The 144,179-nt window shown below is 36.5% G+C and overlaps 2 protein-coding genes across 4 annotated transcripts; both read right to left on the bottom strand.

The window, feature by feature from the left end:
* Window positions 1–2,679: 2,679 nt before the first annotated feature.
* CTHRC1 (collagen triple helix repeat containing 1) lies at window positions 2,680–23,874 on the bottom strand. Its single transcript, XM_074200908.1, has 4 exons — window positions 23,544–23,874; window positions 11,420–11,641; window positions 7,033–7,249; window positions 2,680–3,201 (listed from the first exon to the last, which is right to left on the bottom strand). Exons 1-4 carry the CDS (start codon window positions 23,859–23,861, stop codon window positions 3,059–3,061), a joined length of 900 nt encoding a protein of 299 aa, XP_074057009.1. The 5' UTR covers window positions 23,862–23,874; the 3' UTR covers window positions 2,680–3,058.
* A 47,866-nt stretch (window positions 23,875–71,740) lies between these two features.
* Window positions 71,741–132,923, bottom strand: FZD6 (frizzled class receptor 6). 3 transcript variants are annotated; one of them, XM_074200901.1, is made up of 7 exons: window positions 132,850–132,923; window positions 131,609–131,942; window positions 97,683–97,879; window positions 91,910–92,927; window positions 88,692–88,840; window positions 85,858–86,286; window positions 71,741–74,558 (listed from the first exon to the last, which is right to left on the bottom strand). In XM_074200901.1, exons 2-7 carry the CDS (start codon window positions 131,792–131,794, stop codon window positions 74,387–74,389), a joined length of 2,151 nt encoding a protein of 716 aa, XP_074057002.1. In that variant the 5' UTR covers window positions 131,795–131,942; window positions 132,850–132,923; the 3' UTR covers window positions 71,741–74,386. The 3 variants fall into 3 exon arrangements, with proteins under 3 accessions (XP_074057002.1, XP_074057001.1, XP_074057003.1); XM_074200900.1 differs by lacking the exon at window positions 132,850–132,923 and adding an exon at window positions 132,390–132,572; XM_074200902.1 differs by lacking the exon at window positions 132,850–132,923 and adding an exon at window positions 132,063–132,377.
* Between the last annotated feature and the right edge of the window lie 11,256 nt (window positions 132,924–144,179).

Here is a 144,179-nt window from a genome sequence, read left to right as displayed (position 1 = left end):
TAGGGAGCCTAGGCTCAGAAAGAAGGTGGAAAAATTGAGTTATTGTTTCATGTTAAAGAGAAGATCCTGGGATCTAATATCTGAAGTAGGTCCTAGGTCCAAGAGATAACCTTCCCAGCAAGGGCAAGTCAAGGTTGAGATGAGAGAGAGAGAGAGAGAGAGAGAGAGAGAGAAACTTCCAGAGCCCACTTGTTGGGTATATTAAGAATCATAGAATTATAATAACTTTAAATTTAATTATTAGTGAGTTGCTTCAGTTGTCTCTGACTCTTCATGATCTCATTTGAGGTTTTCTTCACAAAGATACTGCAATAGTTTGCCATTTCCTTCTCCAGTTTATTTTAGAGATAAGGAAACTGAGGTAAACGAGTACTTGCCCAGGATCACATAGTAAATTAAATATCTGAGGCTAGATTTGAACTCAAGATGAGTTTTCATGTCTCCAAGGCCTGGCATTAAATTCACTAACCCATCTAGCTGACCTAGCAGATTTAGAACTAGAAGCCATTTAGTCACACCCTCTCAGTTTATGCATGATGAAACCAAGGTAAAAAGAGATTCTAACATCAGTTGCTTCATCTCCTCTTTCTAATAGTCCTCACTCCCTTCAGTTTGATGCATCAGAACCTTTGAACTTGTAAATTCTTACCCCTTTCATATTATGCTATGCTGTCTCTATCCCATGATTCCCCTATCAAGTTTATAGTAAGCTCCTTTTACTATACTGAATTGAAATCAATTGAGCCATGACCCTCTTTTTCACTCTCATTCCTTCCCAACAGCTCCAACCACCACCTATAGATGGATGATTCTCTGGTCGTAACTAAGACTTGCAATTTTTCTCCTTCACTCTAAACCTCTAATTTCTGTATATCAAGTTTGAAACTTCAGGATTATCATTAGCTTCTCCCTCTTTCTCAAATCCTCTTCACTGACAATCTAATATGTTGCCAAGTTCCATCAACTCTACTTCCACAACATCTCTCAGAACTCCCTTCCCTTGCTATCTTCCTAGTTTGGGCCCTCACAATGTCTTACTCTGCTGCAATAACCTCCTATATATTTTGCCCACCTCCAATCTCTTCTTCCTAAAGTGTATGTAGCAGGGCTAATACTCTAACTGTTCTAATTTATTTCATAATGTTTATGGCTGCTGTCACCTTTCTCATAATGTATATAAAGGATATTTGCCATTTAGGATTTTTACTATAACTTCTTTGTGAATATAAATGAATTGCCATTGCTGGTTGACATTTCATACATTATTTATAAAATTCATACATTTTAATAGTTTTTTGGCTGATTCACTTTATAGATGCAAGTCAGTTCAGTATATGAAATAAGAAAGAGCCATATGTGAATCTTTATCTCTTTACTCTATTTACAACAGGCTTAGACTTTGAACTTTGTCTGAAGTTAAGTAAAATCCTAAATTCAGATCATAAACAAACAATAGCACCTTTGTCCTTTGTTTGCCATGAGATTGTTTATGAACTACCTGCTACTTCCATGAGAAAAGACTACCGGAGTTCTGGGAAATTTACAGATAAATGTTTCATAGTATAATCTTAATCCCACAACCCATTGGTATGGAAATCTCTCCTCACTGGAGGAAACAAATACCCTGCCCTCAGTAAGAGGCAGGATTTTCTGTTCTGGGTCACTTTTGTGATCAGTGCTTCAAGCTTCTCCCATCAAGAGAAAGATGGAAGAGGTCAATTCTACTTCAGGCTGTTGAAAGAAAAAATTCTAGGAAGATGTGAAAGGACCCAGCAGTCTCGATTTTATCTTTATCTCTAGCTTGCTACACTAGAGACTTTAGGAAATTTCTCCTTGGGTGAGATCTAGGAATATCTTACACTGTATCACTTAGTATATATATTCTCCCATGGATACTTTGATTTGTATTTTGCTACCAATTTGGACAAATAGGTTTTCTTGGCTAAAAGTGATGTGTATTCATTGTGGAACTGGTTATCCCTCAACAAATCACAAGACTCAAGTGATGAAACATCAATAACACATCAGAGATCGGACCTTTCCTATAAATAAAAAAAAGTTGACTACCCTGCCCAACATCCTTCTCCATTGTGAACTGATCTGACTTGCAGATTTGCAGTGTCTTCATTCATCTTCAGATTACCAGGAGGAGACTTTGATTACTTCTAAAGGAACCCCCCCCCCAAAAAAAAAGTCTCATTTGCAGGAGAGGAGATGTATTTTGTATGATGCACATGTATGGCCTTTTCAGGTTGCTTGCCTTCTTGGTGAGGGGATGGGGAAAGAAGAAGGGAGGGAATTTGGCACTCAAAATTGATAGAGAAAAATGTTGAAGATTATTTTTGCATGTGATTGGGGAAATTACATATTAAATTAAAAAAAGAAAAATATCTCCTATGGAGTTTTATGTATAGTCTTTTTTTTTCTATTTCCAGTGTGAACATAGATATGCTACAAAATTATTGATTTAGAAAGGCAAATAATCTGAGGAAAATAATCTGAACAAGAGGAACTAATCACCTCCTCTTTTCCATTTTAAAAAACATTCAATAGTCCAGCAAGGTAGGACGGAGACAGGAAGGAAGGAGGCAGGAAGGCAAGAATTTAGACAGCTCTGATTATGTCAGATCTTTTTTGAAATCTTCAGTAGCTCCTCATTTAGAGACTTTAGGCTTTAAATTTGTTTTGTTATAAGCTTTATTTAACAGGCATAAAACAATTTTAAACAACTTCAACTTTTATAATGGCTCTCATAAACATGTTTAGATGCTATGTTAACAAAACAGAGGTAGGGGAGGAGAGAGGAGAAAGTTTGACAAATTGTGGGTAGTAGAACCTGGGGATGAGGGTTTGGAAGGGAAGCATTTGTAACAAAAGCAGATTCCTCAAACTGTCTTAAACATTTGTAACATGACATTTTAAAAAAGGCTAAATATACACTACTAGATTACAGCTATAAAAAAAAGTTTAACTTATTTTTTCAAAGTACAAAATGTTTCTTAAAATAAACTGTTTAAAATGTATTTAAAAGGAGGTAGGGAATGAGAACTTTCAGGATTTACTTTGGGAGTTCTTCAATGATGATTCGGGACACTGAATTCCATCCAGTTGAAGCATCTCCTTTAGGGTAATCTGCACAGGTACCAACCCAGACAGCAACATCCACTAACCCAGCACTGATTCCTTCACACAGACCTTCCACTGGAAGCAAGGACCATAGTTAGAATCTCCCTGAGGTTTCACAACAATCAACTTTTCTATTGTTGCTCTTTTAGCCAATTACAATTATACCAAAACCAAATCTGCTTAATATAGGAATTAGCAGGATAGATAAATTACAAATTCATGTAGTCAGTATGGGTTACCACAAATATTGGACCATATCCTTAGTTTAAATTTTAAAAATTATTTTTTAGAAAATTTTGAACTTATCACTTCTGTGGAAGTAGTCTGTCTATTTAAAACAACCCTTTTATAGCGGGATTTTTAAGTTCTAGGAGAAACAGAAAAGCACCCCCCCAAAAAAAATCAATACCCCAACCAACCAAAAGAAATCTATTACATTTTTCAAAGTGGAAGAATTTGATTTGAGATGTTCTTCTTATTTTGGTGGAACAACTTTCAGGGGTCAAGGCGGATTTTTATTAATGCTCCACTTATAATTTTCTCTGTAATGCAAATTTTAAAGTCAATGTTAAATGTAGTTTACAAAAAATTGCTTGCAGGGAATCTGTGGAAGTCACAGAATTTTAAAATATAAAGCAACCATGTAAAATTGACATTCTGATTTATCTGTTTCTACTAATTTTTTAAAGAAATTTCCCTGTCTCCCCCTTCCCACTATCTAACATGGGCTGGAAGTTCAAGAGCAGTTATCCCACTGCTGATCAGCCTGAAAATTCTGACCTGTTCATTTCTGACAAGGACCATTTCACTTCTCCTTAGGCAGCTTGGCTCTTTCCAGTACCAGAGGTTTATCACTGGTGCTAGATCTAGTTCAAACACTCAATCAGTTTTGTCTTACTGAAGTCAGAACTCCAGCAATCCACCAGCCCCAACCTCTGTTACATCAAGGACTATAGATTTGCATCATCATTTCTACCCCCACCTCCTTTTTAAGCAGTGCTTTAATACATCCTTGAAATCGCCAGTGCAGCTCCATCAGGAATTGCTATCTATGCCTTTTCATTTTACTGAATTTCCATAAATCTTCATAATAAAACCAACCAGGATGCTTGAAGGTCCTTTTTTTGATTTTCTGATTTTAACTTTCCATGGATGCTAATCCAATTCTCAGGATGTCCATCTTTTATCTCTTTTTATTTTTCAGGACATGACCCACCACATTTTCTGATGATGATATGCCATCTTTGGTGATGTATTTTAATGCTACATCTTGGGTACTAGTCATTGTTGGCAATCCAACCAGATTATAGCCACCATATATTTTTGGATGACCTTCATTTATAATTTTCTTGGCAATGTAGCATTCCAAGGTATGGTACAATCAAAAGGGCTCTCAGTTTGGAATCAAAGTACTTGGGCTTGTAATCCCAGCTCTGCCACTTACTCCCTGTGTGATTTTGGGCACACTTAATCTTCATTTCTAATTCTAAATCTGTGGTCCTAGGAAAATTGCTATTAAAAGACAGACTTTTACAATAGTGAGAAATTTGTGACAAGAAAAAACAACACAATTTCCCAAATGTGATTCAGTCTGATCTTCTCCTACTTGATTCTGGATGTAGCTCGTTGTCCAGCTGTAGTTTAACCCCGGATATATAAACTAATGAAACAGATCAGTGAGGATTACCAGGTCCATTTCAAGATTCTCAAAATGTTATTAGGGTTACTATGGAACGATCTAGAGTCCTAATGATGTATCTAAGAATATTCAGATTTCTCTACTGTCTTTGAATCACTGGGAAATTAGTCCAGAAGCTTCAACAAACTCCTACTTATGGGAGCATTCCAGGACTAAATTTCAGACATATAAACTTGAACTGTCATTTGACTCACTATGTAATAATAATAATAATAATAATAATAATAATAATAGCTAACATTTATATACTATTTGAAAGTTCTTCACAATATTATCTCATTTGATTCATAAAACAACCCTGTGAAGTAGGGGCTATTATTGACCATGGAACAGATGTGGAAAAACTGAGGCTGAGAAGTTAAGTGACTTGTCCAGGGTCACACAGTTTCTGAGTGTCTAAGGCAAAATTCAAACTCAAGTCTTCTTGACTTCAAGTCCAGCAATGCTAATCATCACCACAGCACTTTGCTGTCTCATTATGATTCTCTGTCATATGATAATAGCATTTTAGAGCTAGAAGAGACATTAGACATAATTTAGTCCTATCTCTTTGTTTTCTAGATGAGGAAAGAGCTTTTGGGCAGTTAGGCAATTTATACAAGGTCCTACAACTAGTTGGCAAAGGATTTTATCCTACAGAGCACTTAAGCTTCCACTTAATTCCTGCTACAATGAGTCATGGAGCCATGAAGGTGATCTTGAGTTCTTAAAGGCAAGCTTATAGAGCATAAGTTCTGGTAGGGCCTACCATATTGGAAGTGCCTCTAAAACCAGCCCCTAAATGGCCTGCATGCCTGTGGTGAAGGACCAGTCTAGTTATAAGCAGAGTAGCTCAAGACAAAGGGTTGGCTATAGAATCTCATAAAGCAGCCTCCCCTGATATGGGGAAGGGGTGAAGTCTGAATTGTAGGTGGAAGGACTCACTGTGATGAAAAACTAGTCCTTTTGGAGAGTTCCTTGTAACTCTACCCCCCTCTGCAGTGGTGGTGCTACTGCTATTTTGAGTACCACAAGAGGCTAGGCTTTCTCTGGGGATATGTTAATATTTATAATACACAGTCCCCTTTCACTTTAAAGAGGCTCAGCACCCACCACACACACACACACACACACACACACACACATACACACACACACACACACAAATACAGAGGCACTCATTCTAAATAAGAAAAACTGAGATTTTAAAGTTGCTTTTTCACATTTGCTATTTAGATTTTTCTTAATGCTTTTAGAACCAAAGTCCAAGGGAGAAGTCAAATCAAATGTAAAACTTCAAACTGCACCTTTCTGACTATAACTGACTATTATACCCCAAAGAAACTGTATATAATAACATAGTGGAGAAGTCATTCTATTTAATAGATTTATACCACGTCTGTAAACACCAATAATTACATCTAATCTTAGATTTGGGAGTTATCAAGAGCTTTCTGTGCATTTTCTCATTCAATCAAAGGAACAGGGTAGCGTAGTTTCTGAGTTAGAAAGTTCTTAGAATGCAAGGAATCTTTCAGTCATAACACGTCACATATAAGTCAATTTCCCATATTCATGCACAGAAAACCTAAAGCTGATAAAAATCTCTGCCCTAAGAAAATGATCATTGCTTTCAAACTAGGTGGATCCTAAACTTGATTCAAGAGAATAATTCAGGAATAGGATAGATTGTGAGGGTTTTGCCTTCATACTGGCTATACTGTTTCTCCCCTTCCAAGAGCAAAAAGGACAGGCAGGAACTTCTACTGTATAATTAGTAACACCTGGTAATCCATTGACCAACTCTATTTGTATTATAATTTGCAGAATGCTAAAAATGATCATTTACATTAGGTTAAAATGTCAGTCCACAATAGTCACATAGATATTTTTGTAAATAAATACATAAAGTAGACATATGTAAGTCAAATGTAAACCCTTTGAAGGCAGAGACTGGTTTTCCATCTTTGTAGTTCCAACTCTTAGAAGTGTCTTCCTTAAAAAAGTGTCTTCCTTGTACATACTAAGCACAAAAAAGATGTTTAATAAATTTTACGAAGTTTGTAAATTGAATTTGTAAATTGCCTAGAGGCCTATGCTATAACAGAGTATAACAATTCCTTCATCTATAATGAAAGCAAAACTTTAAAAGTTCTATATCCATAGAACAAAACAACCCAAGGAAGATCCCACAGGATATTCTTTCATATATGTCATGGTTCTCATACCTGAAGAAGTTCGATGAATATTAATAGTTGAATTCATCTCTGGGCTTCCTTGATCCAAATAAATTATGGCCTCAATGGGAAGTGGTCCAGAGCATTCAGCCCCATTAAATGTAAAGTACCATCGCTGACAGCAGGCACTTTTGCATTTCAGTCGAAGGGATCCACTAAAAAGTACCCTGAGAGCACTGTTGGAACGCATCTTTGTGAATGTGCATTCCTAATTTGAAAACACAGACATGGACTTTAGACCACATTTTCTGTCCTATTTCCTGTAGAATATAAATTTGCATTATCTTCAACTCCTGAACCCATATTTGAAAAGTCTAACTAGCCAAATTATATATTTGATTCCCTTTAAGAGGGATAATATATGATAGGAAAGTAAATTTGAGTCATGTACTAATTGTACAAGCCTTCAGCATCAATAGAACAAAACTGAGTAATCAGCATTTGGAAGGAGTTAAGCCAAAATATCTTTCACCTTAACTTGATTATGAATAAGAGAAAAGGTTAATCTTAGTTATAGGATCATAGTTTTAGAACTAGGAAAGACTTGAGATGTGATTTAATTCAATACCTGCATTTTAAAGGTTAGGAAAATGAGTCCAAATTTTGCCATATATATAGAGATATATTAATGCATATAGATAGTTATACATGTGTAGATATCTAGTACAGATATACATATATGCATGTGTGCACACACATACATGCATGCACATACACATGCCTAAATGGGTCCATACATATATACAATACTGGTATTGTACAATGTGTGTGTAGATTTATGTATGTAGGCATACATGTGTGTATCTATATCATATACATGTTTTGTTTTATCTAGATATAGATCCAGTACTCTATATTATTATTTCATTAAATATATCATTATTTATTATTAAATATATTTATTAAATATATCATTATTTCATTAAATATATTATTACATAATGTGGAGAGAGAGCAATAGATAGGTAGATCTATATAGATATATAACAAAGACAGGTTTTGAACCCAGATGTCACTGAATCCAATGTTAGTGTACTTTCCCTTTGTATCATATTGTCTCTTGAGGTAAAGTAGTTCTGTTAGCTCCACTTTATTCAATCTTTGAATATGTTTGTGTGTCTCTCTGTGTACAAAATAAATACTGCATTTTATGTTCTTATGAAGCTTTCTCCTCATCTCCAAAATGGGACGGGGGAACCCCAGACACAGCAAAGGGTGAATTTTAATCCATTCACATTTTTGGTCTCAAGTACGATATTGGAAGGAAGATTACTGTTTTTAAGAAGCAAATAATCCTGTTGTTACAAATCTGAACATTAAGACTCAATTATTTTATGTTCTCACAAAATCTGTCAAGGCACTAAAGCACATAAAACACTCCATAAAACTACTTAGTCAGTATTATTGCTAATATTAAAAATTGAAGAAGCATTGTATTTAAATCCTACTCATACCATTTCCACAAACAGGCAACAAATACAAGTATATCTTTAACATCAGAATAGTAACAAAGTTGCAAAATAAAGTTCATTAATGAGCAAAATATTTCATGTAATACTATGAAACACATTTTAATAATAGAAAAATTTGTTGACTGATTATTTCCATTATAAAATTGTTCCACATATTAAGTGGCAAAGCAATCACATGCACTGACTGTGATCAGAGATCTCTTCTAATATTGGACTGACTGCTCTATTCATTAAAAGGTTGTCTTTTCATTTTACTCTCTACCTTGGCCTATTTTTCACCCTTTAAATTTTTTTTTAATAATTTTATTTATGGCAATGGGATTAAGTGACTTGCCCAAGGTCACAATGCTAGGCAATTATGAAGTACCTGAGGCCAGATTTGAATTCAGGTCCTCCTGACTCCAGGGCCAATACTCTATCCACTGTACCACCTAGCTGCTCTACCCTTTAAAATTAAAGACTATTTGATTAATTTAGTAAAGTAAAATTTGATTTTTATCAAAATCTCTCCTTTATGAGAATAATATGGTCCTATTAACTTGTATTCACATACATTCAAAAGAATATTAACTACTGTAAACTATTGCAAAGAAAAATATTCTCCAAATAATTAATACTAAAAAAAAAGCTAATACAATGGTTTTTAGGGCAGGTAGGTAGCATAGTGGATCAACTGTTGAACTTGGAGTCAGGAAGACCTGAATTCAGATCAGACCTTATATACATACTAACTGTGTGACCCTGGGCCAGTCAATTAACTCCTGTCTACCTCAGTTCCTTCATCTGTAAGATGGAGATAATAATAATTTCTAGTTCCCAAGGCTGTTTTAAAAATCAAAATAGGTAATAATCAAAAAAAATATTTAGCACACTGACTAGTGCTAGGGCTCCCTAAATGTTAGCTATTATTAAGTGACTTAAAGGCTTCCTCAGTCTTCATCCTTTGATTTCTATTTAGCATTTGATACTATCAATCTCCATCTCCACATTTTCCTGAATTTCTGTCCTTCCTTGGTTTCTGAGTCACTACTTTCTTGGTTCTATTTCAAAATTTTCTGATTACTCATCTTGATAACATTTGAATTTTTTTTTCTGTTCCCAACCCTTAAGAGTCTTGGACATCCCCCAAGACTCTTTCTTCAGCTCTTCTAACTCTCTAATCCATTCTTTGGTAATCTCTTTCAAATTAACTTTAAGTATCACCTCTGTCCAACATTACTATATCCATTTTTTTTATCTTGCACATCTCCCAGTAGTCCAGTCTCACATTTCTAACCATCTGTTTGGTCCCTCTATGTTCTGTGGATATTTCAAATTTAAAAAATCCAAAACAAATCAGTATCTCTTCTCCAAACTTGCCTCTGTACCTGACTAAAGAGTCATATTTGACTCTTCCTTTCCTTCATCCTTCATATCCAAGATCTGTATATTGCTCAAAGCTATGGATCCTCTTTCTTCCTTTCCACTACCACTGAAAATATCTTAGTTTAGACTCAGACCACCTCTCACTTAGGCTATTATACTAGCCTTCTAATTGGCCTCCCAGCCCCATTCTTCTCTCTCCTCGATAATCCATCCTTGACAAAGCTACCAAAGAACCTTCCTAATGTCCATCAGGTCACTTCTTGCTCAAAAACTTTCAGGGACTTCTTATAGTCTACCTAAGGAAATGCAAATTTCTTAGGGCATTCAGGCCCTAAACAACAGCTATAACCCACATCTCTAATCTTGATTTACAGAATGTCTTTTCAATTTATGCTAACTTGCACTCCTGATTCCATTCCTTGACCAGCTATAAACTTTTTTTTTAATTTTTTAAAAAAATTTTATATATTAAAGGCAATGGGGTTAAGTGACTTGCCCAAGGTCACACAGCTAAGGTAATTACTGTGTCTGAATCTGGATTTGAACTCAGGTCCTCCTGACTCCAGGGCCAGTGCACTGTGCCACCTAGTTGACCCTAGCTTTAAACTTTTTGAGGAAAATTCTTCATCTTCGTATCCTCAGAGCCTAACTTATGTCTTAGTAGATAAGATAAATAAATGTAAATGAAATCAAGAAACCCAGCATCTTTGAATGAATGGCAAAAAAAATCAACCCATTTATTCATGTTGGATAGTTAAATAGCTGGGAATTTATTTTAATAGAACACTTTCCTGGAAATTAGACACCAACCCCTTACTTGATAAAAGTATAAGAGTTATGTTAACATTTTATTCATATAAGGTAGCTATCTAATGGATCCTGCCCTAAAATTTTGGGGGGGATGGGGGGATTAAAAATGTCTCCCTGAGAAGTATCAATCAAAATTGTACCACAGAATTGTAGGCCCAGTGTTGTAAAATCCTATAGAGTGCTTCAGCGCTATTTTATCCTCACATTCACAGATCTAATTCCAAAACAGATTTAACCAAGAAGTTTGACTAAATCTTTTATCAAAATGCATTATCCAAATATGATAAAGTAATGTGATCTTAATAGTTCACACTATTAATCTTGCCTTCCTTAAATTTGACCAAGTTTTTAGGACAATTCATTTCAAACCAAGTCCCCTGCTAAGAATTACCCTTAAGAGTTCTTCACTTAATAAAACTTCTACACTCACTTTCATTACTTTTTACCTCAACATTTTTAGAATCATTTTAAGATACTATAGGTAAAACATTAGGGTGATGTGTTGGTTTGATGACTTCTTTTATGAAATTGACTCTGAATTATGTCCTATTTTTTAATATTTAGAAACTGGAGCTAAATTTGTTTTAAATTAAAGTTGTCAGGGTGTCTGCTTTTGAATTATAAGTCTTGAGGTGATTTTAGGCCAGATGTAGAAAAATCTAACCAGAAAATTAAAACTCAAACCTTGAAAACTTGATATCTCAGCTTAGAAAAATTCTGAATTTACTTACTGCAATTTTCCCAAGGTCTATACCATAGTTAAGTGCACTCCATGAACACTGTTTGTAGTTGGGTGACCAGGTCTCTTCAAAAGTTTCTCGCAAACATTCACCCTTTTCACCTTTGAATCCATCTCGACCTGGGATTCCAGGAGTACCTGGGATACCATTGGCTCCAGGATTTCCATCTCTGCCAGGCACCCCAGCAGGCCCTTGTATGCACATTCCATTATACTAGTGAAAGAGAAAGAGAACAAGGGGGGGGGGGGAGGAGAGGGAAACAGCACAACATAGTTTAATTATAATACAAAGATACTTCCTGATTAGGAAAATAGCATTTGAGAATCTTTCAAATGACATTTCTGTCCATGTGGCTCTACATAAGAAAACAATGACAAAATTTTCTTGGAATAACATGATAAAGGACTTTAACAAAAGTAGTATTTATTTTATGTTGGCCAACCATGATCCAGATGATCTTAAAAATATAATTTTATGTAATACAGTGAAGAATTCAACACTATTTTATACTATATATATATATATATATATATCCCTATGATAAAAGAGAAAATACATGTTTCCTTATATGTTATAATGACCCCTGTAAACAACTACCAGCCTCTCAGTCACCCAGGCTTGCCACATCTAAAATCCTTGATTTCTCTCTCCCTCATCCCATAGATCCAATTGGATATCAAGTCTCAGCACTTCTACTTCCAAAAGATCAAACACATCATCACACACACTCTCCTTTCCATTCTGACAACCTCTTAATTGGACCGCCAGTTTCCAGTCTTTCCCCTCTCCAATCATCCACATATTTACCAAAATGAGTTTTCTAAGGCACAAGTTTGGTCATTATCACTCTTCAGCTAAAGAACCTTAAATGTCTCCCTACTTTTTTTTTAACCTACTTAATTTAATTTAATTTATTTAATTTAATTTATTTTTTAGGTTTTTGCAAGGCAAACAGGGTTAAGTGGCTTGCCCAAGGCCACACAGCTAGGTAATTATTAAGTGTTTGAGACCAGATTTGAACCCAGGTACTCTTGACTCCAGCGCTGGTGCTTTATCCACTAAGTCACTTAGCCACCCCTCCTATTTTTTTTTTAAGAGAAAATGCAATCTCCTCTCAGCTTGGCATTGAAAGTTTTTCACAATGTTACCATTGCATGCCTTCCCAGATTTGTTCATAATACTTTTTTATGTACTTTATATTCCAGTCTAACATCTACTGGTTATTCCTTGTATTTGGAATCTCATCTTTCACTTTCCTGCCTTTGCCAGACTTTTTCCTGGACCTCCCTCAAATCTACTTCGTAGACTCCTAGACTTCCTCTAATGATCAACTTATGTGTCACTCTCTACCAGAATCCTCTCCCTCCCTCTCTGCTTTCTCAAAGAGCTTGTGATTTGTTTATGCATGTAAAAGGTTCAATACGCTTTCAGTAGAATATAAGCCTATGAAAGTCAGGAACTGTTTATCTTGTCTGTATCCCCAGCATTTATCATTTATCTTGAAAATAATAGTTGCTTAATAAATGGTTGGGGAGGGAGCTTGATATTAGATTAGATTTGTGTTTGATGCTGAAAGAACTTTCATCCTCTAGAACTGAATTTCCTCATGAATTGGGACAACACTATTTTCTCAAAAAAAAAAAAACTCCACCTAGACAAATGGATGGAAGGATGTACAGATGTATGTATGTGTGTGTATGTTTATTTATTGCTCAAAAAATATGAAAGTGAGTCAATACATGAAAAATAAATGCATGAGGACTTAGGGAAAAATTTAGCTACTGGCAAAATATTTTAAAAGATTAAGATCTATTTGAATTTAATTTCTATTCTAAAAATATCATTCATGTTCATTAGCAAATATATGACTATTAGGGTTTGAATTTCAAATGGGGCAGAAATTGAGATATCGTGACTTATTTTGGTATTTTCTTTTGTATTATTATCATCATCACTATAGCTTACCTTTCCTTTGCAAAACCAATCTCTATTCTTCAGTCTCACAATCCCTCAACCTTTTAGTTCTTTCCTAGGTCATTAGGTCAGCATTACCTATACTTTCCTTCTCACCCTTTGGTGAACCAATTCAACTCTGTATTGTCTTTTTCTCTTGAGACTCTTTAAATTTTTTTTTCCATTTATTTAAGGCAATAGGGTTAAATGATTTGCCCAAGATCACACAGCTAGTCAATTATTAAGTGTCTGAGGTTGGATTTGAACTCAGGTACACCTGACACCAGGGCTGGTGCTCTATCCACTGTGCCTCCTAGCTTCCCTGCTTTTGAGTCTCTTGACTCTTATTTTATCATTGATTTAGCCCTACCAAATCTCAGACTTGGATCACTTCCACTTTTAGTCCTATACATGTGCAGCTAAACAAAGCTGGAGAAAATCATGAAACCATACTTATTGGGTTCACTAAAAATTTATGTTACAAAATCTCAACTGAGCTCTCACTGCTGAAAGGCAATTCTTTTAAATCTTCCTAATTGTTCATTATCCCACTCACAATAACAGTTCTTCCAAACCCTTTTTAATTCCCCCTCAAACCAAGAGAGGCTCCCTTTCTCACATCTGAGAGCCTTGCCTCCTATTTTACAGAAAAAAACATAAGGTCATTCCACAAGAGCTTCCTCTTCTCTCCTCCTTCCATCTCACATCAGCCCCTTGCCTTCTTTTTGTCTTCCCTCCCTTACCCTAACATAAATGAAGAGGTGATCTTTCTCTTGATTAAGGAAAACTCCTCTACATGCACAAATGATCCCATTCTATATCCCTTCTTCTCCAGCAAATTGTCTCCTCTTTCACTCCCAGTTTCTTACTTATCTTTAATGCTTATCTATTGGCTATTTCCCTATAGCCTATAAATATGTCCATCTCTACCATCTCCAAAAAACTCATTTGATCATACTAGCCATCATCCCACCTTTTTCCTTCTTTTTATAACTAAACTCTGTGAGAAGGTCATCTATGATAATGCCATCACTTCCCTTTCTCTCACTCTTTTCTGAACTCACTACAATTTGGTTATTTTTCTGACTTCATCATTCAAATAAAACTGATCTCTCCAAAGTTACCAATCATCCCTTAAATGCCCAGTCTAATAACCTTTTCTCATTCCTATTTTTTGACCTTTCTCCAGCCTTGACTCTGCCAATCATCCTTTTCTCCTTGATAATCTCCTCTCTCTAGGTTTTTGAAACACCATTCTCTCCTGGATCTCCTATTTATCTGCTCACTCCTCAGCATCTTTTGCCGATTCTTCATTCAGATCATATTTTCCAACCGTGGATATCCCCGAGGCCTCTGTCCTGGGTTTTCTTCTCTTCTCTCTTTTTACTGTTTCATTTGGTGATCCCATCAGTTCTCCTGGATTCGATTATCACCTGTATGCTGATGATTCTCAAATTCCAGTCTTATCTTTTTGAATTACCTTCCATCTCAAACATACATTGCACATCTTGAACCGAATAATTCACAGATATCTTAAAGGTTCCATGTCTAAAACTAAATTCTTTATCTTTCTCCCCAAACTTTTTCCCCCTTCCAAATTTCTCTATTACTGGTGATGAGACCACCATCTTCTCAGTCACCAGACTTATAATTTAGATGTCATCCTTAAGTCTTCACTTTCTCTTATCCCCCTTATGCAATCTGTTGACAAAGTTTATCAGTTTTGCCTTTGTAGCATCTTGCATGTGATCCTTTCTCTCATCTGGCACCACTCTAGTGCCAGTGTTCCTTCCTGGACAATAGCTTGCTGATTATCTGTCTGCCATAAGTCCCTCCTTACTCAATTCCATCCTTCACTCAGCTCTCAAAGTGGTTCTTCTAAAGCACAGGTCTGACCAATGTCATTGCCCTACCCAACAAATCCCAAAAGTTCTCTATCACCTCTAGGATCAAATATAAAATCCTTTATTGTATGTTCTCCCTAATCTTCTCAGTTTTTCTTAGGCCTTGTTTCCTTCTTCTCTCATATAGTGTGATCCAGTGACATTAGCCTCCTTGCTATTTCTTGCAAAAGACTTAATCTCCCAACTTTGGGTATTTTCACTGGCTGTCATTCATGCATAAAATATTCTCTTTATTTCAGTCCCCTGGTTTACTTGGCCATTTTCAAGTGTTAGTTAAAATCCCAGCTTCTACAGGAATCCTTTCCCAGTTCCTCTTAATTCTAATATGTTTCCTCTATTAATTATATACAATTTATCCTTTTTTTTGTTAAATTTTATAGCCATATATAGAATATAATTATATATTTTTATATCTTATGTGTTATCATTTGTAGCTACAAGTATATGTGTGTACTTCTTTATATATGGACATATTTAGCACAGTATATATTGTAGATATTTAATAAATGTTTATTAATTACTTTTTTCCCTTTTTTTGGAAGGCATTGGGATTAAGTGATTTGTCCAAGGTCACATAGCTAGGTAATTATTAAGTGTCTGAGGACAGATTTGAACTCAGGCTCTCCTGATTTCAGGGCCAGTGCTCTATCCACTGCGCCACCTAGCTGCCCCAATGTTTATTAATTACTAATGGTAATGCTTCCAACGAGAGTTCTGAATAATTACTTTTTGCTGCATCTGGTCTGCTTCTTTGAGCATCTTACCTCTAACCATCCTCCCTTTAAAATCAGTATTTCTGAACTATTAGGTTATTTCAATCATATCTAATTCTTCATGACCCCTTTTTTGGGGTTCTCTTGGCAAAGATATAGGAGTGATTTATCATTTCCTTCTCTAGCTCATTTTACAGATGAGGAAACTGAGGTAAACAGGATTAAGTGGCTTGTCTAGGGCCACATAGTTAATAAATATTTTAGATCAGATTTGAAATAAGGCCTTTCTGACTCCAGACCTAATGTTCTATCCTCTGTATCATCTAGCTGCCATTTCATTATAGCACTAACCAATTTCTTTTTTATTTCCACCCAGAATGTCCTGTAGGAATTAGGGATAACTTCCTCTTACAAAGCTTTACAGTGGAGCCTCTCTTCCTCTAAATCTGCTCTTGATTACTGACCCCCCCCAAATCCAACAGGAATGCCATGTGACCATGCCATCTTTCTTACAGTCTCTCACTGTCTCTATGGAATAAGTAAAAACTTCTGTCCCTATGTGACCTAATTCCCCTTACCCTCTGCTAGTTATCTACTCTCAGCTACATCCAGGTCAATGCTACCCTTTCCCACATCTTAGTTTTAACACTGACTAGCTTCTCTGTGAAACAAAATTAGTCCTTTTCCCTGGGTTCCAAAACAAAGACGCCACCAGGGGGCAGACGCTGCTGAAAATGCTAAAGGAATATTTCGAAATTTTAAAGGATAGATTCAGTTAAAATAAATCCTGTTTCCTGGGTTGCAACTAATCTCAGATGTAGAAGAGCTTTTATTTTTCCCTTGGTAAAGTTTTTGAATTTGTTTATCACTGAAATAGTAATATCAACAAGATACCACAACTATAAAAACAATTGTGCACATCTCATCTTCAATGAAAATAATCAAATTAAGTCCCAGTCATTAAAAAGTAATTGAAATATACCTCCTCAGAAATAAAATGAAGCATCATTACATATCCAGAAGACAAATTAATACAGCTAATAAACAAAAAACCTATATATTTGGAAGTCTGGAACTGATGTTTAAAAAAAGATAGCTCCTTAAGCATTTTTATCAATCTGCTCAGTGATCTCTCCACCTCTAATCTTTATCTTATTCAACATCTAGCAGGCTTTATTTGACTCCCCTCAGGACTCACATTTGACCACACCACAGCCCTTTGGTTCTACCAGTTCTCTAACTTGATGACTGCATAAAATATATGACAACATTAACTGAATATGGGGTTTTTGGTAAATGCCATAAGAATAATATAATAGTATCTGACAGACTCCAATAATCATAAGTATATGGCCACTAGCATCTCTAAAAGACCCTAAGAAATTTTCTCCGAAGTTTTTTCAATCAATTTTCATAGCTTTGCCAAAACTATTTCTCATCAGCCATATTCTTGAGGCTAGACCTAGACCCATAGTTTACTCTCTCTGTTATTGACTTTTATGGGGTCCAATCCTGTGCCATCCATTGTATTAGCACTCATAAGGCTCAAACTGGTAAATATATAATCCATAACTATACACTATGCAAGTTCCCGTGACGGCTGTGAATAGCCAGTATACTCAGATCCATGTGATCCATACTTGATCCCATTCAATCTATAGATGAACCAACTCAGTTTACAAGAGTAGCCATTATCTCAATAATAACATTCATGGTAGTTCCCATTTCCTTAACCCTTATACCTATCCTAAAGGTTAACTATCCCCTCAATGTTTATGGGCAGGCAGCCTATTTCAAGAGGATCTTTATGCTCAATACTTAATCCCATTCCCTCTAGAGTGGATACCATTCAATTAATGACAAGGCCCATTCTCTCCATATGAAACCCTAGTCTGTCCATTCCATGAACTTTTAATCCCAGCACTATACATACATGTGTATACACACACACACACACACACACACACACACACACACACATATATATCCATTTTCAGGGTTCATACATTTGATTCCAGGATCACTGCCACAGCTACCACCCATTCCCCTCCCAAGAATTTCTCAAAAATTACAAGCCATTTTCATCTCATTTCAAGCAAAGTTTCTCTAAAATCCTCCTGTCATTCCACAATTCCATTTTACTCATTTGGCCCATGTTCATTAATGCCAGATATAAAATGACCCAGGTTTTCTATGCCACTACAACTAAAGGAACCTCCCAAATGTCTGTTTCAAATCTCAAGTCTTTCATTTTTTTCTTCCATTTTTCTTTCCTACAGGTCATATTTTTCCATTCTTATGTCTTTCTTTAAATGATTGGCATCAATAGGAATTTCATCTGGTTCTAGTCTCATGCTAATGCTACCCATGAATAATGCTATGAAAAAAGTTACTAGAGGTACTCCAGAACAAAAGACCTCTTTCTGGCAAACCCCTCTCATCCATTTTCATATGTGTTGATCTGTAAAACAGAAGTTGATTATTGCATATTAAATTTCATTAGCTGTTCAAAAGTAACAGTGATTCCCTGACTTTTCCCATTTTCATCTTCAAGAAGAATAAATGCATCAGCCATGCAGAATACTTCATTCAGTTTATTCCAACCAACTTTATAATTCAGATTTGCCACATACACTGTGCTTCCAAGTTTTTGACCTTTAACATGTTATTAATCTCATTTGGAATAGTGAGTGTCATATTAATTATTCCTGGGCACCTGATCCCATTAGTCATAACACCAGCTGTAGAAATCAACTTTTGCTTTGTTCTCTGGATCACTTCATCATCAGGAGTTTTTTAGTTTTCAGTGGTAGTCCACTCAGATCTTACTTGGTCAAAATCTCACTAGTTTTTTTATGCTTTCTTCCATCTTGAATTCAAGATTATAAAGAAAAACAACTTTGAAAGACTTGAGAATTCTTATCAAGACAATGATCAACAATGATTCCAGAGGATTGAAGGTGAAGCATTTAAATTATTACTTCAGAGAGGTGATAGATCCAAGATGGAGAATGAGACATACATTACTAGTTATAGTAAACCAAAAATTGATTTGCTTGACTATGCATATTTCTTACAAGGATATACTTTTCTTTTTTGCTTCAAAGATGGAAAGAAAATAAGTATTAATTGAACTAAATTTAATGTATAGATTTTTATTTCTTTTTTTCCAAAGAGAATATATGATGGAATTTCTAGAATGGCTTTTCCATGCTAGGCAGATCCAACTTGTGTGACAACAGCAAAGAGACCATGCATAGCAGAGGGTTTAAAAAATAGCTAGATGTTAAAATTAGAAAGAACCTCAGAGGATAATTATTTCTTTCTCTTTTTTTTTTTTGCAAGGTAAACAGTGTTAAATGGCTTGCCCAAGGCCACACAGCTAGGTAATTATTAAGTGTCTGAGGCTGGATTTGAACTCAGGTACTCCTGACTCTAGGGCTGGTGTTCTATCCACTGTGCCACCTACCTGCCCCAGGATATCTATTTCAACCCATACCCATGCTTAGAAAAGGAGTGATTCCAGAAGTTTTAATAATAACTGGCATTAATAAGAAGCTTAACATTTTGCAATTTACCACTTATCATACATCTTCTCATTTGAGTCTCATCACAGTCCTATGAGGGAAGTATTACAGGTATTAGGATCTATGTCACAAAGCTTTAAGTGATTTGCCATAATCGAAGTCAAGATTTGAACCTCTCTTAATTCAAGGAAAACATTTGTTCCACTATGCTGCACTGCCTATCACATCTACTTGAAAGAAAAACCAACAAAGAAAAGTGATTTTAAATCCATATCATGTAAATGATATGCAAACACCAGACAAATTAGTTAACTTCTAGGGCTGACAACTTCTAGGGGTGGAATAATTCAAATTCATGGATAGGGACTAGATTTATGATTTCCTTGGTATAGGGTAAAGAGACTCTCTTTACTAATGAAGGTGGACACTTTTTCTGCAATTTATAGTCTTAGAGAGTAGGAGGTGTCAAACACTTATGTGGTTATAGCATTGCCAAGTGTAGCCTGAACCAGATTAAACTATCTCTGGGAAATATTTAACAAAATAAATAAAAAAATGCAATACAACAAAGTAAGTATGGGTTACAGGGATTCTCAGGTAGGATGGGCAACTAGGTGGCACAGTGAATAGAGCACTGGCCTTGGAGTCAGAAGACCAGCAGTTCGAATCCAGCCTCAGACACATCACTTCCTAGCTGTGTGACTTTGGGCAAGTCACTTAACCCTGCTTGCCTAGCATTCAGGACCATTTTCAGTAGTCCTGACTCATATGTGACAACTGGACCCTAGATGGCTCTGAAGGAGAAAGTGAGGCTGTTGACTTGCACACCTTTCCTTCACTCAAATCCAATTCAAGTGCTTGTCAAAGCATCACCTCCTTGATGTCATGGTCTTTTTTGAGAATGAAGGACAAACATTACTATTATTGTAAGGTTAAATGGCTCCTGTTTCTATTTGAGACTGACACCTAGAGAAATGAGTTTAAGTAGCTTACTCAGAATAATATGTGTCAGAAACAGAGAATTTCCTGAAGCTAAAACCAGGAAGCCAGTTCTTCAAAGTTAGCTCTTAAACTATAATACTATGCTATGCTTAATATACATATACACAAATTATATATATATATATATATATATAAATATAATTATTTAAAATTGTATTATATAAAATATATTTTATATGCTATATATGCAGTTCTGTAAGATCCACAAAATGTTTTTATGTATAGTTCTTTATTTGGTTCTCTCTACAGCTTTGTGAAATAAACATTATTAATCTCACTCATCTTAAAGATGAGAAAAAAGGCTTATACAGTACCTAACGTCGCCAATCTCCAGTCTGTAGGTATCCAAAGTAGAATAATAATAGCTGAAATTTTTATAGCGCTTTAGGCCTTGCTTTACATGTTGTTATTTGATTCTGTTCAGTTCTTTCACTCATGTCCAACTCTGAATGACCCCATTTGGGGTTCTTTATTGATGAAAAAACTGAGGTAGACAGGGATAAGTAACTGCACAGGGTCATACAGCTAGTCTGAGGCTATATTTGTTTCTTCATTTCTTTAATTTTCTTTTCTTTTTTGTTTTTCTTTATTTTTATTATTTTCTTTTTCTTTTACTTTTTTTGTTATTTTCTAGGCTTTGAACTCAGGTCTCCCTAACTCCAGACCAGGAACTCTCTCCACTGGGCAACTTAGCTGTGAAATAGATACTATTATTATCATCCCCACTTTACAGATGAGTAAACTGGCTGAGAGAGATGAAGTGATATGTCTAGGGTCAAAAACATTGTGTGGGGGGGGGCAGGATTTGAATTCAGGTCTTCCTGACTTCAAATCCAATACTGTTTCCACTATCCCTTGCTATAGGGAATAAGCACAGGAAGATTATTAACAAATAAACCTATTCATCTTTGGAAATATCCATTGTGCCCTCAGTACTGGAAGATTTTGTGATTTCCATGGTGTAGGTTCCCTGAAACCACAGCAACTACAACCCATTCACTGAGAGAGGTGGTCTAGTTTGGGTGCTACTTCCAAAATTCACCCCCTTTCCCATCACTCAACCCCTCCCCCAACCTGTGACCAACCTGGTGAAGATTCTTTGCACTTAGCTAGTCCACATACTCAAAATCTTTGTGGGGTAGTAGGATTGCCACATCATGGACTCTGCTCTATTTTTCTGGGTTTTTTTCTTTTTGCCTGACCTTTGCTTTTTCTTTTCCCCTGACCTGTACTTTCATCAAGATAGGAAGCAGACATTAGATACCAAGAAGAAAGGCTTGGAAATTTGAGAGGAGAAAACAGAATGGAGAATGGGAAGGGCAGGGAGATTCTGTTGCACTGAAATTCTTGATTTGTCCCAGTCCTTCACCATGCAACGTGTCCATACTTGGCTGAAATGAACCTCTCTGTTAGAGGAAAAGAATAACAATCTACAAAAACCACGTTGTCTAACTTCCTTGGTAATTTGAAGACTAGGAGAGGGGAGTCTCCTTGGGTCGTCTATGTGGAGAGTAGGAGCTACAATTTACTGCTTTTTTGGTGACCACAGCAATGGTCAGGAAGAGTTCAGTGCTAGGGAGGAGGAGGAAATCAAGTTTCTAAATATTAACAGGCAAATTTTATTCTGATTTGAACCACAGTTAAATATGCAGCCTTTCCAGCCACATCGGTGCTACTGCATTATATTCCTATCCTTTCTGTTTACTTAATGGGGACAATGGCGAAAGAGGGGATAATGGTGCTGGGCACTGACCACATAAAGCTGAGGAAATGACACCATCTCTGCCTTCAAGGTGCTTACATTCTCCTTGATGAGAGTACAACTGGACACACAGATAAGTACAAAACGAAGAAAAAGAAATTTTAAGGACAAAATAATAACTCCAGTTGAAAGGAGCAGCCTTCAAGAGAGCAGAAAAAAAGAGTCTGCTTCCTTAAACCATTTTCCTTCTAAAAGTAAACAAGACCTTAATGGAAACCAGGAGCAAAGAAGAAAACTGCTCTACCATACCACATTTTCCTGACATAACCACCAGGGGCAAGAGGATATGTTTAAGATGAGAGAATCTGGGGGTGGCTAGGTGGGGCAGTGGATAGCGCACCGGCCCTGGAGTCAGGAGTACCTGAGTTCAAATCCGACCTCAAACACTTAATGATTACCTAGTCGTGTGGCCTTGGGCAAGCCACTTAACCCCATTTGCCTTGCAAAAAAAAAACTTAAAAGAAAAATTAAAAATTAAAAAAAAAAAAGAGGATCTGAGGATCCCTTGACACATAATTTCATAGATTCATTAGGGTTTTTATCCTTAGAGATCACCTAAGTCTAGCCCTTTCGTTTTACAAATGAGGAAATTGAGACCCAGCTTTAAGGGACTTGTCCAGAGATGCACGGGTATTAAGCTGGGATTTGAACACAAGTCCTTGGAACTTCTCTTGAGATTCTACAAGTGACTAACAAAAGTCCCAGACAGATCAGTAGTTCCCCAGAGGGAGCCCCACCAAAGTTCGCCCACCCTGGATCGTTCGGGGATAGAACTAAGCCTGCTTTAGAGAAGCTTGTCAGACTCAACATTGCCAGACGTGCACAGCCCGCCTTCACCACTCTTAAGCTTTCTCCCTCCTCGGATCAAGTCCCCGCTCCAGAACCCCCCAGCACGCGTCCTTCCTTCCACGTAGACGGACATTAGAAGACCCTCCCCCACCAAGCTGAGGAGGCAGGCAAAGGGAGATAGGCAAGCAGCAAAACTCAGACACAGATGAGGCGGGGGGCGGCCGGCCGGCCGGACACACCCAGCCTCAGTGGCCCGAGCTCCCACTCCGCTTTGGCCAAGCCCACCCCATTTGCCCCAAGCAGCTGGGGCCGGGCTCCATCACCTCCATCTATTCCCTAACCTCCTGCGGTTCCAACTCGCCTCTACTCGCCGACTCCCTGGCCCCACAGCCCTCCCAAGGGACGGGACCGGGTGGGATGGACGGGACGGGTTGGACTGGACGGGACGGGATGAGACCGGCTCACCAGGTCCACCACTTCCCTGGGGCGGAGCTGCGATTTCTGCTTTCCTTTGGGGTTCTCCATGCCGCCCAAAGGCGCGGGCCACAGCAGCAGCAGCAGCAGCTGCAGGAGACAGAGGGGCAGCCGGGCAGAGGCGGGGGCAGCAGCCGGGTCGGAGGAGCGCATGGTCTCGCCGAGGGCTCCGCGGAGCTCTGGCCCTCTAGGAAGAGCGCGGGGCGCGAGGCGGCTGAATTGGTCAGTGTGTCTGGCCCGGGCTGCCTCCGGCCGCATCAATGCGCCTTTCACACGCGCGCCCTCCCTGCGGACGCCAGGAATTTCCATCCAGTGAGAGGCTGGGAGCCCGCCGCCCCCCGCCCCCCGAGCCTGGCCTCGGGGCGGGCCGAGACTGCTGGGGACCCCGCCCCTTTGGCTCCCACCCGAAGTCCCTTCCTGCTGCCAGAAAGCAGACAGACCCTCCAGAGAACATGTAGGGGGAGTTGGTAACATTTATGGAGAGGATCACTTAGCTCTGGGGGGGAAACCGAGGAACAGATAAAGCACTGTGGCCTTGGGAGCTTAAATAACGTTCCCAAACTTATCCATGTATTAAGCAGCAAATTTAAATCCAAGTTTTCTGGCTTCTTCCTGCCGTACCTTAGCAAAACCAGATACTAGAGGCTGGTGAAGAGACTGGACCTCGGCGATAAAACCTGCACGGATGACATCCTCAGGAAGAAGTAGTTGAAGAGGTCTTAGTAAGGGACCGTCTATTAGATGTCCCACTCTGCCTCCAGCATCTCCATGGGCGGGGAGGGGAGGGAGATAGAGAAGGGAATATAAAGGAGGAAGAATGGGAGGTGAGAAGGAGTGGGAAAAGGAGGAGGAGGAGAAGGGGGAACGGGTTGGAAAATGTTCTTCAGACTCATGGGATATCTTAGGAACCACAGCCATCTAAGAAAGAACGAGAACTTGAATTAGAGGGACAGTGAGTGTCCAAATATATGTAAAGTGTTTTGCAATAGTACTCTAAAATACTATTGAAATGATGATGATGATGATGATGATGGATGATGATGCAAAACTGGTATGAGGCTCTACATAGAGTGATTAAAGTGCTAGAGACTGTGTGACCCTGAACAAATCAACCTCAATCACCTTATCTGTAAAATTGCAATAATAATAGCACCTACTTCCCAGAGTTCTTGTATCAAATGAAAGAGTGCAATCAAAGTGCTTTTGAGTCCTAAATTGCTAGTTATTATTATTCAAATCTCTCTCTCTGAGCTGTTACTCATTTGTTCACCTCTCCAGTAAGGAAAGCAGTGAAGGTCAATTTCTAGATGCCATATAGCACTGGAAAGAATGAACCTTAAGGAAGCATATAAACCAGTGTCCTATCGAAGCCCAAGAAAGTTGGATCTTAACCAAACTCCTGCTGCTAGGTTGAGGCAGAGCCCTCAGACCAGTGAACTGGCCAACATATTATACTGCTTCCTAATGGTGGCCTAAAAATAGTGTTTGCCTGGTCCAGCTTGAATAATATCCTCTACGGTAGAGTAACTCTAATTTTAGCAATATACTTAGCAGCAATGGGGTGCAAAAGATACAGGGCTTGGAATCCAGAAGATCTGAGTTCAATTTGGCTTTACAGACTACACAAGTCCTTTTTAACCAAGGTCTGGCTCAGTTTCCTTATCAGTAAAACTGAACTCTTACCTCCTAGGGTTATGATGAGAATCAAATGTATGTTTGTGAAACACTTTGCAACCTTAAGGTACTATATAAATGATACTTATTATTAATCTAGAATTTATGTGAAAGAAATGGAGTGAAGGCACTTGACATGTATGACTAGAAAAGGAAGTGAATTGACTACATAGGTAGAATGAAAGATAGCAGATGAAGTGAGTGAGGTTCTGGATTAGGAATAAAAAGGTTTGGGTTCAAATCTTAACTTTTCCTTTGATAATTTAAGCAACTCAACATCTGTGAGTCTCATTTTTTCCCCACTGGTAAAATGAGAGGGTTGGATTATTTGAAGTCTTTTCAAGTGATAAGTGTAACTGTAATTTATGATCCTGTTTGCTTGTTTTTTTATGTCCTCTATATCTAAGATCTCTTCCAGCTATAGATCTTATTATCTCATTCGATAATTAAGTCAGCACTGACCCATGACAAATAGAGACAATATGTTATTGTCCAGGTGATACAAAAAGAACTATAGGAAAGCTATTAGGCCATTCATAGGATCTTGATTGAGGACTTCAAAGTATAGATGAGATTGCAGAAGACAAGACAATATTGGAGAAAATTTTGTCTTTATCTGTGAAGGGTGAAGATGATATTTTGTCCTTTGTTTTCTAAGAATACCACACATTAGGGAGATGATGCTATGATATACATGTGAATTGGATTTGAGTGAGCCCAGGATGCAAGATAATCAGGATTAAGTGGCTTGCCCAAAGTGGCACACTAATAAGTGTCTAAAGTCAAATATGAACTCAGGTCCTGCTGACTTCAGGGTCGATGCTCTACCCATTGCACCATTATATTCTCATCTAAATCCTTTTCCTTCAGCACTTGAAGTGGAGTTCGCCTTCGTTTTTCTTGAAGCTGGAAGTCACAAGTGACCAGAATGACTTGAAGCTAACTCAAAGAACACTTGATAAGAACTGAAAGGGTCCCTTCTTTCCTTTTCATGCCAACTCCATTTTCCCCCCTGACTCTGATTCAGGAAATTAATCTCCATCAATAAGGTTTGATCAAAGTTACATACTTCTAAATGAGTGGAAGTATTGTTTCCATTTTATGGTATTGGATTAGTGAGAGAAAACAGTCTCAAATGGAGATTTACTCAAATCTCTGTGAGCCCAGGCAGCTCACTAGGCAGCCTGAATCTAAGGGAACTTCAGTTCCTGCTCAGGGATTCAACTCAGAAAAATTTTCATCACAAATGCCAGAAATATATGAGCCAGGATGATGAACAGACTAAAGTTCTGGTGTTCACTTCTGCTCTATCTTGAAAGAAGCAACCTCACTATCATTAGACAACTGAGACAAATGGTTAGTTCTCTCTTATGTTAATAGTCAATTATTAAAATTGGGGAGACCCCAGTTCTCCCCCCCCATTTTCTTATTCAATCTCTCAAGGGCAGGACTGATGGAAGATAGGATTAATATTCTCCTCATTCTGGGTTTTGTTATTCTATCCAACTAGCTCAGGTTTGGGTGAAGGATATACATTTTTTTGTCTGAATTCCCCAAGTCTGAGAGTGGTCTGGGTATAAATATAGTTTTTCTGGCCAAGAGTGGTGTTATAACTCTCAGCTCCTCATTCAAGTGAGTTCACTTCTCTTTGTAAAGTCTATCTCTCATTAATTGTTAATCAGAGTTGATTAGCAGTCTCAGAAATACTTCTAAGCCCTTCCAAAGCATTTATAATCCATGAGCCCACCACCAAGATTGTGTTTGATCTAAGAGAGAGACTGGCAAATGATGGTCCTTATATTAATAAATATGCTGGCATTATTCAAAAAATGTTTAAATTATCTAGCAATTATATTTTTTGAACTTAAAAAAGTTGCCTTTATAAAATACCATGCAACCAGCCAGAATATTTTTTTCTCCTTACATTTTACCACTTGCATAAGAAAGGGACTTCTTGTTTCTAGTGATTCTTCCAAGATGATGCATCTTCCTTGACCTCTTTCCTGCTTTCTCAGCTGTCAAGAGGGTGACATGGTACTATATCAGTATTAGAAGTTGCTATTACTACATAACTTTAATATCCTTTGTAACATCTTCAAATTGCTTTTTGTTACCCTGTTCAAGATACCTCCCCTTCAACCCCCATCCTCAATAAGAGATTCTGGGTTTGATCCTGGAACTTCACTTCCAAAGCTGGTTTTGCCCCCATCTCTGAGTAAGACTCAAGGCAAAGTCTAAAACAGAGCTTAGTTATGATTCCTTTCTAGATTCTCCCTAAATGTGGGCCTAGGATGCCTTTTCACAAGGGTACTCAGGGTATGATATGAGAATTGAGAGAGTGGGTCCTAGATCTCATCAAAGAGACCTAGTACAGTGAACTGGATATAGAGACATACTGAAGACTGTCAATTCTGTCTTCCTAGATCCTTTTCCTTCAGCACCTGAAGTGGAGTTGGCCTTGTCCTTCATTTTCTTTGTTGAAGCTGGAAGCCAGAAATGAATTGAAATGAATTGAAGCTAACTCAAAGAACACTTGATAAGAACTGAAAGGGTCCCCTCTCTCCTATTCATGCCAGCTCCACTTTTCCCCTGATTCTGATTCAGGAAATTAATCTCCATCGATAAGGAGAGAGTCCCTTACCAATGGACTTTGGGAGAGGAGCTACATTTCATCTTTTTAAAATAAAATCTCTCTCTCTCCCTATTCTTATTTGAACTGAAAAAAAAATGTCCCATCATTTTTTTCTTAGATTTTCCAGTCAGGACTCAGTATGATATATTTTCTAGATCTTTGGGGTGTTGTTGGGTGGGGAAAGCTTGACAGTACTGCTTCCTGTTTCTCCACCATTTTGGTTGGTCTTCTATACTGGGATTTTTATCTCACACTAAGACCAGTTTGGTTATATTAGAGGGAGAAAAGTCAACAGTACCCAAAAGTCAGATGATCTCATAGTTGGAAGGAGTTTCTGAAGTCATTCAGTCTTAACCAAGCATCTCTGCAAACAGCTGCAGCATCGAGCCTTAAAGACATACAGTGGAAAGTGTTGATTTTGGAGTCAGATGAACTGAGTTCTGTTTGACCTTAGATAAGTTACTTATCCTCTCTGACTCATTTCCTCATCTGTATTATGAGATCACATTCAAGGACCTCTGAGACCCTTTTCAACTCTACATCTATGAGCTCTAACTTGAAGAACTCAGGTGATCTAGATGGGGAGCTCATTATCTCCTGAGGTAGCACTTTGTGTTGATTCTAAATGTTAGGAAGTTTGTTTCTGTATCAAGGCAAAATATGTCTCCTACAGTTTCTATCTTTTTCTTTCTAGTTCTATCCCCCTGGGATCAAATAGAACAAACTTAATCTCCCTTCTGTTCTTCAAAATACTTCAAGATTAGTGTATTGGTATATCTCTTTTTTCCCTTCAAATTAAATATCTTTAAGCTCTCTAATACACCTTCTGTAAACAGCCTCTGGCTGTGGCAGAACATCCCAGTCAAATTGGGCAGGAGTCTTGAATTCCAGATTAATGGATCAAAATTTATCCTGCATGTAAATGGAAACTAGTGATCTTTTTTTTAAAAGTAGATTGGCAAAGAAATGGTTTAGAAAGTAAAACAAGAGGAAAAATGAAATACTGGATTTGGTTTCAGAGATTTGGATTTCAATCCTGTCGCTGCTTCAATAGGGGCAGTTTGGTAACACTGTGGATAGAGAACTGGACCTGGAATCAGGAAAACTCATCTCCCTGGGTTCAAATCTGGTCCTAGATAATTACTAGTTATGTGAATCTGTGCAAGTAACTTGGCATTGTCTGTAAATTGAGCTGGAAAAGGATGGCAAACCACTCCAGAATCTTTGCCAAGAAAACAACAAATGAAGTCATGAAAAGCCAGATACAATTGAACAAAAACAACAATGTTATCACTACTATAGAAACATTCTTCCTATATTTCCTTGGGCAAGTCCTACCATCTCTGAATCTAGGGATGTTAAGTTACTTGCATTATTCTGGCTGCCATATTAAAAAAAAGTGATAATCCTGACCTTTTATGATTATTCTGATTTAAGAAAATATGCAATTAGTAAGTGATCCCAGCTCCTTTCAGATGGCATAAGGGATTACTACAGTGTAATGCTGTATATATTATCAGATTCAGTAATCAGTTACTGTCCTTGGAGCTTTGCTTGCTGCCTGAATTATTTTACTATAAAGGAAAGTTCTATCTAGAGAGGAATGAGGGAAGGGCATTTCCAGTATGACTGTACTGTAAAAACCAAAGTCACGAAAAAAGTTTATAAAAACAAAACAAAACAAAAGGCAAAAAAGGTGACATTGTTTGACTTGGAGGGAGGGGAAGAGGGATGTAAGAGAGAGAAGACAACAAACAGTCCCCACAGCTGCACTTCTAAGTGCATTCTGAAGCTTAGTAATGTAATTGGTGTCCTATGTAAATATGACTGATTCAATAAGGTTCATTGTAGATGAGAGAAGAGGTCTGAAGCACCTTGGCAGAAAGCATTCATGGAGGAAATATTTACATTAGCCCATATGGTCAACAGTGGGGAAAGTGTAATTTTTTTTTTTCTATACCAGTTGCCAAAAATCTACAAAAGAACATGTGTTACTAGCTACTTGATTGGTAAGGCATTCTGGGGGCAGTGGAAAATGTCTTTGATTTGTAGTCAGAGACCTGGGTTTGCATTGTGGCTCTTCCACTTACTACTTGCATGACCTTAAATAAGTCATTTAACTTGCATAGGCTCCAGTTTCCTAATCTGTAAAGTATGGAAGTTGGATCAAAGATCCCTTCTCGCTCTAAATCCATGATTCTATGAGTTTAGGCAAGTTATGTCCCCTTCTCTGGGCCTTAGTTTCTTTATTTGTAAAATGAGAGCAGTTGGACTAGTTGGATTCAATAGTTTTTCACAGAAAGAAATCTTTGACTCAAGGGCCATGGATTATCACATAGTGTGAGAAAGATCTTTGGTGGTTCCCTAGTTTTAGAACCCTCCCAGAGCTCATCCCAATATATTTGTGGAAGGCAGAGTGCAGAGCCTTCCATTCTGAAAGGTGATATCCTATTGTTCACCTTGTCTGCCATTCAACTTCTTTCATCATATAGTACCTTGTTATATATGTTGACTGGGCAAAGATATTAAAACTGATGATGTTTCCTGTAGACATTCAAGTGAATATGTAAACTGGCAGTCTGGGTTACCCTACCCTCCTTTCCATTTGTCTTCTTCCAAGAGAAAAATTGAGACAGCTAGCAAGACTACAAATGAACATCATGTTGCTCCCAACACCCTTAAACTTGGTTTTCATAGTCCTCTATAATCTGGTACCATGGTAATTATTTGGATTTTTCCATAGAAGTTTCTCATAGATGGAACTAGGAATTCTAGGTTACAGTCAGCTTTGGAGAGGCCATCAAATTCAATCTATAGTTAAACAAAAGTCACCTTAATTTTATTTTCACATTTCTCCCTGAGACAAAAATTCCTCTTTCAACACCAATAGTTTCTAGGAGCAAAGGCAGTATAAAATTGTAGAGTGTAGGCCTCCAAGTTTGTAAAACTTGGGTTCAAGACCAGTCTTGGACCCATATTGAATATGAAACTCAGATCAAATCACTTAGTTTCTCAAGGCCCCCATCCCCCCAGGACAATTCTTTAAGAATATTAAATGCAGGGGCCACTAGGTGGCAGCAGCCCTGGAGTCAGGAGCACCTGGGTTCAAATCCGGTCTCAGACACTCAATAATTACCTAGCTGTGTGGCCTTGGGCAAGCCACTTAACCCCATTTGCCTTGCAAAAAACCTTAAAAAAAAGAATATTAAATGCAAATCAGTTGCTTATCTGCATTGGTAGAGGGAGTTCCCTCACCAGGATTTCCTATATCAAGGCAATCATAAATCTGATTCAGAAAATTCTGTCATTGAAGTTACATGAGTATAAATCTTCATTAGATTATTTTGTGATTGGCACCAAGGTAAGCAGAGGATTCAAACAAAGGCAAAGAAACTTAAAATCTAATGGGGAAGACAACATGAAAACCACGTACAAAATAGATCCAGGATAAGTAGGAAATAACCAATAGAAGGAAGTTTTTAGAATTAAGATTTACTAGGGGGCAGCTAGGTGGCGAAGTGGATAGAGCACTGGCCCTGGAGTCAGGAGTACCTGAGTTCAAATCCAACCTCAGACACTTAATAATTACCTAGCTGTGTGGCCTTGGGCAAGCCACTTAACCCCATTGCCTTGCAAAAACTAAAAAAAAAAAATGTACTAGGAAAGGCTTCTTGTTGAAATTTGAAGAAAGCCAAAGGAAATCTGGAAGAGATGAAGAGGAAGAGCACTCTAAGCAAGAGGGACTAAAGGGCCCCAGAGACACATATAGTGGGTACAAATAGGTTGAAGCATATTTACAGTGAGTAATTACACTCATAAAATGGGGTAAAAGAAACTGTCTGCACTAAGTTGTCCTTCCTCTCTGCATTTCCTCACTTTTACCCATATCCAGAGTGCCTTTCTTCCCACCTCTCTGACAGCTGAAATCCTGTTTACTACTTCAACAATCCAACATTCAATGACTTTCCTTTCTGGATCCCTCATAGCAAATGCACTCACATATGCTTAGTATTCCATAGCTATTTGTTTTGGTGGTTTCAGTCAAACTTGAATGTAAGTACTTACTTGGACAAAGGTATCACTTTAAATTTGACATCCCTTTCAGCACCTACCAGTGCTCTACAACCCAATAAAAATAAATACATTGTCTGCTTTTCCTAAAGAGAAAGCAAATATCATAATACACTAGTGACTCAGTAGATGAAAAAATTCTCTTCCAGCAGTCAATCTTGTATCACCACTCTTCAAGGATGAATCAATTCTTTTCCCTTGCCTTCACCAAACAAAATTCAGTTTTAAACTACTACCCCCCCTACCTGAATACCTGCTGACCCTGTTAACTTGAGAAGTCTAGAAATCCAACAATGGTGGTTCATACAAAGTTCCCAAATACTCAGGCAGTGAATGATATGAAATTCTAGACCAGTGGTGTCAAATTCATAATGTCTGTCCTTCATTTTTGAAAAAGACCATGACATCAAGGAGGGGAGTCCATGACAAGTATATGAATAGGATTTGAGTGAGGAAGTACTGTGCTAAGTCACCAGCCTCACTTTCTCCTCCAGAGTCATCTGGGTCCAGTGTCCAGATATGAATCAGGATGACTGGAGTTGGTCCTGGATGTGAGGAAATAAGACTTAAATGACTTGGCCAAAATCACCCAGTTAGTAAGTATCAAATGTCTGAGGCCAGATTCAAACTCCTGCCCTCCTGACTCCAAGGCCAGTATCCTCTACACTAAATACAAACGGGTTACAACAAACTGTATGTAAGGATTCTTGAGGACTCATGTTGACTTAGAAAACTACATATTAACATTATCTATGTTCTATTATATTTTTTTGTTAAATATTCCTTAATAACATTTTAATTTGGTTCCCCCTCTTTGAGTGTTACAAGTTACACATGTTTTAAGATAATAAAGTTAATTGATATAGCATCTGTGTGCCAGGTTTATTAAGTGCTTTATAAATATTATTTAATTTAATCCTCACAATGGAAAAATATCATTATTATTCCTATTTTATGGTTAAAGAAACTTGGCAAAGATCATACAACTAGGAAGCATCTAAGACTGAATTTTACCTTGAGTTTTCCAGACTCCTGCACTACCTACCTGCCTTCTCTGTAGCTTAGGAGCCAATTGGTAAATGTTTAAGTATCAGTTGTCAGAAGGGGGAAAAGTACCTACAAAGGCACAGATTTAATCTGAATTATTATACTTTTCTCTCCCACTTTCTTAAATCTAGATATACAAAACAATAAATCAAGCCCTCCTTTGTAGTATTTGCCTGTTTCTGAGATATAAAGACTGACACTGAAAATTTAACAATAGGCTCAGCAAGACAGGGCCAGTACCCCCCTTGATAAATACTGCATGTATGACCACTTTTCTCATTCACCCACTTCTGGCAGAATTTAACTTATCAAAGTGCTTTTACAAACCTGGTTTGCCTTCTAAGTCATTTTACAGAATGAATTTTGATCAAATGATCCAATACATGTAAAACACTTTGCAAATGTTAAAGAACAAAATAAATGCTAACTGTTACTATTATTAATAGAAAAACCTAGAAATGTTTTGGTGAAATTCACTGGTGAAAGACTAGATCCAAGCAAAGTATTTGCCAGGTATCTGCCAGCTGTGAATATTTGAACACCTGGGAGTTCTCATTCCAAGGAGGACTTGAGGGTAACCACTGACTTTTTTTTGATGGCTCTAGAGTGTTTAAAGTTCCTTTATTTAAAATAATAAAATTCTATGTGCTTTCACCATGGGTAGTCTTTCATTTCCTGCTGATTTTTTTTTCATTTTTATTAAGTTACATGGAGTCACATAATTCTCCCACACACACCTTCCCCATGCCCTGTGGGTAGAGCTTCTTAAATCGTTGTCCTCTGAACAGACTCTGCATTGTAAGGACATTCCTTAGAAAATTGTGAACTACAGAGATTTGTGTTTGAAAATGGTCAAGATGGAAGAGATTGTGGGCCAGTTCAGATGGCTCATTGCAGTCTGTGTGTCTCTTTCCAGGCACAAAGAGCAGACTGTTTTGAGATAAGAAAGCCAAAGTATGTATTCCTTTTTTGGAATTGCATCTTGATATAATTAGGTTTAGGACATGCATTCAGTTTTCCTCCTCCCCATGTGTTCACTCATCAAGAAGTAACTGTACCATTGTTTCATGTTCCTTTCTTTTGCTGTTCCTTAGTGAGAGCTTTATTGATATAAAAAGCAGCTCATTTCTGGGGAAGAGAGAAAGAATGTGGACACATAAAATCTCTAGTTGTTACAAAGACACACTCACCATCAAAACTGTTAACAAGTATTAAAACTGAGCAGCAACTTGGCTGGTCTCTGCTGATGCTAAACACTTTTGGGAAGGTTTGTTAACAAGGAAAGGGAAAACAAAGGCATCTTGCTCTTATACACAAAGAAGATTCATCAGTCAGGGGAAAGAAAAGTTGCTAAATTAACTGTACTGGTTCAAGCAGTGTTAGAGCTTAAAAGATCTCTGAATGATAGATATTGCAATCTTCAGGATTAAAATCAATATAAACAAAATGTCACTTAAAATAATTTGAACCCAATGTCTCCTTCCTCAGAGAGCAGGGAGTTTTCTTCAGATCAATTATGTTTCTTTTTCCTCCTAACTTAGACAATTAGCTCCCATTTTCCTGAACTTCTTAACTACTTTTTATTTTCTTTTCCAGATGGTAGTATAGGAGACTCAATTATCAAACTTGCAGATGACACAAAGAAGTGAGGTGGGAGTGAGGGGAAGAACAATTACAACTGCTAACTATCAAGTTTCATGATCTTCATCTTGGTGGATAGCAACCAGAATGAAATTTAATAGGGAAAAATGTAAAAAGTTCCCCACTTAGATTCAAAAAATCAATTGTCCATGGAGGAAAGAGTATTTTTAAAAATGGCTTAAGTAGGAGATCATTTGAAAAATATTTGGGGATTTTATTTGACCACAAGCTGAATGTGAATCATTGTATAATGTCTCTGCTAAAAAAGCTAAGGAAACCTCTAGCTGGATTGATGTAAATAAAATGTCCAGATCACAGGAAATAATAGTCACATGGAATTGAATTCTGGTCAGACCACTTTGGGAATATTATGTTCATGTCTGAGCACTACATTTTAAGACCAGATGGTTCCAGTACAGATGAACGTTCAAGGGAGAGGGAGGGAGATGATGATGATGATTCAGGTTTGAGAAATCATATCATGCAAAGAAGTGATGAGGAACTATAGCTGTCAAGCATGGAAAAGAAAAGAGGGAAGAAATGATATATTTCAATCCTTCAAAGATTTTGTGATCTCATCATTGTGATCATAGCTTACAATGTTACAAATTGTGACTCATTCAAATCTATCCAGAATCACAAAATCTCAGAGTTGAAGAGGCCTGAGAACCTATATTGTATGGTGTGTACTTGAACAAGGAGAGATAGAAACAGAAATGGACAGATAGAGACAGAAACGGACAGATAGGGGGTGGGGGAGGGAAAGGAGAGAGAGAGAGAGAGAGAGAGAGAGAGAGAGAGAAACTGAAGACTTAAAATGTGGTCTCAGGGTAGCTGGGAAAAAGTCTGTATATCCTTCTAGTCTCCCTTTGCTACTGGCAGCCTTAAGGCAAAGGTACATTGTAATTGAGAGGTAACAATAAAAGGCAATGATGGATCCCAAGAGAATTATGGGACCCCAAGTTCTTGTATCCAGTCTTGGAAATGTGGTGATGTAACTTTTCAGTTGGAATGTTGGCAGCTATGGAAAGGGGAATCTTCTGCTCAAGTTCTGGGAGTTCCTGATTTCTAGTCTTCTGGAAGGGTATCCACATCAGAGTCCTAGGTCTGAGGGTCAAACATGCATCCCCAGAGTTGCAGGAACAGTAGGGAACTGAGCCAGGATAAAGAGGAGCAAAATCTTGAACTTTGCTTACTTTTAATTATTAGTGAGTTATCCAGATGGTACAAGACCATTGGGAAAGGGGGTTGCCTCCCTTAGAAATAATGCTTTTCTTTACTCTTCCAGAAGGAATACAAGTCATGAGGGAGTCCCATAAATATGGACACTTTTAAAGATTTCTGGGGGGGTTAATGGTGGAATTCACCAGAAAATCAGGGGTTTTGCCTGCCTAGTAATCTCAAGTTCATTTATCTTCTGAGGAGAATCTAGACTTTTAGGACAGTGTTGGTATTACTGTTTGTTCTTTGTTTTTTAAAAAGATCAAGGACAACATAGGGCAATGTTTTGACTTGCATGGAAATTGGATTTAAGTGAGGCAGAGTCTCACTAATTTGTGAGCCTCACTCTTTCATTTAGAGTCAGTGGCAAGACAAAAGTCAGAAGGATTGTCAATAGACTTAAATGTGATGGATGATCTTGGCATCTTAGATGCCTGACCAAACTCTAAGCTCTCTATAGCACTTGCTTCAACCATCTTCATGACCATTGGAATAAATTGTTGTAATCCACCTATTATGTTGGGAGAAGTCTTCATATGTTTAGGGTGGATATTCCCCTAACTTGTTGTTTGGTCGATGCTTGTCTTTCATTATCGAAGAAGACCAAAATGACATCACTAAGTTTGAGACAAATAACAGTGTGCCTGTGAAACCTGGACGTAGAAGTCTACCAGCCCCATGTCAGGAAACTGAATCACTACCATTTAAATTGTTTTAGGAAGATTCTGAAGATCACCTGAAGGAGAAGTTATCAGACACTGGCATCCTTTCTTGACCTAAACTGCCAAGCATCCTAATATTACTACAGAAAGTGCAACTATGATGGGCTAGTCATGTTGGAATTCCAGAAGTATGCTTTCCAAAAAGACTATTTTACAGAGAACCCATACAGGGCAAGTGCTCACAAGGGGATCAGAAGCTATCCTGGGACACCCTGAAGGTCTCTCTTAAGATTTTTGGAATTGATTGAGCAGCATGGGAGACACTGGCACAGGACTTCCCAGCATGGCATGCCTTCATCAGAGAGGGTGCTGTATTCAATGAGAAGGGCAGAATTGAAGCAACTCAAAGGAAGCATGACATTTGTAAGTTTAAAGTATCCACTCCAGGTGTTAATATAGACTATTAGTGCTCCACCTGTGGTAGAACATTCTGAGCTCTTTTGGGCTGATCAGCCACAGTTGAACACACTGGCTCTAGATTCAGGGGATGACTTTGGTGTCTTTAATGTCTAACCAAGCTCTTAGTGCTCCACAAGCATGTGCTTCAGCTGCTTTCATGTTCATTGGAACAGTGGTCTCATCCACCCATTCCATCAGTGGAAGACTTCATATGCTTAGTGTAGACACCCCCCCACTACTCACCAATGAGTTTGAGTCTTCCTAGGTTATCCTTTACCTGGATTAACCTGCCTACCAAAACAGTTTACTGGGGTGTGGCCATTGTGCATGCTACAGTTTCTTGGAGTCACAGGTGAGAGTTAGATGGTTCAGGAGAACATCAAAGGTGGAAAGCAGCTCTGAAAAGGGTTCAGCAGCCCTCACACCAAAGGTATTATTTTTCCTTGAACACACCCTACAACCCTAACTCACTGAAGGGTTAGAGGCCTGTCAACTACCCTCAACCTGGTTTAACCTGTCTGCTGAGACGATTTTCCTGGAGTGTGGCCATATGCATGATCTAGATTCTTAAACAGGTAAGAGCTGGGTGACCTATTGGACATCAAAGGTGGATGAATGGCTCTGAAAAGGGCTCAGAAAGCCCTTTTACCAGAGATGCTAGTCCTTCCTTAATAATCCATACCCTCAGAATAGTACCTGATAGGGGGTGGCTAGGTGGCATAGTGGATAAAGCACTGGCCCTGGAGTCAGGAGTACCTGAGTTCAAATCTGCTCTCAGACATTTGATAATTACCTAGCTGTATGGCCTTGGGCAAGCCACTTAACCCCGTTTGCCTTGCAAAAACTTAAAAAAAAAAGAGAATAGTACCTGATATCAAAGCCTTATATCAGACTCTTAGGCTAGAAATGTAAGGGAAATTGTGCCAGTCCTTAATCTCATCCCCTTTCATCTTCCCTACTCCCACCATCATTTCCATACCTAAAACCTTCAGTCTCTTAATATCTATTTGCTCCTTTCCTGCTATCTCTATAAAAATGTATAGGTCTCCTTCATTTTTTTTTTTTAGTTTTTATAAGGCAATGGGGTTAAGTGGCCTCCCCAAGACCACACAGCTAGGTAATTTTTAAGTGTCTGAGGCTGGATTTGAATTCAGGTACTCCTGACCCCAGGGCCAGTGCTCTATCCACTGTGCTACCTAGTCATCCTCCCTCATTTCTTTGAAAGCTGTTCTATAAGAAAATTTCCTTATATTTCTCCTTCCTTTCAGTCAGACTCTTAAAAAAGATTATCTTATATTTGCTACCTTCACTAACTTGTCTTTCACTGTATTCAGTGCCAATCTGACTTATGAAGTCATTACTCTTCTGAAACAACTCTCCCCAGAGTTCCCAGTGATCTCTTGATTGACAGATATGAGAGCATTTTCTCAGTCTCCATGCTTCTGGGCCTCTTTGTAGCATTGAACACATTTGATCACCCTCCCTCTGGATACTATCTAGCCTATGGTGTATGAGTTTTTGTGACTATTCTCTTTTGATATTCTCATGTGTCTGACTGCTCCATCTTGGACTCTGTTCCCAGAGTGCCATTCATACCCTATACCTTATGTTTCCCCAAGGCTTTCTTCTTGGCTTTCTTCTATTCTCTCTCTCAGCAAGTTCATAAGTATACCTAGATTTAATTTTCATCTTTATGTGGATGATTCCTGAATTCAGACCTAAGTTCTAATGCTGAATCACCAGTTTTCTATTGCATCTTTCAAACCATAAGCATCTCAAATTTGTCCAAAATAGAACTTATTGTTCTTTCCCCAAACTCACTCCCACTAATTTACTCAGTCTAGCAAATTCTGAGTTATTCTTGACTCCTTTCTCCATTAGTCCTATACCTAATCCATTGCTGAACCTTATTTATTCCACTTCCACATTTCTTCAATTCATCCCTTTTTCTCTTACCTTACATAACCAACCAATTGTCAAATCTTATCATTTCTGCCTTCAAGATGTCTCTTATATAAGGCTTCATCTTCATGGCCAACATTGTAGTTCAGGTCACTTATTATCTCTCAGATTACTTGGTTTTGGTGACAGTTGCCTGCTTATGCTCAGGCTCTCCATTTTCTAGTCTTCCACATATCAAAATGCTATTCCCTAAATGCATGTCTGATATCACTTTTCCACTCATGAAGATACTGTGGTTCTCTTTTATCTCTAGGATGAAATATAAATTCCTCTGGCCTCAAACTTTCCAAATTTGCTTCTAAGACTCCCTTTCTAGTTTTAGTACATAATATTTTCTTTCAAGAACTCTACAGTCAAAAATGTGGAACTCATAATCTTACAAATGGATGAATGTTGAAATCTATCTTGTCATGGACCCAGCTCTGGACCTTGGCCACCTATGGGCTAGGAGACACCTGGGGGTGTGAACCCGTCCACATGGGTGCTGGGAACACCCCAGTAACAGGAGTGCCTCCACTCATGAGGGAGGAACTCAGGGGAGGAGCTGAGGACTATAAAAGGGATGGGGCTGGGGAAGAGGAGAGCCATTTTTTGCTGCTATGTAAGCAATAAAGACCTGCTTGTTAGACTGCTACCAGGTGCTCTGTCCAGTTATTGCCCTCTGTCCCCAAGGAGGGTCTGTGCGTCCGAAGACCTGGGAAAGGTACATATCCAGGCGAAGGCTCGGGATAGGTCCCCGAGCAGTTGGTGCCTGAACAGGGACAAAGGGAACGTTCGCCTGGCCTCCCTTAATAAGGGGAAGAGCTGGACAGCCTCAGATTAATTTGAGATTAATCTGGGATGAAGTTATGGGGCAGGGGCTGGGTTTCACCCTGATTAGACCCGAAGAAAAGGCAGTTCTAGCTTGTCAGTTATATAAATTAGGCAAGTGGCATCAATTTAAGCCACATATTAAACAGTGCCATGAATTTGTAGATAAGGTATGGGGGATTTCCCCGTGGTTAGAACATTCAGAGATTACAAAAGAGAACTGGGAAACAGTTGGGCGACAGTTGGCTTCTTTTGATGAATCATGCCCTGGAATCCTAACTGACCAGGACTTCTCCTTTTATTCTCTCATAAATACAATGTTACAGGGGGCTTCTCGTCCCTGTGGGAGAGAAACAATTGGCACACAAATGGGAGAATCATTAGGAGAATCTTCTGAGGAGGAGAATTGTAATAATCCTCCTCCTCCGATTTAACCTTGGGCAGAACTTAGAGAAACTTTTAAGAAACATAATAATTATGGAGTCGGGGAAGAAGTAGCCATTCAGAGGGTGGAGCAAGAGCAGGGAAGGGTAGGGAGGAAGGCAGAATCAGGGCTGTGGTGCTGCAAACACTGAGAAAGGAGGAAGTGTTTAGGCCACACCCACAGGCAGAGACAGGTGAGGAAGAGGTCTCCGCCTCTCTGTCTGCCATGATTCTGAAACACCGAGCCAGTTTCACTTTTGGCTCTTCCAGGGGCCCTGCTCCAGAAAGTCTTATAGCACACAGCCTTAAAGCGGCTGCTGAAGAAGGGGAAATTGTAGATTGGGAAGATTGGGGTATTACTCCAACGCTTCGTCCTGTTTTTGACGATGGTCAGGGTGACAATCACCATCATGAGCCAGTTCCCTTTAAAGTATTGAAAGAGCTCAAGGAAGCTGTTGCCAAGTACGGCACCTCTTCGCCATATGTGAAACATTTATTAACGAATGCCACTGCTGCATGGCCTTGGATCCCTTATGATTGGCAAGAGGTTGCAGGTGCAGTGCTCACCCCAGGACAGTCACTTTTACTGCCCTTGTAAAGAGAGAGGCAGAACAGTACATAGAGGAAAGGGGTATCACCAACCCTGGTGAGGCTTTTGAGATGATTACAGGGACAGGAAGATGGAAAAGACCTAGAGACCAAATACATTTACAACCTATGGTATTTGCAGCTATTCAACTTTGCCATGTCAGAGCCTTTGGGAAGCTAGAAGCCCAAGGGGCAGAAAGGGAGAAATTTATTGGTCTTAAACAACGAGCCAATGAAACCCCTACAGATTTTATCAGCAGAGTACAAGAGACAGTCATATGTATTTTAGGACACACAACTGGTTCCAAACTGCTTATTCCGCAGTTGGTGAAAGAGGGTCTTTGCCCTGAATACCAACAGCTCTTGGCTGGTTTGGGCACCAATCCCTCAATAAGTAATATAATCGAGTGCCTCCTAGAGACTCCCCCAAAAGTAGAGAACACCAAGCCATGGAGATGGCAATAGCTCAGGGGATTAGTGAAGGCCTTAAACAACGAAAGGGCGCTTGTTTTAATTGTGGAAAAGAAGGGCATTTTAAGGCACAGTGCCATGCAGGTCAAAAGAGGGGCAGTAAACAGCCCACCTGCTATTCCTGTGGAAAAACTGGACATATGGCAAGGTTCTGTAGATCTAAGAAAACATTGGTTCTGGGAATCGGGAGGAGAGGCCCTCCCCGTGGGGGGACACCAGAGTCTATCCGATCACAGCAGTTTCAGAGATACCCATGGGACCAGACCCGAAACCAAAAGGGTTGCAGGAGCGATATCAGAGGGAACTACAAAACGAAAGGATTTAGGTCAAACTATTCTAACAGTTGCCAAGCAGGGAAAGGAAGAGGATTCATTAATAATCACCCCCTGGAGCACTGCCTCTATAGAGGTGGTCCCAGCCACATTTCCCCGACTAGTAGTGGGTGCTACAGGATATTTCCCTGTACTTGTCCACACCCAACTACTGCCATCTGGTGACACTACTGTGTACCTTACCAACCCACACTGCTACCCAGTAACCCTTCCCCCTGGCATGGCTATTGGCCGAAGAATATCTCTGCCATGGATTGAGATTGAGAGTGTCCCACAAGTAAATTGGTGTACTGAAGTCGGTTACAGTGGCCCGTTATACAGATAGATATAGAAGGCAAATTAGTGTCAGGAATGATTGACACAGGAGCTGATGTGTCCGTTATTGATTCAGTACAGTGGGACCCCTTCTGGCTGCTTATGTCATCTACCACCCCTATTTTAGGGGTGGGAGGCCATTAAGGTGCTAGAAAAGCAGAGCATCACTTGAGATGGAGATATGAAGGACAAAGTGGCTTTATTTGTCCCTTAAAGATTATGGGACTAGTCTCTGCCCTGTGGGGGTAGAGATTTGTTACATCAGTTACAATTGTATCTTGCCAGCCCTGAACATTTGGCAACAAACTCCTAGGGGCTACTGGATGGTGAGCTGCCCAAAGATTACTTCTTGGAGGAGTGATAACCCTGTGTGGGTGGAACAGTGGCCCCTTTCTATGGAGAAGCTCACCACATTAAAAGATATAGTTAAGGAATTATTGTTACAACACAGAATTGAGCCTACCACCAGCCCTTATAATTCTCCAGTATTTGTAATAAAAAAGAAAGCTGGCACTTGGAGAATGCTTATTGACTTACAGGCAGTGAATAAAAGAATGGTCCCTATGGGCCCGCTACAGATGGGTCTTCCTTCTCCTGCCTTTATACCTAGGAATTTGTTATAAAGATAATAGATATTAAGGATTGTTTTTATAGCATTCCCCTTCACCCTGAGTATAGGGATAAATTTGCATTCTAAGTACCATCAAAAAATTTTCAAAGCCTGTCAATCAGGTATCAGTTTACTGTATTACCTCAGGGAATGGCCAATAGTCCAACTATGTGTCAAGCATATGTTGCAGCTATTGTTCACCCTCTGTGTAGTAAGTATCCCAAGGCTATCATAATCCATTATATGGATAATATTCTCATGGCTACTAAGCAATCCTCGGAGCTAGAAGAGTTAACAAAAGAAATGCTACTTTCTTTGAGTAAATATAGGCTTCAAGTGGCTCCTCATAAGATACAAGAAACTAGCCCTTATCAATACCTTGGTCACACCCTTAGTGAAGGAAGGGCATCTAGAATACCCCCAAAGGTGAATTTAGAGAAGTGTAGGACCCTTAATGATTTCCAGAAACTTATTGGTTCCATACAATGGATACGTTCTACAGTTCCTATTCCTGATGATTTGATGTATCCTCTTTATGATATCCTGAAAGGAGATTCCACATTGACCTCCCCCCCGATATTGGACCTCACAAGCAAAGGAGGCAATGGCACAGATCCTGTCCAGGTGTCATGAGTCCATAGTTCAATTTGATCCTGAGCAACCTATATTTGCTACCATTTTAAATCAAAGGTCACATATTGGTTGTCTCTATCAAAAGCAAGGTGTCATAGAATGGCAATATTTCCAGAAAAGTAAAAGAAGCATCCCTTGTAAATTTACAATGCTGGCAAATTTATTCCTAGCTATGTCTGATTGTTGTCTTTGTATGTTTGGAAAATATCGTGTTTTAAATATTTGTGCTTCTGAAGGTGCTCTTTGTTATTTTACTGACTCTATCCCTGAATGGGCTGCCCTACTCACTTCATGTGATGTCATTAATCTTCCATTACCTCCTACCCTGCGTGGTTGGGACAGCCTTCCATTACAACCCCCACCACAAATTATTTCCCCTGCCCCTGTTGATGGACCAAATGTGTTCACAGACGCCACCAAAAATAAACAAGCATCCTTTTACGTCCCACAAAAGCAAATATTGCAAGATTTTACCACTGAGTATACCTCAGCCCAGAAAAATGAACTCCTTGCTGTTACATGTGCTCTTGCTTATCTTGCCAATGTGCCTGTTAATCTTATCACCGACAGTCTGTATTGTGCTACGGCACTTCAAAAACTCCCTACTGCTTTTATCAATCCTCATGTTAGTACTATTCTGTCTTTGTTAACAGACCTTCAAAATCTTCTCCTCTCTCGTCACTGTCCTGTGTTTGTGTTGCATGTCCATTCCCATGTCTCTGCTGTTGGGCCCATCTACAGTGGCAATGATACAGTAGATCGAGCACTGCTATGCCCTTTACTCTCAGAAGCCCATCAGGCACATGATAAGTACCATCTCTCAGCTCGTTCTCTTCGTCATCTGTATGGCATCACTAAAGATCAAGCCAGGGACATAAGTAAAATGGTGCTTTGGCTGTGCTCTATTTCGTCCCCCACCTATTGATTGTGCCATTAATCCCCGCGGAGACTGTCCTAACGCTTTATGACAGATGGATGTTACCCACTATGGGAAAACACTTATTCATGTCTCCATAGATACTTTTTCCAATTTTGTCATGGTGTCAGTTCAACCTGGTGAGGCAGCCCACCATATTATAGCACATCTTTTGTCCTGTTTTTCCACTTGTGGAGTTCCTACATCTATAAAAACAGATAATGGCCCTGCATATTCTTCCAAGGCATTTGCAAATTTTTGTCAAGAATTTTTCATTTTACATAATACTGGAATTCCATACAATCCCACCGGTCAGGCCATAGTTGAACGTGCTAACCGCACCCTTAAAAGTCTCCTCATTAAACAAAAAAAGGGGGAGTCAGTGGTCATGCCTGCCTTATATATTAGCACAGGCCGTATACACCATGAATTTTCTTCAATTGAGAGATGATGGTACCTCCCCAGCTTTGCGCTTTTTTTGCAGGAACTTCACGAACACTCCACACACACGCAACTAGCTATCCCTCTCCCTGTCCAATAGACAACCGAGTACTTTAGAAAAGCCCAGATGGTCAATGGCATGGCCCAGGCTCGGTAATTATAAGTGGACAAGGATTGAGGCCCTTCTGCCAGAACCGCCCAATGTCACTGCGAAATATGAAGAAGAACATACCTCACCAGTGCTTGTGCTTATGACTACATATCTGTACTAGATAGTTAAAATTGTATTTTATAGAGTTATTTAAGAAGGCATTCAATTTTTTAATATTAATTGGCTATTTAAAATTTTTAATAAATTTATATAAGAGGTTCCTCAAGACATTCTAATTGATTCTAAAAAGTTATTTTTTCTTGACTGGTCTTAATTGGTTCATTCAAAAACATAATAATATGAGTATATGTGTAATTAAACTTCAATGGGACATTTTCACATCTCACTACTGGCCTGGAGGGATAGGAAAATGTTCCTATATTTGATGCCGGCCAGGGCATCAATCTCAGCTTTGTAAATTTTACACAAAATGGTTGTTTCTGTGTGTTTGTACCTGTGTCTGTATGTGTGTTTAATTCAGATCTGAAATAATTTCATTGCTGTAGGTTATTAAGACTATGACTATTTCTACCTTGCCTCTTTTGCTACATATGTTTGCTGCTAAAGCGCGCTATTGGAGGCAGAGGCTGACCTTCGTGCTCTTCTCCAGAATCCCAAAGAACGACCAAAGATGGACACTACCCCTGTCTAAACAAAAAGGGGGAGTTGTCATGGACCCAGCTCTGGACCTTGGCCACCTATGGGCTAGAAGATGCCTGGGTGTGTGAACCCACCTACATGGGTGCTGGGAATGCCCCAGTAACAAGAGCGGCTCCGCTCATGAGGGAGGAACAGGGGAGGAGCTCGGGGGAGGAGCTGAGGACTATAAAAGGGATGGGGCTGGGGAAGAGGAGAGCCATTTTTTGCTGCTATGTAAGCAATAAAGACCTGCTTGTTAGACTGCTACCAGGTACTCTGTCCAGTTATTGCCCTCCGAGGGTCCGTGATGTCTGAAGACCTGGAAAAGGTATGTATCCAGGCGAAGGCTTGGGATAGGTCCCCAAGCACTATCTTTGTATGTAAATGGAAAAAATATTTTTTTTTTAAAAAAGAACTCTATAGTCTCAGCAAAATGGAATACCATTTATTGTTCTTACGTGACATTCCATCTCCAGTTTCCATACGTTTGTTTGAGTTGTTTCTCATGCCTGGAATGTACTCCTTACCTACCTTCATTTCTTAGAATCCCTGTATTCTTTCAAAACTCATCTCTATTACCTGGTCAGGGAAGGAAGTAGAGTTACTGGTGACAATGGAAGGGAATTGCATTCTTTCTCACTTCCATCAGAGTCATTCATTGCCAACACCACCACCATTATTGCTACTTCTCTAAACTTTTGAGAGGAACTTGACCTGAATCCTGCCTTCCACCTGTGCGTTCCAGGTCAAGTCACTTAAAACTGGTTTTCCCATCTATAAAATGAATATTGTAAACTAGATGACCTTGATGGTCTCTTCCAGTTTGAAAGCTTTATGATTCTATTACTTTTTTGAGAGTCCCAAACTGGACCTTCCAGGGCCAAGATGGTGATGGGAAGTTAGAAAGATATTGAAGTTTTTCCCAACACAGCTTTAAATGAAGGTTCTACACATACCTTAAAGCTATAGATCCTACTAAGAAAGAGAGAAACAAGTTCTCATCTCAAGATATCTTGGAGGATCAGTAAAGGTCTGACTCTTCTGGGGTAAAGGGGAAGTAAATTTCAATATAGGTGGGAGAGTAGAAAAGCCAGGTGGAGGCTCCTCTTAGTCACAGTACAGCCCAGATCCCAGCTCAGCAAGTCAGCTTGATAGTAGGCTAGAAGGTAGCATCCCAACTCCAGACAAAGTTTGAGCCCTGGAAACACTGGGGCAACTGGGAACAAACTGCTGCAGAGACAGCACCTTGGGAAGCAATAAACTAGGAACCAGATGCCATCCCCAGCACAAAAAGCTTGGGACTGTACTCCCTGTACCCCAGAAACAGAGCTCAACTAGCAAAACGAGCAAAAAAACCAAAAAGAGCACTAACTGAAAAAAAAAGCTACTATTCAGGGATGGATGATAAAAAAGACATCTCAGAAGAAGAAAGCAGTGACAAATTGTCTACATGTGAAGCCTCAAAGGAATTTATGAACTGGTGTCAAATCCACAACATCTTGGAAGAGCTCAAAAAAGAATTTTAAAAACCAAAGAAGAGAGGAAGAAGAAAAATGGATAAAAGAAATGAGAGCCATGCAAGAGAATTATGAAAAATTGAATGAAGAAATCAACTCATTTAGAAGTAAAAATGATCAATTAGAAAAAGAATGTAACTCATCAAAAAAAGTAAAATTGGCCAACTGGAAAAGAAAAAAACTCATTTAAAAGTAAAATTAACCAACTGGAAAAGGAAACAAAAAACTGAAGGAAATAAAAACCTTAACAATTAGAATTGAACAAATAGAAATGAATGATTCTATAAGATACCAAGATTCCATCAAACAAAACCAAAAGGCTGAAAAAAAAATAGAAGAAAATGTAAAGTACCTTTTAGAAAAAATAAGTGACCTGGAAAATAGATTCAGAAGAGATAATTTATGAATTATTGGTCTACCTGAAAGCCCCAATCAAAAAAAGTCTAGAAAATATTTGCTAGGAAGTTAGCATGGAAAACTGCCCTAATATCCTAGAACATGGAGACAAAATAGTCTTTGTAAGAACCTATCAATCACTTCAGAAAGAGACCCCAGAATAAAGACTCCAAGGAATATTATAGCCAAATTTCAAAATTCTCAGCTGAAGTAGAAAATACTGCAAGCAGCCAAAAAGAAACAATTTGAAAACCAAGGAACCACACAATCAAAATGACATAGGACTTGGGGGCAGCTAGATGTCAGGAGGGTCTGAATTCAAATCTAGCCCACAGTTAATAATAATTACCTAGCTATGTGACCTTGGGCAAGTATTTTAATCCAATTGCCTTGCCCCCCCCCCCCCCAAAAGATTTAGACAGGACTTATCAGCTTCAACATTAAAGGACTGAAGAGTTGGAATATGATATTCTAGAGAGCAAAGTTCCTTGGGCTACAACCAAGAATAAAAGATTATTCTTTTGGGAAAAAGATGGGTTTTCAATGAAATAGGGACTGCAACAATTTTCTGATAAAAAAGATCAGAATTGAACAGAAAATTTGATCTTTAACTATAAGACTCAAAAAATTCATAAAAAGGAAAGGAAAAAAAGCACCAGTCAAAAAAATTAAACTGTATTCATCCCTATAAGGGGAGATAAATCTTTTAACTCTTTTTTTGTTGTTTTTTTTTTGTTGGTTTTGAAAGGCAGTGAGGTTAAGTGACTTGCCCAAGATTACACAGCTAGGTAATTATTAAGTATTTGAGGCCAGATTTGAACTCAGAGTCTTCTGACTCCAGGACCAGTGCTCTATCCACTGTGCCACCTAGCTGCCCCCAAATCTTGTAACTCTTGAGAACTGTATTTCTCTTAGGATAGTTAAAAGAAACATACTTAGAGAGAGGATATGGTATAGGATGACCATGAACATATTGAGTCTTTAGCCAATACTTTAACTAATAAGGGTTGAATATAGTTGGATAGATTGTACTTAGAGGGTATGGGTATAAATGGTTCATGAACTGATGTTGCTTAGAAGGATTGTATTTCTATTGAGGCAGAGGGAGGGAATGCATTTAAATGATCTGTACATAATTGAATTATAAAGTGATCTTACTTGATTCTTTAGCTAACAAAGTTTGTAGTACATTAGGATCAGAAGGAGAGAGCATACTTAGAAGGCTTGACATAATAGAACTGAAGTGATCTTGCTTTACTTCATACTTTAGTTAATGAGGGTTATAGTACTATAGGGAAATAGGGAGAAAGTGTACTTAGAAGAACTGGACAAAATAGATCATTAAGTGACTTTACTGGATACTTTACAATTAGAGGGAATGTAGCTACAATTAACTACAATTAGAGGGTACGGGTATAAATAATTCATGAAGTGATTTTACTTTACATGAGGTCTATATGTTCATAGAGGGTACTTGAAAATAGAGTATAGAAAAATTGATTATTATTTATGACTCTTGAGATGTGTATTTTTTTTTTTTTAGTTTTTGCAAGGCAATGGGGCTAAGTGGCTTGCCCAAGGCCACACAGCTAGGTAATTACTAAGTGTCTGAGGCCGGATTTGAACTCAGGTACTCCTGACTCCAAGGCCAGTGCTCTATCCACTGTGCCACCCAGCTGCCCCGAGATGTGTATTCTAATGGGACAATGAAAATTGTACTTCTATTGGGACAGATAAAAGGAGTATATTTTATTAGAGGGGTTGTGGGTACAAGTTAAGGCTAAAACAATAAAGACATGAAAAGAAAGATTATAGTAGAAGAAGGTTAGGTATTAGAGGATAAATAATACCATACAAAGAGGCCTAAAGACCAATTATAGTGGAGGAAAAGAAGGAACTGAGTAAATTCTACTCTCAACAGATTTGGCCCAAAGAGGGAATAACATACATTCCTAATTGAGTTTTGAAATCTATAGTACCCTACAGGAAAGTAAGTAAAGTAAAGAAAGGAAGGAGGGACTGAAAAGATAAAGAAAAGTAAAAATGAAAATAAAAGTAAATTTAAATTAAAAAGAAAAATTAAAGGGGGAAAGGGAGCAAAAATTGATGAGGAGGGATAAGGGGAAAGGAAAAAGAAAAGTATAAACAGGGAAAGATACCATGGAGGTAAATAGTTATCTTAACTGTAAATGGGAATGGGATGAACTCTCCCATAAAACAGAGACAGATAGCAGAATAGATTAAAAAACAGAATACTGGGGCAACTAGGTGGCACAGTGGATAGAGCACTGGCCCTGGAGTCAGGAGGACCTGAGTTCAAATCCGAGCTCAGACACTTAATAATTACCTAGCTGTGTGACCTTGGCTAAGTCACTTAACCCCACTGCCTTGCAAAAACCAAACCAAACCAAAACAAAAACCAGAATACTTCAACACATTTAAAGCAGAGAGATACACACAAGATAAAGGTAAAAGGCTGGCACAGAGTATAATATGCTTCATTGAAAAGTAAAAAAAAAATAGGGATGGCAATCCTGATCTCAGACAAGGCAAAAGTAAAAATAGTTCTCATTAAAAGAGCTAGGGAAGGAAATTACATCTTCTTAAAAGGTACCATAGGCAAAGTAATATCATTATTAAACATATATGTAACAAGGAAAAAGTAAACAAATTGCAGGGAGACATAGCCAGCAAAAGCATAATAATGGGGGACCTCAACCTCTCAGAATTAGATAAATCTAACCAAAAAATAAACAATTTAGAAATTTTTGCATCAATGTTCATCAGGGATATTGTTTTGTAATTTTCTTTGTTTTGGTTCTTTCTGCTTTAGGAAATAGCACCATATTGGTGTCAAAAAAAGGTATTTGATAGAACTCTTTCTCCTATTTTTAAAAATAGTTAATATAGAATTGGAATTTAGTAGAATTCACTTGTAAATCCATCCAGGCCTGGAGATTTTTTTTTTTAGGAGTTATTGATTCTTTCTTCAATTTATCTTTCTGAAATAGCTATTTAAATTTTCTATTTCCTCTTCTCTTAATCTGGTAAGCACATATTTTTTTTGCTTTTGTTTTTGTTTTAAGTTTTTGCAAGGCAGTGGGGTTAGGTGGCTTGCCCAAGGCCACATAGCTAGGTAATTATTAAGACTCTGAGGCCCAGATTTGAACTCAGGTACTCCTGACTTCAGGGCCGATGCTCTATCCACTGTGCCACCTAGCCTTCCCATAAGCTTGTATGTTTATAAATATTTATCCATTTCACTTAGATTATCAAATTCATTGGCATACAGTTGGATAAAATAGCACCGAATTATTATTTTAATTTCTTCCTTATTGGTGATGGAGTTCATCCTTTTCATTTTTGATATTGACAATTTGGTTTTCTTCTTTCTTTTTTTTAAAATCAGATTAAATGAAGTTTTAGCAAGTTATTAAAATGTTAATATACCAAGATCAAGTAGGATTTATACCAGCTAAGTAGGGATGGTTCAATATTAGGAAAACAATCAACATAATAGAACATATCAATAGCAAAACTAACAGAAATCTTGATGCTGAAAAATCCTTTAACAAAATATAATTACTATTCCTATTAAAAACACTAGAGACTAGAGGGAATAAATAGAGTTTTCCTTAAAATAAGCAATATCTATCTAAAATCATCAACAAGCATTATATATATATATATATATATATATATGCATATATATATATATAAAATGGGGATGAACTAAGGAGCATTTCCAGTAAGATAAAGGGTGAAACAAGGATACCCACCATCATCACTACCATTCAATATAGTATTAGAAATGTTAGCTCTAACAGTAAGATAAGAAAGTAAGATAAGAATGTTAGCTCTAACAGTAAGATAAGAAGGTAAGATAAGAAAAAGAAATTTAAATTGGTAATGAGGAAGCAAATTATTTGCAGATTATATGATGGTATACTTAGAGATTTCTAGAAAATCAAAAAAATTATTTGAAACAATTAAAAACTTAAGCAAAATAGCAGAATATAAAATAAATCCACGTAAATCACCAGCATTTCGGATTAGACAGATGGTATAATGGATAGAGCACTGACCCTGGAGTCAGGAGGACGTGAGTTCAAATTTGACCTCAGACACAACAATTACCTAGCTGTGTGACTTTGGTATATTCACTTAACTGCATTGCCTTGCCAAAAAAAAAATCATCAGCATTTCTATATGTGAACAATAAAGCCCAAGGGCAAGAGATAGAAAAGTTCCATTTAACTGCTGACAACATAAAATGTTTGGGAATCTCCCCCCCCCAAAAAAAAACCAAAACAAAAACTATATGAATTCAATTACAAAACACTTTTCAAACAAAGTCAGATCTAAACAATTGGAAAAATGTCAATTGCTCATAGTTAGACTGAGCTAAAATAATAAAAATGTCAATTCTACCCAAATCAAATTACATATTTAAGTCCAAACTGCCAAACAGCCATTTTTTCAGAGCTAGAAAAATATAGTAACAAAATTTATCTGAATCAACAAAAGGTCAAGCATCTCAAGGGAACTGACAAAAAATGCAAAGGAAAATGGTCTAGTTGTACCAGATTTAAAACTATATTATAAAGCCACAGTCATCAAAACTGCCTGTTACTGGTTAAAGAAACAGAGTCATGGGCCAGTGGATTAGAGTAGGTACAAAAGAAACAGTAGTAAATGACTATAGTAATCTATTTTTGACAAAACCCTAGCTTCTAAGGCAAGAATATACTATTCAACAAAACTGCTGGGAAAACTGGAAAAAAGCATGGGAAAAAACTAGGCATAGACTCACATCTCAAACCCTATAGCAAAATAAGGTCAAAATGGGTACAGGATTTATACATAATGAGTGATACCATAGATCAATTATGAGGAAAGAAATATTCTATCTGATGGATCTATGGAGAAAGGAGAAATGTGTGACCAAATAAGAAATAGAGAACATTATAAATTATAAAATGGATGATTTTGACTATATGAAATTAAAAAGGTTTTGTATGAATAAAACCAATACATCCAAGATTAGAAGGAAGGCAGAAAGCTGGGAAACAATTTTCACAAGTGTTTCAGATAAAGGACTCATTTTAAAAATATATAGAGAATTGAACCAAATTTATAAGATTACAAGACATTCCCCAATTGATAAATAGACAAAGTTTTCAGAAGAAGAAATTAAAGCTATTTATGGACATATGAAAAAATGCTTCAATCAGTGATTAGAGAAATGCAAATTAAAATAACTATGAGATATTACCTCACACCTATCAGAATGGCTAAGATGACAAAAAAAGGAAAATGATCCATGTTGGAGAGGATGTGGGAAAATTGAGGCACTAATGCACTGCCAGTGAAGCTGTGAACTTGTCCAGTCATTCTGGAAAGCAATTTGGAATTATATCCAAAGGGCAATAAAACTGTGCATACTCTTTAATCCAGCACAAGGTCTATATCTCAAAGAAATCATCAAAAACAGGAAAAATCTCACAAGTTAAAAGTATTTATAGCAGCTCTTCTTATGGTAACAAAGAATTAGAGATTGAAGGGATGCCCATCAACTGGGGAATGGCTGAACAAGCTATAGTATATGAATGTTTTGAAGTACTATTATACAAATATGAAATCATGGGTTTTAGAGAAGCATAGAAAGTCTTGCATGAACTGATACTGAGTGAAGTGAGCAGAACCAAGAGAACATTGTATACATTAACAATAATATTCTGAGATGATCAACTATGATGGATGCTGCTCCTCTCAGCAATTTAGAGATCAAGGACAACCTTGGGAGACCTACTATGAACAATGCCAACTATATTCAGAAGAAAAAAACTATTGAGTCTGAAAGCAGAGTAAATCACACTATTTTCACTTTTTAAATCTTCTTTTATGTTTTTCCTTTTTGTCACTTGGATTTTTCTTTCCCCTTAGTTTTAATTATTCCTTCACAACATGACTAATATGTAAATATGTTAAACACGAGTGCATATGTACAACTTTTATGAGACTGTTTACCACTCTGGGGAGGGGTAGAGAAGGGAGGGTGGTAGAAAAATATGGAACTCAAATTTGCAGATGGATCAGTGTTGAAAAACTAACATTATATATAATTGAAAAAAATAAAATAAAATTTCAATGAGGAGAGAGAGAGAGAGAGAGAGAGAGAGAGAGAGAGAGAGAGAGAGAGAGACCCAAGATGTACCAGATGTACAAGATGTGGTTGCTGGTATTTCTTTCTTGTTGTCAGAAACCCTGGGAGAATGAAGTCAGGGAGTCTCCTCTCCTCTCTGTGCACTGGAAATTTGTTTAAATGTTATGTTATTTATGTTTTAAAAATGTGTGGCTTAAAGTCAAATCAAATCCAATATGACTAATTAAGCTACAATTTTCCTGATGGATTTATACTGACCTTGGTCCAGAGTAGACCTTGAAAACACTAGGAGCTAAACTTTTAATTCTTTAGTGCATTTATCTCATGTGATTATGACTCATAGTAATATGTTTAACAGATACCCTGGTTTCCAAGCTGCACATCCAAAGTAACAACTTTAATTATTATTTTTTAAAGAGATTCATGCAAGTCTGCATACCAGCAGTCAAGCTTGGCTGGCTAAAGTCATCTTGAAATATTTAACTTACTAGACAGTAGAGGACTAAATCATTTAGCACAGGTCCAAAAAAATTCCCTTCAGAGACATCAATCATTCACCTAGTATTAGTTTTAAATGAAACACTGGGAATGAGGATAAAATAAGCAATATGCTTGTTGGTTAAATATCCAACTTATTATATAACTAAGTTATTTGATGCAGTGGATAGAAGGCTGACCTTGGAGTCTGCGAGATCTAGGTTTAACTACTATTAGCTGTGTGACCATGGGGAACTCATTTGTCTCCCTTGGGTCTTTTTTTTTTAGATTTTTCAAGGCAATGGGGTTAAGTGACTTGCCCAAGGCCACACAGCTAGGTAATTATTAAGTGTCTGAGGTCAGATTTGAACCCAGGTACTCCTGACTCCAAGGCTGGTGCTCTATTCACTGCACCACCTAGTCGCCCCAGGTGTTAGTTTTTTTAATTGAGAGCGTGAGATCAGCTGGCCTCTGAGGTCCCTTCCAGATTTATGATCCTATCATCTTAACTTCTTAATGCTCCTACACAATTTCCTAAGACTAATAGTTGCACTGATCCTATCTATTTCTTAACCAGTGCTAGTTTGTTTTGATGAATCCTGCTTTGTGATATAGCTTGAGATCTCATATTAGGCAGTTTCAGTTCAGGACTTCCTGACTCCTAGTCCAGCACTCCTCTTCATACTATACCGTTCTTCTCATTATTCCTCAAAAATCATCTACAATAGTTTAGCAGTCATGCTAGGAAGTTCTCTCTACCTTATTATTTAATCATATAGGTTCAAAGATTTGATGTGGGGTTCAGTAATCATTTCTATGTAGATGACTATTAAATCTGCATACCCAGTTCTCATCTCTCCTGAGTTCTAGTCTCATTCATATCACCTGCTAGATATCATTTGTATATCAAACTTAATATGTCTAACATATCCAGTAGAATTCATCATCTTCTCCTCAAACTTTACATTAGTCCTAAAGTCACTATTTCTATAGACTATACATACATATACATATTATAGATAGATATAATATAGATGTTATAGAATATGTATAGAATATTAACATACATATGCATATATCAATACATACATATCTCTCTATACTTACATATACACATACATTAACACTCTTCCCCTTTCCAGTTCTCCAAGTTTGTAGCTTTGGAGTGATTCTCAATTCTTCCCTTTCATTTTTCTTTTATATCTGCTAAGTCACCAATATTATTTTAGTTCAGGACCTCTTCACCTTTTTCCTGATCTTTTGCAATTGATTTTCCAACCTCAAGTCTCTCCCCTTTCTGATTTATTCTACACACAACTATTTAAATGATATTTCTAAAGCAATAGTCTGATCCTGTTGTCCTTGTGCTCAAGAAGCATCAGTGGTTCCCTCTTACCTATAGAATGAAACACAGTACCCTCTGGCATTTAAATCCCATCACACTGATCTCAATATATCCTTTTTTTATTTTTGTGGATATAACAATCATCAACAGGAACATTCTAATATACAAAGAACAAAAAAGGAAGATTGTATAGGAAATGACAAGCTTTTATTAATAACAACTTATCTTTGCATAATAATGTCCCATTCCTCTCTCTAGCACTTTGATTTCAGCCAAATCAGCCTACTGGCTGCTCCCTGAAGATTGTCTATCAACTCTCTCCATGCCTATACATAAGCTATCCCTTATTCCTGGAATACTCTCCCTCCTCCTTTCTTCCTCTTGGGAAACCCATATCTTTTTCCTTCATTAAGTCTTCCCTGACTTCCCCATTATAACACTTTCCTTCCTTCCCTCCATGTTCTTGGATTTATATTCACTTATCTGTGTATACACAGATAGTAAGATATAAGTTCCTCATTGGCAAGATTTGTTGTAATTATAGCAAGGCAGCTAGATGGAATAATAGAACATTGGACCCAGAGTTGGGAAGACATGAATATGCCTGTTTCTTCATTTGTAAAATGAACTACCTCTTTGAGTAGTTTTGAGTGGGAATAAAATTTGAGTTTTGTGGGAATAAAATGAAACAATATGGTAAAGTGCTTTGTAAAGCTCAAAATCTTTTATAAATGTTGGCTCTTATTTTCTGATCCAAGCTGGCAAGCTTCCTAGCACTATGTTCACCCTGGCTCATCTAATAGGAAACTACATGCAGGCTTCTGGCTTTCTTTTTATTCAGACATGAGCTGGATGAAACCCCTTACTGCAATTCCTCTGGATTTCTTGATCATGATTTGGTCTGGTGCCTTATTTTGCTAGAGTACAGGATGAATGAGGACTGATAGCACTGTGTCCATTCACTGAACCATCTTATAGGAGTGTCTATTTTAGTATCCAGGAGAGTGTGTTAATAAATAGAAGTTGAATTGAATTAAACTTGAAGTCATATACATCAGCTAGGGAATTTGTTACTATTTCTTCATTCTGCAGTTTCAGTTTTCTGAATTATTTTTGTCAGTCATTATAATTTAAAGGTTTCTTCCACAATCTTTCCAATGTTGATTATTCCATATTTTATTTGACAAGTTGTTGGATGTGAGGTAAAATCTCAGGATGATTTTGATGTACATTTCCCTTATTCTATTCTGGAGCAATTTTTTTTAACATGAGTGTTAATGCTATAAATCTTTTGAGAACTGTTAGTCCATTTCCTTTGACCACTTAACCATTTTGAATGATTCTTAGACTTGAATATTTGCCTTAGTTCCTCATATATTTTGAATTCTAAACTTTTGGTAATGATATTTGATGCAATGTTTGGTTTTTTTAAAAACCCATTCATCTACTAACCTTTCCCAAGAGACTGTGTAGTGTAGGACAAAGCACTGGAGTGGGGATCAGAAAAATCTGTACTCATATTCTGTCCCTGACACTTATCCAAGCAAGTCATTTAGTTTGTCTAGACCTCAGTTTCTTCCCCCTGTAAAATGAGGGAATTGTTTTTGGTGATCTATGAGGTCCCTTCTAGTTCTAAATCTTTGAACCTATGATTATCACAGTAGTGTTGATTTCATTCATTTAAAAAATCTTTAATTTCATGTAATCTAAGTTCTCTATGCAAAAGGGACTTGAGAACTTGGTGGCATCCTTAGATTTGTAGTTCAAAGGTCTAAGCACACAGATATCAGAATATGTTGGGATTCTTGAGATTTTTGAGCTGGACAGTAGATCTGTATCAACTTTTCCTTTCAGTCTTGTCTCTCATACTGTGTTTAAAGATTCCTGGTATAATTTAAGTCTGACTTTCTGGCTCATAGTATAAGTACCAAATTGCAATCTGAGGCTGAGGGGTAATGCTTGTATCTCTGAAATACAGATCAAAGAATGTTTATTAGTTTTAAGATCTCTGTTAGATATATTTTATGTTTTGTTATATTTTTACATTTTATATTTTGTTATATACCTTGTTTGGTTAAGAATTTTCCTGTAGTCATAGCTCTGAAAGATACCAAATCTGGCACTTCTAATTTTTAAAAATAGTATAACCTTTAATATTTAGGTCAAGTATCCATTTTGGATTTGTTGTGGTTTATAATGTAAGCTATTAATCAAAAACCTTTATTTCACCAAACTGCCTTCAAGTTTTTCTTATATTACTTGGGGAAGGTATAGAAAAATAGGCATATTAATTGTGAATTCAGATGAATTAATGTTCAAGAGACCTGTGTGTCTCTCTGGTATAAGGACTTGCTGAATCCTTTTCAGGGTTGTTCATTCACATTGGTTATTCAACAGATCACTTAGTTCTCACTTGTGATTCCAAGAAGCTATAGCATGTGCAGCAGTCACATCACTGTAAAACCAAGAGAAATGAGTTAAATGAGGTTGAGGGTAGCTGACTGGCCTCAGATCTTTAATGAGTTAGAGGGATGTCAACCCCAAGCATGTGAAGGCTTCTCCCAACAGAATGGGTGGATGAGAACATTGTGTTCCAATGGCCACAAAGGTGGCTGAAGCAGGTTCTATCGAACTCTTAGAGCTTTGTCAGACATTGAAGATGCCAAGGTCATCTGCTGCATCATGGACTAATGCCAGTCATTCTGACTTTGTCTTGCCATTGGACTTAGATGAGACTGGAAGAGATAGTGAGACTCACAATTTTGTGCAACTCAGCTTCACTTAAATCCAATCCACATGCAAGTCATCACTGTGAATTATACCAACAATTCTGAAAGGTAATTTGAAATTATACTATAGAAAATAAGTAAAATTGTCATGTGCTTCAACTGGAAGATTCTACTTCTGGGCAACTATATATCTATATATGCCAAGAAAGTCAACAATAAAAGTCCCCATATATACTTGCATAGTGTTTTTATAGAAGCACTTTTTTTTAGCAACTTTTTAATTTATTTTTTTAATCTCATTTTGTACAAATGTTTTTTTTACATAAAAAAAATTCTTCTTTACAAGTAAACAAAATATCCCTCCTCCTCCTCCCCCATGAATATAGATAGACTTGTTTGGGCAAAAAAAGTAAAGGGGAGAGGAAAAAAATTAAAATAAAAAATAATAATAGTAATAATTGTAGGTATGGCCAGGTGGCGCAATGGACGAAGCAACAACCCTGGAGCCATGAGCACCCGAGTCCATATCCAGCCTCATAAACCCAACAATCACCCAGCCGTGTGACATGCAAGCCACCCGATCCCCACTGCCCTGCAAAAACCAAAAAAAAAAAAAAAAAAAAGAAAGAAAAAAAAGACCCAAAATAAAATAAAATAGTAATAATAGTAGGGGTAGCTGGGTGACAGACAGAGCATTGGCCCTTGAGCCAGGAGCACCTGGGTCCAAATCCGGCCCCAGACACCCAAAGATCACCCCGCTATGTGGCCCCAGGCAGGCCATCCAGCCCTACTTTCCCTGCACCCTCCCCCCAAATAATCATAACAAAAAATGTGCTTGAGTCTTTGTTCCAACACCAAGAACTCTGTCATGGGTGGGTCTCATTCTTTATGATAAGTCCATCACAAAAGTTATTTCCATATTTTTCCACCATTGCCATTGCTGATCGCAACTCCCTCCTTTCTTATTTCTCCACTACCATGTACTCTATTTTCTCTCTCCTTTCACTATGACTCTGCTGTAGGGTAGCTGAGTGGTGCAGCAGACAGATCCCTGGTCCTGGGTCCAAGAAGCCCTGAGCCCCCATACCATCCCTTAGGCCCAGAATCCACCTGGCCCTGTGGTCCTGGGCAGGCCTTCCATTCCCAGCCCCTTGCAAGAAGTAAAAAAAAGAAAATGTGTTATATCTGGCCACTCTCCCCCCATGGTCCATCCTCTCCTCCTTTATTCACATCCCCACCCCTTCCCCCCCTGCTCCCCCCTCCTTCTTACTCCAGATGTCTATACCCCATTGAGTATATTTGCTGTTTCCTCTCCTAGCCATCTCTGATGAGAGCAAAGGTTCCCTCATTCCCCCTTGCCTCCCCCCTTACATATCATTGCAATAGCTCATTGTAATAAAAAAAAATCTTATTATGTGAAATAACTTGGACTATTCCCCCTCTCCTTTTTCTTTCTCCCATTCCATTTCCCTTTTTTTCTATTGACTCCATTTTTACACCATATTTTATCTTTGAATTCAGCTTTCTCCTGTGCTTCAACTATAAAAGCTCTCTCTACCTGCTCTATTAACTGAGAAGGTTCATATGAGTATTATCACTGTCATTTTTCTATGCAGGAATACATGCAGTTCATCCTCATTAAGTCCCTCATATTTCCCCCCTCTCCTCCAATCTCCATACTTCACTTGAGTCCTGTATCTGAAGATCAAACCTTCTGTTCAGCTCTGGCCATTCCAAAAGGAACCTTTGAAATTCCCCTGGTTCATTGAAAGTCCATCTTTTTCCCTGGAAGAGGACATTCAGCCTTGCTGGGTAGTTCATTCTTGGCTGCATTCTAAGCTCTCTTGCCTTCTGGTATATTGTATTCCAAGCCCTATGAGCTTCCAATATAGTTGCTGCTAAGTCCTGTGTGATCCTGACTGCAGCTCCATGATATTTGAACTGTGTCCTTCTGGCTGCTTGTAATATTTTCTCTTTGACTTGGGAGTTCTGGAACTTGGCTATAATATTCCTAGCGGTTGGTTTTTTGGGATCTCTTTCTCTGGGGGGGTCGGTGGATTCTCTCCATTTCTATTTTGCCCTCTGCTTCTAGAATATCAGGGCAATTTTCCTGTAGTAATTCTTTGAAAATGATGTCAAGGCTCTTTTCCTGATCATGACTTTCAGGTATTCCAATAATTTTTAAATTATCTTTCCTAAGTCTGTTTTCCATATCAGTTGTTTTTTCAATGAGATATTTCACATTTTCTTCTAATTTTTTCATTTTTTTTTGGTTTTGAAGTATTGATTCCTGATTTCTGGTAAATTCATCAATATCCCTGAATTCTATTCTTTGTCTGAAGGATTTGTTCTCCTCAGAGAGTTTTCTTATCTCTTTTTCCATCTGGCCAATTTTGCTTTTTAAAGCACTCTTCTCCTCAATAACTTTTTGAACTGTTCTATCCATTTGACCTAAGCTGGTTTTTAGCATGCTATTTTCTTCAGCAGTTTTTTGGATTTCCTTGACTAAGCTGCTGACTTCATTTTCATGTTTTTCCTGCATCTCTCTCCTTTCTTTTCCCAGTTTTTCTTCCAACTCCCTCATTTGATTTTCAAAGTCTTTTTTGAGCTCTATCATAGCCTGAGCCCAATTTCTGTTTTTCTTGGAGTCTTTAGATGCAGGAGCTTGTGCTTCCTCATCTTCAGACTGAGTATTTTGGTCCTTCTTGGGCTCATTTGCAAAATATTTCTCAATAGTCTTCTTTTTGTTTCTCTGCTTGCTCATTTTCCCAGCCTGGGCCTGGTTTGGGGTGTTTCTTGAGCTTTTGGGACACTCCCACAAGGGTCTCAGTGTGTGAGGTTCTGTCCTCCCTCCTGGTCTGTGAATGACCATAAGCGCCCCCCTCTGCCAAGGGGCTGATGTGGGGGGGGCTGCTGTTCTATGGGGGGGCCTAGACTGTGGTCAGGATCTGAATGTGGTCAGAGCCCCAGAGTCCTGTTTCAGGGGCAGAGGACAGAGCTGGGCAGTCTCTCTTCACTCCCCTCCTTCAGCTCAATGGGCTCATGCCCTGGGGGCTCCTGCTTACGGCTCCGCCTGTTTCTGTTTCCTGGATCAGGGCTGGGGAAAGACCATGCTGCTTGTTGTGTGCCCTGAGGGCTGGGCTCCACATGCTCGCTCTGGCAGAGGTCCCCGGTCCTCACTGTTCCCCCAATTTGTGCCCGGTGTTCCTCGGGGTGCAGCTCAGGAGACTCCCCCGCTGCTGTGAGCTGAGACCCCCAGTGCCCTGGGGCTACCTCCAGGAGGCTGAGGTTCTTTCCCTCTGGTGGGCCACCCCTCTGGCGGGCCGCCTCTCCGACCCCGGGGAGCAGAGCCTTTCTGCTCTTTTCCAGGTTACCTTGAGTAGGAGAACTGCCTCACTGGGTCCCTTTGTGGGTTCTGTCTCTCGAAAGTTTAGTTAGAGTCCTTAGCTGATGAATTTTATCAGAGAGCTCCTAAGACTGGATCCCTTCTTGTCACCATCTTGGCTCCCTAAGATCAGAAGCACTTTTTATAGTAGCAAAGAACCAGAAATAAATTATAGGTCTATCAGTTAAGGAACAGCTAAACAAATTGTGATATATGAATGCAAAGGACTATAACTATTCTGTAAGAAATAATAACTAAGAAAAAATACACAAAACCACTGGAAGACTCATAAGATATGGATTGATGTTAACAGAATGAGAAAAATATTCAATATGACCATAATAATGTAAATGGAAATAACATAGAGGAAATCAAAACCAAATGCTATGAAATAATAGCAAAAATAACTAACCTTTATATAGTTTATGAGGGTTTGAAAAGCATTTTACATATATTCTAAATACATTTACTCCCCCCCCCCCAAGAATGCACTTCCTTCCTATATTTGCAGAGGTTGGGGACCCTGAAGAGAGCACACTACATATACTGTTAGACATGGATTTGGTTGTTGCATTAACTGCCTCCTCCCACTCCTATTTTTTTTAATATTTTTGTTAAAAACCTTGTCATAAAGTTTATGACAAGGTCTTCTCATTTGGGAAGAAGGGAAGGATACATTGGGAAATGGAAGTGATATAAAAAGTAAAGGTATTAATATGAACTTCTTTTTTGAAAAATAAATGCTTAAAAATATATTAATTTCATTCATTTTTATGATACATCAAATTAGGTTATTGGTTTAGAAAAACTGATAAGCACCTTTCTTCTATACCTATTATATAATTGTGACAGTGTCTAATGAATGGAAAGAGCATGCATTTATTAATTCATCCATTCATCTATTCTTCCATCCATCCTTCCATCCATCTATCCACCTGTCCAATTAAAAAAACTATATGAAATAAAGGAAACAGCCCCAGATTTTGAGTCAGAATCTAAGTCTGCAACCTTTGTGACTTTGGGAATGATCTTATAACCTTTAATACTCTAGTAGTTGTTATCAACATAAGTATTTTCTAGAATAGGAGACATCAAACTTCAACCTCTAGGCCATATCCATCTGTTTCTATATAACCAGAGAACTAAGAATAGTTTTTACTTTTTAGAAGAAAATCTTATTGAATATAACAATTGTGTAAAATTGTATTCAATTTTTGTATACAACTGTATGATTAAACAATTATATTAAATTGTATACATTTTATTAATTCTATTTAAATAAAATGTTATTGCATTTAAAAATATAAAAACCATTCTTGGGGCAGCTAGGTGGTGCAGTGGATAGAGCACTGGCCCTGGAGTCAGGAGGATCTGAGTTCAAATCTGGACTTGGAACTTAATAATTGCCTAGCTGCGTGACCTTGGGCAAGCTGCTTAACCCCATTGCCTTAAATAAATAAAATTTAAAACAACAACAACAACAACAAAAACCATTCTTAGTTTTGCTGGCTGCACTAAAACTAACTTGGGCTATAGTTTGTTGATCCCTTTTCTAAGACACTGCAAGTTACATTAATTGTATTTATATGTCAGTTTAAGATTTGCAAAGTGTTTTCACCAACCCTACTAAGTTAAGTGCTAGAAATGATGTTATCTCCATTTCGCCTAAGAGGAAACTTAGATTCAAGTTGTGACTTTCTAGGCATCATACAGTTGCTAAGTGTGTGAGCCATCCTTACCCTATCCAATTGACTTAAGTGTTCATATCCTTCTAAGTGTTCTGATTTGATTTCACTCATTTGTGAAATGTGGGACTAGTTAAATCATATGTTTTTTGAGATTTTAGAAACAAAATTCATTGTAAGTGGTAAAATCCCTGTTTGCAAGACTAAAGATGTGATCTGTGATTATTCAAGATAAGCAATGAGGACTCTATATGAAAGGAGAAGAAATTCTAGAAGGATGAACAAGGCAAAATACTTGATGAAATGGAATTTCCCCCTAATTCAATAGTGTGGAATCTCACCTCATAGAATCTGCCTGTCCTTCCTTGTCCTGAAAAGCAGTCACTCCATTTATTCTAGGGCCATGCTTGTAGTTCTACCCAGTCAGAAAATCATTGTCAAATATATGCCAGATACTCTGAAAAGCTATTCAGACATAATTAGGATTGCATGTTTTGTAAATGTTCTTATCTTTTCCAACAGAGATTGAAGTCTCTGTTCAGGGCAGAGCAGAACCATGCTAATCCACCCCTTTGAACTGCTACTAGTTAGGTTGCATACTAAAGGGAGGGAAATAAAACCACAACCATAAAAAAATGTATGTTTTCAACAAAATTGAAAAGAAGCAATCTCTGAGAGAAGTTGCTTCCATCATGGTCAATCATCTCACAATTTTGCTATTAATGTGAACAATGTTTTTCTGGTTCTGTTCATTCCATCTAGCATCAGTTCATGCAAGTCTTTTCAGGTTTTTCTGAAAATGAGTCCTTCATGATTTCTTACAGAACAATAGTACTTCATAATATTCATATACCAAGGCTTGTTCAGTCATCCCAATTAATGGGTATTAAAAGGAGAATTTCACAAATATATCTGTTAGCTTTAGCTGTACAATGTCTTTCTCCTTCCTCATTCCTTTTAGTTAGATCTATTTTTGCTTTTGCTTTTTACTTTTTACTCCATCTTTTTACTTTTACCGTGTGCATCTCTTTACTTCAAATGTGTTTCTTGTAAACAATATATTGTAGGATTCTGGTATTTAATTCATTCTGCTATCTGCTTCTGTTTTATGAGAGTTCATCCCATTCATTCACAGTTAAGATTGCTAATTCTGTATTTCCCACTATCCCATCTTTCCCTTATTTTTACTTTTTTCCCCCTCTCCTTTCCTAATCAATGTTTTATTTCTAACTGCTGTATCTCTCAATTTGCCTACTCTTCTACCAGTCCTCTTCCCTTCCCATTTTATTTTACTTTTACTTTAATTTTACCATTACTTTTACTTACCCTTCCCTTATATCAGTTTCACCTCCTTTCTTTCCCATTCCCCCTTACTTTCCAATAGGGTAGGATACATTTCTAAACCCATTTGGGAATGTATATTATTACTTCTTTGAGCCAAATCTGTTGAGAGTAAGATTTAATCAGTGCTCACACCTTCTCTTCTTTCCCTTTACTATAATATGTCCTTGCTGCCTCATGTAATGTTATTTATCCTCTAAAGCTTTCTTCTCCAAGTATTATCCTCTTTTCCATGTCTTAATTGTTTTATACTTGTCTTGTATCCAATCCCTCTGTCAAAGTATACTCCTTTAATTTGTCCTGATAGAAGTATAATTCTCAGTGGTTGATTGATTAATTTATAAGAATTATCACAATATGATCATTTCATACCAATACCCTCTGTCCAAGTATCCTCCCTCAACTATTCCACTAGAAATACAATTCTCCTCTAATGCCTTCACCTTCTTATCCCAACAGAATCCTTTTTTTTCTGTCCTAATTGTTTTATAACTGTCTTGTATCCACTCTCTCTATCAAACAATATTCCTTTCAACTTTCCTGTTAGAAGTACAATTCTCAAGAGTCAAAGCAACTATCCCAATGTAAATACAATACTCAAGAGCTAAGAGTTTGATCACATCATGGTCAATTCATACCCCTACCCTCTGTGTAAATATGTCTCTTTCAACTGTCCTAAGAGAAAAACAGTTCTCCAGACTTAGCTAACTTCCTTTTACCTTTCTTAACTAATTTCCTTTTACCTTTCTTAACTAACTTTTATTTACTTTTCTAATACATCTCTTCAGTCTTGTATTTGAAGATCAAATTTTCTTTTTAGTTCTGGTCTTTTTATCAGGTTAAGTTTTAAAGTCCTCTATTTCATCAAAAATCCATCTTTTCTCCTGGGAAAATATGCTGAATTTTGCAGGCTAGTTGATTCTTGGTTGTAATCCAAGTTCCTTTGCCCTGTGGAATACCATATTTTAGGCCCTCCAATCCTTTAATGTTGAAGCTAAAAAGTTCTGCATAATCCTGACTGTTGTTCCCTGGAATTTAAATTGCTTCTTTTTTTGACTGCTTGCAGTATTTTCTTCTTTAACTGAAAATTCTGAAATTTGGCTACAATATTCTTTGAAATTTTTATTTTAGGATCTCAGGGTGATAGATGGATTCTTTCAAGGACTATTTTATCCACTTGTTCTAGGATATTAGGGTAATTTTCCATGATGATTTCTTGGATGACATTGTCCAGGCTCTTTTTCTGATTGTGGCTTTCAGGTAGACAATAATTTATAACTTATCTCGCCTGGATCTACCTTCTAAGTCAGTAATTTTTAACTAAGAAATACTTTACGTTTTTCTTCTCATTTTTTGAGCCTTTTGATTTTGTTTGATGGAAGCTTGGTGTCTCACAGAATTATTCATTTCTATTTATCCAAATCTTGTTTTTAAAGGTTTTTTTCAGTAGCTTTTTTGTTTACTATTCTAGTTGATCAATTTTACTTTAAAAATTGTTTTCTTCAGTTAATTTTTCATAATTCTCCTACCTGATTCTGATCCTTTGGAATTGAGACCAGTTCACATGTAGGTGTTTTGTAATTGTTTTTCTCTTCTGAGATAGCATTTTTAAAATTTAAGTCAATGGGCTTAAGTAACTTGCCCAAGGTCTGAGGCTGGATTTGAATTCAGGTCCTCCTGACTCTAGGGCTTGTGCTCTATACACTGAACCACCTAGCTGCCCCTGAGATGGAATTTTTATCACCCCATCAGAATAGTAGCTGTCAATGATTTTTGGTTTTGGGTTTTTTTCGGTTATTTTTGACAGTGGAGCTGTTTTTGTGGTACAGGTTATATAGGCCCCTTGCTGGGGGCCAGAGTTCTGCTCCCTGGTTTTCCATTCTGATATTTCTGATGTTTCTGGTTTACTCCAATGTCGCACCAATTTCCCAGGGCTTCAAACCTTGCTTTCCGAGTTGGGATTGGGATATAGATGTGCTGGGACCCTAGCTGCATTGTGGCTGAAAGCCTCTTACTAGCTTCCTAGCTCTTCATTCAAATATCACCCTTCAAAGCTGTCTTTGGCTCTCTCTGTCTCTGTCTCTGTCTCTGTCTCTGTCTCTGTCTCTCTCTCTCTATCTCTCTCATCATTTTACTATAGTAGGACTGTTTTTTTTTTCTCCTTGCTATATGGTATATGCTATTATTTTTTTTAGTTTTTTTTTTTTGCAAGGCAAATGGCGTTAAGTGGCTTGCCCAAGGCCACACAGCTAGGTAATTATTAAGTGTCTGAGACCGGATTTGAATGGTATATGCTATTCTTTATGGGACCAGACTTAAAAGATCTTTTGGGCAGTTTTCTCACTTAAGTATTTATTAAGTACTTACTAGTATAAGTTGCTTCTCTCCCTTCCTCCCCGTCTTTTAAGTCTTATTAATCCAATTTACAGGACTCTAGACAATTGCTTTTAGAATCCCATTTTAGATAAACTGCATCCCTAACCTAGAGTCCATCATTCCTATAATTTAAACTGTCATCTAGAAATCACATCTCATCCTCAGATTATATTTGCAGTTAGCTATTCATTTCATAAAACTGCAATTCTCGGGGGCAGCTAGGTGGCATGGTGGATGAAGCACCTGTACTAGAGTCTGGAGGACCTGAATTCAAATCCAGCCTCAGACATTTAACAATTACCTAGCTGTGTGACCTTGGGAAAGTCACTTAACCCCATTGCCTTGCAAAAAAACTCAAAATAAAATAATATTGTCTGTAAGGTCAGAAATCCTGTAGTATAATGTAAATGGTGGGGTGTGTGTGTGTGATAAAGTTGTCTATTGAAGGAAGGAATGATAGGCTGGGTTCAAACAGATTCCAGCACAGGATAATTTGGGGAACATGCTTTTTATATGGTATGTACTATAGGAAAGCAGGGTGTTGTGGTTTCCATAGGGATTGAGAGTCATTTGGGGTCTCCAAAGAGGTTGTGGATTGTTTGAGAGGGAGTGGTTGAGTCATTTGGGGTTTCTATGGAGGTTAAGATTCATTTTTTTGGGGAAATGATACTTAACCAAGCTCAACTGGGAAAGAGGATGCAGGCCTGGATCCAATACTTCTAAGATACCACTTCTGAATATATGTTGAATATTCGGCTAGGAAAGAATAATCTTTCTTCCCCCTCTCCCCACTCTCAAGCTTGGCTAGATTCTGGAAAAATCACAAAAAAGACTGAAGAGTCAATTCTTTCCTCAGAGCTTGTTGTATGAGCTGACCCTGTATAGTGACTCCTAAAACTCTCATCCAGATGATCTCCGTTGGGGGCAAGTTCATACTTTCTGCAATTCTCATTTGAGTTTACTGATATTGTTATATTCAAATGGGCCAAAGTCCAAGAATTCTTCAAATATAGTCACTCAAATCTGACCAAACTATATACTCATAACTCATTGTCTCTCACTTGCTTCTTCCATCTTGCAATTTTATCAAGTGAATGGTGGGGTACTCAGTTGTCGAAGGGCTCCTTGATATAGAGGATCTATCCTCAGCTTGAAGATATTCAATGAAGATAAGAGCACATTATCTTAATTTTGGATACTTCTAATTGTGAAAAATTTTTTCTTTTTGTCTTGCTGAAACTTCTACATTGTTTCTAATTGAGTCATCTAGGGCCAAGCAAAACAAGTCCAATCACTCTTCTAAGGAATAACTATTCAAATACTTGAAAACAGCTATTATTAGTCTCTTCTATTTTTTCTAACCTCCACTTACCCAGAACCACTCTTTATTCTTACTTTACTTCTGAACCAAATAACCAGTCCATCTTCTTTTTCTCTCATACATTCAAACAAAAATAATCAAATGGATTTTCCGTATTATCATTTCCTACTTTGATTTACTAACAAATTTACTTGCATCTTCTGGAGTCCTGAAATGAGTTCTTTGTCATGTTTATACTTTTAAAAATGCCTCTCAGGGCCGCTAGGTGGCGCAGTGGATTGAGCATCAGGCCAGCCTCACACACTTAATTACTTAGATGTGTGAACTTGAGCAAGTCATTTAACAAAATCTTGGACAAGTCACTTGCAAAACTCAACAATAAATAAATAAAAATGACTCTCAGATCTACCTTTCCATTGTCACTCATTTCTTTGCAACTAATGTCATTCTTCTCTGAACCTTTACTTGGATTTCTTGGCAAAACAAAAAAAACAAATTATCTCCCCAATTCCTCAAGTCCCTCTTTTGCAATTTTTCCAACAGTGGGAAAAATCATTCCATCTCCCAGGAATTTAGGAATGGAATTTCAATTTCATGTTGGAATACTCTCTTGACAGTCTGTCTTCAGAATGACATTTCTATAACCTCAAAAAAAAAATATTCATTCCAGATGCTCTGGACTTCTTGCTTTAAACTACTTGTGTGGTGTAATGAAAAGGACATTAAACTTGCCTTTGGTACAAGTCCCAGTTTTACTTCTTACTAGCTATGTGACCTTGTTTAAGTTATTTACAAGTAGATATGAACATCACTGTCTTCAGCTATAAAAAAGTACTTTCACTATGTTCCTCATAAGTTTTAGGAAAGCACTTTTCTAAATCCCCTAACTCTTCACTTCTCTAGATGCCATTCAGATTTGATACCTTGACATGTAATAGAGCTCTAGATTTAGAGTCAAGTTACCTGGGTTTAAATCCGAGCAATGTTTATTACCTACATGATTTTTTTTGTATTTTTTTCTTTTTGTAAGACAATGGGGTTAAGTGACTTGCCCAAGGTTACACAGCTAGATAATTAGTATCTGAGGTCAGATTTGAACTCAGGCCCTCTTGACTCCAGGACGGGTGCTCTGTCCACTGTGTCACCTAGCTGCACCCTACATACATGATTTTTGTCAGTGCTCATAACTTCTCTGGTCCTCAGTATTCTGATCCTTAAAACTGAGGTAATCTGACATGATGACTTCAAAGCTCTAAATCTATGAAGCTGAAAATCACTGCAACATCCTAGATATTTTCCCTAGGAAGATGGCAGCTCTTGCTATTATTTGGTTGACAGAAAACCACCTTCATAGAACTCAGAAAGTAGTTGTCAATCTCTACTAGTCTTTTCTTCATTCTCTGACCATTACTAGATGAGCTCTCAATAAGACCTATGGATTCCTTGCTGCATAAGAAGCTACATTCTTCTGAGATGGATGGGATAGCTCCCCCTCCATAGGAATCAATCAATGAAATCATTCAACAATCTTTTTAAAAAAGTACTATGTGCTAGAACTCTTAGTAGTAGCAGCTATGAAGACAAAAGTCCCATCCCATCATGGGAAAAAGGCAAAAGAATAAAAATGAAACACCCAGTACTTATTACTTTCCTCTAGTTTTCCAGTGAACCTTCCCTTGTTTTCTGTATCACTTTGCCACTCTCCTATCTCCCATTCTTTTTTCATAGATTTTTCCTTTTTTGTTTCACCCCAGAAGTACCTCTTCCATTCCTTTAAGGAACATTTCATTCTCCTTGATAATCTAGACAGTAGAGATTCATTCCTCTAGCCCTTTCCCATTGATAAAATACAGGAAGGAATCCAAACATAGTACACTTCCTCCAATGTTACTGCTGAATATTTAAAGAAGTTGGGAAAGTCAAAGAGTTAGATGTGAAGAGGAAAAGCTTTCTAGGTTTGGGATACAGTCAGTGAAAAGGCATGGAGTGAGGAAACAGTGTTATGTGCAAGGGAACACAAGAAAGCTAGTATCACTGTATTATAAATCATGTGGGAGTTAGACTATAAAAGGACTGGACAGGTAGAAGTCAGTTTCTAAAGGTCTTTAAAAGTCATCAGAAGGGGCTGCTAGGTGGCACAGTGGATAGAACACTGTCCCTGGAGTCAGGAGTACCTGAGTTCAAATCCGGCCTCAGACACTTAATAATTACCTAGCTGTGTGGCCTTGGACAAGCCACTTAATCCCATTGCCTTGCAAAAACTAAAAAAAAACTAAATAAAAGTCATCAGAAGATTTTATATTTGATCCTAGAGGTAAAGGAATTCACTAGAGTTTACTGAGTAGAGGAGTGGGGTGATGTGGTCAGATTGAGGCTTTAAAATGATTACTTTGGCAGTTGAATGGGAGATATACAGGAGTGGAGACCAACTTGAAGGCTATTTCAATTATCCAGACAGACAGTATTCTTGCCCTTTAATAACCAAAATTTTTTACCTACTCTATATGGCAGCTAAGGGTCAATGTTTGATAAATCTAAATTATTAAGACAAGGATTTCACACTTCTCACCTCTTTTTCCTCTTCCCTTATCACCACCTCTAGGCTAGATTTCAATATGTATTGTCTGAAATATTGCAATAGTGTCCTTTTTAGTCTCCCTCTAATCTTTTCATGTTCCCAATATAATCTTCACCCAGCGGTCACTGATTTTTTTAAAATGTATGACATTCCCCTTATCAACTAATTCCAGTGGTTTCTTAGAAGTGTCTCTAGAATCAAATATAAATTTCTCTTGTACTTAGTCTTTCACTTTTACATATATTATCTTATTTAATACATATGCACATGAAAACACATACACCCACATTTACTAGATAGAGTGCAAGTACCTTAAGGAAGGAACAATTTTAATTCTGGCTTCATACACCCAGAGACCAGCACATTGTAGGTATTTCACAAATAACATTTGTTTGATTACTCAAGCAACCATGAATTCCTAAAAAGATTGTCTCAAAATAGAAGTAGCAGTGACTAGAAATTTAAGGGTTTCCATGATTCTTTTAGGCTATTTTTTGTTGTTTAGTTTTGAGACCTCCCTTTATTCTACCATAGCTCTCTATGTCTTGTTTCAGGGCATCCTGTTTATATAATATTGTGATATAACCCTTTTGGTCCTTCTCTTCTCTTTCCCCCCCAATCTCCCAGTTCCTCATTTATTCATTGACAACTTTGGCTTGGTTAACTAACTTTATTAGAAGCAACTTAGATACCATAGGTTTTATATACTTGAATATATATATACATATATATATATATATAAATATCAATGTAAGGCTTTCCTGAAAAATTATGATTAAGTGTTGTGAACATCTTATCCCCAAGCATGTATCAGAGAACCAAATTTTGCATTCACTCCAGGAAACCACACAGCTCTCTAGTCAGGTCTAGTCAATCAATCAATCCATTAACAAACATTTATATTAAATACCTATAAAGCACCAGCATTGTACTAGATATTGGGGATACAAAAGAAAAAAATTAAACAATTCTTGTAGACAAAGAATATTCTGGAAAAAACTGGTTTAAACAAACAATATTTTATTATAGAAGTGATTATACAAATAGTTAAAAAGTATATAAAGTTATATAGAGTTAAAACATATGTAAAAATCACATTTATAAACATAAACATATTGATATTTACATTTTAATGTATATTGGTTATTTCCTTTATATTTCAACTGTGCACTCAAAATAAACAAGAAAAAATCAAAAGCATCAGGGAATTTTTAAGACAATAAATTACTAAACATTTTATTTGGTGTGAAATATAACAAGAAAAAATATCTTTAAGTTCAAAGTATGCTGGAAAAATATTTTTGGTTTACCATAACTACATTTCTTATTTTAGTGACATTAATATTAATGATACATAATATTGAATGTTCAGCAAAATTCTAAGGCACCTGAGTAGATTCTATACAATTTATATGAAGAAGAATCATATAGTACAAAGTATTTTGATTATTTTAAATGTGTCATTTAAAACATACCTACGTACTAATAAGAGGTACAAATAAAAAATTCTGAAATTTTGATACCTTTTTCTGTATACTTCTTTTTGATTTGCATTATATGCTTTATTGTCCATTTTTGGTAAAAAAACAAAACAAAACATACAAATTTGCCCTTAGCAGTGAAAATAATATTTTCCGTCAGGGAGTTAAAAATCAAGTTACATACCATTTGTAAGTCTTGATTACATTCTTAGGTCAAGAAACTCTTTTGTTTTATGAGGAATATAATCTAATTTAGCCTGATTAAAAAAAAGGCAAATCACAGAATCTTTCAGAATAATGTCTTAATGAGTTAAAAAAAGTAAAAGATCGATCACAGAAATGTCATGAATAGCACAATACCATATTAGTTATACATGAAGAAAGCACCTTAAATTCAGCTGTACTAAAGCTGTTTAATTTCTAAAAACCAAAAGCTATTTCTATAAGTAGAAATTTCTAACATTTGAGAAGTAAAAAATTATTTACAATTTTTAGGTTTTAAAGGCAGATAGCAAAAACCATTGTCTTTTTTTTCCCTTCTGAAACCCTTTACTTTGAGGAAATACATGTAATTCAATATGGGCTAATTTTCTTTACAGACAGGAAAACTGTATATATGGTTCTGTACACTCCAGGACAAAGTCAAAGGCTCACCATTCACACATCACATTCATTTTATCTAGCACCTACTCTGTAGGGGGCACTACAGGAGTACAATGTTACACATGGCTCAGGAAGGAAGGAGCATTCCAGGTAGAAAACTTCATTGGCCAGACTTGTGATTTCTAAGTGAGTGTGCATTGGCCTCTTTATACCAACTATTTCTTTTTTTCCATTAGTAATCTCAGATCTCAATTCACTGGATCCCTCTTTTAGGTTTCCTGTAAGGATTTTTTTGAGTTTGGCCTGAAAATAATAATTAAATATGTGCCAACTTTCAAGAGTTTGTCCTAATAAGGGATATATAGAATTTGGCCTTAAGAACAAGCAAAACATGGGGCAGCTAGGTGGCTCAGTGGATAGAGCACCAGCCCTGGAGTCAGGAGTACCTGAGTTCAAATCCAACCTCAGACACTTAATAATTAATTAATTACCTAGCTGTGTGGCCTTGGGCAAGCCACTTTAACCCCATTTGCCTTGCAAAAACCTAAAAAAAGAAAGAAAGAAAAGAAAAACAGAATTAGGTTAATATGCCCATTTATTGATATTCCTCTGAGTTTGCTGATTCTGCAAGTAATCTGGGAGTCTGGCTAGAAAAATCAAAACCCCAAGATAGAATATTGAACTGGGGTTTTTATACCAGTTGACTATCAGAAGGCAGGATCTGAAAAGCTACTTTTCCATCAAAATAAGAGAGCAGTACAATTGAGGATGGGGCTGGGGCAACTCAGGTTTATGCTAAAGTCCTCCACAAAAAGTATGTGAATCTTCTCCCTCCAGGTTGCTTGCACACTCAGAGACCCACAGTAATAGGATTTTGTTATTAGGGGCCAACACCTGATATTAAATTGTCATTTTAAGAACTTTTAAGATAACAGATCACCATTCTGATAAACAGAATGGCATAAAAGATAGAAAGGCAGATTTAGACCAGGAAGACCTGGATTCAAGTTCTATCATTGAGTCTAGTGGCAAAGGGACAAGTCCATAACTTCTCAAAAATAGGTCTTATACCTATGAAATCACAAGTACAGTTTTAGTGGGTCAATTTTTATCACTCTGAACAAACGAATATTAATAATAAGAGTAGCCGACATTTATTTTGTGTTTTATGGTTTACAAAGAGCTTTGCGTGTATTCTCTCACTGAATGTTTAAGATATTATCTCCGTTTCACTCCCTAATTTTCTCTTTAAAATTCAGTGTCATAACTACTAATAACAGTATTAAAATGAGATAATGGCACAATAGTACAGTACAAAATTTAAATAGTTTTTGCAAATCTTTATAAACTTACTTTTAAAAATAAAGAAAACAAGTAGAAAGAGTAGAAATCCTGACAATCTCACAAAAGTGCAATGGTCAGTCTACAACAAGATAAGTTTTAGGAGACAATGTTCACCAATTTCGGAAGAGTCTTCTCTCCACCATCTCCATATTTACCCTATTATTTTGAAACCTGTGCAATTCAGTTCTGTGGGTTTCATGTTATCATTGACCTCTCCATAAATTGATATAAGGTTCTTGAAATCCTTTCTCTTCACTGTAACAGCAGGCAATGTAACTATGTGCAAAACAAGAGATGTCTTTATAAGAATAAGTGCATTGGTCTTTTCCAGTGTAACATGAATCCCCTTCTGGGTTAGCAGTTAAGTAAAAATGTGTGCAGATTTTTCTTTTTCAAGTATCCGAATTATTTCCAGTACTCTGCTCCTTCCTAATGTCTAAAGCAGAGTGGATAAGCAGTGATGTAGAACCCTTTGGACTACCTGGTTGTGAATTGTTGCTGGGTATCTGTAAATTGCTATTCGGCAGTTGGTGAGTTTCAGTAAAATTGGCTTTTGGAGTTACCCTAAAGAAGAAAAAAAGATCAAATTTCAGCTTAAATAAATACCTTGAAAAATAAATCTGTACAAAATTATATCAGATTTGACCCTGTGATAAGAAAAGTTAAGTCATCAGAACAGTACAGATCTCTCTAGCTTTTAGGTTGTATGACTAGAAACTCATAATTGCTAACTTGTAATAAATAGACCTTTCCTCTCCATTAATGTCTTTTTTTCAGGGGAGAATAAAGGATACCATCATATTGAAGCAGAGTAACAAAGGCAGACTAGGCAGAAGTCTGCTTTAATGGATCATCTGGACCTTCCTAGAAGTAAATTGTGATAGAAGCTAAAAACTATACCTGAAAAGCTTTTTTTTGCATGAAATAAACATAATTATAAACTGTATACAAACAACAAACGGTGTTATTAATACAAAGGGATATATTTTCCCACTTCCTAAGAAGTTGCTTTTAAGATAGACATATATAGCTAGACTTTATGCTATAATTTATAGTTCAATATAAGATACTAATAAGAACTGAAGCTTTGATTGTTCTGGTCTGATGGAGCTATGAGATAAAAAAAAATTCTACTAAAATTCTATTTTTTACTACTGTGGATAGAAGGCCTGGACTTGGGAGTCAAGGAAGACCTGAGTTCAAATATAGCTTGATGCATTTACTAACTATGTGATCATGGGCAAATAAGTTAATTGGTCTTTCTCATCTGAAAAATATTGATAATATAACAGTGCTGTTGTGAAGAAAATAATCTATTTGCAAAAAGCTTTGCAGACCTTCAAGTGCTAGGCAAAAGCTTCTGTAAAATGTGATATAGATATTAATGCTGTTATGAGGATGGAAGGAAAATGTAAAATGAATGTAGTGCTATGTGAATTATCACATCTAAACCTCTGGTAATCATCACAGGCTCCCGTATCCACACAAAGCAAGTTATGACACTTACAATGTATTTCAATTAGTAATTTTCTAATCCTATCATTATTTAGTGCCAAACAGGAAATACATTTCAAATTTTATGAAGATATTTGAAATTGTAAAATTATGGGCACCATATATACTCTTGCTTTGCCAAAAGCATAGCAGCTTTTGAAAAGACTGATTACTAAGTAAATAGGATGTAAATCCACATCATCGGTATAAGCATGAACTGTCTGTCTCTTTAGACAGATTTGAACAGCTATTTTTAATGGTTCACTTAGTCAGGGAAAAAGCTAATTTTAGCCATAGAAATTAGCTACTAATCAAACATATGTGGCTAATTTTATTCACATGTGAAAAAAAAAGATAATTCTAAAGTGATTTAGAATGCTTTCCTGTTACTTGAAAATATTATTTAAAGGGAATAAAGAATGAAAGAAAAAATCATCATAGCACAAAACCCAATTGTATTTTTTTTTTGCAAAGTAATGGGATTAAGGGACTTGTCCAAGGTCACAGCTAGGTAATTATTAAGTGTCTGAGGTTGGATTTAACTCAGGTCCTCCTAACTCCAGGGCCAGTGCTCTATCCACTGCCCCCCAAACCTTATTGTATTTAGTGAAATGCCTATATAGAGATAAGACTGAACATTAAAAACTAGAAAAATTCTTTGTCATCTTATGTCATTATTTTTAATATTTCATTGTACACCTACTGAGATAAACATCATTCAAGTGATAAGTTACAAAAACTCCCATTCCTTGAAAAATTTCTATTCTAGTTCTACTTGCCATTTCCTTCTGATTCTACTGTATTCTCTACTGCATGCCAGTCCCATATATTGGAAATTCTGAACATCTAAAAAAAGTTGCTAGTTTCCCCCTCAAATTCATTCCTCTTCTTCACTTTTCAAGTTTCTCTCAAGATATTGCTTTCCTTCTATTCACTTAAGTTTGAAACAGAAGAAAAATGAAACAGAATAATTTAAACAACAAAACTAAATGCTAAAGCTCTCAACTTAACCATCTGATTTTAAATCTAGGTCACAGCAAGAAATCAGTTTTTTTTTTAGGATTTTTTTTTGCAGGGCAAATGGGGTTAAGTGGCTTGCCCAAGGCCACACAGCTAAGTAATTATTAAATTATTAAATGTCTGAGGCCAGATTTGAACTCAGGTACTCCTGACTCCAGGGCCAGTGCTCTACCCACTGCACCACCTAGCTGCCCCAAGAAATCAATTTTAAATTTTTGTAAAAAATTATACACAGAGGATATTAGGTTTAGAGCTGGAAAAGATTTGGAGATTATTTAGTCCAACCCAGTATAATTTGACCACAATTTTAGGCTTTAAAATATGAGATTAACATAACCATTATTCACTTTTTTAAATTTTTTTTAAATTTATTTTTTATTCTCATTTTGTACAAATGTTTTTCTTTACATTAATAAAATATACTTGTTTACAAGTAAACAAAATACCCCTCCCCCCCATGAATATAGATAGACTTGCTTGGGCAAAAAAGGGGGAGAAAAAAATTAAAATTAAAAAAATAATAGTAATAATTGTAGGTATGGCCAGGTGGTGCAATGGACGAAGCACCAGCCCTGGAGCCACGAGCACCCGAGTCCACATCCAGCCTTGTAAACCCAATAATCACCCAGCCATATGACATGCAAGCCACCCGATCCCCACTGCCCTGCAAAAACCAAAAAGAAGAAAAAAAAAGACCCAAAATGAAATAAAATAGTAATAATAGTAGGGGTGGCTGGGTGGCAGACAGAGCATTGGCCCTTGAGCCAGGAGCACCTGGGTCCGAATCCGGCCCCAGACACCCAAAGATCACCCTGCTATGTGGCCCCAGGCAGGCCACCCAGCCCCACTTGCCCTGCACCCTCCCCCAAATAATAATAACAAAAAATGTGTTTCAGTCTTTGTTCCAACACTATCAACTCTGTTGTGAGTGGATCACATTCTTTATGATAAGTCCATCACAAAAGTTACTTCCATATTTTTCCAATGTCGCCATTGCAGATCGCAACTCCCTCCTTTCTTATTTCTCCACTACCATGTACTATATTTTCTCTCTCCTTTCACTATGACTCTGCTGTAGGGTTGCTGAGTGGCTCAGCAGACAGATCCCTGGTCCTGGGTCCAAGAAGCCCTGAGCCCCCATACCATCCCTTAGGCCCAGAATCCACCTGGCCCTATGGTCCTGGGCAGGCCTTCCAATCCCAGCCCCTTGCAAGAAGTAAAAAAAGAAAATGTGTTATATCTGACCACTGTCCCTCCATGGTCCATCCTCTCCTCCTTTATTCACATCCCCACCCCTTCCCCCTGCTCCACCCTCCTTCTTACTCCAGATGTCTATACCCCATTGAGTATATTTGCTGTTTCCTCTCCTAGCCATCTCTGATGAGAGCAAAGGTTCCCTCATTCCCCCTTGCCTCCCCCCTTCCATATCATTGCAATAGCTCATTGTAATAAAAAAAAATCTTATTATGTGAAATAGCTTCGACTATTCCCCCTCTCCTTTTTCTTTCTCCCATTCCATTTCCCTTTTTTTCTTATTGACTCCATTTTTACATCATATTTTATCTTTGAATTCAGCTTTCTCCTGTGCTTCAACTATAAAAGCTCCCTATACTTGCTCTATTAACTGAGATGGTTCATATGAATATTATCAGTATCATTTTTCTATACATGCAGTTCATCCTCATTAAGTCCCTAATATTCCCCCCCTCTCCTCCAATCTCCATGCTTCACCTGAATCCTGTATCTGAAGATCAAACCTTCTGTTCAGCTCTGGCCATTCCAAAAGGAACCTTTGAAATTCCCCTGGTTCACTGAAAGTCCATCTTTTTCCCTGGAAGAGGACATTCAGCCTTGCTGGGTAGTTCATTCTTGGCTGCATTCTAAGCTCTCTTGCCTTCCGGTATATTGTATTCCAAGCCCTACGAGCTTCCAATGTAGCTGCTGCTAAGTCCTGTGTGATCCTGACTGCAGCTCCATGATATTTGAACTGTGTCCTTCTGGCTGCTTGTAATATTTTCTCTTTGACTTGGGAGTTCTGGAACTTGGCTATAATATTCCTAGGGTTGGTTTTTTGGGATTTCTTTCTTGGGGGGATTGGTGGATTCTCTCCATTTCTATTTTGCCCTCTGCTTCTAGAATATCAGGGCAATTTTCCTGTAGTAATTCTTTGAAAATGATGTCAAGGCTCTTTTCCTGATCATGACTTTCAGGTATTCCAATAATTTTCAAATTATCTTTCCTAAGTCTGTTTTCCATATCAGTTGTTTTTTCAATGAGATATTTCACATTTTCTTCTAATTTTTCATTTTTTTGGTTTTGAAGTATTGATTCCTGATTTCTGGTAAATTCATCAATCTCCCTGAATTCTATTCTTTGTCTGAAGGATTTATTCTCCTCAGAGAGTTTTCTTATCTCTTTTTCTATCTGGCCAATTTTGCTTTTTAAAGTATTCTTCTCAATAACTTTTTGAACTGTTTTATCCATTTGACCTAAGCTGGTTTTTAGCATGCTATTTTCTTCAGCATTTTTTTGGATTTCCTTGACTAAGCTGCTGACTTCATTTTCATGTTTTTCCTGCATCTCTCTCCTTTCTTTTCCCAGTTTTTCTTCTAACTCCCTCATTTTATTTTCAAAGTCTTTTTTGAGCTCTATCATAGCCTGAGCCCAATTTCTGTTTTTCTTGGAGTCTTTAGATGCAGGAGCTTGTGCTTCCTCATCTTCAGACTGAGTATTTTGATCCTTCTTGGGCTCATTTGCAAAATATTTCTCAATGGTCTTCCTCTTGTTTCTTTGTTTGTTCATTTTCCCAGCCTAAGCCTGTTTTTGGGGGTGCTTCCTGAGCTTTTGGGACACTCCCATAAGGGTGTCAGTGTGTGAGGTTCTGTCCTCCCTCCTGGTCTGTGAATGACCAGAAGCACCCCCCTCTGCCACGGGGCTGAGGTGCAGGGGGCCCTGCTGTTCTATGGGTCGGCCTAGACTGTGATCAGGATCTGAATGTGGTCAGAGCTCCAGAGTCCTGTTCCAGGGGCAGAGGACAGAGCTCTGCAGTCTCTCTTTACTCCCCTCCCTCAGCTCAATGGGCTCATGCCCTGGGGGCTCCTGCTTACAGGCTCCACCTGCTTCTGTTTCCAGGTCTAGGCTGCTGAAAGACCTGGCTGCTGGCTGTGTGTCCTGAGGGCTGGGCTCCACGTGCTCTTTCAGAGGTCCCCTGCTGTCCCCCCACTTTGTGCCCAGTGCTCCCTGGGGTGCAGCTCAGGAGACTCCCCTGCTGCTGTAAGCTGAGGCTCCCAGCGCCCTAGGGCTGCCTCCGGGAGGCTGAAGTTCTTTGGCTCTGGAGGGCCAACCCTCTGGCGGGCGCCCCTCCGGCCGGGGAGCAGAACCTTTCTGCTCTTTTCCAGGTTACCTGGAGTAGGAGAACTGCCTCACTGGGTCCCTTTGTGGGTTCTGTCTCTTGAAAGTTTAATTAGAGTCCTTAGTTTATGAGTTTTTATCAGAGAGCTCCTAAGACTTGATCCCTTCATGTCGCCATCTTGGCTCTGCCCCATTATTCACTTCTTAATAGCAATTCATTTTACTATTTGTGGTACTTTTTATCCTCTATGATTTGTATCATTCAGTCCCCAAATCCAGTATCCTTTTTTTTTTTTATTAATAGTAGCATAATGTGATAAATAGGTAAGTATCTTTTAGTTTTTGGTTAGAAAGTAGTTTTTAAAAAGTAGATAGAAAGCCTAATTCTTTGTCATAAAATTCTCAGTTTATGCAAGTTCTTTATATGTTCTAGAAACCAAGGATTTTATGGGAACCAACCTTTGCTACATTCTAGAAATGAAAATTTTGGATTTGTTTGTGTGTGAAATATGATTTTATTTCTTGATGCAAAGGAACAGTAGAAATGTCTACTTTATCATTTATTGAGATGGGGTAACTTATTCATGATTGGCCCCTAGAACTAGATATTACTCAGAGTTCAAAGGTTATGTGACTGGCAGGGAACTATGGAGTTCACAAAAGCACAGAAAATTTATAGATTTAAAGCACAGACTTTAGGTTTTGACCTAGAAATGACTTCAGGAATCATTAGGCCACTCTCATTATTTTACAGATGAGGAAACTGAGGTCTAGAAGCTAAATGACTAATGACATGGTCATACAAGTACTAAGTAGCAGAGTCGGGATATGAACCTACATCTACTGACTATAAATCCAGTGATCTTTGCAGTCAAAATCAACTAATCACCAAGTGTGCTAGGCTCTGTACTTAAATGCTAGTTACACAAAGAAAGGTAAAAAAAAAAAATCTATGAACTCAAGAGGCTTACAGTCCAGTGGGGAAAAGAAGGCAAGGGACAGCAGGGCAAAGTGTCACATGCAAGGAAGAGCAAAGGGAAACTGGTTCATAAGAAAGGGAGTAATAAGAAGCCTGTAAAATAGAAAAGGGGTCAGATTGTGAAGAACTTAGAATGACAAACATGCTAAATTTATTACTAATGTTTTCACGGTAAAAAACCTGAGAAGACAACTTTTTTTTTTCAGTTGGAATAACACCTATGATTCCAATGCTATACCCTCCCCCCCCTTCTGAATACCTTGAAAATCAATTCTTTAACACTTTCCACATTAAACACGGATCTCCTCTGGATAAATCTGTTCGAGTCAAGCTGTCCTGTGGTACCCCTCCTGGGTTCTTATCCTAATTCACACTTAAGGATTGGATTCCCCCAATGGACAACTACTCCAAGTTCTTGGTACTTTGTAGTTCTGCACTCACAAGCCTGTCTGGTATCTTGACTCCTCACTCACTCAAATATTCAACAGGTTGTTAATTTTTGTATTTCTACCTTCATGTCTCCCAAATATATCTCCTTCTCTCCACTCACACAGCCACCAAACTAGTTCAGACTCCATCAACTCTCACCTAGATTACTAGAATAGCCTTCAAATTAGTCTCTCCCAAATTACAACCATTTTCTCTATTCATCTGCCAAAGATATTTTCCTAAAGCATTGGTGTGACTGTAATTCTCCATGAAATAAACTCTCTTGTTTCTGTACTGCCTCTAGGATCAACTATAAAGTCCTGTGGAACACAAAGGTCTTTACAACCTGATCCCTTCTTGCTTTTCAGATTTTATTAAAATGTTACAGATTTTATCTACTCCCCTTTTCCATGTATTCTACAATCTAGCTTTCTGTCTCTCAGGTCTGTCATTTCTCCCTCCTCACTTCTACCTCTTAGTTTCTCTCCAAGACTCAGGTCAAATCCCATCTTCCATAGGGAAGCCTTTACCAATTATACCTACCTTCCATCTAATTCTGTATATATTTTACATATACCTATTTTTATATTTGTCTCTCCTATTAGAAGGTGAACTTATTGAGGACATATTATTTTTACCCTTCTTCATGTCATTAAGCACTTAGCATAGTGCTTGGAACATGGTTGGTTCATGCTTAATAAATGTTTGCTGATTATCACAAAAACTAATTTCCTTCTCAATTTTACCTTGTTTATAATTACTCCCTCTTTTCATGAGAACCAAATTAGCTACTGATTTCTTGATTCTAGTGATATTTTTTCTAAAGAAGCTTTTTTAATTATTAATATTCTTTTGTTTTCAATTTTATTTTTTATTTGCTATATACCTTCTTGTGAAGTTGGTTTAGGATTACCAACCTATTGATTTTCTATTTTTTTAAAAATTAGGTTCAACACTAGTACAACTTTCTTTCTCTTTAGTTAATATAAATATTCAGGGATATACATATCTTTTAAGAACTGCTTCAGCTACATTTTGTCAATTGTGTGTTATCTCATTGTTATTTTTACCATATTCTACACTTATCAGTCTCTTAACATTTTCCTTACTGTTACACTTTTTATTGTTATGGTCTATCAAGAATAAATAGTATTATTTCTGTCTTTCTGCCTTTCTTTTATTAATTTTGTGCCTGAGCATATTATTTTTTTGTAAAGGTTAAGTGTCATGCCAAAAAAAAGCATACTCAAAAATTTCCCATCATAAAATTATAGTATTCCAAATCTTCCCAAATCCATTATTTCTTTTTTGACTCTGTTAGATATCTAAGTTTGAAAAATGAAAAGTGAACTTCAATTACTATCCTACAATCTGGGTATTCCTACAATTTAATAATCAACTTCTTTTTTTGGGTATTTATATGACATTTTTACAAGTACAGTAATACAAGTGCTATTTCTTATATATATTTATATGCATAAATATACACAATACATACACACACACACACACACACACACACACACATATATATATATATATATATATATATATATATATATATATATATATATATATATATTTCTTTTCCCAACATAAAAGTAGTTCTTTGAGCAGAGAAATTATTCACTTTTGTCTTTTAATATCTGATACTTCCTATGGTGTCTGGCACACAGTAGGTACTCACTAAATTTCTAAGCATTGATTTCATTACTACTAAATTTTTAAGTATTTCTTTATAGCATCTATTTATGTTATTAAATTGTTTGAAAATTGATTGCCACTTCTGCATTTTTTGGAATTCAGAGAGACACAGTAAATTTTACTCCAGCCCCCTCATTTAAACTGAATACTTTAAGAGATTTTTCTCACACATTGCTGGTTTTTCCTTTTCTAATCCATTTTATGGCTCATTTCCATTTTATTTTATAGGTGGGCTGGCTTAGTCACAAACCATTCTTTTCTACATATTTATCTACTTTCAGATTTAGTATCAGAGTTTATGCTGATTTAAATTCGAAGTCTTATCAAATTCCTTAGAAAGTTTCAGTCTTTTAAATTTCAATAATGGATATTGGTATGGAAGCTGCCACTGTTATTTTTGCAAATAGTTTCTTTAACAACGAAGCTGTGTTTGGGATTGTGTCTTGACTTTATCAGATTTTGCTCTACATATATTTATAATGTGCTTACTGGACACAGCAAATTGGGACTGGGGGATGATGGTGGTGATGTTGCTTTTGTTGTTTTCTCATCTATTTCTGATATTTTTTCTTTATTGGGAGGATTTTAATTCATTCATAGTTAGTAAACTTAATATGTTAAGTTTATGGTTTGTCCAGAGTTCATGTTATTTCATCTTTTCTTTGAACATATTATGCCTTGTTCAATCCCCTCTAAGTCACACCTTTCCAGTCACCCCAAATACTTCCTCTGCATAGTGAGACTTAGTACCTCATCATATAATATGTAGAATCTGATCTCCTGAAGTGATCAAAGAGAGTTCAATATAAGACCATATCTCGTTTCTTTCTGTCATTTAGGGGTCATTTCATTAAGTACTCATATCATTTCCTTTCTGCTGTCTGTACTCATTCTTCCCCCTTCTGTGATCTGCCTTATTTTCCCATAACCCTTAGGGCAGGAGGAGAAACTAAAAGCTCTACCTCTCTCTCTTTTTTTTTTAAATTTATCACCAGTCCTTATCTAGGCTACCATCTTGCCTTCCTACTGGCAAGATGTACTCTTGTCCTATCTTACTGCTTACTGTGCAGTGAATAGAGCATTGGCTATTCCTGGAGTCAGGAAGACCTGAGTTCAAAACTAGCTTCTGATACTTATGGGTTGTGGGACATTGGGAAAGCTAATTAACTCTGTTAGCCTTAGTTTCTCATCTGTAAAATGAGCTGGAGAAGAAAATGGCAAACCACTCTAGTATCTTTGTCAAGAAAATTCCAAATAGGGACATAAAGAGACAAATACAACAGAAATGATTCAACAAAATGAAGACTAAGCCCTGGGTTCTGATTATAAAGAGATTTGAGAAGGATTACCTAGTATACAGCTAGAAGGAGTTTTCCAAAAATTTTTTGCTTTTCACTCTTTTATTTCTTACTCTTTCTACTGGCTATTTATTTCTGTGCTTTATTAAATCTCTACAACCAACATCATATTTATAGTTTCCTTTCTTTTTAAAATCTTCCTCAGGCTGTACAACTTCTCCACAATCTCTTTTATTCCATTTGAGTGTTAGGGTTTCTCTGATTCATGAATTTCAACCTTCCCTGGGAGCAAGGAGTTAACTCTGAAATTCAGTACCTAGCACTGCATAAGATAAGAGGGATAACCATGCCAAGGTATAGATTGTTATCACGGGAGGAAAACTCAAGGGTAAGAGGAAATAGTGTGCTAGGACCTCTACCCACCTAGAGAATGTGAACTTCTCTCCCTCTTCCCAGGAGTAAACTGAGAGATTAAGTTGATACCTAAAATTATGACAGCTATAAGGACAAGAGGACCACCCAGGGCCTATGTCTAGGAGATGGAGGAATCCAGAAGGCAGAAGCTCACTAAAGAACACTAGAAATAACAGGCTGCTTGCTGAGATCGTATTTAGTTTATAACTTATTATTTTTAATGAGAATTGTGACAGATTCTTTTTCTTCTTCCTGTTATTAAGATATCTTCTTTTGAGGAGTTCTTTATTTTTATTATTTGTTATGGTGAAGGTAGAGTATGGATACTTCTTATTTCATCTCCCTAGGATTCCTGGATTAATATCCTTTTAGGGATCCCTTGATTTACACTAAGATTTTAATTAGTATACTGTTATTTGGTTCTGCTTATTTCATTCTACATCAATTCATATCAGCTAGTTTCTCTTAATTCCTACATTCTTTTACTGCATAACATATTACATTCATATACCAGATTTTTCATCCAATTCCATTTCTTCAGGTGATCTTTTCTTCTCTCTGTAAGTCTTGGTTTATTAATGAAGCCTAAAATAACTCTTTTGGTAACCATATCAAACAATTAATGGTGTAATAACATTTTAGAGATTGAAAATCATTTGATTTTCTTATTTTGTAGATGAAAAAACTGAGGTCCAAATTCACTCCAATAATAAGGGATAGAGCTAGGATTTGAAATCAGGTTTTTGGGCTTCAAATTCAGTGTTCAATTTACTTTGCCAAGGCTTGTGTATTTGAATCTTCAGCTCACTAAAACCTCTTTGACTTTTTTCACAGGAATTATAGCCAAACTACTCCCTTTACAGCCTGTTTTTTGTGTTGTTGAGTTTTGGTTTTTGTTTTTTTTTAACTAAAATGTAGGACTTAAGATAATGTCTCTAGCATATGTTAACTCTCTATGTAGAAATCTATGGAAAAACACAGATAAGAATGAAGTACCTTAGAACTTTATTAACTTAAACCCTCATTAAGTTTCATCTTGCTCTATTTGGTTCATTGTTCTAGCTTAACTCACTTTTGATTTTTTTCTCCTTGAATCCTTACCTTGTCAACCAAAGTAATAGCAATCTTTCCTATTTTAAGCCAGATAGTGGCTTAAATAAAAAGAAAATCTTACCTTCCTTCACTCCTCACACTTCCAGATGTACTGTTCTTATCATTTGAATTTCCTGACTTACATCTTCTTTCTGTCTGCTCCACAGATAGTTTAGAACTAGAATCTGCAGGTGACGCATGCTCTCCCACATTATTTTCTCTTGCTTTCTGAATTGAGGTTCCATCTGCTCCCATATCTCTCATAGATGTTTCTGGAGACGTTTTGATTTCTGTCAAAGTCTCTTGCCCTAAGTAATCATGGTTAGCAATTGCTACTGCAGATGTTCCATGATTTGATGTAGCTCCTGTACTCGTTCCCATGGATTTGGAAATTACTTTCAGTTTGTGTGAACTTGATTTGTAGTGTTTCTTTTTATGTTTAACCTTAGAATTGTGTTTTAAGAAAAATTCACAGGATTCTTGCAGCACTCTTCTACTCTCACTAATGGGACTGTAAGAAAACACCAGGAAAAGCATTAATTTGATGAATAAACATTAAATGCTATTATAAAAGTCATAAAATATATCTTTTATCAGAAAATGTGATGCATTCAAAGTAAAAGTGGCTAAAATATACAAGCAACAGTACAAATAATCCATAAAATCTAAGACTGCAAATACAGTTGGCACCCTTTACCAGAAGTAATGCATTCTTAGAGAGTGTGTCAAAGAAGATCGGCAAAGCAAAATCCTTATTGTATTGAGTTATTGCCATTGTCTATACTTTGGAGGGTTTAGGAAATTAAGGTGGTGAAGGCAATAAGATGATGAGATTGTTAATTTGTAAATTGGTCAAAAGCCCCAAACAAACCCTGCCTAACTTTTAATAAAGTCAAATAGTAACAACAATATTCACAGCAGCCCTGCTGTAGTGGCAAAGAATGGAAAATGAGTGAATGCCCATCAGTTGGGGAATGGCTGAACAAACTGTGGTATATGCAGGTTATGTAACACTACTGTTCTATTAGAAACCAAGAAGGATGGGAATTCAGAGAAACCTGGAAGGATTTACATAACCTGATGCTGAGTGAGATGAGCAGAACTAGAAGAACATTGTACACCCTAACAGCAACATGGGGTTGATGATCAATTTTGCTCATTCCATCAGCGCAACAATCAGGAACAATTTTGGGGTATTTGTAATGGAGAATACCATCTGTATCCAAAGAAAAAATTGTGGAGTTTAAACAAAGACCAAAGACTATTACCTTTAATTTAAAAAAAAAAAAAGGTATCATATGTTTTTTCCTTAAGGATATGATTTCTCTCTCAACACTTTCAATTTTATTCAATGTATAGCATAGAAACAATGTAAAGACTATCAGATTGCCTTCTGTGGGGGGAGGCAGAGCAAAGCAAGATGGGGGAAAATTGTAAAATTCAAAAAACAATAAAAAAGTCAAATAAGCATACCAATATCAATGAATATTCATAATGGCATCTAGAAAAGTCGAGAAAGATTACTGAAAGAACTATCTTAATGGTCTCTGATTTCAAAGTTAGGAAATAAAGCTAAAATATGATAAATTAAGATCTCATTAATTTTAACTCCACTAACTTGAAATTTCCAAGAATAATATAACTGAAAGGAACCTCAGATGTCTTTTGTCTAATACACTATTAAACAATATCCCAATATCCAACCTCTGTTAAAATATCTACTTTTAGATACTTTTAAGATACTTCAAAATGTTAGAAAATTTTCCCCTATGTTGAATACAACTAATTTTACTTTTTTGGAGTCAAGAAGTACATGTCTAATCTTTCTTCCACATGATAAATCCTCAAATACTTGATTTTATGTCTCCATCTCCTCATCTCCAGGTGAAACTTTTCTGGTTCCTTCGACCCACTTTAATATGGCATAGCTTCTAGTATTTTCACAATCCTGGATACCCTCCTTTGGCATGTTAATATACCTTTTAAAATATGATATCTAGAAATGAATAGGGTACTATAGATTTGTTCTAATTATATATACCAAAATCTAGCTGGCAGATAGTCAGGAAAGTTTTAACAGTTAACTTACAATTCCAAGTTAAGTTCTCTTTTTTCGAGAAACTTCCCTATTTAGGATTCCCATAAATACCAGCCTAGATAAATACTCCATTCTACCCTGTAATTTAGGAAAGCTTTGCTATATCTGATAAAATACAGAGGCAAAATTTCCATTTGAGAGCTATTCCCTGCATCTACCCTGTACAAAGAATAGTTTCTGTAGGGCTTTTGCAATATATATTTAAACATAATTCTAATGGAGACAGTCAGGAAAAATAAACACCTTATCAATCTCTCATTTGATATTCGTAACAAATATAAGTCTGTTACAACTATTACAATAAACATCAAATCAAAATTTTTAAGTGATATAAACTTCCATTCCTCAACCAATATTTGATATAGCAACAAACAACAAAAACATTGAATGGTTCCTTGATATTTGCTGGAATTGGTTTCCCAGATATTCTTTGATACCCAGTTTAAATCCAACCTTCTTTGAAGACCTTTTCTGGTCTTAGTAGTGTCAGTGTCTTCCTCTCTTGAGATAATCTTGCTTCTGCTCTGTACATGCCTTGTAATTATCTAAGTATTTTTTTTTAATTTCTCCTCCCCTTTAGAATGTGAGTTCCTTGAGAGCAGGGACTGTTTTTGCCTTTCTTTGTATCCTCCATTTTAGCATAATGTGGGGCATTTAATTTAATACATTTATTTAATAAAAGCTTAATGGCTCTAGTTGCCAGTCTGTACATTTCAAAATATACAAATTTAATGATTTCACATTTAGCTATTAAAATACACACACACACACACACACACTCACACACAAAATGATTGCAGTTTTAAAATATCTCTTACTCTCTCTTCCGATTTCTGTTGAAGAAACTGGCCCATTCTGTGCAGGTCTTTTTGCTTCCTACCCAAAAGACTGCAGAGATTCCAACAATCAATGTCATCAGATACTTTATCATAAACAATGCCAATTCTGGACGTGCTAAGGTTTTTGCCTAATGAAGAAAATCAAAGCAATGGAATCAGTTTTATGGTACTGCTTTTTTAGAGAATTTTGCTTTAAATAGAATCTAGCTATATAACTAAATCATCTATAACATGAGGATAACAATAGCACTGAGCTCTCAGAATTATTGCTAAGATAAAATAGGAAAATATTTTAAAGAGTTTTGCAAATCTTAAAAGATCTAACTGCTAGTTATTAAAAATTAAATGTTACATTCATTATGAAAGGAAAACTATTTAGGAAGAAGCAGAATTTTAAGCTAATGAGATTTTTTAAATTGAATCTATAAACACACTAAAATAGAAGTCATGTTTGTCAAATAAGGTGCTTCAAGAGATAAAGTTTGGAATCAATTTAAAAAGCTTTAAAGGCTGATCTGTTTTTCATTTCCATCCTTGCCCCCTATTTCTGGAGGGGACACTTGTAGCAGCTAAAATATTTAACTCTTTAAATACTTGTTAATTCCTATTTTTAGAATTCACTTAATGAAAATGATAATCTAAACACCTAGAGGAGGAACATGATAAATAAGAAATATCACTGTCTTGTGTGAATAAAGATTTTATTTTAAAATCAGAGATAAGGAATGGTCAAATCTATTATAATTCCATGTTTCCAGTTTCAACATGACCTATGTAAATTTTTAGTCACTGAAAAACCAAATAAGAACAGTAAGAAAAGAAATTAAATCAAATTACAATATGCCTACTCTAGATTGTTATACTTCTAAGTTTATTTCTGTGTCTTAAGAAGTGCGATTTGTCAGACCAAGCTATGGATTATACCTTGTTTAACATATGTTGTAACACTGACACTCAGCATGTGGGAACAAGTTAAAAAGAATCAAACAGAAACTAGAATCCTGAATTTTTGCATTTAAGGTAGAATTTAAGTTTTTAACAGAATCAGTATTTCCCCTCAATTTACACTAAAGGTTGAAGAATAAATAGCAAAATGCCACTTTAATATATTAGCAGGATTTGTAATGCTATGAACTAAATCATAAACTCCCATATACATGGTAAAATCTAATCATAATTTGGGTTGCCTATATGCAGAGGTTACTTATGATAGCAAATGCCAATTGGGATCAAATGTGTTTATCCACTGATCAAATGACACACTGATTAGCAAATTATATATATATATATATTCCTATTTGGAAAGGAAAGAAACAAGAATTAAGCATCTACTTTGTGTAAGGCATATTGCTAAGGGCTTTACAAATAATCTTAGATTTTCATATCAATTTAGGGAAGTAGGTGCTATTTTTATTTCAATTTTATAGTTAAGGAAATTGAGGTAGATTAAGTGACTCACCCAAGGTCATACAAATAATAAGTATTTGAGGTTGAATCATAAGTCAGTTCTTCCTGACTCCAGGCTAAAAAAAATTTTTGCTTTTTAAATATTTTTACTACTTTAATTACTTCTAAGGCCTATGATTTTATTGGTAGGGGGATTCTCTTTATTGAGGCAGATTAGAATCCCTTTGTACACCAAAGAAGGTGGTGCTAAGAACTTCCAGGGCTAACATAATAATAGGCTAATTCTCAGAATGTATCTAAGATGATCCTTAGGTGACAGGGCCCATACACAATGTTGCAATGTCTAGCTTAGTAGGATTTGCCAAAATTTGTGTCTCATGGACACAGTCTTCAAGAATCCAGGGAAATTCTCATTACAATAAGGCATTTAGATGGAAGAATATTAATATTATGTACTATAAATAATTCTCTGCTCAAAGTCTACACTAATACTTCACTAAGTAATGAAGATGATTAGATCTCTGAAGACTATACTAGGAGAATATAATATCTGGAAAAGCCCTAACAAATTAAAAAGACTTTTGTTGCAGACTAAGTAATTGATGAACCTTGTGCCTATGACTGCACTGAGGGAGGTAGAACCTTGTGCCTGTTGTCTGGGGTTCAACCTACCTGCACTGAGGGAGGCAGAAATCTGGCTTTACCAAGTGGTAAAAGATTTTTGTCCACAGAAACTTACATCTGGTGAGGTGTGGTAGGCTCACAGTCTGCATCAATGGAAGGTGAAATCATGGACTTTTTGAAGTATTAGATATAATAATAATAAATAAATAATCCAGAGAGAGGAATATGCATGGTATCCCAAAAGTCTCAGTAAACTTTTAAATTTTAAAAGCTCAAAGCTGCACTGAGATTTATGTTGGCATATGAACTAAATATCTAAGAAAAAACATTGTGAACAGCTATGCTGTTCTATGCTTATAGAATTGTATTATATTCAGAAATTTAAAGACAAATCTTAAAAATGCTAATCTACAATTTTTATAAACAAGTCTGATCAAAATCATAAAAAGTAAAAAAAAAGATTATAAACTCTCAGAAGACAGGAATTATGTTTGTTTAAGCTCTATAGTATCTCAATGCCTAATATAGAGCTTTTATACTGTAGATGCTAAAATCAGTGTTTGTTGAATAAATATAATTTTAAGCACACTGAAACTGTGTTTTATTTCAATGGTGTGTTTCCTATTAGGAAAAAGCACACTGATTTAGTCATATTTCTATTAAAATTATGTTTCTAAAGTATAATTATGAGAAATTACAAGTTGATAAATGAAATTCACTAAAACAGTAGCTTAAAGAGAGAAATTCTGATTCTTTTTACTGAATGAAAATTCAAAATTAACGCACACTGCTCTACAATGACAACTCTGTTTTCTTTCACTTACCACATCCAACTATCAACTCTTCCCTGTCTTTCAATCATACAGCATGATGCTCTATCCTTAATCAGAACCACCAGTTTGCCTTTGATAATATCAATTTTTAAGAAGAATTTCTGAATGTGGTAATCTATACATCCAATTAGGCAAAAACAAGGGAAGATAAAAATTATGTAAACTTGAAACTGTGTCCTAACTAATACAGGAGTAATGTTGAATTTCCTAATATGAAATATTACTAAATAACAACAATCAAACAATCAAAAAGAACAACAATCAAACAATCAAAATTACATTTCAGTGAATATAATCTTCTGTTAGTAAAATAATCCTTATGACTGTTTTTACCTGATGTGGGCATGGGATATGGTATCGATGGCAATGGTCAGAGACCCAAGTTGTTTCCCAGGTAATCCTGTATATCTGCTCATAGACATAACATCCAAGAAGTGTCACTAATGGAACCAGGTACAAACCGCTGAAGACTCCAATTCTAATCATAAATTTCTTGAGTTTTTCTTGGTTTCTTCCATCATGCTGTATAACTTGTCGTACATGATTTAAAGAAATAATGCCAGCTAAAAGGAGTGACAATCCAACAAACACACAAAGGCAGAGAGGCAACAAAACAAAATATCGAGAAGCATAAAGGTCATAAAGGCCAACAAAACAAACACCACTGATATTATCTCCTTCGACTTTGTTCATAGCCAGAAGCATAACTGTCAAGAAACCAGGCATCCCCCAAGCAACTGCATGAAACCATACAGCCTTCTGTTCAATTGCCTCACAACTCCACTTTCTTCCCGCAGCTAAAAACCAAGTAATGGTAAGAATCACCCACCATACAGTGCCTGCCATTGTGAAAAAATACAAAAGCATAAAGAGAATAGTACAAGCCTTATTTTGGGAGCCCAAAACAACTGTTTCACCAAGCTCTAGTTTTTCATCTGCCTTATTACAGGCTGTGCTATTCCCTAGCAAAAATCCAATAAAGTACATTAATGATACAATGCTGTAACAGACAGAATAATATATGATTGGTCTTTCTGGATATCTAAATCTTTTAACATCAATTAGAAAAGTCAGGAAGGTGAACAAAGTTGCACAAAGGCAAAATATTGAAACAATTCCAATGAAGCTTTTTGCAAATTCCAATTCATCATTTTTGAAGTACATGTTAGGGCATGGAGGTGCACACTGGTCAATTCCAAGAAATTTGTAGCCTTGTCCACCAGATGTCTTCAGATGTCTTGGACACCAAAATCCATAGTCTCTTTGAACCTGTTCTGGTGTTTTCAGTGGGTCATGAAACTTGGTGGTAAGGTCAGAAGCAACTGGAGCAGTCTCATCACAGTACTTCAATCTGCACAGATTATATAACTTGTTAAAATGATCTTCAACTATTCTACAGACTATATCCTTTAATAAATTACTTTTGAAACTTAAAATGTAAGTTTATTTGAATTCACAATTTGGGGGAAGCATGTGAGTTAAACTAAATCACAGGAAAAAATTAGTATCAATTTAAAAATTTTATCATAGCAAAGCCATTACTGCTTAAAACATTGCAAAAATATATTAGAAAAAATTGGTACATTTATAAATCACAGGGTTTTTTAAAAACATTTAAAGAGATGTCACCACTAGGCTTAAACCCCCAAGGAGGCTATAGACAAGAGGAAAGTCTCCAATATATATAAAAACTGTTATGGGGCACTTTTTGTAAAAGCAAGGCTTTGGAAACAAAGTAGGTGCCCATTAACAGGGGAATGACTAAAAAAATGGCACATAAATGTAATTTGATATATATATATATATATATATATTACTATACTATAAGAAATGAAGAATAGAATGAGTACTGAGAAGCAAGAACAAATGCAAAATGAAATAAACAAAGCCAAGAAAACAATATATACAATGGCTATACCAATATAAATGAAAAAAAATCAATAAAATGAGTGTTTCAAAATTAAAAATTACATACATGGCTCAAAAGAAGAGATATGAAAAAGCTCCCACCCCTTTGAAGAAGTAGGAGGTCCATGAATATGGTACATACTTCTAGGCTTTTTTCAATTTTGTTCATTTTTTTCCCTCTATTTGTTTTGTCTTTTGAAATATTATGCTAATTTGGATGGTTCAGAGGGGGAAGAAGAAGAAAAATGGGAAAAACTTTGGAGAAATAAAAGAGAAACCAATAAAACACTTATTTAAAAATACATTTAGGAGCAGCTAGGTGGTGCATTGGATAGAGCACCAGTTCTGGAATCAGGAGTACCTGAGTTCAAATTTAACCTCAGACACTTAATAATTACCTAGCTGTGTGGCCTTGGGCAAGCCACTTAATCCCATTGCCTTGCCAAAAAAACCCCACCTAAAATACATTTAAAGACTAAAAAATGCACAATGTGCCTACTAACTATAGTTATCCCCCAAATACTCTTTCTTGAGCCTCCTTCTCCCTATACACTTTTTTTTGTTTGGTGATTAAGCTCCCATGGCTTCGATTATCATCTCCATGCAGATGTTTCCTATATTTATATTCCTTGGTGCCCCTTTATTTCCTTCCCTTTTCAGTTTTCTTTTGCATGTTACTTTCTATGGGAAAGACCTTAATTTAGAAAAGTCAAGGTCATCCATTGTATCCGAAACCATCACCAATCATCTTGACTTTTGCCTTCAATAACTCTAGAGGAGAAAGTGAGATTGATGATTGCATAGTTCTGCCTCATTTAAATCCAATTCACAAGAAAATCAAGACATCACCCTTGTGTTCTTATTGGTCCTTTTTGAGAAGAAGGAACATCCAACACCACCACTTTCCACCTTTCTACTGACCTCCAGTCTCTTATCTCCAATTATCTATTCCATTGACACCTTTAAAATCAACTTGCCCAAATCTAAACTTGTTATCATTTCTCCAAAACCATACCCTCTTACTAACATTCTATAAAGGACACACTACTATCCTTTCCATCACCCAGGATTGCAATATAGGTGTCATATGAACTTATAGGTCTAATCATGTATTACACAGATGTATTATAGTTTCCTTCTATTTACCAGCTCCAGATCTACCATCTACCCCAAACAAAACAAAAAAAATTATCCCATATTCTCACAAAAACCCAAAACAAACAAAAACCAACCAATCCCTGGAATTGAGATCTCATGAGAACACATCTAAAATCTTTGAATATCTCTCAATATTTTAAATTTATAAGTAGCTATTGAAGCTATCAAAAGAAAGTAAACTGTTTTTAAGGACAAATATACTCTTAAGAAACCAATACTACATTTTAGGAGAAAAATATTAAAGATGTTAATTTAAAGAATTTAATTATAAATGCAATCTAATTATTTTTAAGGCAAAACATCTATATATACTTCAAACAACTAAGTGCTCAGCTAGCTGGACTAAAATTAATGTGTGTATATGTGTGTATGTATATATATGAGACATATGTACACAATTATACATATATCACAAATGTGTGTGTGTGTGTGTGTATTCCTTTGCCTTCTCCCTTGGATCTTCTTCCTGAACTCGGGATTGTTTGAGAATTTCAGAAGTTAGCTGGCACTATTACTTACTGCTTTGAAGGTGCTGTATACTTTTGCCTTACTCCTTGCCTGACTGCTTATAAGGTCTGAATCATATAGTAACCAACAATTTGATTCCTTTTGATGACATGAAGCCCCCTAGGTCTAACTCTCTGGCTGGCCACTGTCTCCTAGGCTTCAACAGACCAGCCTTATCATCTATCCTGCTTTTCTATACTATAGGCCAGTCCTCTGGTACCTTTGTCTTCATTTTTTAAGTAATCTAACCTAAGGATCTTTGAGCCTTGCCATCTATCCAACAAGTGGAACCCTTAGTACTGCCAGGAATTTCCATCTGCCCTGACACTAAACTTTGAGTTCCTTAAGTAAAAGGACAATACCTATTTCTATTCTGATCCTACTGTTCAGCACAGTCGATGGTACTTAGTAAGTGTTTAATGTTTTTCATTCATTCATGTACAATATGAAGGAAAGAAGTTAAAATCAGACTATAATCAATCTATAAAACAATATTTTAGGTTCTTTTCCCACTTTTCTCCCTATCACTGAAACTCATGTTAAATATCTGTTTTACATGATACATTATACTTCTTTTGTTTTGTTTTCCAAAAAAAAAAAGGATCCATCTAGGTTGTGGCAAACCTATATGATTCACAATTTTTAACTATTCATTTTGTGGCAGCTAAAAAACTAGATTTGAATTTTGCTCTTCTACATATTAATATGCCTTAGGCCATATAATCTTTCTGGATTTCTAAGCCCTTCTAAATCTAACATACCATGATTTTATAATATTATTATATATGTGTGTATATTTAAAATTGTGATTTAAAAATCACAATGTGATTTTTAATAATTTTTAAAATAGGATTTTAAAAAATCTATTCTGTTCCAGTTTTGATCATCAAGTCCATATGGTGTCAAAGCATATGCTCTTAAGACACCAAAGGTTTTTCAGAAATATCAAAAATAAAAAAAATCTGAATTGGGAGGGAGCCTAGAGGTCATAAACATAATCACTCACCTTTTTTTGCAGTCTATTTCACTTTTGGAACTCTCTAATTGTTAGGAAGTCATTCATTACATTGAAAGTAAATCTGGTGGGTTGGGTGGCACAGTGGATAAAGCACCAGCCCTGGAGTCAGGATTACCTGGGTTCAAATCCGAACTTGGACACTTAATAATTACCTGGCTGTGTGGCCTTGGGCAAGCCACTTAACCTCATTTGTCTTGCAAAAAAAAATCTTAAAAAAAAAAGAAAGTAAATCTGGGGGGCATCTGGGTGGCACAGTGGATAGAGCACTTACCCTGGAGTCAGGAGAACCTGAGTTCAAATCCAGTTCCAGACACTTAATTACCTAGCTGTGTGACCTTGTACAAGTCACTTAACCTCATTGTATTGCAAAAATTAAAAAAAAGGAAAGGAAAAAACTAAATTGGCATCTTTGTAATTTTCATCTATTGCTTTTGGTTCTGCTGACATGTGAGAGAAAAACTTAAATTTAAGCTATATATAAAGTTCTGAACTGGATATGTAGACCTATTGGGGAAGCCACTGTCTCAAAACATTTCCTTAAGGCATTCAAGAGTTTATTAATTTATCTAAAATATTATAATTTTATGTTGGTAAAAAATTAAAGTTGCAAAGGTCATCAAAAAGCATTTAAGTGGACATGAATAGTATTGTTCTAAACATTGTTTAAAGATTAAGATACAATACAAGATCTTGAAATTAAGTAACACATTTGTTATAAATAAGATATGCTTGTCAATTTAATTAGTCTATATCACTTCATTTTTATGGAGATAAGATCAAATATAGAACAAATTTATGAATTAGGTGTACTCTACTTATTCCAAACTATGGTTTGGAGAAAATGGCTGATATCAATGATAATCAACAAAACATAGTTATACTACATAAATCTTAAACATCAATTTCATTTACATTAAGAAAAAAATGAATCATAAAAATGATATGAAGAACTTTCTAATATATTTTATGTGTGTATTTGGAGGGAACATGCAGTATACTGAAATCAAACTATTCAATATCAAAACTCCAAAAATGTATTAAGTTAATTACCTAAAATTATTATTATTAGTAACCATTGACCAAAAAAATTAAATGAATAAATATATAAAATAAGGAAAATTCACAAATCTCTTTTATATATTTCATCAAACATTTAGACAAGGTAGAAAGAATCAAATAAATAACCAAGTAAAATGTTATTTGCTCTTGTTTCCTTTTAAGTTTCCTTTAGTTTCAACTATCTTTGTTTTTGTTCTCTTTTTTCCTGTAATATTTTTACTCACATTCCACAGTTTGCTTTTCTGCAATGGAACAAGAAATTGCCTTAAGAATGACTATCAATTAATTATCTAAATGGTCAAGTATAAACAATGTGAAATAGTGGTCATCACATTTTGGACAAGGAAAAACAGCAAAGATGCAATCTATTCATTTATACAATAAACTTTCATTTCAGTTAGGGCTAAGGCATTGGCATTAAAATATTTTACTTATTAGCTAAAAATAATACCATACCTGCTGCATTCAAGCTCCTCGGGCCATGTGATACCAAAAGTGTCAATTAATTGTTTACAATCAGAGTATACTCTCTCACAAAATTTTCGACAAGGAGGAACCACATGAATTTGCTCAGTGCAGGCTGGCACAAAAGCATTACAGAGGAAAGTATCGACATCTGGTGAACAGTGTAGATTTGCTAGAGGGAGAAAAGGCTTTCAAAAAAAAAATAAAGAGATCTGGTTAGAAATTGTTTTAAAGACATACCTCACACACCTGTTTAAAGTTATCTTTAATCTTTCTTCTTTATGTAATTGTATTTTAAAAAGATACATTTACTTAGCTCTCCTTTAATTTAGACAACTATTTGTACAAATGGAACATTTGTTTTTGTTTTTCATCCAAAAACTCTATTCTTGTTGTGGGGAAAAAATATAGTTATACTTTTTGGAATGTATACAGAGAAGGAAAACAGGGTTGAAGAAAGTAGGTATATATATTCTGCCTGAAAATAAGAAAATTTAGGAAGAATGAGCTATATTTCAATTACTTGAAGAGCTTGTCAAGCTGATTGCAGTAGACCAAGTTTGTTCATATTGACCCCTTACTTTAATTCAATTCAAAGAACATTAATTAAACAGGCACTGATAGATCAAAGGTTAAAAAGCAAATGATAGCAGCCCCCTTCACCCTTAATAACTTGACAGTTTAAATTTAGTTAGTTAAAAGTTTTCCCAATAAATTCAGTGAGGTAAAGCAAGAATTCCCCCATTCTCTATTATTATTTATTCCAGAAATTGTAGAGTAGCAATAAGAGAAAGAAATCAAAGGTATAAATATCAGATGAGAGAAGATTGTAACTATTTCTAGATGACATGATGGTTTGCCTAAAAAAAAAAACAAACTAGAAAATCAAAAAAGAAACAGAATAGTAACATCAATAAATAGCTAGCTAACATTTATGCAATGAATTAAGTTGCATTTCATTTGATTCTAATAACAATTTGGGATGTAGATGATATTATTCTATTTTTACAGTTAAGGAAATTGATGATAAAATGATAATGACTATGATAATGATAAAATGACTATGCCCAGGGCATAGAGATCTCATAATTGCTTTGGAAAGGATTTGAATTCAGGGTTTCTAGACTTCAAGTGCAGTGCTATTACATCACCTAGCTACTTAAAATAAAAGTAAAGAAGAAACAAAATATACAAAATCACCAACATTTTCTTATAACAACAAAAACAAGGAGGAAATAACAATAAAAGCTGACATCTATCCAGTTACTTAAGATTTGCAAAACATTTTATATAAAGACATATAAAAATATATTAATGGATAGATTGCTGAAGTCAGGGAGACCGGAGTTCAAATTTGGTCTCAGACACTAGCTGTGGTACCCTGAGCAAGTCTTGCTTAACACTGTTTGCCTGTTTGGTTTTTTTTTTTAGGTTTTTGCAAGGCAAATGGGGTTAAGTGGCTTGCCCAAGGCCTCATAGCTAGGTAATTATTAAGTATCTGAGGCCGGATTTGAACCCAGGTACTCCTGACTCCAGGGACGGTGCTTTATCCACTGTACCACCTAGCCGCCCCTGCCTCTGTTTTTCAACTGTAAAATGGGTATTAAAATAGTACCTGTTGTCAGGCTCAAATGAGGGGATAATGGTAAATTGATTAGCACAGGGCCTAGCACATAGTCATCACCTTCTAAACATTAGCTATTATTATTTTATAATTAACATGTTAGTAATAGAGGAACCATTGCTAAACAGTGGAGTGATATGGTGAGAGTTATGCTTTAGGAAGATAAATTTGACAGCTGAATAGAAGATGAACTAAGTGGGAAGAAACAAGATGGGGAGACTAACAGGAAGATTGTTGCAGTAATACACAGCTTGAGGAGATAATATTATCACCATAGTGTTGGCAGTATCAGAGTAGAGAAGGGGACATAATATAAAAGACATGAAGATATAATTGGAAAGAACTGTCCACTAATCTGATATGTAGATTAAGATAGTGGGGAGTTGAAGATGACACTTAGATTGCTAGTGTGGATGACTGTAAAGTGGTATCTTGAGGATAACAGACACTGTGGTCAAGGCCTATGCATATTTATAAAATTTATAAAATCACCCTCTAAAAAGTCAACATCCTATTATCATAATATAGAAAAAACTTAATAGCCTCAATTGTCTTCACTTAAGTTCTTTTTTTATTCTAATCTATAATTTAACAGGAATTCCAGGAATGCTTGACAGGTATCTTCAAAAAGACCTACTAAGTATGCTTTTACCAGTTTCCTGGAGAGTTCCAAGAGGAACAGTTTGGAACATCAAGTTTGTTTTGAATGATTGAATAATGATTGAATGATTGAATAATCTTTCACTAATCTCTGCAAAGAGAATTTCCTGATTAAAAATCTACTGATTTCTTTTAATGATGAATCGATCTCATGAAGTGACACAGTACCATGTCCTACCCCATAATTATGAATAGATTATTAGGTTCATGGTAACCTCATCAGTTTAAATGTGTGATCAATTATCATCTCTACATAGATAACATCTTGTCAGTATCTCATAACCCTAATTGGGCTCCTAATCCCATCCTCTACAAAACGGTAGCACAAGTTAACTACAATGGTTTGAGGTTATCTGTTGGTTCAAATACAAGCTCCTCTGTTTGGTATTTAAAGTACTTTTCAACCTGATTTCAACCTAATTTTCCAGGCTAAAGCCTCCTATTTGCATTGTCCAAAGTCAAGCCAAATTGGTCTTATTGTTGTTCCTCACCTATGAATTCCATCTCCTTCCCTCTGCATGTCTACCTTGCCTGGAATACATTTCTTCTCCCTATGTTTCTTTGACTCCCTAGTTTCCTTTAAAGCTCAGTTCCAATATCAATTCCTACACGAGATGAGATCTTTCCTGATTTCCCCAGATACTACTACCCCCCCATTACTTTGCATTTATTTTGTCTGTATTTATTTGTGTACATGTTACCCAGGATAGAATGTAAGCTCCTCACGGCAGGAGTTTTATCACTTTTATATGCTTATCTCCAGAGCCCAACTGCTGAGAAAACGGTTTTGTCCTAGAGTGTAAATCTGATCATATCACTTCTTTATTCAATAAATTCCAGTGGCTCCCTAGTCTATTTAGGATTAAGTACATAGAAGATAATTTATGTTTACTGATTGATTTGATTTAACTAATTATCTATTGTGAAATAGCATGATACACACACACACATACACACACACACATATATATATATAAACACAAAGATATACATATGTACACATATAAATGTGTGTAATGTATATATGTATGCACACATTTATAAAACATCTAATATGTATATATTCCAGTTCTTTCTTTGGTATCAGACTTATCAGTAAAATTTGATTTTTTTTAAATTTCCAGTTGGCAATTTCTCCTATCTGCATTGATTTTGCTTCAAAATCTTTATATTTCATGTAACTAAACTTGTCTTTTATTTTTTATGATCACTTCTATTCCTTGTTAAGAATGCTCTCATTAACTACACATAGCTATAAAAGATAGTTACATTTTTCTCAAATTTCCAAATATGATCTTTTACATTTAGTTCCATCTTTTCAATAATAATTTTGAACTTAAAACACCAAAAAAGAGCATCACTATAAATAACAATAACTGAACCTCAAAAAATATTCTATATGAAACTTATGAGTTGCTATTTCAAAACACTTGCTTTTTTGAAAAGTATGCAATAAATTTCTCATTTTTTAATATCCAATTTGTATGTATTCTTTCTGAATTTCCTTCATTTTTCTTATGAACATTTTAAAAGGAGGGTTATAATGACCCTCTTTTTTTCCTTAGTATCTAACCCTTCATGGATTTTAAAATGAACTCCACTCACCCTGCTCTATTAATGGAGAGAAAGGAGGGTGGAGGTCATCTTGTAATATATAAGCAATCGTTAAGCAAACAGCAGTCAGGTCCAAAAGTATAATGTCACTGAACCTTGTTTCCTCTGTCAAGAGTAATATACCTCATTATGTGTCCTTTGAAGACATGGTTGACTACTACTTTGATTAAAACTCCTTAATCCTTTCAAATGTGTTCTTTGTACAGCATTGCTATATTTGTCTAAATTGTTCTTCTGGTTCTACTCATTTCATGATGCCATCCAGGATCCTCTGAAATCATTGTCTTTTGTCATTTCTTATGGCCCAGTATCATTTCCTTCTGTTTATATAATAATTTGTCTACCCATTCTCCAACTGTCTAAGATGCAAATTAAACTCCTTAGATTCCAGTTCTTTTCTTTACTTCTTTCCTTTTATCTCACTTGTTTTGAGTATTTCTTCCCCAGTATTCTCTTCCCTCTTAACTTTTCTTCCTTCCCTAGCCTCATGTTTCCTGGTTGAGTTTCTATACCATATACATACTTTATGTGGTACATGTGCATAACTTTCCATTGTCCATTTCACATAAGAATTAATTTCATCTAATGCCCCTTCTGCTACCAATTCCTTTATTTTTATATGGGTTTTCTTCTTGTAAACCTCAATTTTGAGAAATCAAGTTCTACTCCTTTCTCCCTCCCTTCTACACTTGAGTATTCCTTTTACCTTTCTTTCTCTTTCTCTTCTTCAGTCTTTCAGAACAGAATCAATCCACTTCCAGGGTCTCACTTTTTCTCTTTGTATTTAGGTTTCTGATGGGACACTTGCTGCTTCTCCCCATATTAGAATGTTATTACTATTTCATCATACATTTCCTTCCAAAAGCTAAAATAAATTTACCTTTCTAGTTTTCCTTAGACCCTTGCGTTTGTATTTAAAATTACCACTCCTTTCATCAAAAATACTTTTAAGAAAAAAATAATTTTAAGTTCTGTATTCAATTAAAGGTCATTTTTCTCCTTGTAGAATCATATCCAGATTGCAGTTCAAGTTTTTCTGGATTGTAAGATTGCATCTTTGGTCTTTTCAAATATTCTGCTCCAAAAGTCTCTGGTTTTTAATGTAGATTCAGTGATCCTGACTTGATACTCTTTGTGTATGCTTGTAGTGTATATAGTTTACACATATATTTTGCTACAGGAGCTCTAGAGTTTGGCTATGACAGTTCTGGAACTTTTTATTTTGGGTTTCCTTTCCAGGAGTGATCAGTGCATTTTTTTTCTAGCTTTACTTTACCCTTTGACTCTAATAGAGCTGGGAAGTTTTCAATTACAATTTCTTGAAATGGTATATGCAAGTTCTTTTTTCTGTAAGTCAAATGATTCTTAAATTATCTCTACTTGATCATATTCTGTGTTATTTTGAAATTTCTTCTTTTTTTCTTTTTTCTTTTGTTCTAATATTTCTTGTTTCCTAGAGCCAATGATTTCTGATTGGTGAGTTGGTTGAAGGTAGGGGTGTTGCAATACTCTGTGCATATTGATTGGCTTACTATCTTTCTCTTACTAAGCCGTAATCTTTGTTCAATCCATTACCTTCAATTTCTATGCCACACAGCTTATTCCTGGCCATTCCCCCTCTACTAGCTACTCTCTCCTCTTTTCCTCATCTTGACCCCTTGGTGAACCATTCAATCCTAGAAAACTATTGAGTCCCTGGTCCTCTCATAGCAAGGATGATACCTTGCCAAAACTCAGATTTGGCTCACTGCCACCATCCCTCATCATCATTTCTACATGTGCTACTAAAAAAAGGTAGAGAAAATCATGTAACCATTTTGACTGGGTTCGATACAAATTTGTTATTTAATAACCTCACTGCTTTGAGAAAATCCTACTACAAATCCAATCTACTTTCCACAGTGGCTTTTCTATTTCTAACCTTTTCATTCCTCTTCTAGCCTCCATGGCTTCCCCTCTTCCTCTCAGCTGAGAACATTCAGTCATATTTTATGTAATAAAATTTATACAGCAAGTTGAAGCCATTTGTCATGAGTTCCTTCTTTTTTCTTCATGTCATTTCATTCAGGTGGCTTGCATTTATGCCCTTGACAGGAAGGTAGGAGGGGGGACGGTTTGGAATAAAGATAATGAATTCTCTATTGGACTTTCAATTTGAGGTGTATGAAAGACAATTGGAGGTGTGAAATCCAAAGTTAGGAAAGAGGTGATAAGATTTGGGTATAATTGTTTTTTGTTGTTAAGTTTTCAGTCATGTACAACTCTGTTCCCCTGTAAGGTTTTCTTGGCAAGATACTGGAATAATTTGCCATTTCTTTCTCTAATTCATTTTACAGATGAGAAAACAGGTATAAGTGACTTGCTCATGGTCACATAGCTAATAAGAGTCTGACATTGGATTAAACCTCAGGAAGAATCTTGATGATGCTAGGCCCACACTCTATCCACTGCATTTTCTTTCTTTCTTTTTTTTTTAATTAAAGACTTTATTTATCAAAAATATAATTTTCTCCCTAAACTTACTTCCCTCCCCCCACAGGAAGCAATTTATCAGTCTTTACATTGTTTCTATGCTGTACATTGATCCAAATTGAGTATGATGAGAGAGAAATCATATCCTTAAGGAAGAAACATAAAGTATAAGAGATAACAAGATCAGACAATAAGATATCAATTTTTCCCCCTAAATTAAAGGGAATAGTCCTTGAACTTTGCTCAAACTCCATAATTTTTTATCTGGATACAGATGGTATTCTCCATTGCAGACAGCCCCAAATTGTCCCTGATCATTGCACTGATGGAATGAGTGAGTCCATCAAGGTTGATCAAAACCCACCTCCCCATGTTGCTGTTAGAATGTACAGTGTTTTTCTGGTTCCACTCATCTCACTCAGCATCAGTTCATGCAAATCTCTCCAGGCTTCCCTGAATTCCTGTCCCTCCTGGTTTCTAATAGAACAATAGTGTTCCATCACATACATATACAACAGTTTGCTAAGTCATTCCCCAATTGAAGGACATTTACTTAATTTCCAATTCTTTGCCACCACAAACAGGGCTGCTATGAATATTTTTGTACAAGTGATGGTTTTATCCTTTTGCATAATCTCTTCAGGATATATACCCAGTAGTGGTATTGCTGGATCAAAGGGTATGCACATTTTTGTTGCCCTTTGGGCACAGTTCCAAATTTCTCTCTAGAAAGGTTGGATGAGTTCACAGCTCTACCAACAGTGTAATAGTGTCCCAGATTTCCCACAACCCTTCCAACAATGATCATTATCCTTTCTGGTCATATTGGCCAGTCTCAGAGGTGTGAAGTGGTACCTCAGAGAAGTTTTAATTTGCATTTCTCTAATAATAAGTAATGGTTTAGAGCAATTTTCATATGACTATGGATTGCTTTGATCTTCTCATCTGTAAATTGCCTTTGCATTTCCTTTGACCATTTGTCAATTGGGGAATGGCTTTTTTTTTTTAAATATGACTCAGTTCTCTGTACATTTTAGAAATGAGTCCTTTGTCAGAAACAATAGTTGTAAAGATTGTTTCGCAGTTTACTACATTTCTTTTGATCTTGGTTACTTGGTTACAGTGGTTTTGTCTGTACAAAAGCTTTTTAATTTAATATAATCAAAATCATCTAGTTTCTTTTTAGTGATGTTCTCCATCACTTCCTTGGTCATAAACTGCTTCTTTTTCCATAGATCTGACAGGTAAACTGGTCCTTGATCTTCCAATTTGCTTATAGTATTGTTTTTTTATGTCTAAATCCTGTATCCATCTGGATTTTATCTTGGTAAAGGGTGTGAGGTATTGGTCTAATCTAAGTTTCTTCCATAGTAACTTCCAATTTTCCCAGCAATTTTTATCAAAGAGAGAGGTTTTTATCCCAATAGCTGGACTCTTTGGGTTTATCAAACAGCAGATTACTATAATCATTTCCTGCTATTGCACCTAGTCTATTCCACTGGTCCACCACTCTATTTCTTAGGCAATACCAGATAGTTTTGATAACTGATGCTTTATAATACAATTTTAAATCGGGTAGGGCTAAGGCCCCTTCTTGCATTTTTTTCATTAAATCCCTGGGAATTCTTGACTTTTTATTTCTCCATATGAATTTACTTACAACTTTTTCTAACTCATTAAAGTATTTTTTTTTGGAATTTTTATTGGTAGGGCACTAAACAGGTAGTTTAGTTTTGGCAGAATTGTCAGTTTTATTATATTAGCTCTACCTATCCATGAGCATCCGCTGCATTTTTCAGTCATGTCTGATTATTCATGACTCCTAATAGCATAGAGATGACAAGTAAAATGCATTAAGAAATGAAATTAATTGAAGCATTATAGTGGGAGAGGAGGCCCCAAGATAGAGCTCTGTGGGATCCATATGAGGGTCCTGCAAAGAAGACCAAGAAGTAGTAGTCAGACAAGTAGGAGAACCAGGTGAGTTATATTTGGCCCTTTAAGTCTGAACTCCTTCGGAAAGTTAAGTCTCCACTTTCTAGACTCTCACTCTCCTCTTCATCCCTTACAACTTGGCTTCTAACCTCATCATTCAATCCAAAGTGCTCTCTCCAAAGTTACCAATGATCTCCTAAGTCAAATAGCATATTCTCATTCCTCATTCTTCTTGACCTTTCTGCAGCCTTTGACAGATACTATTGATCACACTTTTCTCCTTGATGCTCTCTTCTCTCTAGTTTTTTGGGAATACTATTATCTTCTGATTCTCCTCCTACTAATCTCTTAAATATGACTCCTCTCCTCTGATACTATCATTATCATGATGTAGGTCCTCATCAACTCACAGTGGCCTGAAGTAACAGCTTGCTTCTGAGTCAAGTCTCTGTTTCAAGTCTCTTCCCACTCCAAACCATTCTCCATATATCTGTAAAAAGGATTTTCCTAAAGCAACAATCTGACCATATTACTCCATACTCAATAAACTCCAGTGTTTCCCTATTTATTGTCTTGGGATGAATTACAAAACCCTTTGTTTTTAAAGTGCTATCATAATCTAGCACATCCACTTTTGTAGTTTTCTTACATACCTTACTCCCTTGTACTCTGGTTTCCTTACTGTTTCACAATGAGATACTTTATCTCTTGGGTCCAAGAATTTTCTCCAGTTTTCTCACAAGTTTGGAATGCTCTCAACCAGTCTCCACCTCCTGGAATCTCTGGTTTCTTTTAAGGTCAATATTCCAGGACTTGTTGAAATTAGTTCAATGTCATCCTCAAACAGAAGCAACTGGAGAACCTTACTATCCATAAGAAGTTTCCAATAATTTGGACTCTGGACATTAAATTTCCTTCTTAACCGTGGCAAACACAAATGAACATCTTGTTTTACACTTCAATTAATGTTAATAATCATAATCAAATAAATGAAAGTTATCATCATGAATATTATGGACTCAATATAAAGATTCTATTTAGATTTATCAATTAACAAGCTACTATATGATAAGTACTGTACTACATGTTATAGATATAAAGAAAAAGCAATAAAAAGAGTGTTTACCCTCAAGTTTATATTCCAATGGGTGGAGAAAATACATATATAAGGTATGTGCAAGAGTCACAAATTATTATTATTAAAGATCCAAAAGAATAATATGAAAATTTCTTGGATAGATATTGCCAGTAAAATATACTTTTCTTTGCTGATGAAATTATGTCCCTCCTTCTTTCAAAATTTCGCACTGAAAATGCATAAATTAGCAAATATTTGATCTTCTTGCTAAGTGGCAAAAAAGTGCCAGTCAAGGACAACACAGATTTAGAATAAAATTTAATTGTAAGTTGGAAAACTACAGTGAGAGATTTCAACTAAGTGAATTTCCCCTTTATCACCTGAAAAGAAAAAGAACTGTGTGAAATAAAACAAAAAAAGGAATATCTATAAGGTATTCTACAAAGAAAAACTAGCAGAAGTACACACCTTTCTCTTCCTAAATCAATTCTCTGTTTAGCACTAGAGTTTCCCTTCTTTTTACATCCATGTCTTAGGATCAACATGAAGACAACTACAATGTTTATACAAACAGAAAGCTGCTGGGACTGTCAGGTATAGCAGTTCCCTACTAAGGACTTTTACCAGACCCAATGTCCATGGCTGCCTCTTAGGGTCCAATGCCTTGACCCCTCAGCAGATAAAGTACTATCTAATAGGCTGAATGGGAATGGGCTGGGGAAAAAAAGGTGTCAAGACAAGAAAGAAAGAAATTTCAAGTAAGGTTTATGACTGGCTCAGTTTCCTCTCAGAAACTATTATACTTAATTATATGTCAAACCCCACCAAAACTAAGTGAAATGAAAGAATATTTACAAAAATATTAAATATATATATATGCAGAATATAATACAGAAAACTTAACTTAATCCCCGCAAAAGGAGAAACTGAATAAGCTATAAATGAATAGGAAATAAGGGGGCAAAAGATCCCTAGTTCAAATGAATTTACAGGTGAATTATATCAAATTTTAAAATAATAATAATTCACTCTTTAAAAAGTGTTTGCAAGGGGGCGGCTAGGTGGCACGGTGGATAGAGCACCAGCCCTGGAGTCAGGAGGACCTGAGTTCAAATCCAACCTCAGACACTTAATAATTACTTAGCTGTGTGGCCTTGAGCAAGCCACTTAACCCCATTGCCTTGCAAAAACTTTCAAAAAAAGTGTTTGCAAAAACAGAGTCTACCTTAATATTTTGTGAGACATGTAATCCCTACACCTGAACTAGTGACAAAAACAGAAAAAAAGGGGGTATAACTCATTATCACTAATGAATATGAATGTAGAACCTTAAGCATAACTGTGTTGAAGTATGAAATGAACATAAATGTTTGGTAATTTGAACATTCCCTTGGCATCCTTCTTCTTCAGGATTGGGAGGTACATTGATCTTTTCTAATCCAGTGACTATGTTGAGCATTCCAAATTTTCTGGCATTTTAAGTGTAGCATTTTAGCAGCATTCATCTTTTGGGATTTTTAAATAGCTCAGCTAGAATTCTATCACCTTCATTAGACTTAGAGTAAGCAATACTTCCCAAGGACCACTTGACTTAATTCTCCAAGATGTCTGGCTCTAGATCAGTAAAGGTGTTTTTCACATATCTCAAAGATCTTTCTTCTGTATATATATATATATATGTATATACATATATATGTATACACACACACACACACATATATCTTTCCTACTTCTTAATGTCTTCTGCATCTCTAGCATTTTTTAAAATCATGTCCATTTTTGCTTGAAATATTCCTTTGATATCTCTAATTTTCTTAATGAGATCTCTCATCTTTCTAATTCTATTGTTCTCTGCTATTTCTACATATTGCTCATTTAAGAAAACTTTATCTCTCCTTCGTATTCAGTTAGATAAATCTTTCCCTCTGTTTTTTTCCTTTGTCCTTTTCTCCTTTCCTCAGTTATTTATAGACAGACAGCCATTTTCCCTTTTTGCACTTCTTTTTCTTAGGTATGTTTTTGTTGCTGAACAATACTGAGAAACTGTCCAGAGTTCTTAAGGCATTTTATCTACCAGATTAATCCTTTAAATATATTCATCATTTCTATTTCATATTCATAAGGGATGTTATTTAGGTAACACCTGTACAGTTGTATTTTCCTGATTTTCTCCAATTTCAGTCTGCATTTTGCAATAAGAAGTTCATGATTTGAGCCACAATCAACTCCAGGTCTTGTTTAACTGACTATAAAGCTTCTCCATCTTAGGGTGCAAAATATAAAATCAATCTGATTATAATTTTTAACATCTGCTGACATCCATGTTTAAGAGTCATCCTTTGAGTTGTTGAAAAAAAGAATGTTTTCTACAACCAGCAAGTTATCGTGACAAACTCTATTGGTGTCTATCATTTCTTTTCTATTTTAGCATTCCACTACCCTATGATTAATGTGACATCTTTTTTTTTGTGCTATTACTGTAAGGTTTTTTATAGGTCTTTATAGAATTGATCGACTTTGGTCTCTTTGACATCAGGTGGTTGGAGCACAGACTTGTATTACTATGATGCTGAACAGTTTGCCTTGGATTTGAGTATATATCATTCTGTCATTTTTTAGATGAGACAAAGGTCTTAGAAAACTAGTTGAGAAGGGGTGGATTTTTATACTATTTTGATGGTCTTAAAAGAAGAAGAAAATTACAGATAGATGACTGTACTGAGAAGGTAAGAGGAGGAGAGGGAGGGAACTCTATCTCACATAACAGAAGCATAAAATGAACAAAATACAAATACAGAGGAAGGGATGGAGCAAAAGGTATCCCATGAACCTTCTTTTCATCTGAACTCAACAAAAGAAGGTTACACACACAAACACATGGACACTCTGCACAGAGTGATATAAAAATGCACTAAACTCAATAGGCAAAGGGGTGGGGGTCAAGGAAAGGGCAGGCGGGTATGAGAAGGGCAGGATATAAAAAAGATACTCAAAAGCAAAGAAAATCCTATAACCTCAAGGTGGTGGGAGAGAAACTGATAGGGAAATATGAAGTGAACAGAATAGAAACATCAAATTTGTAGATCTAATTTGTTAAGCAAATTCCTCTTTAATGGATTACTCCTTTGAGAAGAAAAAATGCTTAAGATAACATGGAAGGACATAGACAATTAACAATTGTAAATATGAATATGAATGAGGTAAACTTATGCGTATTAGATAAGATCATAGCAAAAAGGAATTAGAAACAGAATCCAATAGGTTCATTACAAAACATACTTGAAACATATTCAAAGAGAATTAAAATGAGGGTTTGGATCACAAGCTATTCATCTTTCATGTGAATTTAAAAAAACACACCGCTGTAGCAATCATGATTTCAAAGATACAATAAAAATAAAATAAAAAAAGATAAATGGTAAAAATGCATGATGCTTAAAGGCACCATAAATAATAAATCATTATCAATACTGAACAATTTAGTATCTAAAAAAAGAAAATGACTTTCTGATATGACTTTATAAATGGCTAAGGAAAGAAGAAAAGTAATAAAGGGAAAAACAAAGGAAAAGATATATCCAGCTGAATACCAAATTATTTGAATTATAAGATAAATATATTATAAAACTTGAAAGGTAGAATTTTCAATATGCATCTCTCAGACCTAAATGAATCTAAGGAAAAAAGATAAATAAGAAAGAAGATAAATATCTGAATAAAATATTAGAAAATTGAAACAAAATAGAACCCTGGTTTACTGAATGGTAACTGAAAGAATACATATTTCTAAGATATTCATGGTATCTTTACAAAATCTAACTACATACTGGGACAGAACAACCTCACAAACAAATGTAAAAAACCCCCAGAAATACTAAGAACATTCTTTACTGAATATGATGTAAGAAGAAATGGTACTCAATAATAGATCTCTTAAGAAATAACAAAATCTTAAGTGGAGTGTTATTTAAACTAAGAAATTTCAATTTTTTAAAAAAATGACAATGATGAGACACCATATCAAAACTTAAAGGAAACAACAACAAACTAGACATGAACAAAAAAGGGTCAAGAATATTAAGGGAAAAAATGAAAAGAAAAAGAAACTAAAAAGGGTCTAGCAGTGCCAGGTTTTTAATTAAAAACATTTTTATGGTAGTTAAAAAAAATCAAACAAAACAGATCACATACACAATACACAACAAATGATGGAGTGTGACAAACTCCAAGATCCCTTGCTGGATAAGGACTTACCATATGACAAAATTTGCTGGGAAAACTGGAAAATTTTCTGGTAGACAATTAGGGACAGACCAACAAGTCACACTAAATATCTCACACCAATTATCAAGATAAGTTCAAGTAAATACATGGATACATAAAAAGGGACATCATAAACAAATTATAAGAGGAAAGAAGATATTACCTTTCTGATTTATGGCTAGGAAAGAGATCTTATCTAAAAAGGACAGAGAATTTCACAGAAAATAGACTATTTTGATTATATACATTTTTTTAAGTTTTTGTAAAACAGAACCAAGGCAGTCAAAATTAGAACAGATATGGTAACTGAGGTAATCTGCAGCAAAATTTTTAAACTAAAGTCTTACATGCAAGATATATATATATGTATGGAACTGATTTAAAATTTTAAGTCATTCCCTAAACTACCAACAAAACCTAGCAGGAAGAGATAGAAAGAGAAATTCCATTTAAAATAGCTGAAGACAGGATATAAAAATAAACCCTCATAATTCCTCAACATTTCTATATATATGACTAGCAAGATACAGCAGAAAGAGCTAGAAAGTGAAATCAAAGTAACTTCAGACAATATAAAATACTTGGGAACCTATGGGCAGACTCAGAAACTTTATGAAAACAACTACAAAACACTTTCAGCACAAATAAAATCAGACTTAAATAACTGGGAAAATATCAACTGTTCATGGGTAGGCCAAGCTAATATAATAAAACTGACAATTCTACCTAAATTAATCTAAGTATTTAGTGTCCTACCAATCAAAATTCCAAAAAATTACTTTAATGAATTAGAAAAAATTTTAAGTAAATTCATATGGAGAAATAAAAAGTCAAAAATTTCCAGGGATTTAATGAAAAAAAAATACAAAAGAATGTGGTTTAGTCCTACCAGATCTAAAATTATATTATAAAGCATCAGTCATAAAAACTGTCTGGTATTGGCTAAAAAAAAAATAGAGTGATGGATCAGGAATAGACTAGGTGCAAAAGAGATAGCAGGAAATGATTATAGTAATCTGCTGCTTGATAAACCCAAAGAGTCCAGCTTTGGGGATAAAAACACTCTCTCTTCGATAAAAACTGTTGGGATTGGAAGTTAGTATGACAGAAACCTGGATTAGACCAACATCAAAGATCAAAATGGGTACAGGATTTAGACATAAAAAGACAATATTATAAGCAAACTAGAAGATAAAGGAATAGTTTACCAGTCAGATCTATGGGAAGAGAAGTAGTTTATGACACAAGGAAGAAGATGGAGAACATCATTAAAAACAAACGAGATAACTTTGATTACATTAAAAAAGCTTCTGCACAAAACCACTAAACCAAGATCAAAAGAAATGTAGGAAATTACAACTAGTATTTCTGACAAAGTACTCATTTCTAAAATATATAGAGAACTGAGTCAAATTTATTAAAAAAAACAAAAAACAAGCCATTCCCCAAATGACAAATGGATATGCAGAGGCAATTTACTGAGGAAATCAAAGTAATCCATAGTCATATGAAATATTGTTCCGAATATCTTTACTGATTAGAGAAATGCAAATTAAAGCATCTCTCAGACTGGCCAATATGACCAGAAAGGACAATGATCAATGTTGGAAGGGATGTGGGAAATTTCAGACACTAATACATTGTTGGTGGAGCTGCGAACTCATCCAGCCTTTCTAGAGAGCAATTTGGAATTGTGTCCAAAGGGCAATAAAAAATGTTCATACTGTTTGATCCAGGAATACCACTACTAGGTCTATACCTTGAAGAGGTCATGAAAAGGGGTAAAACCATCACTTGTACACAAATATTCATAGTAGCTCACTTGTGGTGGAAAAGAATTGAAATAATTAAATTAAATAAATGTCCTTCAATTGGGGAATGGCTTAGCAAACTGTGGTATATGTATGCCATGGAACACTATTCTATTAGAAACCAGGAGGGATGGGAATTCAGAGAAACCTGGAAGGATCTGCATGAACTGATGCTAAGTGAGATGAGCAGAACTAGAAAAACATTGTACACCCTAAAAGCAACATGGAGGTGATGATCAACCTTAATGGACTCACTCATTCCATCAGTGCAACAATCAGGGAAAATTGTGGAGTATCTGCGATGGAGAATACCATCTGTATCCAGAGAAAGAATTGCGGAGTTTGAACAAAGACTATTACTTCCAATTGTAAAAAAAGAAGTTATCTTATTATGTAATTTTGTTATCTCTTATACTTTATTTTTTCTTTAGGAATATGATTTCTCTCTCAACGCATTCAATTTGCATCAATATTTAGCATGGAAACAATGTAAAGACTATCAGAGTGTCTTCTGTGGGGGGTGGGGGGAAGGAAATGAGAATAGGGAGGACATTGTAAAGTTAAAAAATAAATTAATTTAAAAAATAAAATAGCTGCAGACAATATAAAATACTTGAGTCTACTTGCCAAGACAAATTCAGGTATTATACAAACACAATGACAAAAATAAAGACAAATCTAAAACAAGTTGAGAAATATTGTTTGTGACAATTCTTCCTAAGTTAATTTGCTTATTCAATGCCATCCCAATCAAAATATCAAATAATTATTTATAGAGCTCGAAAAAAAACAGCAAGTCATCTAGAACAAGAAAAAGTCAGGAATATCAGGGTAATCAATGAAAAATAAATGAAGGGGGGGCAGCTAGGTGATGCAATGGAGAGAGCACTGGCCCTAGAGTCAGGAGGACCTGAGTTCAAATTCAACCTCAGACACTTAATAATTGCCTAGCTGTGTGACCTTGGGTCAGTCAATTAACCCCATTGCCTTAAGTAAAAAAGAAATTTAAAAAAAAGAAAAAGAATGAAGAGAGACAGCCTAGAAGTTCCTACATTATAAGGCAGTAATTGCCAAAACAATGTTGTACTTATTAAGAAATAAGAGTGGTGAATCAGTGGACCAGAATAGATACAGAATACACAGTATATGACCACAATAATCTAATGTTTGATGAATCCAAAGATTCAAGCTTTTGGGGTAAACTTCACATTTACCAAATTGGAATGTAGTTTGGAAAAAACTAGGCAGGCATAGACCAACATCTCACATGATATATGAAGGTAAGGTCAAAATGGTTTGAAATATAGGGTGATATCATAAATAAATTAGGGGAGTGTGAGAAAATAAGGAGTTTATGAAAAGAGATACATGATACTAGAGGAAGTAAAATATATAATTTTGATTTCATGTAATCATGGCTTTTGCATATACAAAATTAATGTAGCCAAAATTAGAAAGAAAACAGGAAAGTGGGGGAGGGGGATTTTTTCCAACAAGTCTCTTTAATAAAGGCTTGATTCTTTAAATGATCAAAGTACTGAGCCAAATTTATAAAAATAAGATCTAATTCCCAGTTGATTAAGTCAAAGAATATAAACAGGCAATTTTAGAAGAAATCAAAACAACAATAATTACACGAAAAAATGCTCCAAATCACTATCAATTAGAGAAATGCAAATTAAAACAACTCTGAGACACGACCTCATGCTACTCATTTTGGAAAAAATGAGAGGAAAGGAAAATGACAAATGCTGGAGAGGATAGGGAAGAATTGGGACACAAATGTACTGCTGGGGGAGTTTTGAACTAGTCCAACCTTTTTGGGCTTCATAGCTAAAGGGCTATGAAACTGTGAATACCCTTAGCAGCACTACTTTATATCATAAAGAAATCAAAGAAAAGGGGCTATTTGTACAAAAATATGGATAGTAGTGAGGCAAAAAATTAGAAACTAAGTATATGTCTATAAATTGGGGAATGGCTAAACTAGTTGTGATGGAATGCTATTGTGCTTGCTGTAACAAAAAACAAGTAGAATGGTTTCAAAAAACCCTGAAAAGACTTACATAATCTCATGCAAAATGAAAAATCTGAAAAACATAGTGAACACAATATTAGCAATATTGTAAGAATGATTGTTTGTGGAAGACTTAGCTACTCCGATCAAGACAATGATTCAAGACAATTCCAAAAGACCCATGTTGAAAAATGCTATCCATCTCCAGAGAGAATTGATGAACTGTAAATTCAAACAAACATATACTTTATTTTATTTTTATTGTTTTGCTTTGTTTGTGATTTCTTTTGTGACATGGCTAATATGGAAAGTTTGGCATGACTTCATATGTATTTTCAAACTCAGATTACTTGCCTTCTCAAGAAGAAGGGAAAGGAAGGAAGGAGAGCATCTGGAAAGCAAATTTTTTTAAATGATCAATTAGAATTTTTTACATATAACTGAGAAATATTAAGCAAATTAGTTTTTTTTGATAAATGATCAAAGAATATACATGGGCAATTTTCAAAGTAATGCATCTAAGGTATCAAGAACAAAACTAAAAAAATGCTACATGGCATTAAAAATTCAAGGAATACAAACTAGAGCTACTCTGGGGTTCTACCTTACACCCATTTGATTACTAAATATCTTAAAAAAGAAAAAAATGAAATTGTTGAAGGAACTACTGATAAGCATACTGATACACTATCAGAGAAGCTGTGATTCAGACTAGCCATTCTCAAAAGTAATTTTGAAATGTTACATATTGTCACACTCCAATCAGCAATAACGCGAGGCATATACTTCAAAGAATAAAAGAGGAAAAGAATGCATACATAGTACAAAAATATTTATAGTATATCTTCTGTAGTAGCAAAGAATTGGAAACTAAGTGAGCATCGTTGCCTCAGTCAAATTATGACCTAGCTTTAAAAAGTCAAGGACTCCCAGTGCATCCAGGGTCAACCCCAGTTGTCCTGATCCATATCTTGCCACTGGACTCAGATGGCTCCCGAGAGAGTCAAGTTGGTGACTTTGCACAGCACCCCTTCACTTAAATCTAGTTCACTTGCATGTCATGGCATCACCTCCCTGATGTCATGGTGTTCCAGAATGAAGGACAAATAATAACAAGTGAGTATTCATCAGTTAGTGAATGGCTAAACAACTAATGGTTCATGAATTTAATGGACTATTTCTGTATCAAAAGAAATTTCAAAAAAGGCAATATTAGAGAATCCTAGGAAAACCTGTACAACTGACCAGGAAAACAATTTATACAAAAACATAATTAAAAAAAACTTTGAAAGATTTAAAAACTCTGAACAAATATCATCCAGGGGACTGATGATGAAATATGCTTCCCAATTTTTGACAGAGATAACGGGACTCAAGAAATAAGTATTTTCAGACAGTCAATGTAGAAATCTTTGCTTGACTATGCATATTTGTTACAAAAGATTTGTTTTTTTTTTCAGTAGCAGGGCAACTAGGATGATAAAGGCCAATAGAGATAAAGTAGCTAAAAGGAAAATTTTAAAGGGTCATTGGCATATCTTTTAAAAAATCTAAGATAAGAACAAAACGAAGGTCAGAAAGATGCACAGACAAGGTCACATCTAGAGTGGCAAATATGACAGGAAAAGGAAAATTAAAACTGTTGAGATGGAAATAATCAATGTGGGAAAATGGGCACACTAAAGCACTATTGGTGGATCTGTACCATTATGCTCCCAAAAAATCAAAGAGCAAAATGTATACACAAAAATATTTTTACATACAATTTTATCACATACAAAAAATATTTATAGCAGTTCTTTTTGTGGAGTCAAAAAACTGGAAACTAAGAGGATATTCAACAACCAAGGAATGACTGAATATAATTATGATAGAATACTACTCTGCTTTATGAAATGAGTAAATGCAAAGAAAGACTTATGAGTGAACAGAAACTGAACAATTTATACTATCACATAGTATTATAAAAATAAACAGTTTTAAGTATTTTTATAAACTAACAAAAGAATGAAATGAATAGAACCAGGAGAAGAATTTGTTTGACACACAACTATAAAAGCAATAGGAACTACAATCAATAAACTGATCATTTATGATATGATTCTCGAAGACTGCTGATGAAATACTCTATCCATTATAGATAGGTGATGAATTTTAGGTGCAGAAAGATGTGTGTTTGTTGGAGGGGTTAGATGGGGTGGGTAGAGGGTAATGTGGGAAACCACTAAGAGAATTTATTCTGCTTGACTATACATATTGTTCACAAAAAAATATAGAGAGTAAAAGATAAAGGAGAAAAGAAGAAAACAGATTTTTAAAATTTCTGAAAAACAGATGGAATGTTTGAGAAATGTTACAAAACTTTCATATCAAATCAGTATATTATTAGTTTTATTTTGCTATAAGACACAAAGCAGGAATAATCTGTAATGCTTGTTTGCTATGTAAAAAAAAGACATCAATAAAACCACAACTGTAAAAATTAAAAAAGATAGCTTTGAAAGTAGTACAATGAATTTATTATATTTCCAAAAGCTACACATAATAGAGAACTGAAGCTTCAAGTAAAATCATTTTTCTTTTATTATAATTTACATACCCATTTAATGAGTTTAAAATAGAAATAAATAAAAGAGTGAACCAAAACAACTCTAAGAGACTATACCATTCATGGTAGTTTAAAAAATGGGGAAATTCATTGTTGTAGAGGTTGTTGATGGAATGAAGACTTGGTTCAACCATTCTCAAAAAGAATTTGGAATTATGGCAGAAAAAGTACTAAACTGTTCCTTGAAACTAAACTGAGCTAGAAATGCCACTACTGAAAATTGCTAGAAACTGTTCTAACAGTTGTACTCTGTTAGGTTCAGGTTCAATGCTGGGATGAAATGAGAAACTCACAAAATAATGGAGAGTTAACAAAAGAGGGTTCACAAGCTGAGGCACAGCAAAGATATAGTGATTCCCTGTGTTCTGTAGACTGTTCCCTTTCTCCATTTGGAAATGTGTTTGGTCAGCAGGGCAAGGTGAGGTGACTCATGATTTTCCAACATCCACCAAGTGTAAAGGGACTGAAAGAGAGAGGCACCTTTTATGTCCCCAGGTAACCAGGAAAACATGTCAACACAGGTAGAGACTACCTGGAAACTGTGTAAGGAAAGTATAACTTGAACCTTCCCCCTTCCTCCCCTGGTCAATCAAGTATTATCTTCACCTCCTTTTAGGGAAAATTTAGCAAGGAGGGAGAAACCCTGGTCCTAACAAAGGAGAATATCCTAATAGGTAAAAATGGATAAAAATTTCACTAGCAGCATTATTTATGGAACTAAAAGTTGGAAATAACATTATTGGGAAATTAATGAAAAAATATAGCATAAAAGTGTAATGCTTTATTATTGTACCATTAAAGAATGTGAAATAGGAAAAATTCAAAGAAATACTAGGAGACTTGTGAAATTACAATGAGGAATGCACGACCAAAAGAACATTCAAAGTGGCTGCCACAATGTAACACAAAAGCAACATTATTCTAATACTTCAAAGTAAGGAATTTCAATGTAGGTACTTCTTATAATGACACAGATTGTAATCCAGTCATTCTATGGCACTTTTGTCTACATATTCTAAAAAAAATTAGTTAAAGAAAGTCCATTTATTTAACTGGGAGATTCTTTTCATTTTCCTGTGACTTTAAGGATACTACTGGAGCACATGAGTTGTCCCCAAGTTATCCTTCAATCTCTGTGACCAGGTCATAATCTCTTTCAACACTAAATTAATACTAAAAGGCAACAAAATTGTATTAAAATATAAAGACAATGTTAGTACCATACTCCCAAAACTAAAGGATACATCCCTTTTAACTATTAATAATACTTTAAACTGTTTTTTTCTGGGAATTTGGTTTTTAAAAACATTTGTTCTGGTATATGATGGGAAATATATCAAAATGTGCTAATATATTTCTTTTTAAAAATGTAAGGAATCTGAAAATATATGTACATACATATACATACATACACACACACACACACACACACACACACACATATATATATATATATAAAAGAAGATGTAATTTTATGAACAGCATTGCCTCACAAAACAAACAAAAAAAAAAGCACATAAAAAGCCAAATCATCCTGGAAGCTTTTCCAAATTAAACCACTAAGGTCACAAAAACCTGTGAAATAAATGAACTCTGCCAGTGTGTCAAAAAAGTGAATCTCATGGTATATGGAATCATTTCATCTGCCCTCTAACATATCTCAGTCCCTATTATGTATATAATAAGGCAATAGTACTCAAGAAAGTAAAATTGGAAAGAGTGGCTGTACCCAATCAAATAAACTTGTAGAAATCCATGCTAGAACTCACAACTGAGGTCTTCAAATGACAAATGAATGGTTGCTTGTTGAAGATGTTACATAGTAGAACTTCAATTAGATAAGGGTTGGATTAAACAGCTCTGAGATTCTTTCTAATTTGAGATTTTGTGAGAATTTTAGAAACACTTAAGAACCCATTTTCAAAGTCTCTTATGGAAGGGATATTAAAGAATATAAAACATCAAGGATAGTATTGCTAAAAATAGGCAACTAATAAGTTGACATCATTGACCTTTAAGCTAATTTTTTTATCTTCATAAAATCTTTTTTCTTTTTTGTATTTAATATTTATTTATTCTCATTTTGTACAAATAATGTTTTTTATACATTAATAAAATATTTTTGTTTAAGAGTAAACTAAATACCCCCTCCCCCCCCAAAAAAATATAGACTTCACTTGAGCAATAAAGTAAAGGGGAGAGAAAAAAATTGAAATTAAAAAGGAAAAAAAATAATAGTAATAATTGTAGGTATGGCCAGGTGGTGCAATGGACAGAGCACCAGCCCTGGAACCAGGAGCACCTGAGCCCATATCTGGCCCCATATACCCAACAATCACCCAGCTGTGTGACATGCAAGCCACCCCAACCCCACTGACCTGCAAAAACCAAAAAAAAAAAAGAAAAAAAACCCCAAATATAATAAAATAGTAATAATAGTAGGGGTGGCTAGGTGGCAGACAGAGCATTGGCCCTTGGGTCAGGAGCACCCAAGTCCAAATCTGGCCTCAGACACCCAATGATCACCCTGCTATGCAGCCCCAGGCAGGCCACCCAGCCTCATTTGTTCTGCATCCACCCAAAATAATAATAATAATAATAATAATAATAATAATAATAATAATAATGAAAAAATGTGCTTCAGTCTTTGTTTCAACACCAACAACTCTGTCGTGGGTGGATCACATTCTTTATGATAAGTCTATCGCCAAAGTTACTTCCATATTTATTCACCATTGCCATTGCTGATTGCAACTCCCTCCTTTTCTATTTCTCCACTACCATGTACTATTATTTTCTCTCTCTCCTTTCACTCTGACTATGCTGTAGGGTAGCTGAGTTGCACAGCAGACAGATCCCTGGTCCTGCGGCCAAGAGGCTCCGAGCCCCCATACCACCCCTTAGGCCCAGCATCCACCTGGCCCTATGGTCCCAGACAGGCCATCCACTCCCAGCCCCTTGGAAGAAGTAAAAAAGAAAATGTGTTATTATCTGACCACTCTCCCCCCATAGTCCATCCTCTCCTCCATCACTCACATCCCCCCCCTTCCCCCTGTCACCCCCCCTCTCCTTCTTACTCCAGATGCCTATACCCCATTGAGTATATATGCTGTTTCCTCTCCTAGCCACCTCTGATGAGAGCAAAGATTCCTTCATTCCCCCTTGCCTTCCCCCCCCTTCCATATCATTGCATTAGCTCATTGTAATAAAGAAAAATCTTATTATATGAAATATCTTGGCCTACTCCCCCTCTCTTTTTTTCTTTCTCCCATTACATTTCCATTTTTTCTATTGACTCCATTTTTACACCATATTTTATCTTCAAATTCAGCTTTCTCCTGTGCTTCAAATATAAAAGCTCCTTCTACCTGCTCTATTAACTGGGAAGGTTCATATGAGTATTATCAGTGTCATTTTTCTATCCAAGAATACATGCAGTTAATCATCATTAAGTCCCTCATATTTTCCCCTTCTCCTCCACTCTCTATGCTTCACCTGAGTCCTGTATTTGAAGATCAAACCTTCTGTTCAGCTCTGGCCATTCCAACAGGAACATTTGAAATTCCCCTGGTTCATTGAAAGTCCATCTTTTTCCCTGGAAGAGGACATTCAGTTTGGCTGGGTAGTTGATTCTTGGTTGCATTCTAAACTCTTTTGCTTTCTGGTATATTATATTCCAAGCCCTACTAGCTTTTAATGTAGTTGCTGCTAAGTCCTGTGTGATCCTGATTGCAGCTCCACGATATTTGAATTGTGTCCTTCTGGCTGCTTGTAATATTTTCTCTTTGATTTGGGAGTTCTGGAACTTGGCTATAATATTCCTAGGGGTTGGTTTTTTGGGATCTCTTTCTTGGGGGGGGGGTGGATTCTCTCCATTTCTATTTTGCCCTCCACTTCTAGGATATCAGGGCAATTTTCCTGTAGTAATTCTTTGAAAATGATGTCAAGGCTCTTTTCTTGATCATGACTTTCAGGTATTCCAATAAGTTTTAAATTATCTTTCCTAAATCTGTTTTCCATGTCAGTTGTTTTTTCAATGAGATGTTTCACTTTTCTTCTAATTTTTCATTTTTTTTGGTTTTGAAGTATTGATTCCTGATTTCTCATAAACTCATCAATCTCCCTGAGTTCTATTCTTTGTCTGAAAGATTTGTTTTCCTCAGAGTTTTCTTATCTCTTTTTCCATCTGGCCAATTTTGCTTTTTTTCTTTTGCAAGGCAAACGGGGTTAAGTGGCTTGCCCAAGGCCACACAGCTAGGTAATTATTAAGTGTCTGAGACCCAGTTTTGCTTTTTAAAGCATTCTCCTCAATAACTTTTTTGAACTGTTTTATCCATTTGACTTAAGCTGGTTTTTAGCATGCTATTTTCTTCAGCATTTTTTTGGATTTCCTTGACTATGCTGCTGACTTCATTTTCTTGTTTTTCCTGCATCTCTCTCATTTCTTTTCCCAGTTTTTCTTCTAACTCCCTCATTTGATTTTCAAAGTCTTTTTTGAGCTCTGTCATAGCCTGAGCCCAATTTCTGGGGTTTTTTTTGGAGTCTTTAGATGCAGGAGCTTGTGCTTCCTCATCTTCAGACTGAGTGTTTTGATCCTTCTTGGGCTCATATGCAAAATATTTCTCAATGGTGTTCCTCTTGTTTCTCTGCTTGCTCATATTCCCAGCCTAAGCCTGTTTTGGGGGTACTTCCTGAGCTCTGGGGACACTCCCAGGATCTCAGTGTGTGAGGCTCTGTCCTCCCTCCTGGTATGTGAATGACCATATGCGCCCCCCTCTGCCACAGGGCTGAAGTGGGGGGGGGCTGCTGTTCTATTGGGGGGGCCTAGACTGCGATCAGGATCTGAATGTGGTCAGATTCCCCAGAGTCCTGTTCCAGGGGCAGAGGACAGAGTTTTGCAGTCTCTCTTCACTCCCCTCCCTAGGTTCAATGGGCTCATGCCCTGGGGGCTCCTGCTTACTGGCTCTGCCTGCTTATGTTTCCTGGAACTGGGCTTTGGTGGCCAAGCTGTTTGCTGTGTGCCCTGAGGGCTGGGCTTCACATGCTCACTGTGGCAGAGGTCCCCCGCCCTGTTCCCCCAATTTGTGCCCAGTGCTCCCTGGGGCATAGCTCAGGAAACCCCCGCTGCTGCCACAGCTCCCAGTGCCCTGGGGCTGCCTCCGGGAGGCTGAAGTTCTTTCGCTCTGGCGGGCCACCCCTCCAACCCTGGGGAGCAGAGCCTTCCTGCTCTTTTCCAGGTTACCTTGAGTAGGAGAACTGCCTCACTGGGTCCCTCTGTGGGTTCTGTCTCTTGAAAATTTAATTAGAGTCCTTAGTTTATAGTTTTTATGAGAGAGCGCCTAGGAGAGTTCCTCTCTTGTCGCCATCTTGGCAATGCCTCCCTCATAAAATCTTTGGGAACAACCTGAACTGATGAAATTTTTGAGAAGGAAATAGGCTTTCAGCTAATTCTATATGGAAAATTATATATTCAGTCACACTATTGACAAATTTATGAAATACATAATTAAACTCTTTCTCAATGAATCTGATGTAATATTTATTTAACACTTTCTATGTGCAAGGCATTTTGGGAGACACTGAGGATACAAAGCAAAAAAAACCCCAAATTCCAAATTATTTCTGCCCTCAAGGGGCTTACATTCTACTAGAATAAAATATGTCCATGAGTAAGTAGCGCAAGTAAAATTGAAGGAGAGGTGTTAACAATTGGAAAATCAAGGAAGGTTGTCCAAAGGAAACAACATCCAAATTAAACTTAGAAAGAAGAGTTACTAAACAGATAAGTGGTACATTTCAGGAAGAGGGGATGGTTTGTGAAATGCACAGAGATGAGAGACAATATCAAGTTTGGTTAATAGAGAATTCTTTCAGTATCCTAGGTCTAGTAACTTCAAATGCTCTCTTACTAATTCTCTACTTATCTTATGAATTCTAATTATTCATTTTAGTTCTTTTGTGGGGGAGGGGTCAGACCAGTGCAAAAATCACTCCTCTTTGGTAGAAAAAAATTAAGAAATAAGTAGGTTTAAAATTCAGGGATATTCACGTTGTGATAGAAGTGGGATGTTTTCATGAAAAATTGGCACATAGAAATTATATGCACTGACAAAGCTCCCTCCAAAGCCCCGTTCAGGTGCTACCTCCTCCATGGAGACTGGCCCAACTGAGCTGAAAGGATCTTTCTGTCCTCCTATTTTCTTGTAGTACTTGTCTTGCTCTCTCCATTTGTCCTATATACATTCATCTAGTATTCCTCTTGTCTGTGTACAAATTAGATGATAAATTCTTTCCTATTAGGGAATGTGTTATTTTCATCTGTGTGCTCAGCACCCAGCCTTATATATATAGAAAGTATTTAAAACAGCCATATCAAAAATGAATTACTTCAAGGGAAGTTGGAAAAAATTAAACATTTCCTTTGGTGTCCAAGACCCTTTTTCTTTATAACAGGATGAATACACAAGGAACTCCTAAGGATAGAGTCCTAACAAAGAACCTTGAAAGAAGTTTAAAGATCTGGGAAAATATAACTTATTTCTGAAAAGAAAGATGAAAATCAGGGTAGAAGTGTATCATGTAAAACAAATGATTCAAAATTAAATAGTGGATACTACAAACTGCAGTTTATGAAAAATGAGAGCTGCACTTTGTTTATTATGGTCATCAAGGCCTTTCATAAGGTGGTGATGATGAGGCTATAAGTCAGTGACTTCCAGGAATACTCTAATTCCATTATAATTGCCTAGAGTAGCCTACTTTTATTCCAAAAAAAAAATTCAATTCAGTAAAATCCTGATTACACAACAGAATTTTGACAAGCTATCAAACTGAACTTTTAATGAGGATAAAGACAGCTAATATTTATGCAGTGTCTGCTATACACCAGGCATGGTGCTAGGCCCTTAACCCAAATTACCTCATTTTGATACTCACAAGAAGCCTGGGAGGTAGATGCTATCATCACCTCCATTTTATAGTTAAGGAAAATGAGGCACAGATCTCCCAAGTGACTAGTACAGGGTCATACAGTTTGTGTCAGAGGCTGAATTTGAACTCAGATCTTCCTGACTCCTGGCCTGGAGTTCAATAAAACAGCTACATAATATAGTCCAAAGAACACTTTTTTTAAATCAGAAGACCTTGGTTTTAGTGTTGATTTTTATTTTCATTTAATGTCAGTTAATTCCTCTGTGGTTATATAAAATGGAGACAATTATTCATTTCAAAGTTTGAAAAGTATTCTGATCATAATGACCTTCTAAGGTATTTATTCAAGAATTATTATTGCTATTTTATAAATGAGGAAAGTTACTTTTCTGCCATATAATGCCACAGAAGCAAGTCAATAATACTTTGCCCTATTTATGAATACTTCTGAAAAAAAAGCACTTTGTAAATGACAAAGCATTACATAAACATTTAAAAATAATAGAAAATTAACCTGAATATACTATAGGAACTTAGAAGCAAGAAGATAAAGTCAATTACTTCATAAAATATAAAAAAGACCTTTTGATTCATTTTCCAGGTAACAATCCTTTATATTTGATTCTCTTCCTTTTAGATGAAGCATTATAAAATGCTTTATAAATTTTAAAATAAATACAAATATCAGCTCTTGGTATTACCAGTATCATTGAATGCAATTCTATTCTGCTAAAATAAGTTCTTATCTACTACATAGGCATTTTTATTTAGCTTTATAAAACAGGACAGTTTTTTCCTTAGATTCAAACTCAGTAATGATAGAAATAGTAAAGTTTATAGTTTCAATGTTTTAAACTCTTATAATTTTTAAATGTCAAGATTTCCAGATACTGAACTCTTTAGTTTCTCAACAATTAATATTACCTGCTAACATATACTGTTTTAAGCAACTTCCTCCAAGAGTTGCTATATCAATTTTCAGATGTCTCTATTGAACCTGTCTTGTTCCATTGGGAAACTAAAAATCATTCAATTGAACAAGCATTCATTCCTGTGTGAAAGGCATTAATCTAGGTACTGAACATACTGAAACAGACAAAACAATCCTGGCTTTCAAGGAAATGAGGGGAAAGTGGGAGAGGTGCATATAACATCTACTTTGTCCAGTCATTTTTCAGTTGTGTCTAACTCTTCATGACCCCATTTAGAATTTTCTTGGGAAAGATACTAGTGTAGTCTGCCATTTCTTTCTCCAACTCATTTTGCAGATGAGGAAACTGAGGCAAACAGTGTTAATTGCCAAGGTCACACAGCTAGAAAGTATCTGAGACTAGATTTGAATTCAGGAAGACTCATCTTCCCGACTCCAGATCAGCACTTTTAACAGCCGAATAATCCAACTACCCAGGTACAAAGAATATACAAAGTGAAGAAGAAATTGGGTGTCAACTTGGCAGGGTAGATCAGGAGTCAGTCCCTTTTTATGAAATTATACTTGAGCAATAACTTAAGGAGCTGAAGATTCCAAATTCTGTTGCTGTGTATGAAGGTTTGGGGGGGAAAGTTAGGAGAGATGGCAGCAGGAGCAGAATCCATTAGATTTTGTAACAAAGTGACTTATAAAAATTTAAGAATTGCTGACCAATAGAGAACTTTTTTTGTCTCATTACTTTTTTCTTCCTCCACCTCTTTATAAAAATGGAAATGGACATGGAAACAATACATTGTTTCTGCATAATATATTAACAGGTGGAAAGGAAAAGGAAGGTTTTTTACTCATTTCCCTTTAGAATTCAAAAAAAAAAAGGTAGAGTCACCACATGCTGTTCCAACACAATACATAGCTTTGCTTTTGCCCAGGTTTATATGAAAGCAATTCACCCCCCCCTAAAAAAAGTTCCTGTTTCCATTTTTCCTATTTCAGTTTCAGCCTTCTCCGGAAGAGATCATAATTTCCCTTGGGAGGCTAGCCTCAGAATTTGAGAAACAATGCTCTAGAGAACAAGAACAAGCAAAAATGGACACAATGGAAAACCAGCAGCCATTTGTTTTTTTTAACTTAGATAATTAGCCTGTGCAAAATAGCCTTTAAAAGCCAAACCGTACATCAGCAACACATATTAATTCTTTGTAATACAAAATTGGGAGATTAATATCAAGGTGGAAGATTTAATGCTTGTTTCCCACCCACAGAATTGCTACAAGGAATAGGCCTAAATGATATTCCACCTTTTTGTTCTAATGATTTTTATGACTTTAAGTGACTATGGTGCTAACCTGGAGTCAGAAAGACCTGTTAAATCCTGCCTTTAATACTTAATAGCTGTGTGACCCTAGGCAAATCATTTTATTTTGTTAGTTTCTTCATCTGTTGAAAGAAGGTCTCCTTCCAGCTATAAATCTATGATCCTTATTTAGCTGTTAGGAATTCAATAGTGACTTGGAGGTGTAAAATCTAGCTGTTTATATATACATATATATATATAATATATATGTACATTTATATATATATAAAATTATATTTTCATTAAAATAACACAGACAAGGATAATATGGCACTAAAGGTTAGTAACATTACTGGGCTCTTTGTCCTATCTCAACTGAGAGAAAAGTGCTAGTATTTGAACAAAGAATTATCTGACTTGAGGCTAACAATGGACTAAATAATGTCCTCTCATCATCCCAAATACTTAAAAGCTAGTCAATAAGGGCTCTGAACAGTTTGGCAACCACATTTAGGGTTAGAATGGGAGTGAAGAGGAAGAACATAACACTAAACTGTAGTTCATTAGAACTAAAACAGGGAGATGCCTACATCCTAGATGTCAATCATTTGACATAGAAAAAGGGCATGGGCAAGAATGATTAGGAACAATGTTCTCAACTAAACTATTGAGACCTAGTATCTTTTTCTTAATAATACTGAAATTCTATTTATGTAGACTCTTATAGAAGGTGAGAGAGGAACAGGCAATAATCATTATAAACAAACTTACCTTTTGAGCCAAGGTTGCAGCCAGAAGATTTAATAGTTGGCAAAGACTTGTATCAACACACTCAATTTGAAACTATAATAATACTCCCTGCTCATCTGATAGAGTCAAGAGAGATAAAATGACATGGACACCATATAATAAGGTCTGGGAATGCTGGGTGATGGAAAGTGTTCCCATAAAAGACTTATAATTCTTAGACAATTTTGAAATTCTCTTCCATTCTAAATAGCCTTCTAAACACTTCAAAAAGCCATGGTTTCATAACAATGAGTACTACCTCCATTATTGCAGACTCTAATCCCTGCTGTAGTCAAATTTCATCACCTTGCAGGGAACATGGTGATGAACCTAAACAAACCCAATTATGTGCTGTCTTTCAAACAGCACATAATTTATCAGTGAGTCATATTTGAAATCCTTCTAGTTTAGATAGAACCTAACAGAACTTGGATTCTTCTGGAAAAGGTTAAAAAAAAAACCAAAACAGGGGAACCTCCATCCTACAGTACAAGGGGAAAGTATGAAAGTGGATAGGGGTGAAATATTTATTTAAAAAATTTTAAACAGAACAGGATTTTAAAACAGAATTTGAAAGTACAACAGGAGGGGTGGCTAGGTGGCGCAGTGGCTAAAGCACTGGCCCTGGAGTCAGGAGTACCTGGGTTCAAATCCGGTCTCAGACACTTAATAATTACCTAGCTGTGTGGCCTTGGGCAAGCCACTTAACCCCATTTGCCTTGCAAAAAAAAAAAAAAGAAAAAAGAAAAGAAAGTACAACAGGAAGGAACAGGACAGGATTTTAAAAAAATTAACAAGGACAAATAAACTAAATTGAAAAGATAAAGTGTAATAAGGAGATATGCAATGTCCTACACTTAAGTATTTTAAAAATCAACTATATAAATACAGAATGGTAGGCATGGCTAGATAACAACTAAATTTTTTAATAACAATTAAAACCTTCCAACCTGCAGTAAGTTGAATCATGAGGCAACAAGTTCCCCATCCCTAGTGTTTAAAAAGAGGTTTGGTGATCATATGTTGGCAATTTTGTATACAAGTGCAAGATTAGACAAGATAATATCTCTAACAGGCCTTTCACCTTTAAAAGTCTATAATTCTAAATATTCCCTGCTTTGTCTCCAGGTGGTCATGCCAAAACTTGCCTTAGTAAATTCCATATAAAACTCTTCTGGGTACAAAAATCTAATGGGAAATGATTTTTTAAAAAAGTATAAACTGAAGCAAACAAAATTAAAGTAACAAGGGCAAGTGGTATGCCTAACATACAAGGGAAGTCACAATATTGGGCAGAAAAGATGTACCCTTTCGATAGCCTCAAAATTTGCTAAGATTAAAAAAAATGACTAATGCTGATTATTTTTTTAAAGTAGCAAATGATTAAATAACATTTCACAAAGAAAGTTAACTGTTAGATATAGGTAAATGGTAAAACAAAGACTAGTTCCTATTACCTTACTATTGTAGCTATTTAGTAGCTTACATATCTTTTAAAATACATTTCTGGAAAAATGTCACATTTGTATATTATTTTATGTCACATGGCCAATTTGAGTATTCAAATTTACATTAAAGGAAAGAATGAATTGTTTGTATAGTGCAAAAAAGCTTAAAAAGGTTAGATAAAATATACAAGAGACTCTTAGAAAATAGGATATCAAAAATGCCTAGAGATACTTGAAGGTCTAGTTTTCATACAAAGAATAATTAAATATGATGCAATATAAGGATCATAGATGACGTAATTAAGAATGAAATCATTATTATTGAAGATGCCGTATTACTTTAAGAAGCTGAAATCTTTCATGTAATACAAATTCCATGCAATGCATGCACTAGTTAAAAACAAACTCTAGAGAGTAGATATGAATTTGTAGTACAGAAGCCTGAAAACTATTATTACGCAAATGAAGTTCAATATAGTATTTCAACTCATTTTTTTCCCTACAGAAAACAACCTTTCTTGTATTTTATTGCTTTCTTGATAAAAGTGATAAAAAATAGCACAGTCCCAATCAAAGTTTGATAAGCTTTCTAGATCTGGATAGTATGGCAAGAACCTGCTGCTACAGGTAACTCTTTATTTCCTCAATCTATCTACATTTGCATATCTCTAAATAAGAGGTTGGTAATAATGCGTGGCACCTAAGGCAACAGTTGTTACTACAACTCCCAAACCATAAGGTGTCTTCCCCTACCTACCCCCCCCACTTAAGAGTTAAGTTTGTTTTTTTTTCTTTTTTCCTAGATGGGCCTTATATTTTTCTTCTTCCTCTTGGCTCAATGGTTTAACTGTATTAGCAATATCTATACACATTGTTTAATCTAGAGTAAAAGAATTCCTAGAGAATCAAAGAACCCCTTTTTCCTTTCAGTTCTATCAGTTATTCATTCCCATTTCCCCAATGTCATATAAAGAATAGAGAATGGTGATTAGTGATAGATGGATAAATTGCACATGTATTATAAAGATATGTATTATATGCATATTTATTTTCTCAATCAGGAAAGGATTCATGTAGAAAAATGATATTTAATCAAGTCTGGAAAGAAATACATATCTAGGTTACAGACTCATCTAAACTTATTTCATAATTTAGTATTAAGTTTAGATTGAATTTTTATATTGTTCAAATTATCATTCAAATAAGTAGGGAAGTATATGTATACATGGATGCAAAAGACAACATAATGGATAGGGAATAAGCATCTGAATCAAGTTTAGGTTCAAATGCCTCCTTTAACTGCATTTTTGTTATGTGGCATATTTGTGATATTCAAATCATTTTTGATCTTAAAACACAGAGAAGGCCCTTACCTACACTGATAGAGGAAATCACCAGGAATACCCTCTGCTGAACAAATCAAAAGTTTGGTTAGAAAAAAGTATTATAAAAAAAGTATTATACAATGCATATATATGATCATAAGTATTTATTACATGTTTACTTTATGTTAGGTCTATGCTAAGCTTAGGCATACAAACACAAAAGTGAATCTATCCCTTTCTTCAAGGAGTTTATATTCTAATAGAAAAGCGAAATATAAGCGTAAAATAATATACAAAATAAGTATAGAAAAATATAAGAATAAAATAAATGCAAAAGGAGTAAGTAGGTGAATGGAGAATACACCTAAGCTCAAACTAGATGTGTGACCCCAGGCAAGTCATTTAATCTATTTGCCCCAGTTTCCTCAAAAGTAAAGTGGGGAATCATTCTAACAACTACTTTCCAAGATAAAATGAGAGAGAATATTTGTAAAAAAAAGTGCCTTTGCAGTGGGCCACACTGTACCTACAAGATAGTTTGTGAAGGGGTGCACTACCAGCTGAGGAGTTAGGATGGGATTCACACAGAAGGCAGCAATTGAGCTGCCTTGAAAGTCTTGAAAGAGACACTCATCTGCCTAGAGATTAAGAGTTAAATGTATGAGAATTTAGAACTTTTTCTTTATATTGTTTAAATTATTATCCAAACAAGAAGACTCGATTGACAGGTACATAGAACTGAGTACTTATAGTATCATGATTGGATAAAAAATGACTTTTTATGGAGTTAAAAAATTTTTGGTATAAAATTTGAAGATAATTAGATTCCATCAGAGAAGAGATATTTCACCACGTGACATTTCCAAACTGTTCACTGTTACAATTCTGTACAAGTATACTACCGTTTTTAAGTAAATCCTATGTCTGAAGTTTAAAAGTTTTTAATTTCTATTAAAGAAGAATTCTTAACTTTAAAAAAGGCACAGGATTCATTTAAATAAGCTAATTCCCATGTAAAAGTTAAACTATGCGGCATATACAAATTGAAAGTTACATCAATCTATTAAGTAAATAAATACCTCCACAAAATTTCAGTTCGAGAAAGAACAACAACTTACCTCCATTTCCAATGCGGCAATTGATTGATCATAATGTCCCATTAAATTAGGGAAAAATGTCATATTGTAGGCCATTTTCACACATTTGGGCACAGTAACTGGTTCACAGGTAAAGAAACTGTGACCTCTTATGAGAGGCAATGTTATCATACACATCACAAAATATCCGAAAGCTTCCATTGTCATCAAATTCCTGATTTCACCACATGGTCTGGAATGCTGTTATTTCGACCCTCTCGGGCAACATCGCCAAAAGTTTGCTCAAATCGCTCTTTTCCTTACTTTACCATCCTCTAGGGCGCTGTTTTACCGAAGTTGACTTCTTTATCGATAACTGTGAAACCAAACAACGACAAAATCATTCATTTTTGACACGATTTTCAATCCGGCTAGAAATGTCAACGTGCACTAAATTTAAAACTACTTCTACGCAACAACTTTCATTTCCAACGACCCGACTTTGAAGAAGGCGCATTGCTACTATCTTTGACAAAGAGTCATCGAACATCCTTGTCTTCTGGGGCGCACACACTCTGGAATTAGGCAGGCCAGTCTGGAGCAGGTAGGGATGGAGAGAGTGCGCTGGTGCTATCGCGGAAGAGCTGCGGCAGGGTAATGGCTCGGAAGTCAGCCAGTGCGCCTCCCGCATTTATTAATAAAAGTTAGGACCGAGGTCCGCACAGTTCCCAGAAAGGGCCGGGAAGGAGGGCTGGTCCTGCCAGGGGCCGCGGGGCCTCTCTCAGCATTAGGGAGGCAGTTTTCTTCTGGTTGAACCACTCACTAGAATTCCGGGCTTCCTTTGGAGAGGCCGCCGCCTCCCGCGCGGGACAACAAGGTGGGCACCTGGTGGGCGGGGGCGCTCATTCAGCTCCCAGCTCTGCCAGCTCCAGGGGGGACCAGGCTCATTTCTATCAGGGGGGCACTGCCCTGGGTGACCCGCCGGCTGCCCCCGGGGAAGGAGGGGAGTCCTCGCTCCCACCTGGCAGGAGGGAGGTGGGGCGCGCCCCGGGCCCAGGCCGCCCCCCCGGCCCCCTCCCACACCGCGCAGGGCGAGGCGGCCCCCGGTTTCGGGAGACTCTGGGCCGCCGGGCCCAGGCTCCCCCGGAGCAGCCCCGCCCCCGCCCCCCCGCAGGCTCCGCCGTTACCCGGACAACCGCCCCCCCCCCCCCGCCCCGCCGCCCGGGAAGGCCAGGCCGGACTCCGGGGGACGCCCGGGCCGGGCCGCGACGGCGCCTCCTTACCCGGGGCCCTCCTGCGCGGCCGCAGCGCCGCCGCCGCCGCCTGCCCTCGGGTCCCCGCGGCGGGAGCAAATGACTGCGGCTCCTGGCCGGAATCCCGGAGCGCGGGGCGCGAGAGCTGGGGAATCCCGCGAGACCGAGTCGGGGCCGGGCGAGCCGGAACAGGTCCGGGCTCGCGGCTCCGGGGCCGGAGGGGAAGCCCGGCCCGGCCCGGCCCGGCCCGCTCCCGGGGAGACCCACGCCCCGGGGACACGCGCGGCGGCGGAGTGCCGGGCGCGGGGGAGAGGCGCGCCCTCTTCCCACCTGTTCTCGAAAGAGTGGGCCGACTCCAGCGGCGGCGGGCCCCGGGCCTGCCGAGGCGCCAGCCCGGAGCGGCCTTGGAGCGTCTTCCCGGGCCGGGCCGGGGCTGGCCTGGGCCGGAGCTGCCCCTTGGGCCCAGGACACGAGCAGGGCCACGGAGGCGCCAGACCGGACTGCCTTTGCGTCGCGGATGCACTTCTCAAGTTCAATGTGTCAAATCTAAACTAATTCAATTTCATGTATTAATTTATTAATAATAAAATTATTAAATTGATTCATTGAAATTTAATTTAAAATTTAAGCTAATTAAAAAGATTTAAAATAACAAACATTTTTACTTAATGACTTCTTTTATGAAGTGTGGTATCATGCCCTAATTTATCTTTTTTACAAACTTCAATCTTCCTAAACAGAGTTTTATTTTTTTTTTTACGTTTTTGCAAGGCAAATGGGGTTAAGTGGCTTGCCCAAGGCCACACAGCTAGGTAATTATTAAGTGTCTGAGACCGGATTTGAACCCAGGTACTCCTGACTCCAGGGCCGGTGCTTTTATCCACTGCGCCACCTAGCCGCCCCCAGAGTTTTCTTAATAGGGGGGGTTCACCTGTATAGAAGTATACCAGCAATTAAAGAATTCGGCTTCTCAGAATTGCTTCCCGAATCCATCTTGAAACGTATACAAGAAGTTTTCATTCACTCACTTAGCATCTGGCATAACATAGATTTATATAGATATAGATAGGTGTGTGTGTGTGTGTGTGTGTGTGTGTGGAGAGAGAGAGAGGGAGAGAGAGAAATATATAGCCATATGTCTCCATCTATATAGGTATGTATATGCATTTTTACATGTGTGTGTGTGTGTGTGTATAAACATACATACATTTCGGATTTTACACTAGTGGAAACTTTTAAGACCACAGTCAGACTCTAATAAAAGAAGTCATTTCATGTCCAACTTTAGCACTGTAAGAACTCAGTACAATATACTTGTCAAACAAGTTTCAAGCTTATTCCAATAATAATTTAAACAATATAAACCTAATTCAACCCAAGTTAAACAGTATGAGATATTTAGTTTCTCATGTTGATGGGCAGCTAAGCAGGTATTTTTCTGGTCCAGAGTAGGTCACTATCTACATACTGGCTCTTTGCCTCATACCAGTTGTTTGAACTGAAGCAATTCATTTAACTTCTTTGGGTATTATTTACTTCATATTCTTTTTTAAAGAAAGATTTTATTTGAGTTTTACAATTTTCTCCCCATTCTTGCTTCCCACCCCCCACAGAAGGCATTCTGTTAGTCTTTACATTGGTTCCAGGTTATACATTGATCTCAGTTCAATATGATGACAAAGAAACCATATCCTTCAGGAAGAAAAATAAAGTATGAGATAGTAAAATTACAAAACAAGATAATACTTTTCATATTCCAAAGAAGAGTTTGAACGAAGTGATCTCTAAAGTTCCTTCCAGATCGAAATCTCTTGAAGCTTTCTGATGCCTCAAATGTTTCTAGTCCAATTCATACTTGATAATTTCCTTTTAAACACCCAAAAGAAGTAGCTGTAAGCCTTTTCCAGGAAGGGGCAATTTTCTATATCCCAAGAAAGACATCACATGCCCTCAGTTGTAAGAATGTTGATTCCTATATCAAGTCAAAATCTGACTCCTTGCAATTTTACACATGGTCTAAGGAATAACTGGTTACCTCTCTTAAGTTTATGATGAGATAGTATCACTGAATCAATATCATTACTTCACTTTTAACATCAGACTGACCCAGGGGGGAAAAAACACTACACTTCAGAAGGGCAACCACAGTAAATTTCCAAGGGTCTTGAAGTTTAGAAACTGTGAGATGAGTGCAAAGTGACAGAAAAATCATAGAACTGATTTGCGTGGGCAGCTTAAGCTATTCAACTATAGAAATTCAGAACTAATAATAATAGACTGTGTTTATATGTATATGTATGGAACTTTATATGTTTATATGGAATTTTATCTTCATAATACAAAGCTTCCAACCTCATCATTCAAAGTTACCAATGATCTCTTAAATATAAAATTCAATGATCTTTTCTCAATGCTCATTCTTTTTGACCTCTCTGCTGCCTTTGGCACTGCTGATCAAGCTCTCCTCTTTTTTTTTTTTAGGTTTTTGTAAGGCATATGGGGTTAAGTGGCTTGCTCAAAGCCACACAGCTAGGTAATTATTAAGTATCTGAGACCGGATTTGAACCCGGGTACTCCTGACTCCAGGGCGGGTGCTTTATCCACTGTGCCACCTAGCCACCCCCAAGCTCTCCTCCTTGATGCTCTCTTCTCTCTAGATTTTCTTGACACTCTTCTCTCTACCCAACTGCTCCTGTTCGGTCTTCTTTGCAGGATCTCCTATCTCCAACTGCCTACCAGTCCTGGTAGAATGTCCTATAGAAATCTTAAACTCCACATGTCCAAAACAGAACTCATCTCTACTCCTTAACCCTTTTGCAGCTCAGGTGTCATTCTTGATTCTTCACTCTCTTTTACCCTCATCCCACATATCCAAGCTGTTGCCAAGGTCCATTTAATTTTACTTTGTAACATTTTTCACCTGGGCACACCTTCTGTCCAATTCTGCCCCTACTGCAGTGCAGGTGCTCATCACCTCATTCCCGGATTATTGCAATAGCCTACTTCTAAGTCTGATCGACATCAGTCTTTTTCCACTCCAGTCCATCCTCCATTCAGCTGCTAAAATGATTTTCCTAAAGCACAGGTCTGACCATAAACTCAGTGTCTCTACTCCCTGTCCCCTCTAGGCTCAAATATAGAATCCTCTGTTTGGCATTCAAAGCCCTTCATAGTGTGACCCTTTCCCACTTTTCCAGTCTTCTTGCACCTTATGCCCACTTCAGTCTTCCATCTAGTAACACTGGTGTCTCTTTGTTCTTTGAACAATGCACTCTATCTTCTGACTCCTAGCTCTCTCACTGCCCTCCCTTATAAATGGACTGTTTTTCCTCCTCTCTTGGTCTACTAGCTTTCTTCAAGTTCCAGCTAAATCCTTTCTACAGGAAGCCTTTCCCAAATCTCTCTTAATTCTAGTACCTTCCTTTGATTATTTCCTATTTATCCTATATTTTGTGCATTTATACCTAATAATTGGCAGGTTGTTTCCCCATTACATTACAAACTGTTCTAGGGCTTTTCTTTGTATCCCTAGAACTTAGTAGCCTTGGCCACAATAGGCACTTCTTAAATATTTATTGATTGATGATAGCCCTGGGAGGTAGGTGTTATTGTTATCCTCATTCTACAGATGAAGAAATGGAGGCACATAGAAATTAAGTGACTTGCCCAGGGTCACACATGTAGTAATTGTCTGAAGCTGTATATAGACTCAGGTTTTCCTGACTCCGGATCCAGTATTCTATCCATTATGTCAGCCAACTGCCCACATTAAATGTTTTTCAAGAAAATTTTACACTTTTTTGGCATTTTGTCTTCATCATTAGAATGTTTTTTTTTACTCTCTTTGTACCCCAGTGCTTGGCACAATGTTTTTTGGTACATACCACTTGTCAACTGAGTGATTAAACTTGCAGATAAAGAAATATTGAAACTCACTATATTTTTTCCCACAGTGCCACTTCATTAGATCAATAAGTACTTCTTCACTGAACTCATTAAAACCCATTCATATTTTATCCAATTTAATTCTTGCCCACATCTATCCTTATTTTCTATACATGTGAAAGCCCTTCCACTAGTTCCCTTTAATATTTTATGCAAACTATTGTAGCTTTTGAGCTATCCATCTGTTCTTTATTCTTGATATATAATCAACCTACATCCTTGTCTATTCATATGTGACCTTGATGATGCTTTGTATGTCACTTCTCACACATCATCATTAGTAATATGCTGCAGCATGTTAAGACCCCTTCAGTTGGAATTTGAAGGTCACCCGCTAATTTCATTCTTCCATGATTCACAGCCATAAGTTTTGTCAGGAGAGTATTGGTGTTTTAAAAAAAGTGCTTTTACAATAGCAAGCCATTTGGAATCATTGAATTTCCCATATGTATAATTTCCCATATGTGATCCTGGAAGATTTCTTTCTTCAATTCTGAACCCAGCTTTTAGAATGCATGTCTTAGGTTTTGAAATTAATGAACTAAATCCCTAAACATTTCACCCAGTAACTTTCTGCTGAATCTGAGGTCCTGAACATTTTCTGTGAAATTTCAGAAATCCTGTTCTTAAATTTAAAGTATACAGTTATCTTTAATTATTGGAAGAAAGTTGATTTATTTTAAAATGTATATTTGTACTTAAATGTGACAAGTTGATTTATTTAAATTACAAGTTGATTTCTTAAATATATAAATGTATGTAATTTTACATGTATTAAATAGATACATATATAAAAGGACATAAATGTTAAAAATGTACTCTCCCTTCCAGTCAAATTATTCTGATTGCTAGCTCTTCACCTTTTAAAAAACAAAACAAAACAAAACATTATGTTTCTTGACTTCTGTCCTTTATATAAGTAATTTTCCATATTTGGAACATACTTCCTCCTCTGCATTCATATTTTACCTCTGACACTATCTCTATAACATTGGGAAAATCACTTAACCTCTTCAGTTTCAATTTCCTCAACTTTAAAATAAGGGAGATTAGATGGCCTCTCAGGTCCCTCCCAAGTCTAGTGCTATTATCTTTTGATCTGTGAGTAACTTGTTTCTCCCAAGTCAAATGCAAATTCTTTGAGGTTTAAAGCCACAGTTTTCTTGAATCCACAATGCTTAGAAAGGACTAAATAAATGTTTGTGGAATTGGATTGAATGGAATGCTAATGAACTGAAGCACCTTGAGGGTGAGGCTTTTTGGGGGGGGTCTTGCTATTTCTCCGAGCCTTTCACAAAGTATATTGGTGTTTGATATTTGTTCAATTGTTGAAATGTACATCCTATAGCAATAATATGGACTCACTGTCCCCCCATCCCCTCCAACCAGACCAGCTCTATCTCACCTCAGGGTTCCTCTGAGAAGTTAAGGTGTTATTCCTCTGATGCTATTGACTTGAGCCCATATTCCAATGAGTTCTCCTCAGGGATAACTGTAAATGATTATACTCCAAATTTCATCTAATCATGTAAACTTAGTTATCATTTTAAGAGAGATATTTACTGAAAAGGTGAAGAATAGGAATTATAAAAATTTCCTTAACTTTCAAACTCTTCTATGATTCTGAGCAAGTCACTAAACCCTGTTTGTCTCAGTTGCCTTATCTAGAAAATGCTTTGCAATAAGAAATGGCAAACCATTCCAGTATTTTTTTGCCAAGAAAATCCCAAATGGGGTCACAAAGAGTTGGAATGACTAAAATAACAACAACAAATCTTCCCAACACCTAGAGGTGTGCTGTATCCTATTTGTTCTGTATTTCTGTGGACTCAAACTAGAGTAGTTCCGACATAGCGTTTTTTTCTAGAAATTTCATTCATTGCATTAAACATAGCCAATAGATGAGTCACTATAGTTTCCTCTATCCTACCTCAATTTATGCTTCATCAAACAGATTGCTAAGAACTTTACTCCTCACCATCTTGCCTGACTACAGAAACTGGCAACCTCTCCCAATCTCTTGTGGCTTATTTTTTTCACTCCTTCCACTCCACTTTTAAAGTAAAAAGAAAAAGAACAGAGATGGAATCAACAACAGAACTATGCATTCATAGGTGGCCCTACAAGGGAAATAAAGTTCTAAGATTTCTTCCTTCCAAAGGTCTGCATCTGTTATTGCCTCCTCACTTGAACATAGACTGGCAGGAAAGAGGAAGAAACTTTCTTGGGTTGGTTAGTACCTTTTGAATGCATCCTCTTTATTGTGTAATGGGTTACATAATCTGAACTAGCTATATCTGGCTATACTTCAGATTAGGCAGTGGGGCCCTCCTACTACATGTCACTTTCCCTCTCTAGCAACAGGTTCCCCCATGCTCTCCTCTAGAAATTGCCAGCAAGTAAAATACATGCAGGATTCTAAGAATAGAAAACCTAATATTCAAGCTCTAGGAATGATTAGAATGTGTCCTTTTATAATCATTTTCTGGTTTATAGCTTTTATCCTACTATCTACTTACAACCCCATATAACTTCCCATTGCCCTTTGGGTTGCCACAACTTTGGCATCATAATCATCCTTGATTGTGACTTTTTTGAGCAACAGCAATATAGCAGGACAGCTGTTGCTAAAAAGGTGAATTCTTATTTCAGGAACAAGTTGGGCTATATGATTTTCCAAATGCAGGTCATTTCAATTCAAGAAATAGTTATTATAGTCCATCTATATATACATATATATATATATATGTGTATATATATATATATATATATAGTACTGAAGATACATAGAAAAAATTGCTGTTCCATTTTTCTTTAATTTTGGACCCAACTCATTATACATCTTCAGCACCTATCTAAAAATATATGTAATAATAAACTAACTCTATGGGCTGGCTGCCTATTCAACCATGGTTTCATATGCATTCCTTATTTTTTTTGGAACAAATTGTTAAACTGCCATTTTGAGTAGATACTTATTACAGTAAGATAATTACTCTATATTTTTAATTGATTCTCTTAACTCATTCTCCACAGTGACTATTCCAAACTTTCTCATCTCCTTAAGCTTTCCATATCAATTCCTTTTCTGACAACAGAAGACATTGCCTCAAATTTTACTGCTACTATTGCCACTACCATTTCCACTACCAAGGAAAACTAGTACCTCTGGTGGGAGGGCTTCCAAGCTCATTACAGGACTGCTTTCCACCTTTGGTGTCTACCTAAGCCACCTAACTCTCACCTGCGACTCCTAGAAGATATAGCATGCACAGTGGCCTTATCCAGTAAATCGTTTTGGAAGATGGATTAAACCAGGGTAACCAAGGGAGTCTCAAACTCATCTGTGAGTGGGGGGATAAGGTATCTATTCCAAGCATGTGAAGTCTTCCACTGGTGGAATGGGTGGATGAGAACACTTTGTTCCAACTGCTATGAAGGAAGCTGAAGCAGGCATTGTGGAGCACTTAGAGCTTTGTAGACATCAAAGATGCCAAGGTCCATTGCATCTAGAGCTATCACCAGTTGTCTTGACTCCATCTTGCCACTAGACTAAATGGAAGAGAGAGTGAGGCCATCAACTTTTTGCAACTGTGCCTCACTTAAATCCAATTTATGCATGAATCAAAAGACATCACCCATACCACCTTGCCATCCCTATCTCAAAGTCCTGGGGCAAGTGACAAAGCAGCAGGTGTGGGTACACTGGGAGCTGTAGTCTTAATGTTAGGTGGACCAAGCCATAGAGATATTTCTCAGCTGAAAGCACTGGTGGGATTCGGCAGCCCTCTGGGTGTCTGAACAGCCCTTTTAAGGATTGTATTGCTCACCTGCCAGTGTGAGGAAGGGGCTAGAAAAGGTGCCCTAAAAATTGTTTGCTTTCCCACCTTACAATTGAAACCCAAAAAGATGTAAAAAAACTTCTTCAAAGACTACTCACCATCAGTGCATGGAATGTGCACACACTCATAGACAACACAATTTCCAATAGATTTGAAAGACAAACAACTCTTGTTGCAAGAGAATTCAGCAGGTATCATATCCAAGTAGCAGCCCTGAGTGAAACAAGGCTGACAAATGTAGGCTGACTTATTGAAGTTGGAGCTGGTTACATGTTTTTTTGGAGTGGCCACAGGGAAGAGGAGCACCTTTGAAGCTGGAGTAGGTTTTGCAATCAAAACTAATCTAGTCAACAAGCTTATCCTACCAAAAGGAATGACCCACAGTCTCATGACAATGAGATTGTCACTTGCAAGAAAATGACATGCCCCCATCATCAGTGTTTATGCTCCCACCATGATGCACCCTGATGAAGTCAAAGAAAAATTTTATGAGGACCTGGAGACCCTTATCATCAAAGTATCAAAAGAGAACAAGCTTAAAATTCAGATGACTTTAATGCTACAGTAGACTCAGACTACCAGACATGGTAGGGAGTCCTTGGGAAGAATGGAGTTGAAACAGCAACATCAATGGTCACTTACTGTGTATCTCATGACCACTCATCTCAAAAAACATCTTCCATTTACCCAAAGGCAATAAAACTTCCTGGATGCACCTTTACAGCAAACATTGCCATCTAATAGGCTTTGTGATTGTAAGAAGAAGAGATAGACAAGATATGAGAGTGACAAAGACAATGTGTGGTACAGAGTGCTGAACTGATCACAGATTCATACTTTCCAAGCTAAGTATTCACATTCAAACATAAACAGCAGTCCCCTGGCAAAATGTCTACTAGAAGAATTAGTGTCAAGAGATTAGAATCTCTCTGAGCAGGAACAGTTTGTTGCTAACTTGGAGGAAAAGTTGAGCCAACAGTGGAGCAGAGAAAGAGTGGGCAACTTTCAGAGATGTGGTGTACAGCACTGAGTTTACTCATCTAGGTCAGAATCGAAAACATCAAGCCTGGTTTGTTGAAAATGATGGGGAAATACAGAAGCTGCTAAATGAAAAACCAAGAACTCCACAGAGTTTACCAGCAGGATAATTCATTCAATTCCAAGAAGGCAACATTTAATTTCATCTAAAGTATAAAAGAAGCTTAGAAAGATGCAGGACTCTACTCAGTAAGAAGGCAGATGAAATGCAGTTTCATGCAGAGAGTAACAATCCAAAGTGTTTTTAGGATGCCCTGAAGGATATTTATGGGCCAGTGACATACTCAACTTCTCAACTCAGTTATGATGGAGCCACATTGATTAAAGATAGGAATGTGTTCCTAGAGAGATGGGCTGAATACTTTATAGTACTCTTAACAGACTGTCACCAATCAATGCAGAATCCATTGACTGTTTACCTCAATTTGGAGTCAATCCATCACTAGCTGAAGTTCCAACTGAAGAAGTTTTGGGAGCCATTAGTCTCCTTTTATGTGACAAAGTACCTGGTGTTGATTTTATATTCTAGCTGAGATTTACAATGTGATGGATCCTTGCCCATTCAAAAACTGACTGAAATTTTTCAGGTTATATGGCATGAAGAGATTATTCAAGAATTCAAGGATGCCCCCATCTCTATAAAGGTAAAGGGAATAGATTGTCCTGCGACAATCACAGGAATATTTCTCTTTTAGTCATTGCTGCTAAGTTTCTTGCCAGAGTTCTTCTCAATAGGTTGATCCTTCACCTGGAAGATAGTCACCTATCTGCGGACCAGTGTGGCTTCAGAAAGGATTGAGGTATTTGTTGCCCAAATACCAGGAGCTGTGAACTGAGGTCTGTCTACAACATTCGTAGATCTGACCAAGACCTTTGATATTGTCTGTCATGAGGGTTTATGGAAAATTATGTCAAAATTTGGCTACCCAGAGAAATTCATCAGTATTGTACTTCAATTTCATGACTGTGTGCTTGCCCATGTTCTGAATAGTGGATGATGTTCTCAAGATTGCCCAGTCACCAGTGGAGAGAAGGAAGGATATGTCCTTGATCCCATGCTTTCTAGCATGATGTTTTCAGTCATGCTGTCAAATGTCTTCACTGGGGATGAGATCTGCTTTAAAGTTAGATACACACTGATGGTAAATTCTTCAATTTTGAAAAGGCTACAAGCCAAGACCAAAGTGAAGGGAATATTGGTACATGATCTCTTTGCAGATGATTATGCACTCAATACAGTCTCTGAAGCTGAGATGCAACAAAGTGTGGATAGATTCTCTCCTGTTTGTGCTAATTTTGGTCTAATAATTAAAGCCAAGAAAACACAGGTGCTCCACCAGCCAGCACCATAGTATCCATATGCAGAAAAATGGATTACAACAAATGGAGAAGTTTTGAATACTGTGGATAACTTCACTTACCTTCATAGTGTATTTTCCAGGGAGGTACACTTTGGTAATGAAGATTATAAACCCATTGCCAAAACTAGCTCAGTATTTGGGAGACTCTAAAAGAAAGTGTGGGAGAGAAGAGATATCAGACTGACTACCAAACTGAAAGTTGATAGAGCCATTGTGCTGACCTCATTGCTGATTCTTGTGAAACCTGGACAACTGGAAAACTGAATTCATTTCATTTAAATTGTGTTAGGAAGAATTCACACATTATTACAGAGAATGCAACTATGGTGGAATGACCACATTGTTATGTCAGTTGTATGCTTACCAAAGATACTATTTTATGGAGAAATCATACAAGACATACACTCACAAGGGAGGGTCAGAAGAAGTGATACAGGGATTCCCTGAAGATCTCTTTTAAGAACTTTGGAACTGATTGCGCATAATGGGAGAGATAGGCACATGACTACCCAGGATATATTCTATGAATGAGACAGAATTGAAGCAGCTAAAAGAAAATGTGACATCCATAAGTTTAGAGTAAGCATCCCAGGTGTTCACATGAACTATTTGTGCTTGACTTGTGGGAGAGCATTCTGAGCTCATATTGGTCTGATCAACCATAGTTGGACACACTGTAACTTCTAGTGATGTCATTTTGGTCTACTTTGATAATGAAGAACAAGAACCAACCAATCAACTGTTGCCACTACAATTCCCACTACCATTACCTCCACCACCTCTACTACTACTATCACTACTACTTACTACTACTACTACTACTACTACTACTACTACTACTACTGCTGCTATTACTAAAAATCATAGTCATTATATCATTTATATGGTACATAATTGGTGTAAGGCATTATAATAATATTATATGTTACATATATAATATAATAATATTTTATTTGATGAGATGATATATGTTAGTATATGTCTAATATATATATTTAATCTATATGAAATACAAACCATTCATCATGAGTTCCCTCTTCTCTCTTTATCTCATAACTCCTTTCTTGACATCATCTCCATTATCTCCTTTACTCTAGTTTTCTGATACAGAGGTGAATCTTGCCAACAAAGCCAACCCCTTTACTAGTACCCTTGATTCCATTCCCTCTTGTAT

This window comes from Macrotis lagotis, chromosome X (assembly GCF_037893015.1).
Source record: "Macrotis lagotis isolate mMagLag1 chromosome X, bilby.v1.9.chrom.fasta, whole genome shotgun sequence".
NCBI classification, from domain to species: Eukaryota; Metazoa; Chordata; class Mammalia; order Peramelemorphia; family Peramelidae; genus Macrotis; species Macrotis lagotis.
Note: the sequence above shows the minus strand (reverse complement) of the source record. Positions and strands in the feature narration are given on the sequence as shown.

Bases quoted from the DNA above. Each gene is read 5' to 3' on its own strand.
- CTHRC1 (XM_074200908.1), bottom strand. From the start codon at position 23,861: ATGGAAATTCCTGGCGTCCGCAGGGAGGGCGCGCGTGTGAAAGGCGCA. The intron at 7,250-11,419 runs GTAAGTAAATTC...TTTTCAAATTAG, and splicing joins TAGACCTTGGGAAAATTGCA to GAATGCACATTCACAAAGAT. The intron at 3,202-7,032 runs GTATGAGAACCA...CCTTGCTTCCAG, and splicing joins TATTCATCGAACTTCTTCAG to TGGAAGGTCTGTGTGAAGGA.
- FZD6 (XM_074200901.1), bottom strand. From the start codon at position 131,794: ATGACAATGGAAGCTTTCGGATATTTTGTGATGTGTATGATAACATTG. The intron at 97,880-131,608 runs GTAAGTTGTTGT...TTTTTTTGAAAG, and splicing joins TTGCCGCATTGGAAATGGAG to CCTTTTCTCCCTCTAGCAAA. The intron at 92,928-97,682 runs GTATGGTATTAT...TAATCTGTGCAG, and splicing joins GAGGAGCTTGAATGCAGCAG to ATTGAAGTACTGTGATGAGA.